Source organism: Leptosomus discolor, chromosome Z (assembly GCF_034619465.1).
Source record: "Leptosomus discolor isolate bLepDis1 chromosome Z, bLepDis1.hap2, whole genome shotgun sequence".
NCBI lineage: Eukaryota > Metazoa > Chordata > Aves > Leptosomiformes > Leptosomidae > Leptosomus > Leptosomus discolor.
In genome coordinates this window covers 74765730-74888927 of record NC_141419.1, presented here as the reverse complement: position 1 = coordinate 74888927, position 123198 = coordinate 74765730, and the positions used below count along the sequence as shown (strand labels likewise).

General features: G+C 40.2%; 3 protein-coding genes across 3 annotated transcripts; 1 reads left to right on the top strand and 2 right to left on the bottom strand.

The window, feature by feature from the left end:
• Positions 1–1801: 1801 nt before the first annotated feature.
• On the top strand, positions 1802–52253 carry ITGA2 (integrin subunit alpha 2). The gene is made up of 29 exons (XM_009950732.2): positions 1802–2001; positions 10827–10936; positions 12100–12191; positions 17132–17246; positions 17619–17746; positions 18912–19060; positions 20172–20322; positions 21243–21408; positions 22586–22659; positions 24071–24209; positions 26217–26362; positions 27080–27223; positions 29348–29551; positions 30330–30466; positions 31952–32091; positions 33069–33217; positions 34277–34387; positions 34978–35060; positions 35857–35998; positions 38501–38593; positions 39648–39724; positions 39823–39906; positions 43043–43145; positions 43988–44098; positions 44607–44711; positions 45037–45150; positions 47429–47518; positions 50950–51066; positions 51827–52253. Exons 1-29 carry the CDS (start codon positions 1802–1804, stop codon positions 51914–51916), a joined length of 3564 nt encoding a protein of 1187 aa, XP_009949034.2. The 3' UTR covers positions 51917–52253.
• A 7355-nt stretch (positions 52254–59608) lies between these two features.
• Positions 59609–64167, bottom strand: LOC104346078 (molybdopterin synthase catalytic subunit). Its single transcript, XM_086480510.1, has 4 exons — positions 63476–64167; positions 62471–62624; positions 60914–61037; positions 59609–59714 (listed from the first exon to the last, which is right to left on the bottom strand). Exons 1-4 carry the CDS (start codon positions 63594–63596, stop codon positions 59646–59648), a joined length of 468 nt encoding a protein of 155 aa, XP_086336636.1. The 5' UTR covers positions 63597–64167; the 3' UTR covers positions 59609–59645.
• MOCS2 (molybdenum cofactor synthesis 2) lies at positions 64159–67803 on the bottom strand. Its single transcript, XM_086480511.1, has 4 exons — positions 67782–67803; positions 67266–67387; positions 64733–64879; positions 64159–64632 (listed from the first exon to the last, which is right to left on the bottom strand). Exons 1-3 carry the CDS (start codon positions 67791–67793, stop codon positions 64753–64755), a joined length of 261 nt encoding a protein of 86 aa, XP_086336637.1. The 5' UTR covers positions 67794–67803; the 3' UTR covers positions 64159–64632; positions 64733–64752.
• Positions 67804–123198: the final 55395 nt, after the last annotated feature.

Below are 123198 nucleotides of genomic sequence, written 5' to 3'. Positions count from 1 at the left end.
CCTTTATGAATGACGAATGGGCCCCCATGCCCCACAAACCCATGACACTTAGGACCTTGTCCCCAGCCCACACTGCTAGTTCCCCCCAAAATGACATGGAGTGGCATAACCTTATTGCTAGGCATGCAGGTGCCCAAGAAAAAGCAATTAATACCATGACCAAAGCAAAGTGGAATTTCAGTGTTAAGTGTCATGATTTATTACTACAGTTCTGTCTTGCATGTTTTTATTTCTAAGTTTTCCTGTTTGGACAACTGTTCAGACTGTTTGGACTGGAAACAAAGGCTCCTGGTGTAGTAATGAAATGACTCAAAAATGTAGGTTTTTCTTATGCAGTAGATAAACTGATTTTTGTTCCACAGCTTCAAATATTAAGCTGCTGATACACACTAGACTACAAAGAGTATTAGTAATTACAGTCAGTGCATTTTTGTTTTAATGAAAAGTGGCTGGATGGCTGGGCCAAAAATATTGTGGTGTGTACTGAACATCCAGGTGGTGGCCAGTCACAAGTGGTGCTCCCCAGGGCTCAGGATTGAGGCCAGTTGTCTTTAGTAAATTTATCAATGATCTGGATGGGGGGATCAGGTGCACCCTCAGTAAGTTTGCAGATGACACCAAGTTAGGTGGGAGTGTTGATCTGCTTGAGGGTAGAAAGGTTCTACAAAGGGATCTGGACAGGCTGGATCGATGGGCTGAGGCCAACTGTGTGAGGTTCTGCCGGGTCCTGCACTTGGGCCACAACAACCCCACGCAGCACTACAGGCTTGGGGAGGAGTGGCTGGAAAGCTGCCCAGCGGGAAAGGACCTGGGTGTGCTGGTTGACATAAGCCAGCTGAACATGAGCCAGCAGTGTGCCCAGGTGGCCAAGAAGGCCAACAGCATCCTGGCCCGTATCAGAAATGGTGTGGCCAGCAGGAGCAGGGAGGTGATCGTGCCCCTGTACTCGGCACTGGTGAGGCCGCACCTCGAATGCTGTGTGCAGTTTTGGGCCCCTCACTGCAAGAGGGACATTGAGGTGCTGGAGCGTGTCCAGAGAAGGGCAACGAAGCTGGTGAAGGGCCTGGAGAACAGGTCTTGTGAGGAGCGGCTAAGGGAACTGGGGCTGTTTAGCCTGGAGAAGAGGAGTCTGAGGGGAGAGCTTGTCACTTCTACAGCTGTCTTAAAGGAGGTTGTAGCAAGATGGGGTTCAGGCTCTTCTCCCAAGTAACATGTGATAGGACAAGAGGAAATGACTTCAAAGTTTTGCCAGGGGAGGTTTAGATTGGACATTAGGAAAAATTTCTTTCCTGAAAGAGTGGTCAAACATTGGAACAGGCTGTCCAGGGAAGTGGTGGAGATACCATCCCTGGACGTATTTGAAAGACAGGTGGATGTGGTGCTTAGGGGCATGGTTTAGTGGTGGGCTTGACAGTGGGAGGTTAATGATTGGACTCGATAATCTTAAAGGTCTTTTCCAGCCTAAACAATTCTATGGTTCTAATGCACCTCAGCAGGTCTTTGATATGTCTGCTCTGCCATAAGCTTAACTTATGCCTTAAGGTAAAGGAGGATAACAGATCTCTGAATCATATTTCTTGCATCCCTTCAGCCAAAACATTCCCATCAGTAATGCTGCAATTTTTGTTAAGGCAAACAGTGAATGAGTTGTTGATCTCTGCCCACAGTATTATAACACATGTAAAAAGTGCTAGACAGGCATTACACATGGGCAAATGGGTACTATAGGAAAAAAGGCTGTTTTTTTCTCGCACGTGTCAAGGCTACATTTTATTTTCTTCTATAAAGAGAGCTGGCACACATGAAGAGCCTTTTTCATTGGGATCAAATTCCTTCTTTAATTGCTTCTGTGATAATCCTAATCTTTCTGTTAACAGGCATCCTTCATAACTGCTGTGAAGCCTACAATGTTGGGCTCCTAGAAGCAAAAATATTTTCTGGCCCATCAAGAGAGCAGTTTGGATATGCAGTTCAACAGTTCATAAATGAAGGCGGCAAATGGTAAGAAGATCGAACAGTTTGTATGTCCAGTTAAAAGGTTAAGGAAAAAATGTTGTAGCTTGTTTTTTCTCTTGTAATTCCACGTTTCATTTAAATGCATTCCAGTTAATTCTTTTTTACATTAGAGTTGTCCTTTTGAGAATAAATAATTATGTTATTAAAACAAAAGTTGAAATATTCTGAAGATATATGCATGTGAAAGTTCAGGCTTTTTTTCTTTACACAATGCGATATGAGGTCTTTCTTCCTGTTAATAGTTTACTTTAATCTCCAATATACAAGTTTCCTCAGGCTCATGATTTCTGTAGGATTTTAACTTATTTAATTCCTTCCTGTACAAATAGCATTTTTCTTACACATTACACATGTGGGATATCTTTCCATTTTAACATTGTTGAGGTTAAAACAAATTATTAAGGCTGGAATAATTAATATTAAAATTAAATGAACATATATCATTTTAAGTGTCTGCTTCTCAAGGGACGGCATATTTGGATATATGTAATAACACAATCCTAGCAAAGGCCTTGGGACCTATACGTCTCTTCAGCCATAAAATTTGATGTGAAATCACTGTCAACACAACATTTGGCTTGATGAGTAATCAGTAAAATTTTTTACTAGTAATGTTGGTTTCAAAAAGCACTTCAAAATATTAACCCAGAGTAAAACCATTTAGCATAGAACACATTGTTTCCTCTTCTGCACCTCAGCAAGCATAAAGCTTAAGGTGTCTTTCATGGCAGCGACTGTATGTTTATAAATAGTTCAGTGGTACTCAACTACTTTAAGTGGTTACTTGTGGATATATAGTTTTAACTCTATAGCAGAAAGTAACACAAATTTTATATATATTATCATAAGCCAAGACAACATTTTAGATGTGTCATTCTCCATAGATTGAAATAGTGTCAAAATCAAAATAGCTACAAACTGGCATGTTTGCTTAAGTGATGATGGATGGATAGTAAGTAACTGAACTTTTTTTGATATAAAGAAAATAAGATGTCGAAATCTGAAATCCATGGAGATGCATATGAAAACGTATTTTACAGTTAAAGTCTGAAAAAGCCCTGTCACAGGTTGAGGCTGGGCCGGCCTCTAGCGAATGACAGACACTCTCTATTAACCCCTCTCTCCTCCCAAAAGGGAAAAGGAGAGAGAGCAAGGGAGAGAGACTTTACTGTTTGGAAAAGGAAACTAAAAGAGCTTTAATGAAACAGTAACAATAAAAGAAAAGATAAGAATAAGGAAATAATGAAATATATACAATATGTACAAATATATACAAATAGATACAAAACCAATACCGAACCCAACTCCCCCCACCCTGATGACGATACGTCAACACCACGCTGCAGGGCTGGCACTGGGGCAGTCCCATGCTGGACTGGGCAGCAGACAGGGACAGGATGCAGGAGCTGGACTCAGGCATTGGATTCAGGGATCCACGGATCAGGGTCGATGACAGAAGAACAGGCAGAGTCCTCCTCAGATGTCGGCCATCGAAGAAGAGAGATTGACCCTCGTGATCCCTCAGCTTTATACTGAATATGACGTGTATGGGATGGAACACTCTGTTGGTCAGGTTTGGGTCCCCTGTCCGGTTCGCTCCTCCTTGCAGTGCGACCTTTTACGTGCTTGAGACCCTTTTTACTCCCGCACCCCAACACGGGGTACAAGATTTAGCAGTGACCTTGGTCGCCATAAGAACAAGTATAAGCAAGGGCCTCTCTGCACACCGTTCCTTGGCACGAACTATAAACATCAGGCCTGATCACTGCTGGGAGCTGGCACTGTCTGGAAAAACGTGCTGCTGTTTCGGAAAGTGCCATTAGAGGAGACTTAACTGAAAAGTTAAAGCACTAAAACAAAATTAGTTCTGGTTTAGCCCAAACCAGGACAAGTCCATACAAAAATATTAAGCTAGCTGAGACATTTATGCATAGCCCTGCACAGAGAAATAGTTTTGCATATGCAAAGATGTAAGACTACCTAGATCTCATTGTGTTACTGTGTTTACCACCAGTGACCAGGAAGCAATGTAAGAGGAGAGCAGAGCTGTGTCTTTCAAATTAAGAGCTCAGCATTTCCTCTCCCTCCGTTGGGTAGGCTTCCAACCTACCCCCACTCCTTGCCTGATGTTGAGGTGGCTTCTCACTGCATTTCTGCCTGCTTTAATTATGTGTTTCACCACCCATAGGTCAGAGCTCTCTTTTTGTAAATCTTCCTTGTAAAGCCATTGAAGGAAAACAACAATATCAGCCTGAAGTGAATTGAATGTTTTGGCTCATACATGGAGAAATTATATCTTGTGTTTTATCCTTGTAAGTTTTGCAACAGGAGCACTAGGTTCCAGACTCACTTAAGCTATTTAGGTTTTATATTTTCCTGTTTTATTTTTGCTTCTGATATGAAAACCGCTCCATTACTGCTTTCTTGGATAACATGTGGTGGAGTTCGGGAAAGAAAGTAGCTATGGTTTAACTTTTCCTGTCTTCTGCCAAGTATATGAACATTATTAATCGGGGAAAATTTTCTGTAGATAGGCACTTCATTTTTTTATTCACTGCACAGTGTTTAGCTCCAAAAGTCAGGAATTTTATAAGCTTTTGTTCAAGTAAACATAACTTGTTAGAGACTCTTTGGTGAAGAAAAGCTTTTTTCCGTCTCCCTCTCAAGAAATGATTAGACAAGCTTAAAAAAAAAAAAAGTCAGTCATGGTTTACTGTCTTGTTATCTGCATTTCTAGGCTATTTTCTCTTTCTTGGGACAGTAGAGCATTTTTTCTGTGTGCATTAGTTAAAAAAAAAAAAAAAAAACCGAAACACAACACTCAAGCTGTTCAGTAGAGTTAGTATCTTTTATAAGCAATGCAGGGGCTGCAGTCCATGTGCAGAGCGCTTGTTCATGTGGCTGAACTAGGTTTGAGATTAACAGTCTGAGCTTTGTATAAAAGATTGGGGCACTGCTTTCTGTCAGAGGGGAGCATTTATCAGTGTATGCTTTTATGAATAGGTCATCGTTGTGCAGCAAGAGTGTGATGCACTTCAAAACTCTATTCAGGCACAGTGAGGCTGCTCACCACATCAAACACCGCTGGGGTAGCACCCCTGTACAAGTGAGAGGTTATCCAGAATCTGAGATCCACCAGAAATTTCATCACTTCCTAGACCTTGCTTCTGTTAATAAAATCACGTGGTGCTATATTAAATATGGTTTTAAAAATCCTCCTGTACTCCCTCAAAAAGCAGGAAGGAGAGGTACAGAAAAAACAGCAGATGCTAGTTATATTATTCAGCTGTACTTCTGGGAGGTACAGCTTCTGAGGCAATAAGGGCTGTAGAAAATCATAGAGAGGAGAATTTTTGAGGAATTAGGACTGCATGCAGCAGTATGTTATCGTTTTTGCTTGGAGAAGAGTGCAGAGAGAAGAGGGAAGACAGTCCAACCAGGAGCACATGGATATAGAGGGGGCTAGTACATCTTGGGGAGCTGTGACACAAACCAGCAAGGGAGCTCTTTTTGTGTAGAGTCAGATGATCCAGGATAATTGGACACTGGTCTGCTGGGCATTGATGGCATGTGATGCTCGTAAATAAGGACAAACTTGCAAGTCAGGCACAGCTCAAGCTTTTCACAGTGTCTGGTGGGAATTTCAGAACAGGAGCTCTTTAATGAACTCAAGGAAAATTGTGAACACCAAAGAAACTCATCAATTAGAAAAGTTTAGGCAGTCCACCACACAAGTAATTAGCCACAACAGAAACATCATTCAGTTTACGCTCTGGTTCTCCCTGTCATGAGATCGTCTTTATTTGAACCTTAAATTGAGCCCAAATTCTTTGTTATTTTATGAACAAAATCTTTTAAAAAGGCAGATTGTACCCTGTCAAGTTCATCTTGAATGTGCATTCCTTGAACAGCAGCTGATAGTACATTCTGCAACGATAACAGTACCTACTCCATGCTGAGATTTGGTTTTATGTCTGTCTCGGGTAAGGAAGATTGAATAGTTGTATATAGCTGTTAAAATGCTTTTTCCTACCCCTATGTGTGTTCAGTCTGTGGATACATTCCACAACAGAGAGAAAAATCTCAGTCTACTGTTGAGACACTTTTTGGTATCAAGCTGCAGCCACCATGCTCAATTGTGTCTGTGTGTTTAGGATTTGGTGTCTTTGACTTTTGTTTTGGAATTTACATTAAGGGATTTTTCTTTCTTAGGATATTTTGTTTCATTTTTTATCATGTCAGTAACAATACCTTAGTATGCACTGCCTTACTGATGGATCATATAATCATTGCGCTACTAAATAGTTTTAAAAATCATGGCATTCTGCTCACTAGTTGTCAAAGCCCAGCAACCTTTCTCCTGAGATGATGTGTTGCCTCTTCAGACCAATAAGATATTTTGCAGAAAAGACACCTTTCAGTAGCAAATTCGGTTGAAATCAATAAATTTTCAAAGCCTTCTGATTTTTATGAAGAGGGGAATTTCTGCCAACTCTTTTTTTTTGTGAACAAAATGCTGCCATTGTTGCAGCTCTGTCTTTTCAGTGCCAGCACCACTGCTAATGTTGCGTTCTTTGCCCAGCTTTTGCTTCCCCTGACTGCATGCCCTGTAGTTTTCGTTTTTCCTGCTTGGAGAAGCAGCCCTGCCTTCTGTCTTCTAGGCCTTTTAAGTTTGTCAATCAAACTGTCTTGTCATAGCTCACTGTAGTGTTTGAATTTTTGAGTCTTTTGTTCAAAGGGTCAAAAGTTTTAGATGGTGATAAGTGTTTTAGGGTGTGCAGAGAAGCATCTATGACAGTGAAGAGTTTTCTGGTCTTCATATCTATTCATCACTTCCTGTAATTCTAGGGAATAGGACCAGATGATTTAAGAGATGCTTTCTGCTTTTATTTTCCTATTTCCTGTTAGCCTCCTTTCTGTTTAAAAAAAAAATAAAATAAAAAAAATAAATAAAAAAACAACCCAAAAACATACTGAAGATCAAGGCATGAATAACGGAGAAAAAAAAAAAAAAACCTAGAAAATATAAAATGTGCTCTAACAACAGCTGGGAATTCAGCCCTTTGCTGTGAATTCTGATTTTGTTTTCTGCTACATCACACTTTGCCAGTTACTAGCTTTGTCATGGTGTAATTTCCCAGAAATAATTCCTGTTGCACTTTGATCTGCCACTCCTGCAGCCTGTGTGGTATGGCAGTGCCGCTGAACTTTATTTGACTTCATGTAGTTCCATTGCTTTGTGTACAGTGTTGGGGGACTGATTAAGGAGCTGAATAATAAAATCAGTGGCAATATTACATGCTAATCAGTATAGTGTTGTATAAAGACAGTCTACAAGGACACATAAGGAAGTTTTGTAAAAATAAATATTTAACTCATGACTGAAAAAGACCCTTAACTAATACACTATACATGATATAATTTATTTGGAAACAAGCATTTCAGCAACTCTTCTTGTAGTCTTTCCTGGTAGGTTCTGTTTCACTCTGCTTCGTATGAATCCTGTTTGATCACAGTAAAAAATATTTCTGTAGTTAGCAGGATGCTAGCCAGATACTCTCTTGATTTCTTCACTTCAGAAAGATGCACATGCTTTGTCCCAGAGCAGTATTGTGTAACTCTCTACTGTAATGGTTTATGCTAATTTTCAAAGGCAAGTAGGACTTGCTGGTTTCTAATATAGATTAAGGCTAGTATTAAGCTTAAGTAAGGCTCAGGATACAAGAAGTAATAAAGTTATTTCCTAAGACGTTTTAAGATTGGCAATTAAAAAAAAGTTGAGGCCTAGGCTTGGCAGACATTGGTCAATAACTTTTTCTCAGGAGTGTATTGATGGTAGGTTAGACTAGTTAAGTAAAATAAGGGATGGGGTTTAATAGCTCTGTTCATTTCTGAAAATCATTGTGTCAGTAATCGTCAGTTCTAAGTGTTAAATTCTGTGCATGGAATGACCTTTTTTTGTGCTATAGCATCATCACAGCTTTGAGATTCAGGGACCCTGTGAATCTACAAGGAAGATTCAGCAAAGGGGAGGGTAGAATAATAACTTCCAGTAAAGTATGAGGAGTGCAAGCTAAATGAAACAATAAAATCTGCTTTGGGCACAGTTGGCATAGATTTAGATTTGGGTTTACAATTAGAAGAGTTTGGCTTGTTTGGGTTACATTTTTCTGTTTGTAGTATTCAACAGCTACAAGGTTGGTTTTAGGGCTAGCAAAAGTAGAATACAGTTGTGAATATTAAGTTCCAAAAGTGGATTTGGTATAGTGATAGTTTCTGGGTATAAATAGATGTCTGGGTTGGCATTGACATTGACATTGGTGAAAAAGTTGTTTCAGAGCCAGCTTTACAGCTGAGCAGCATAAAGCCTATGGAGTGAGCGCAAACATGCATGCTGAAAGGGAGAGAACTGCTTTTTCTGAAGTCTGTGGATGAAGTTTGTCTCTAGTTTATGCCAATGGCAGGGGTGAGGATTGGAGTTATGATTGGATTTGAGGACAGCTAGTGCTCAAGGATGCTTCTACTCCTCTTCTCATTCTCACTCTGTTTGTGAATGCAACTATGTGCTTTGGGCTTCATGATAACCTATGGATGCAGAGTGATGCCAGTGCGGTACAGAGATTCACAGTGAGTTTCATGACCAAATGGAGTAGTGCAGGGGGTATTTCCAAGATCCATTAAGCTCATTCTTTGAACAGTAGCTGTCGTCCTGCAGTGATTCTGAAATATATTTGCCTTCTGGGAAACTTAAAAACATACAAAATTTATAAATGTGCACAGTGCGATGTTCAGCTTGACAGTTAATGCTGAAAAGCTGTTCCAGTTTCAGGTATTACATATGCAGTATGTTACCATCCTTTTTAAAACTGTTTTCTGATTCCATGAAAACTGTTAGCCATTTCTCTCTCGCATCAGCCCAGTTAGCATTTTAACTCTGTAATTAACTCTGTAGCACCTAGTATGGGGGGAGACTATAACACCACGTCTTCCTCCTGTCAATGACTATTGACTGGCTCCAGGCCTCTGTGTCACTGCAAGCGTTTGCAGGTTGTATCGTCTATTGGCACACGACTGATGGAGAAGTTCCTCATGAGCTGTGGTTATTTGGTCCTGAGCTATGGTGGTTCTAGTTTCCACCGTGCAGAAAAGGCTATATTCCTCAGAAAATAACAAGAAGATCAGGGGCCTCCTCACACCTAGCATAAGATACACTGTTTTTATGTAGAGAGGTATTTATATGAGCCTGAATTGCAGGTTTAGAGATGCTAAAAGTATACAAAGTCCTGTTCCTGCTGCCAGTGTAATCACTGTTTTTCAACAAAGTAATTGGGAAGGAGGTAGGTATTTTTAAAATATTCCTACATGCAGAAAATAGAATCTGAAGTTACCCCCAACTGAACTGGTAAAACAGAATAGCATTATTTGTGCTCTTAAGTTTGTGTTTGAGATGAAACAAACTTAAAAAAATGCAGTTAGCAGTGTTTTCTTTGAGAAAGCTGAAAAGGACTTAAACTCTTCTTGTGCACCTAAAACTACATATTTTTATCAAAGCCATTTTATTCAAACTAGTTATAAAATTACAATAGTAAGATCAGATAATCCCTGGAATATATGATATATAGCAATTGCTTTGAAACAGAATAACTTCATAAAATGTGTTTTTATAGTGCAAGGTACTTGCATTAGCTACCTATAAAACTTCAGAGGATGACAATTTTGCTTTTAGCAACCTCTTGACCAACTGAAAAAGATGTGAGGTTTTTTCATGAAATTCCATGTTCTGCACTGGGGTCCCATTGCTTATCCTTCTACTGTCCCATAAATGCATTAATTACTGCAGTAGACTATCCTGTATGGAAAAAAAAAGTCATACTGCTGCTGGATCAAATACAGTCCCTGCTTTCTAAAAATCTGTTTCATATTTTCATATGCCTTGAGATCATCTTCTTATGGTCATATTGTGCCTTGCCCTTATTTCACTGCATGTTAAACTGTGTAAAGAATTGTCCTTCTCTTCCAGACCTACACAGCCCTATACTGTCAGGTGATTTCACTGTCTCAGAGACTTCTGCTGAAAAATAGGTGTTCTTAAGCAGTATTCCCAGTGGGTGAATTAACCAGTTTTGTGAAGGCTTTCAGATAAAAATTAAAGGGTTCTTGAGGAGCAGATATTGGAGGGGAAACCTTATAGCAGAAGAATTATTGAATCAGAGAAAGTGAATCACTTTGTACTGTAGGCACAAATTACCTTGACTTCCTTGTTCAGGATTACATACTTCATGCAGCACATTTATCACCTATAGTATTTTCTTTCTGACTCAGTGTTGTCAAGGTGTGTTAGTGTTCAAGCTCAGACATAAACATTCGTCTGTTGCTGAGCAGACCCTCTAGGAAATGCTTTGTATCAGTTAAAAGAAAAACTTAAAAGGGATCAGTTAACAATTAACTGACAAGACAATAATTTTTTTGGCTCTCAATCCCCAACATATATATTTCTAAATTTGTATGCATCTATATATCTTAAAATCTTTGCTGTATTTATCCTGACAATATGACATGATATCACATAAAGAACAGTTCACTTATTTGAGGCAGCCTGATCGCCAGAGGCTTCTCCACTGATGTTCCCTCTGCTGAATCCAGTAACATCCAAGTAAAGCTTATGAACAGCTCTGGAGCAGACTCCTGAGTGCCTTATGTGCTGCATCTGGTAAAAGCCTCTTTATCTGTTACTTACGATGTGCTATGTAATAATGCTGCTGGGCCTTTCCAGTATCACTAAAGACCTAATGAAGTTCCTATTACTTTAGGTTGTTGGTTAGTTCACCCTGGAGTGGCTATCCCGCTAACAGAACTGGAGATATCTATGCGTGTCCTGTTGGTACATCCAAAACAGCATGTAAAAAATTGAATTTACAAGGTAAGTTGTCGTGAATAATGTCTTGCTATAATTGTTCAGTTTTTCCTTGATTTTATGCCAAGCCAATCTATCTTGTTAAATATTATTAAAACGTTTCTTAACTTTCTGCATAGTCTCAGTCTGTCGCGTGTGTGTATATGTGAGTGTGCTGCAAGGACTCAGTGCCAGCTGCTGGTGAGACCCATGTGTGTGAGTGAAAGTTGGTGCCTGCAGCTGGGGTCAGCTGGGGGTGTGGGCACCTCAGCCTGTGGTGCCAGCTGCTGGAGCCACTGGGGTCTCAGCTGTTGGCTGCCAGAGCAATCGAGGTCTTTAAACTCTGGCCATGGGGTGGGAATGCTGTGTCTCCCAAACCCAGCTGCTGGGGGGGAGCAGGGCTCCATGTCTGTGAGGGGCTGCACACTGGCGGCTGGAGCGGGACTGCGGGGCACAGCCCAGGTGGCCTGGTACGGGCTGCTGCAGGGGTGAGTGTCTGTATCTCCCCCAAACCAGGTGTGCGAGAGTGTGTGTTTTCACTAGCAAAATTTCAGTGGGACTGTCCAGCTTAGGGGAGTCTCAGGTCCAGAGCGGGTGGGGGGGTCTGTGCTGCTATGCCCAGGGGGACTCACAAATGTGGAGTTCAGGAAGGGCAAATGAGTGAATGGATATGAAGCCTTTATTGCCTCTGTGTTTTGCAAACTAAGTACAAAATGGAATTCACTTTTGGGTACAGTGAAAACATAGGGCAGCAGAGTGTGCTGAAATGCCTACTTTATGTTTATTTGTGGTGTGGAACATTTCTGTCCTCCACTGCTCCTTTCAGGTTTTTGTCTAAAGCCTGATACTGGATCAGAGGAGTCTGGTGTCCTGAGGAATGCAGCAGTAACTGCTCAGCTGAAGCTACTCATCCAGCCAAAAATACTCAATACAGACCGTTTCTTCCTCTCTTTTGCCTTCAGCTCTCTTGAGGGCAAGTACTCTAAATGGTCATACTTAATTCCTGTCTGTAGTTAAAGGTTAGCAAATTTTTGACAGGTTAGCTTTTGGTTCGTCTCAGGATTGTATGCAGCCATTTGGAAAAGGCATCATAGATTCTGAGAAATCAAGCTTTTGAAAAGGAGTTCTAACTTACTAAATTACATCTAAATCTTACTATTTTGCCGTTACTTAATCTTTTTTTATTTCAGCTTTAATAAATATTCCAAATGTGACTGAGATAAAGGAAGACATGAACCTTGGCTTGACTCTGACACAGAACTCAAAAACAGGAGGATTTTTGGTACGTATCAAGGACTTATTCAGTACACACAGAAATTCCTGAGGAGGATGAAGAAACTAGAATTCTCCACATTTTTAATAAGCCCAAGCTGAATGTATTTTATTATGCAGCATAGTTTAATACATATTTTGTATATTTCAAAATATTCCATCCCACTTTCATTACCTAGGGTCAAAAAATCAGGAAAATTACCAATTCTCTCCTTCATAATTTATCTAAATACCCTATGGAAAGGCACATAATTAAAGACTCTGTAACTTAAGTCAGACCACACGGGCAAGAATATTTCCACCATGGACATCTTTAAGTCTGTCTTGTATAATTCTGATTATGCTTTTAAAAGACAATATGGGATCTCTCTTCCCCAACACGCACTTGCACATAGTGAGTGTTCTCCTGAGATGTTAGGATTTCTAGTCCCATGGATCTGAGATAAATTTTATTTGTTAGTGAGCTGGTAGAGGATGCATTTTCTATGGGTATATTCTGCAAACCACTGTCCTTGGGGCCTGTAAAACATTTCATAATTGAAAGGAAGTTAACGCCTGTTTAATACAATCTTAACTGTAAGCATGTAGACTGTTGCAGTGTAGGTGTGTTCCGGTTTGATGCATGCATTGTCAGCATGTGCAGTAACTAAGTGAAATAAACTACAGACAAATGAGCTTTAAGGCTTACTTTAAGCTTTGTATTTTTTTGCTCCATATTCCTAGTACTTGCAAAATTATTCAAATGTTTATTATCTTCATTACCACATAGCCCAGTTCAGTGAAGTATTTAAAAGTAAGTCTAATTCCAACCTTTCCAGCAGCTGTCTTGGAGTTAGTAAAGCTAATCATAACTTCAAAATACAGCATCAGCCTTCTTCTTGATCATTGGTTTGAGAAGATTTTGATTAAAAAGAATCATATTCTGTCTCCTGGATAATACCTTTAATTACTGTTAATACTGTCCCATGCGTAACCACTTTTAATCAGTATCGATAATTTCAATGATTTAAAACATCTCATGCAGGAAAACTTGTATTTTGTAATAATACTTGAACATTTCTCAGTTAAAAAGGATTTTCTGATCAGTACATTCTTGATTGATGCTCCTTAAACTGCATAAAGTAACAAAAAATAAAGTTGAATGCTGAGACATGAACAGTTAGCTATGTCTTTGGTGACAGGAGTTCTTTTTGACATGAGGAGAATGACATACTGGAGACAGGTGCTTATCTGTGACTCAGCCTCGACAAATATCAAAATCCCCATGACTTCGTGGTGGCAAGAACTGGACAACAAGTGGAGACTCTCTGCTCGTAATTGCAAGCTGCTGCCAGCCAAGACTTCGCTCCAAGACTGTCTCTGGCAGCTGGTCTTTGTGATGGGGTCTTTGGATTATACTAAGGGCTTCCTCCTCCCAGCTTAGAATGCTGCTTCCTCCTGCAGCTGCTTCACTCTCAGTCTCCATCTGCTTGCACTGGTCTGTGCTGCATCCCTGGGCTGCTTGGCTGGAGCGTGACCCAGCCTGGTGTGCCTGTGCTGTAGCTTGCCAGTCATAGAATCTATTTAGGTTGGAAAAGACCTTTAAGATCATTAAGTCCAACCATTAACCTAAGACTGCCAAGTCCACCACTAAACCATGTCACTAAACGCCTCATCTGCATCTCTTTCAAATACCTCCAGGGATGGTGACTCTACCACTTCCTTGTTCCAATGCTTGACAACCCTTTCGGTGAAGAAATTTTTCCTAATTTCCAATCTAAACTTCCCCTGGTGCAACCTGGGGTCATTTCCTCTCATCCTATCACTTGCTACTTGGGAGAAGAGACCAGCACCCACCTGGCTACAACCTCCTTCCAGGTAGTTGTAGAGAGCGATAAGGTCTCCCTTCAGCCTCCTCTTCTCCAGACTAAATAGCCCCAGTTCCCTCAGATGCTCCTCATAAAACTTGTGCCTTAGAACCTTCACCAGCTTCATTGCTCTTCTTTAGACACCCTTCAGTACTAGTTTTTTACCCAGCGAAGAGTACACCTGCCCAAGCTATAAGCAAACCGTTTCTCCAGGAGAATGCTGTGGGAAATGGTGTCAAAAGTTTTACTGAAGTCCAAGTAGATGACATCCACATCCTTTCCCTCATCCACCAAGCTGGTCACTTTGTCATAGAAGGAGATGAGGTTAGTCAAGCAGGACCTGCCTTTCATAAGCCCATACTGCCTGGGCCTGATCATCTCTCCTGTAAGGACTACATGATGGCACTCAAGATGATCTTCTCCATAATCTTCCCTGTCACCGAGGTCAGACTGACAGGCCCATAATTTCCAGATCCTACTTCTGGTCCTTCCCATAGATGGGTGTCACATTTGCTAACCTCCGGTCAACTGAGACCTCCCTGGTTAGCCAGGACTGCTGGTAAATGATGGAAGGCGTCTTGGTGAGCACTTCTGCCACCTCCCTCACTACCCTTGGGTGGATCCCATCTGGCCCCATAGACTTGTGTGTGTCTAGGTGGTGTAGCAGGTCGCTGACCATTTCCCCTTTGATTATGGGGGCTTCATTCTGCTCCCTGTCCGCTTCTTCCAGCTCAGAGGTCTGGGCACATTTAGAAAAACTGATCTTACTATTAAAGACTGAGGCAAAGAAGTCCTACTGGTTCAGTTGTTTGATGCCATGTGACTGCTTCCCACAGGTATCCAAAGTACAGGGCAATCATTTCCACATGCTCATTACGTTTTTCTGAGCCATGCTTAGTCCTGTTGGACAGATGCTTAAAAATTGCACTGATGGTTAAGAACTTTTTTCCGGTTTTCTTATCTAAGCTTCCGTCAATTTATTCTTGGGGTAGTGCTGTGCCCGTATGCCTAAGTGTAAAATCTCCCTTCTGTATTTAACACCCTGCGATCATTCTCCTTTTTCCTTTGCTTTGCTAAACAGTTTTTTGGCTCAAATGTGCTTTTTAAAATACAGGTCTCTGAAACATGAATGACCAGATCTATGCTGTATTCCATGTGTTTCCAGAGTATTTCCCTGTCTCAACTGCAAGTGCTTCTTGTCATTTATCTTTCGGCCATATTTGTTTTGCATGCTGGTTGCATGCTTATGGTCACCCTGCAACCAGCCAGTGCCTGATCCATCTGCTACTTGCTCTTCCACTCAATGAGCTCCCAGTTTATGTCCATATTTTGTAACATCAGTCCTTAAGGGCAAGTCTATGCCCCTTTCTAATATTCCACTTTTGAACTTTATCAGTTCTTTATATATGATCTCCCAGTTTTCCCTTGCATTAACTGATGTATCTTAAATTTCTGACTGTAGCAATGCTAGAACATTAGAGCATTTTTTTTTTGAAGATCAGCAAAGTTTATTAGAACTTTTCTATTTTTTGCTCCAAGATTAACATCACAAAGTTGAGTTACCACTAATGCAGAAGAAAACTAGAAAATGGGCAAATGAGATTTAAAGTTTTTTTTATTTAAAGTTCTTTTTAGATCAATTAAAGACTAGTAACTCTCCTCCAGCTTCATATTTACTGATGTAGAAGATTTATTTTATACCACTTACCGCTGTAAATATCTCTTTTCTAGTAAAAATAATCATGCCCCATGTAGCAGCTAAAAAGACACTTACCTCAAGATCAGATAACACACATATACTTCCTTTTTCTTGTCAAGAAAGTCTCCCATCTTGTCAAGACATCAGGATGGTTTGATGTGATCTACTGCTTGTAAACCAGTGTGTGGTTTAGCTCATTTTCTATTTATTTTTGCCTTTAATTACCCTTTTTTCAATATTTTTGAGAAAAGGATAATAGTGCTATTCACTCTCGTCTCCTCTTCCTAAATAGAGATGGTCAATTTTCTGTTTTCCAGGCTCTCCCAACTGGGCAGGACAATCAGAAAGTATATGTAATAAAGCTATCATTTCTTTCAGAACTGTTAGACAGAGGTTATGCAGAGGTTATGTTTTCTCCTTGAGTTCCTAACATGATTCTCTCTTAAAAAATCCTCCCCCCCCAAATAGCCTCATGGCAAGAGGTTATGTTTTTCCCTTGAGTTCCTAACATGATTTTCTTTCAAAAAATCCTCCCCCTGCAAATATCATCTTGACAAAATACTGTCTTAGTGTCTGTGGGGTTTTTTTTATCTAGGTACTCTTGTACCTATCCTTCCAATATCAGAGGTGTGGCTGTCATGCAAACATCTGGTTGATCCAACAGAAAACGTTTCTTTTTACAGAAATCACTTCCAGCAAAGAAGTGATATTATCTTCCCTGGAAGGCAACAAAACAGATAGACGAGGGGTATGTGAGGCCAGGGCCAAACTTCTGCTTCTAGCTGCAGCCAAATAGGACAATGCATACTGAGATGCTGCACCCTCAGCGGAGATGATGATGAACAGGGCTTCTCAAATTAATAAATATGTGTGTGTGCGCGTGCCCACTGATAACAAAACTCTGCGGTCTGGTCACACCGTTGGTCGTAATCTGCTGTACCGCAAGAAAAGCGAAAAGCTCCCTTCTGCGTCTTTGCAGCGACCTGCATGCGCTTGGCTCTGATGCCACCTCCTGGTTAGTGGAAGTACTTCTCTGCACGGTTATAAGCGATGTGCAAATACCTACCCTAGTTTTAAAGCAATAGTTTGTAGAGCAGGTGGCTTAAAGCCCCACAATATCCTTGCATACCAAGTCACACTCCCTAGATGTTATAGCTGCGCATAGGCTGAAGGGGTCATCTTGCAGAAGGAGGAACTAGAAGGATCATGAATAGAAAATCCTTTCAATGAGATAGTCTATGAAAGTGATTACACTGTCGCTGTGATTGCAAGGGATTGGCCAGATAACCCAAGAAGGCTCCTCTGATCCTATATGCTTGCAGTCCTGCTTATTGTGCTTTTGTGGATGGATATGGTGAGACAAGTATTCATTACTTTTAGAGTTGTTTTGTTGTTATTTTTAAGACTTGCGGTCCTTTGTGGGCACAGCAGTGCGGAAGCCAATACTATGCAACTGGAGTCTGTTCTGAAATCAGTCCAAGTTTCCAGATCCTAAGAAGCTTTTCTCCTGCTGTTCAAAGTAAGGCAACATGTGCAAAAGAGATTCAATTAAAAAAAAGAAACACATCAAATGAAATAAAGATAAATTGTGTCAGGGGATTTTTAAAAAAAAATGTATGTGCATGAAGCAAAGTCCTGTGATTCAGACATAAGGACTGACAAATCATGATCCAATACTGGTATGAATATGGACTCAGTCCTATGAATTCGGAGGTATTGCACCAGTACTGGTTCATCATCTGCATATGCTTGTATTGAGTCCTCATTCTGGCAAAACCTTCCCGATCTGAAGTGTTGCCTGAGTGAGACCTAAATGTGCACCTCTGAATTTAAACAGAGTTGTATCAAGATTGAAAGTGCATTTAATAATCACTATTTATTTTTGTTTTAGAGTGTTCCTCTGTCATAGATGTTGTGGTAGTTTGTGATGAGTCAAACAGCATTTATCCCTGGGATGCAGTGCGGGCATTTTTGAAAAAATTTGTGCAAGGCTTAGACATAGGCCTTAACAAAACCCAGGTAAGTCAAAGGTGTCTTTGACAAAGACCTAAAAAATAAAAGCAATGGTTTTTATTAGCAATTTTAAAGCAAGCTAGGTGTGCCTTACTGTAAATACAGTACCTCCCGCAAAGCCACAGATTACGCAGTTGTCCTGTATCTTTCAGTACTGTTTGGGTGGGGTTTTTTTTGAATCTCACAGTGAACCTATTTCAAAAGGGATTAAAAATTTGATTCAAAACATAAACCAACTGAAATAGAAGTCTAAGTTGTATCTAGAGGAAACATCTCTTTCATGCATTAGGTGTAAAAGTAATTAAAATATAGCCTATGGGGATGTGGTAAAAGTAGAATAGATTTTTTTTTTTTAGGGGCTTTTCATACAACTCTTACTTTCCAACTCCTGCATCATTAAAATAGGATTTCTTTTTCCTGCTTGGTTGCTATCTGATCTTTGATTTCTTTTTTGCTTTTAGTTTGATGATGGTAAGGAAAACTTTATTGCCTTTTTTTTAAAACATTTTCTGTCTTTACAGTTGTCCATTTTCCATAAACAGTTCTGGGAACAAAGACTGGGGCACTGGAAATCTCTCTCCCAAAGGCTGCCTTCTTCCTTGGGCTACTTTGGAAGTGAGGTGCTTAAAAGCTAGGCTTCCTGCTCAGTCCTTTATGAACCTCACCTTTAGCGTCTTCTCTTTTTTCTTTAATACTAAATGTACATCTTAGTAATACTGTCTTTAGCTTTACCTGTATTAAAAATAAATAGGGTTTGCAGTGCTATCAAGTAACTAACCTTTAGGCGTTCCATAAGTGAGATCAGATTGAGGTATTGTCAGCTTCTAGATTTTTTGCTATTTTCTCATTTTTTCCCAGAGCTACCTGTATTATTGCTATCCCTCAGCTCTTCCAGAAGTAACCAAGCAAACATTTTAATGCCTATTATGTCAGATTGTTTGCATTAACATACTGTAGTCCATAATAAATGACATAAGTTGCAAGAACATTTTAGCTTTCTTTGCTTTCCAAATGTGTTAATATTAATTGGGTTTATATGTGTTGAAAGAAAACTATAACCTCATGTGCCTCTGCAGATCTTTTACTCCAACTTGATAAATAAGTAAATGTCATGGCTCTCTGTAATTGATTGTAATGCATGGCTATATAACATAATCTCTTTATTGCATAGGTGGGTTTAATTCAGTATGCTAATGATCCCCGTGTAGTGTTCAACTTGAATACATACCAAACAAAGGATGAGGTTGTTAAAGCAATGGAGGGAACGTATCAGAAGGGAGGAGATCTCACTAATACTTTCAAAGCCATTGACAATGCAAGGTAAAACACATTGATGATTACTATGCAACTATTGTAATGTACTTTACAACAAGCACATCCTGAATTTCATTCCCATGGGGACTGCATGTGCCTGGAGCCTCTGAGGAGGTTCCCAGTGCCAAGCAGAATCCTTCAGGTACACTTACAATGTGCCATGCAGAATAGCACAGGCATGTGTAAACTAGACTTGCTGAAAAGCATGTCTTTAACCATTGGGTTAAACTCTACACTAAAGTATATCTGGTACCCAACAGAACTGTTTGGGCTGTCACAGGTGTCTAAACACAACAGTACATTGAACACCACGGACAACCACTTAAGAAAGATACAAAACCATTGAAAGAAGTAAAGCTTATCCAGGGATTCAATGGGACCAGTAACATTAGTGTTTGCAGATCAGGCTTTGGTTGATTGCAGAAAAAAATAAAATCTCTTGTCTGTTGTCAGTTTGTCACTGCAGCACCAGCAGTATGAAAAATGGCAAAAACTTAAAACAATGTGCTATGACTCTGAATGCATCTACAAACTAGGTCTATTTCTCAATAGGAAGACGAGATTTTGCAGTTGAATCAAGGACAAGACTCTAGTCCAAAATACGTGCCGAATCAAATGGCCTTCAAAATTTTGTTTAGGAACAGACTCAGCCTTCAATGGAGTTGGTATTTGCAGTAGTTCTGAGAAACTATTATTAATACTCTTCCGCTTTTGTTTGAACTTAATGGAGCCAATTCCTGGCTACTTTGGTGTTATAAAACATTAATAGTTCTGACAAAAAAAAACCCACTTTTTATTTAGAAACATTTGTAGAAAAAAAAAATTGTTTTCCCTGGAACATACATTTTTATCAGAAATACTATCAAGTCCTACTTGGGTGGGTTTTTTTTTTCCTACTTCCTTGATTACATTTCTAATAGCTTCTTCTCAAAGCACTGCTTAAAGACCTATCAGCAGCATAACTGAAAATTCTTATTGCAGATTGCTAGCTAACATATAAAAAAGCACTACAGATGCACCTTGTTCCACGTCAGTGATGGACATATTCATTACAGTATATATACCAAATTCCATCCATTATAAATTGACATGTGATAAATCTAATATTTTATAACAGACAGTATGCCTTCTCACCTGAATCGGGAGGACGTCCGACAGCCACAAAAGTAATGGTTGTTGTGACAGATGGTGAATCACACGATGGCTCAAACTTGAAAACAGTGATAGGTAAATGCAATGAAGACAATATAACCAGATTCGGCATTGCTGTAAGTAATACTATAATTATATATATTATTCCCTCAGTTCAAGAAAGACAGGAAACTGCTTGAGAGAGTCCAGCACAGAGCCACAAAGACAGTTAAGGGGATGGAACATCTCCCTCATGATGAAAGGCTGAGGGAGCTGGGGCTCTTTAGCTTGGAGAAGAGGAGACTCGGGTGACCTCATTAATGTTTATAGGGCAAGTGTCAGGAGGATGGAGCCGGGCTCTTCTCAGTGATGGCCAACGACAGGACAAGGGGCAGTGGGTGCAAGCTGGAGCACAGGAGGTTCCACATTAACATAAGGAAAAACTTTTTCACTGTGAGGGCGATAGAGCACTGGAACAGGCTGCCCAGAGAGGTCGTGCAGTCTTCTTCTCTGGAGACATTCAAAACCCACCTGGAGGCATTCCTGTGTGACCTACTCTGGGTGGTCCTGCTCTGGCAGAGGGGTTGGACTAGACGATCTTCCGAGGTCTCTTCCAACCCCTAACATTCTGTGATGCTGTGATTTCAATTTTTGAAGGATCATTTGGTTGTGTATGTATAAAAGTGTATGTTCCATACATAAGCTGTATATAATGTGTACATTGTTATACTGGTGAGACCAAAACTAGGTGAAATTAATCTTTATGAACTAGTGAAATATTAGTGATCTTTAACTGGCTGAAAAAGCAAAACCAATGTTGCCTGAGCAACTTCAGTGGGTTTCTCATTTGCCTTGGTTTATACATTTTTCCTGTCTGAATGCTTCCTTGTATATGAATACAATCTGGTAAGCAATTTAGTAATATGAATGAAATATGAATGAAGGTTAACTTTTAAATTTTTTTAATATGTAGGCAATTTTCTGAAATAAAATGGAAGGAAATGGAGTAACACCGTTATTTCCTTGCTGCTTCTTCTTTTGTTCTTTTCTACCCAAGGTTTTGGGATACCTAATTAGACATGAACTTGATACTAAAAACTTAATTAAAGAAATCAAAGGAATCGCTAGTCATCCAACAGACAAGTATTTCTTTAATGTGTCATCTGAGGCTGCGCTACTGGAAGAAGCAGGAACACTTGGAGAGCGCATATTTAGTATAGAAGGTAAAATACGTGGTGTCTCTGAAAAACTAGATCAGATTCTCCCAGCTGATGAGCTGAAGATTTTATTGAGCTTCACCTTAGTGTAGTGCTGTGAAAATGAGGGGCAATTGGAGCTGTGGGCTGCTCCCCAGGAGGGCTCTTGTTTGCACAGGTGTTCCCCAGCTATCCACCTCTAATGAGCCTGAGCTTCAAGTTAGTTGCAGTTTGTGGGAAATATTCCCCAGTTGCTGAAAATTTCAGTCAAGTCATGGGTTTCAGGCACCCACTTGGGTTTGTCCGTATGCATCCAAATGTATTTGGGGCTATTACCAGTGGAGGAGTAAAGGTACCTTTATGTTTGTCAGATTCACCTGTGTGAATGCTAAGCAAGTGTAAATTTAAAAAGCAAATCAGAAGACTAGATCAGAACTGAAAGCAAACTATGTGATGCCTGACAGGCTCCTTCCCAAAAGCCAGTCTTTCAGTCAAATTTAGACCTTGCTTGGGAGACTTGTGACCTGCCCTCAGCCCTCTCTAAGAAGCTTTTCATGGCTGCAACCTTCCTGTCCTCAGGATGAAATCTTCCCTTCTCTTTCACCTCTGTCTATTCTTTACCAGGTGCATGCTGCTAATTAAGTCAAGGTGACTGGTTGAGCTCCCCCTCGGGTTTTGCTGAATACTCCTGTTGAATTCCCCTTACTCCAGTCCCATCCATCTAGCTTAGGAAATACCCCTGGATGTCACAGTAGTTTTTTAAGCCAACTACAACAGTTTTTATAAGTCCTATATGACAATGAACGTTCATATTCTATTTGAACATGGTGAATATACAGTTATTACAGCTCCTAATTTCAGTGTATTATTAGTGCTTCCTAGGAAACAGAGAGATTAGCCACAGTGACAAAACTGTGCAGACTAATTCAAGGCTCCTTTATCATCTTCTTCTGCCTTTTTTTTGGAAGAGAATTATAGCATCATGGCTCCATCTTATGAATTTGCCATTAAATTTTACAAATATTCTACAGTTTATCAGCTCTTGGATTTCTGTTGTTTGTAGATGTTGGAAATGCTTTAGCAGAATTGGTGGATTTGGAAAAAGTAACATACAGTCCCTATATAGCTACACTCAGAGGCAGCAAGATTGGATCTCTTGTGTGGTACTGAAGGGTTAACCGTATATGAATATTCGTTTTACCAGGTACAGATCAAGGTGATACATTCCAAATGGAAATGTCACAGGTGGGCTTCAGTGCTTATTACTCACAAAAAAAGGTATGTGAATTTAATTATTTAATGGTACAAATACATGTAATTACATAGGCATGAATGCTGAGAAGTGCAACAAAATAAGACTAATAAAACCAATTTTAAGATTTTTTTTTACAAGTAGGAGAATGTCAAATTATCCTCTTTTTTTTTTTTACTTCTAATTACTTCCAATAGATGGTGTATATATCTAACACGAAAAAATATACATTAATAAGTGAAGCTGAGTGACAGTTTTTCCTGTAATGATTCTGAGATGTGTTAATCCAATGATTTCAGTGATTTCTGAGTTCACATAGCATGAAAAATTCAATTGCTCCAAGTTAATATTTTGCAGTTGAATAACTGAGAAGAAACCATATTGCAAAGCCGATATATTTCTAGGCAGACACCAAGATATAAATAAATCAAGCCTGAAAAGAATACATTTAATATTTATAAGGTTAATAATACTTGTTCAAAGCATATTTCACTTAATTAGAAAGAATAATAAATCAGATATATTTTTCATGCTAATCAATTTTAAGTTTATCTTGACCAAATAGGTCCTCTTTGTAAAATTCCACTGTGGTCAAGCAGCTTTCAACTGAAAATACAGGAAGGCTCTTTCTCATAGCCCTTAAAGACGAATGAAATAATTTATAAAGTCCTCTGTATTTGCAAAAATGAAGTTTTAATTACCAAGCACCTGATGCAAGGAAATGGCAAAAATGAGAAAGATGTGGGGTTTCTCCAGGAAAATGACACATCCTATTTTATTGGAGTTTTCTATAACAGGATCTCAGTTTGGTAAAGAATTTTAATAATGTGAATAATCTAAAAGATATTTGTTTTCTGGATGCAAGTCTAAGATTAATTTTTTCTGTATTAAATATTCTGTATAATGAACTATATTAATGTGGAGTTTAGATTTAACTTTCTTTCAAGGACATGACCTTACTTTAACAATGAAATTTTTTATCTTTTTTTCATCAGCTTTTTTGTGCTGTTGTTGGCACTTTTGTTGTCAAAAAGGGGGCTCTGGCTTTTTCTTACCGTTTTATTTGTGTGATCCTCAATCTTCTGAGGATCTGAGTACATAAAAGCATAGACTTGGCAAGCCAAACCCCAGGTTGGACAGGCTTAGGAAATTATCAGTGTTTAAATAAATCCATTTTATCTCAAGTTGTAGTGCCCTGGGATCTAAAGCAGTCACTTACTCTCTTGCAGTAGAGGGGTGATAATCCCTCTTAATAGGGCAGTAAAGTCCTGCATGTAAGTGGTAACTATAAGCAGCTCCAGCCAATTACGTGCACTGATTAACTGTGATCACTGCTTTAAACACAGTGATGTAAGAAATCACATATGGTAACTTCAGCTTTGCTCACACTTTTTATAAAATAGGTGGTTCTAAAATGTCAATTTTTATTTTTCAAAGGATGTTCTGCTGCTGGGCGCTGTTGGGGCCTATGACTGGACTGGAACAGTAGTTCAGGAGTCTTCTGACAGGGTCACCACCTTTCCAAGCCATGTGTTTGAGAAGATTCTACAGGACAGGAATCATAGCTCTTATCTAGGTAAGGGGCTGAAAAACAAATCTGGACCTGTATTAAACCTTTATTAAGATACTAAAGAACTTGGAAAAGTCTGCTTTAGCTAGACACCTGTTAAGAACTGACCTGAGAATATGAGAAGAATTTTGCATCCAAAAAGATCTTATTTACCTGTCAACAGTTCATTGAATGAAATCTTTATTATGTTTTTAAAAATCTACTCACATCAATGTGGTAAGCTGAAAAAAATAAATAAATTAGGCTTTTTCACAGAGACATAAGAAATCATGGGATTTGAAAAGGCTGCTTAGCATATCATACGGATAATTACAGGTACCTTCCATTTTAATATTTGTATGTACTTCCCCAGTTACATGTCAATGAGAAATTGATTGATGCTGTCATTTCATCTATGCTCACTCTTTTCTTGACCTTTCACAGTTCAGTTTATAGTTTTAGAAATATTGCTGCAGTTTAACAGAGGTCTTATTTACAACCCCTATATACTTTCTGATGCATATTTTTGTTACCCAATAAAACCAGGCAGTTTGTGTTCTCAGTTCATTGAAATTTCTGCAAACCCGCAATACGCCTGCTCTGGCAATTCATCCCTCAATATGCTACTACATTAAGCACCTGTGACTTTCTTATCCCTGAAGTTATTTAATGCAATGTTATCTTTGCAAATAACACGCTCTTTTCCCTGTGGCTTAGCGTTACTTATTTCCAACACAATGAATAAATCTAAACCTAACCTAATGGGCAGCAGCTCTTTTGCTAGTGTGAGCTCTTCAGACTTTATATTCCTCTGTTCTCTACAATAATTCTTAAAAGGTGAGGTCACTTCCTTTCAGAACTTCTCCACAAGGCACTTTTAGAGTATTGGCCATAATCTTTTTGGAGCAAACCATGTTGTTGCCTTTTCTGTCCCTTCACTTGCCTTCCATCTCTTTCTCTCCCCTACTAAGAGCTCTCTGTACCAGCTGTCTCTCACCAGCTTGGGGGACCCCAAGCTAAAGGGCTGCTGGCACGTCACAACTTGCTAGATTGACCCATGTTCTGCACTCCACCCTCTCACTTCAAATGGCTGTATGCTGTATTAATTAGGAATGTATGGCCTTAACTTGCAGAATAAAATCTTGTTTTGTTGTTACTTGTTGAATTTCTAGTCTCCAGTGATGTTGTGACCATAGAAAAACAGTGTCTGAACACAAATTTGAATTAGACTAGTATATGTAATGACCAAGGCATAATCCTTTTAGACTATGTGCCTCACATTGACCTGCATATTCTACCCAATCACTGCAATTTTGTTATTAAGTTTAACAATAGCCTTTATAAAGGATGATTTTTGTTTTCTTCTGTTAAAATAAATTGCTGTAATTAAAGCACAGAAATGTAAAATATGTACTAATGCTAGATTTATAGTGCTAATACATATTTAAAGTATTTGCAGGTATTAAAAGATGTTTCTTGAAAGCAAATAATGTTAGAATAATGGGAATGAGGATAAAAATGTTCAAAGAAATTCAGTCAACTTAAGCCTTTTAGCTGACAAGCTATTAACGTAGCCTGTTATATTCAGCCAAAGCACTGGACTGTGGTTTGGTGAGCTGTGGGAAAATGCACTGCAAGCTTTGCAGAAGCTAGGTGTTCCTCCACAGTTTGAAGGCTGGCCTAAACATTCATCTCATGTTTCTATTTCTTCATTCCAAGGATATTCTTTACACTCTTTTTCCTATCTCCTTCACAAGCATGACATTTTTGTGGTCTCTGTTTTACTGAATAGGCTAAACTCTTGCCCGTGCTGTTCTGCAAACCTGCTTCAACTTGATCTGTGTGTCATTGATCTCTCCAAAAGACTACTCCAAATTTTATGCGTATGTGGCGGCTTAACTTCCCATTTGAAAGCATCATTCTCTGCCACTGACATACCAGATTGACTTGTTCTCTGTGCCTTTATAGATTACCAACTGACGGCTTGTAGTTAATGGTCTCTCACACATGTTAAATATTGCCTTTTCTCCCCAGGTTATTCTGTTGCTGTTCTCTCAACTCAGAGCTTTGTCTATTTTGTTGCTGGTGCACCAAGATCCAACTACACTGGCAGAGTAGTGGTTTACAATGTTGACAGCAATGGTAATATCGCAATTGTGCAGTCCCAGAGAGGCGAGCAGGCAAGTATATTTTGGTCATGAATCCAGATTTTGTTTTTATTGACACAGCAGTAAATTGCAATGCATTTGTTTTGAACGTTTCTTGCAATCCATTTAGATGCCACTTGAACGTTTCTCTATCACTAGACTATTTCAGTGAGGTTGACTGTAACTCTTACATACTATTTTAGGGAGTCATCCGATTAGTGGTGAAAGATAATATAGAAAGCTACTTAATGTATCATTCTGTCAACACTTCTGATTGGCAGAGACACAGTGAGCTCCACTCTGCCTGAGAAGTTGTGAAAGAGCTGGTGCCAAAATCTCTCAAAAGAGATTTGGAAGCTCATTCTCTTTTTGCCCACTTGGAAAAGAGCAATGTGTTTAGATGTTATTGGTTCTGTCTGTTTGTAAGATAAATATGAGTAAATCAGCGATTGGGTAGTTTCACATGCACAGTTTAATATAAACAAATATACCTCCCATAGTTTATTCTGTGTTTCCATTCTTATTGCTGAGTGGCAAAGCCCTAGCAGCAGCTACTGGGCAGAAACAGTGGACACATGGTAAGGATATGATTCTTCAAACATTGGAATTTTATATAATTTCGTTCCAATGGGCAGTTTCATTCATCAGTATCAGACTATTTCTGGGTGTAAGTTTTCCTGAGTCAGGTGCTGAAACATTATGCTTTACAAAATCCACATATAAATGTGACTTTCTTACTACTGATTTCAGATTGGTTCCTACTTCGGCAGTGTGGTGTGTTCAGTGGACGTTAACAGGGATTCTGTGACAGATGTGCTGCTTGTGGGTGCACCAATGTTTATGAACGACCTGAAGAAAGAAGAAGGGAGAGTATACATGTTTTCCATCACAAAGGTAAGAATGACATTGTAGCAAATCTGGAATCTGCTTCCTGCCTCTCCATCCACGAGAAGTGCTGATATTTTCATTTGCAGCTGGAGGGATTTACTGTTGTTCTCTGGACTACAGTTTTACCAAGGAAAAAGCAGTCCAAACTGCAATAGCACTTAATGACAGTGTTTGTTCTGTTACATCGGAGAGTGATCAGAAGAGCAATCCCCAGCCCCACAGCCAACTGCTGCAGCAGACTCGCTCAAGACAGCATTGCGTAGGGCTAGCTTCTTTCAAAGCAGACTGGCCACAGCATGCTAAAAAGCCTTTGGCCCAGGATCTTTTCAGGGCCTCTAAGTTACTATTTAGTGTATCTTTTTCAAAGTGATGGAAATATTGTGAGTGGTGTTTTTGTAATGAGAAACGGAGCATGTGGTTTTCCCAGGGTGTGGCCTAAGGGCAGGGGTAAATGGTGCCAAGCCTGCCTGGTTAGAGGACTGCGGATGGAGCCCTGCCCACTGCAATCTTGCCCATTCTGCTTTAGAGGAGCAGCTGCAAAATTTCCCCAGAACCACTTGTGCATGTAATCTGGGAATGTGCTAGCTGGAACAGACCGAAATGGAGTCAATAAGCAAGTTAATAGCTAAGCGCTATTAGTGACCAGGGGCCTGCTGCTCTAGGTGGCTCCCTGGTCCTGGCTTTAGGCACTGTACACAAATATAACACAAGGTTGACCATTTCCCTCAAAAATTAGCTTGAGGCTTTTCCTAATTAATTGTTTGCCATTTGATTTAGGCAAATCTGTTCAACACTGAACAGTACTCCCAAAACAGTTCCAAAAAGTGCTTTTCTACCAGTTTTCTGCATTGTTATGTGGACTTTCTTGCAGGATAATTGCTATTACTCATGTTGCCTCCTTTGTTCAGTGAAGCTATGTTATTTGACTGATGCTTGACGACTAACTGTGTTTTTTACTCAGACCTGTAGTAGGTGTTTTCAGAATCTCTGTATTAACAGTCCTGAAGCCTCTGGCACTTTTGAACAGTCTCTCAATCAATCATTGGATGTCTGGATATGCAAAGTAAATTAATACCTGCCATCCATCAGAGAAAACAGAACATGGCCTTTTAACTAGGTAAATTGCAAGCAACTAAATAGAAAGGACCATCCTCTTCAGCAGCAGTTCACAGTCAGATCATCCTGGAGCAAAAGCAAACTGTACCCTAAGGCAATTTCAATAGATGGAGGTGCTGAAAGCAGTACTGCTGGCAGGTGACATTGATCTGCGTGACTGGAATTAGACATGAAATATGGAAGAAAAGAAAATTAAAGGATTTCTTTTTCTTGTTTTGAAAACTGAATTGGAAGACTATCCTTACAACTTTTAGTCTTTGTCAAATATTAGGTTTCAAAGTTAAGAATAACAAAAGAATAATTTGGGTTTTTTTTGTTGTTGGGTTTTTTTAAAGAACTTGGATTTGTGCAACTTGTCCATGTTGCACAAATAATACTTTTCTAGTCATTTTTAATAACTAATGTGGCTGGTATTTCTAAAATTTTAAGCACAGTGTGATAACTGAGGTTAAAGTTGGAATGATATTTGCCAGAGTCTCGAATTTAAGCTAGTGTAAATGTGATGATTTAACTATAAAGATTTCCAGTCTTTCTTTCTCCATTGGCACTGGAGAGGTCAGAAGTTTAGCATTTGAACACATGTTTTTTGCATTACTTTAGTTAGGAAATTCCATTTCTGTTTCAAAGAACTATGTCCAGTTACATAATTTCCATTCCCTCTGCATAAAAACTGGTAATCCAAAACTGGAAACTGTACTTTTCAATGTATTGTGAAACTTTCAGAACAGTCAGATGAGGACAGTGAGAGTATTTAAGCTTCATACATATGGTTATATTTGCTGTTAGTGCTTTGCATAGCATGCTTTGATTTTGCTGTGTAATGCTTGCCAAGACTGAGACATAATGCAAACTGAATGGGCAATACAATGGGGAAGGAATTCAGGGTTGAGCAGTCCAAGGGGAATGTACTGGAAAACAGAAACAAAAACCAATGCACATAGATACTGGTCATATGTCTAATCTGGTGCAATGATAGCTGTGTTTTTTGTATTTCTTCTTTTTCCTTTTTTAAAGGGAATTTTGGATCAAAAAGAACTCTTGGAAGGTCCACAGGGGTCAGAAAACGCTCGCTTTGGATCAGCAATTGCAATGCTTGCAGACATCGATTTGGATGGCTTTAATGATGTTGTCATAGGTGCACCACTAGAAAACCAAAACTCCGGAGCAATTTACATTTACAATGGGTTTCAAAAGACTATACGTACCAAATATTCTCAGGTAAATAACTTTGTTGCATAATACTGTACTCAGTGCCTTTAGATCTGCCAGAGGAAAACAGAAGTATTTTATATCTTTTAATTGGCTACTGTTTCATCTTAAAGGAGTTCTGTTATTCTCATGGCTTATTTCAAGTTTTGTGCCTCTCCTTACTTCAGCTGTCAGCATGCCCAGGTTGACATGGTGCTTATAACTGAAGCATATAAAGGAAAACGACTGATAAGATGTCTGAGCCTCTCAAAACTTTTGATGCCTGCATATGAAGTCAGCTAATTTCCTGTACATTTTTGACACCCATTATTCAGGTTTTCAGGGCTGATGTACAGCAATGAAGAGTAGATAAACCCCAGCTCTGTAAATTATAAATATCTAGTATTAAAGGAAAAGACTTGCAAGAGTCTTTGCATATCCTATATGCTAATATAATGGTAATTTTACTGTTACTTTCCATGCAGGCTTTCTGGTTGCAAAAAGTATTTGTTAGAAGTCCTGTTAAGATTCCTATTCTTTGAGTTGCTCAATGTGAGATGGAAAAAGTTTCCAGTACGTACTAGCTGGCATGCAGTAGTCAGTTAGTTGATCTACTCCCAAGACAGAAAAATCTAGTCTATTGTCTGCTCCAACAGGGGATGAAAAAGTGCTTAAAAAGATCTGAGAAAACATCCACAAAAGCATTTTGTTTAAACAGGGAGTATCAGTGAAAATCTATTGCTTAGGCTGCTATCTACAGACTTAAGCATGCTTGTGGCAAATTCAGTAATCAAACTCTCTTTCCCAGAAAATTTTAGGATTGGATTCTGCTTTTGGACAACGGCTCCAATTCTTTGGAAGATCAGTAGATGGCCATAGAGACTTAGATGATGATGACATTACTGACGTATCAGTTGGTGCTGATGGAAATGTGGTTCTGCTATGGTTGGTAAACTCTTCTAAAAAGGAAGCGCTTAGTGATTCAGATGCAAGTTGAGCATTTAGTTAATTAAACAGCAAACCAAACAAAAAAGCTCTTTATTTCCATACGTTCAGAACTAACACACTTACTGCCTCATCGCTGCTATTGTAGCTATCTGAAAAACAGCATTAGACTAAACCTTTTTTAAGCATGTATCGCCAAACCATCAAAAGCCAAGGCAGTGTGGGATTAGAGCCAGGGCACGTGGGGGGGAAGCCAGGTGGCAGGGGCTGCCAGGAGAGACCTGTGCAGGGATGGGGAGGACCAGGAGACACCTCTGCCTGTTGCTGCTGTGCAAACACGTTGTCACAAGGGAAGGGGCAGCAGCAGGGAATGGGACTTATTTGAGAGTATTTGTCACACACAGCAGGTTGTACTCCAGTAGCCGCAGTATGATTTTGATAGCAGAGCCTGACACAGATGAAACCACTTCCCGCATAACCTGTGTGACCTTTACTGGCTGGTAGGCTGATATGGGGGAGACTTGTCCTGCAGGGAAGGACAGAGAACAGTGAGAGAGAGTTGGCACTTACTACTTCCAAGAAACACATCTTTTCTTATGTGTGGCCTTTGCCAGAGCAATCTGAGTACTTTCACAAAATAAAGAAGAAAGGCTTCACAGAACCCAAATCTTCTGTCTCCCTAAGTACTGTGTATTTTCCACTACTAGTTTGAGGAGCTATATTAAAATGCAGCTTGCTTTCCTATTTGTTGCCTGTCTTCTTGCCTGAGGCTCCCCATTGTAAGAAGAAAAGCATCACTGAATTGCTACTTATTTCATAATGAAACAAGACTATTAAAAATGAATGGTCAGTTTGGACCTTTGACCCACAATAGAACTGGTGCTGGTAGGAATTTCATTAAAGAAAATTATGCTCCTTGGAGTACCAGCATGTATTTAGAATTGATTAATGAAGACGCTAAATTTTCTTTCACTCTGGCATTTGGTCTGATTAATGAGTTTCACTTCTGATTAAAGTGTTTGTTTTCACATGCAGGATTCCTTTGAAACTGTTCTTCAAAACCTTGATGAAGATTTTTTTTTTCTGAAAAAATAAGATTATTAATTTAAATACCGAATTACCCTTCTTTTCCTTCACAGAGGAGCTCAGTAACTTCCCTAAAGGAGCAGAAGAAGGTTATTTACAGGGAAAACAGAAAAAGGGCTTCGTTCTCTGTTATCTCAAGGGAAGGATTAGAACATTAGGATAAATACATTGATTATCCATTAATTTGACATGATAAATTATTTATTGTCATTACTGAAAGCTACTGTATCAACAAATACACTGATAGGCAAAGAAAAATAATTTTGCTGGTACCATTAAAAATGCTTATATTGGTAACCTAAAAATCAATGTTACGTTTACAGATAGTAATAGGTAACAGCTTCTATGTTATCCAGTGCTCTTGAAAATCACACATAACCTTTGAAAAATATTTTTCAGGTCACAAAGCATTGCAAATGTGTCCATAATTGCCTCATTTAAACCTGAGAAAATCAGTCTGCTGAACAAGAACACAGAAATAACTGTTAAAATATGTTTTCAGGCTACATTTAGACCTGCGAGGAGAAACAATCAAGTGGGTAAGACTATTTCAATGACTTGTCTTAAATTAATTTCTTCAAAAGTCCATTATTCAAATGAGTAGTGGAAATTCTAAAGATACATTAGATTGAATGTCAAGAAAGGAAAAATCAGTATAGAACTTACATGCTTGAGAAAGTGTTTTTAAGACCTACTTTCATCACTGCCTCCATAATCTTTGAAAACTGAGGAATTAACTGTATAAAGGAGAGCTGTATCCTTGCTGTTCAACAAACCCTAGAAAATTTCATTAGCAAGAAGCTGACTTTTTTTCAACCTGCTGATTTCAACAGCAGACTTCACTTTCCTCCTCTCTTCAGGAAAAAAAAAAATATATTCATAGGCTCAGTGCAGATGTCAGTGGGGAGAAGCTCTTTTCAGAGGACAAGAGAGCACCAAACGCTTCTGAGACTTGCACTGGCCTCTTGTGAAGCTATTTCATTAAACATCATTGATAACACCAGTTGGACTGCTTCAGTGCTATGTGTAGTACCTTTAGGAACTCATGATTGTGAGATATAACATAATGGTGAACTTCCACAGCATATTAGTCATAGTATCAGGAGAAGACGACAGAAATTATTATGTGATTGAAGAGAAGATGCAGATTTTTTTATAGCGTCCTTGGAGTTCAGGAATATTTTTGCAAGGCCCCTTTATCTAGCATAATCCTGGCCCTGCTGACTGGCTTCTTGCCTGAGCTGCAGGCTCAGGCATCTGCAGTGGAGACTGGACTGATTGCCATTTAATGTGCTCTCTGTGGGAGACGTTATATCAGGATTTAAACCTGTTTGACTGCTCTGGAAAACACAAGAGAAAATCTTTTCATTTTGAGACTGCTCTGTGCTTAGCAAGATACAAAAAAGGTAAAATACTTGGCGTGGTTTGGAAAGCCTGGTCACACTAATGCTGAGTGTAGTAATGAGATCATGCGCAGTCATACTCAGCAAAAAATGTACTGTTATTCTTTTTGTAGCTATAAAGTACAATGCAACGTTGGATGCAGATCTCCAGTCCTCTAGAGTGACTTCTAGAGGATTGTTCAAAGAAAATAATGAAAGGTACATGCAGAGGGATCTTGTGGTACGTGATGAGAATTGTGTTCATGACATCTTCAGTGTACAGGTAAGTGCAACTGCAATATGTGCAATATGTGACAATAATGATCAGAGCAAGACACTGATGAATTTTATGTCTGCAAAATTAATTTCATGCATGGTGTACTCAATGATTTACGTTTCTCAAATACCTCAATATTTAATAAGATTCTGATTTCAAAGAAAGTAATAACTGTCAAATTCAGCATAGCTTTTTAGGATAGAAGAGGCAGTTCTTAATTATGTAATTCATCTCTGACATAGCACAAAGCCCATTGTCCATAGTTTCAATAGATTTTAATTTCCCTCTGAGTAGATTATTCTGTAAGAACTAAGATGTACATGCAAATGTTTTCTCTCAAACATGATTTCAGGCAGACTTCTGATGTACGCTAGCCCTAGATGTACACCTAGGAAAAAAATAAAAATAAGCAAGTCTCCATCTTTCTCTAGAACCAAAGACATAGCACAGACTTGAGAGTTGCTTTGAGACCCCTGGATGATGCTAGGTCAGGTAGAGGACTTTGATTCCTGCTTTGCTCTGCAATTCAAATGCCTTAGACTTGTTGATCACATTTAGTGCCACTGTGGAATGATGACCCATAGAGCTAGAAGAGTATTCATCCAGTATTAAGAAACAGAGGAGCCATGAGGTATATCATGTTTTAGTGTCACTCAGGCCCAGCTGCTCTTTGTGATGGTAAGGCAGAGTGGAACAGGAATTTGACTTCTGCAGCCAGGTGAGAATGAACGTCACCTGGTGTGGTAGCTTTTGAGGACCAGTTTCTGCAGCCACAGAGAATCTGTGTGTTCCTTAGCCCTAGAAGTGACTGTGATTAATTGGGTCTCCAGGAATCCTAAGGAAATAAGTTTTATCATGCAAATGGAACTAAAAGCTGTTTAGCAAGAGGAGCCCACACTAAGCAATCTCACAAAATTATTTCAGTCAAGAAATGAAGCTTTGTACTGTTATTCTTTTGTTTAGAGCAAATATGGTTTTACTAGGCAGTCAATTTACAACAGAATTACCAATTTTATCCTGTTTGCTGTGCTGGCAGCTATCATAACTCAACCACGTGTTTTATAGGAACCTTCCGATGCAGTGAATTCACTTAGTTTGCGCATTGACATTGGCCTTGCTAATCCTGGCTCCAGCCCTGTCCTTGATATATATTCTCCTGCATCTGTGGCCTATAGTGTAAGTATGCAGACTTAGTATCAATAAATGCATGGCTATACACATGTCCATAGTATGTGGCCCCCATAAACACCAAAGAAGCACATCCAAGTGAAAACTGGTGTAGTCTAGTTAAGTCACTGTGCTGAAAACAGGCACCTGGCGGGGTGTCCCCTGGTTCCTTTTATACCTTTGTCTGTATTGTGTGGGCTTGCTCACACACCCACATCAGCCATCATGGGACAACAAGCATGGTGGTTGAGCCATGTCACATGTTGATGTGAACTTCTAGTTGATGGCAAAGATGAACTATTTTAGGTTAGCGTATCCTACAATAAAAGAGTACATAAAAGAGAAGTAGAACCCCTTTGATTACATCACATTTTTGTGGGTTAACAATAACCTGCCTGCACCATTCTTATGGATCAGTTGACTTGTAGTGTTACTCAGTGTTAACCTTGTTCATGTGTCAGTTTTTATTACCCTTCAGAGGGATTTTCTTATCTGCAAACCTAGAATGTGCTTCACCTCAAAGATGTTTGCACTGTACTGTTTGCAGATAATTTTAAAGTTGAGTCCTGTCATTAAGGAAATGTTTTTGGTTTTCATAGATTCCTTTTATTAAAGACTGTGGTGAAGATGAACTTTGTATCTGTGATCTTGTTGTGAATGTTCAGCGGAAAGCAGATGATGGGTAAGAGCTGAATCAGTGGAATTGTTGGCGTCAGGTGTTAAGTTTTCACCAGTTGTTTTGTCTGTAGGCCTTGGATGAATTTCTAGATGACAATGCCTTTCTAGTTCAACATGTACTTAGAAATAGCAGGGATTAAAAAAAAAAGCAATAGCATTGCTGTCTAAATAACTAATCAAGGAAAAAGAGGTATGATAGGAACACAGAAATAGGGATCTTGTCAGTTTAGACAAACCCAAGTTTTGGTACCTTAGGGGTGAGGACACAGTGAGCGTTCAGAAGAATCGTGGCTGGCTTCCTGCTGTCAGGACAGGGAGCACACTGGGAGAGCAGGAGTGGCTGCAGCACCTGTCTTGGACCCTCCTGTGGGGAGCAGTGAAGATCCTGCAGCAGGTTGACCCACTGGGAAGCTGAGTTCAGCCATTTGGGCAGCACATATTCCAAGTCCATATGCAGATACATGCATACTTGTACAGTACATAGAGAGATGAGGCTGCCTCTTCCTGGAGCTGCCATCCAGGTCTGCTGCCTCTTTGCTTGAAAACTCAGTAAAGTGACTTTCACCATACATAATCAAGGTCCTGCACATTCAGAAGACACTAATCCTGTTTGGTTTTAAGAAACACCAGTACAGAGTTTCTTATGTCAAAGCATTTAGAAAGCAAAGTGTTTAAGTGAGTAGAATGTAAGAAATGTCTTGCTGTGCGTCTTATTTGTTGTTGGCTAAAGGCAATACATTGTCATGATCTGCAGCTGTTCAATACCTCTGTTTACAACTTTGGACTTTATTTTCCAACAGCAATCAGCAGTTTGTTGTCAGCAGCAAAAACAGAAGACTAACATTCAACGTGAAATTGAGAAATAAAAAGGAAAATGCATATAACACCAGAATCCAGGCTACATTTTCAGACAATTTGTTTTTTGCTTCATCGTCTTTACCGGTATGTGACACCAAACCTCATGATTTCTGTTATTGCCACTGATCATAGAATCATAGAACCATTAGGTTGGAATAGACCTCTGAGATCATCAAGTCCAACTGTTGACCTGATACCACCATGCCCACTAAACCATGTCCTGAGGTGCCACATCTACATGTTTTTTGAACACCTCCAGGGATGGTGACTCCACCACTTCCCTGGGCAGCCTGTTCCAATGTTTGACCACTCTTTCAGGAAAGAAATTTTTCCTAGTGTCCAATCTAAACCTCCCCTGGCAAAACTTTGAAGTCATTTCCTCTTGTCCTATCAGATGTTATTTGGGAGAAGAGCCCAAACCCCACCTTGCTACAACCTCCTTTAAGACAGCTGTAGAAGTGACAAGCTCTCCCCTCAGCCTCCTCTTCTCCAGGCTAAACAGCCCCAGTTCCCTCAGCCGCTCCTCACAAGACCTGTTCTCCACACCCTTCACCAGCTTCGTTGCCCTTCTCTGGACACGCTCCAGCACCTCAGTGTCCCTCTTGCAGTGAGGGGCCCAAAACTGCACACAGCATTCGAGGTGCGGCCTCACCAGTGCCGAGTACAGGGGCACGATCACCTCCCTGCTCCTGCTGGCCACACCATTTCTGATACGGGCCAGGATGCTGTTGGCCTTCTTGGCCACCTGGGCACACTGCTGGCTCATGTTCAGCTGGCTTATGTCAACCAGCACACCCAGGTCCTTTCCCGCTGGGCAGCTTTCCAGCCACTCCTCCCCAAGCCTGTAGCGCTGTGTGAGGTTGTTGTGACCCAAGCGCAGGACCCGGCACTTGGCCTGGTTGAACCTCATGGCATTGGCCTCAGCCCATCGATCCAGCCTGTCCAGGTCCCTCTGCAGAGCCTTCCTGCCCTTGAGCAGATCAACACTCCCACCCAATTTAGTGTCATCTGCAAATTTTTTCAAGGTTTTCAGTGAAATTTTTTTTTCTTTCTAGTAGTGCCTATACCAGGAAAGAATGTGTGTGCAAACCTCTCTCTTTTCCTGGATACCAGAATTAATCCCTTCAGCATATCAGTTTATTTAGGTCAAGGAGAGACACTGCCAACTCAGCACAAAAGTTGGCAACCTGTTGAGTTTGACCTCACCTCAGTATTTCAGTCATCTTTTCCTCACTTTAGGCCTTGGCACCCACATCTTCTGTTTGACTTCCAACAACATGCCTGAATGCAGTTGCTGTGCTACAGGGAATTTGTATTTGATAAATCAAGCATGCAGCATCAATGATGCAGCCTTCAAGCACAGACTTTGCATTTAGAAGTGCTCTTACTGCCAAGGCTGTGTGTTCCAGCTAGATAGTTAATCAGATTGAAATGATTGCTATACCAGAAGCTGCTCTTCCAATGAATTTTGTCTTAGGCAGGGGAAAAGAAAGGAATTATAAATACTATTTTGGGAATACAATAAATCTATAATCTCAACTGTTGCTCCCAAACAATTCATGAAGGATGAAATCCAGACTTCAAGTGCTTGGCTTATGTGGTCAGGCTGCTACTGGAGAGTTGCATGATAATCCTAGGGGTGAAATCCAGATCAATTCCTGTACTGGAGGGAGAGGAGGGATAGGAGCACTTATCACTGCTGGAGAGAAGCATTTTTCTGAACAACAAACTGGCAGAAATACTCCACACAGCACTGAGGGTACCCCTCTACCTCCCCATCCTGTTGTGCAGCAAAATTGATCATTCCACTCATGCCAAAAGACTGCAACAGAGCTCGAATTTTCTTTTGCTTTAAAAGCCCATTTGCTTAGAAGTACTTCGGCCTGCAAATGAAGCTTTTCACCAAAAATATGCTTGCTTCTCAGCATAAGCTGAGAATGTATGCATGTTGTGTTGTGGCGGGTGTGGTGGTGTAGCATAATTCATGAATGATAAGTGTCTGCTAAGGACGCTTGTAACAAAAGACAGCACACTTTAATAAATTCTTTTTAAAGTGTTGGTAACTGGCTATGGTCTATGAGCTTGTCTGTGATGTGGGATGATGACATGCTAAACACTCTGCAAAGTAGCAAATAAACCCTCATGTGTTGTAGATTTTCCTACAAAAAGTACGATAGAGTTCCCCTCTGCACATTAACTTCAACAGTGAGATTACTTAACTGGTTCTCAGGTTGCGTGTGTATGTTCGCAACAGTTCTGTAAAAATGCTGTAAAAAAGCCCTGTAGGAATTAATGCCGGAAGTGACCTGTACTACCTAGCCTGTATTCCTTCTTCCAAGCTCAGCACAAAATTCTGACAAGATCATTACAGCTCACAAGACTAGTCCTTGTCCCGCTTTTTTCCTGCCTTTCTCCTAGACTTACCTATGCCACACCCATCTACTGCATCTCTAGAAATTACAGCCATAACACATGTTTTTACAACTCCTTAGTGTAATACATGTCCTGTTGAAGATACAGACTGGGAACTTCCTCTCTGCTTTATCAAAACCTGATACTAAGATGACTTTTCTGTTTCCTCTGCAGAGTGATGGGACTGAAGTTTCGTGTCAGACAGGAACAGCACAAAGTACAGTCATTTGCCAAATGAACTATCCTGTTTTCAGAACAGGACAACAGGTACAGCTAACATGTTTAAATAACCTTAAATGATACCCAAAAGCTTTGTTGTTTTCCCCTAAATCTGCATTTATTGCTAGTGAGGATTTCTTAGATCTGACAACAGTTAACTTCCTTTTGGGTTTCAGAGCGATCAGAAGAAGCAAATGAAGGGCTAAACTTTTGTGACTCCTCACCAGATTAGAAGGAAAAAAAAAAAGCTCTTCAAGGACATTTGTCCCTACCCACAGCTTTCAAATGCTAAAGTAGCTTTCTAGCTCTTGGAGGGTGAGGGCTGGGAGCAGAAGCATAGCCTTTTGAGAACTGAGCACAATTCCCATCAAACCCTTCCTGCTGCGTGAATCTGGGGTAGCTTCCTTTCCTGCTCTGTGAATCTCATCTCTCCAAGAAAGCAGTATTCCTTTGAGAGGAGATGGGCAGCCCACACAGCCCTAGGATAGAATGTGTATCTTTTTTCTCATGTCTACCATAAATCTCAGAATATCCATGGTTTAATGGAACATAATCTCTTATTCCTCAAAAGCAGAACAGAAATAGGCTTCCAGTCTCTAACAAAATCAACTGCAGCAATAAGAAACTTTCTAGAAATAATAGAAACATGACGTTCTGTGGCAGAGGGAGCAAAATCAAAAAAATTAGTTACATACAAAAAGTTAAGTTTGTTCTGAATTTTGAATAGTATTGGTAAGAGTGGACCTGTTGGAATGAATGGAAGAAAAGAATTAATACAAAGCTTGTGTTAGCCCTAATGTTTAAAAGCATATAATTGAAGCAATCTTGAACAGGTTTTGATGCAGCTTGTAGCTAGTTATACACCATTTAAAAATATAAATAGCGCATGTCTATATAACAATGCCAATTTGTAGGGTAAACCAAGAACAAAGCAGTTCTGGAGTATCAGAAATTACTGAAATACTACACAGAAATTGGTGAATTCAGATACAGAGGGCAATTCTAGATTGTTGCACATATGAATAATTACATTGCTATTGGGAAGTCCTTTGGATGTTGTACCATCAATTTACTTACTGTGTGTTCCTCACCTCTTCCATAGGTATCCTTTGATATTAGCTTTGATTTTAACATGAAAAATCTTCAGAATGTGGCAGTTCTAAGTTTTTGGGCATTGAGGTAAAGTATGTAATTGTACCAAAGCAAGTTAGGTATTAATCCCTTATTTGTATAAAATAGTATTATAACACCTGACTTAAATGTGTTTTGATGAACAGTGAAAGTAAGGAAGATCAAGAATTGGACAATCATGTCAGCTTATCAATTCCTTTGCGATATGATGCAGAAATTCACTTCACAAGGTATGCTGAATAATGTATTGCCATGGCATTTGAATATAGTGACAGTCTTGAAAGGCCACTGAAATGATAGTGAAACTGTTTTCATTTTGGAAGTAATAAAAATTCCCACTTCATCAACAGTAGCAGAATTTTATGTTCTTCCAATAATCTTACATGTAAGAAATTAGGGATGTGTAGTAAAAATTGTGGATCCATGTTTACCTCTGCACGATGGTTACAGATGCTCACGTGAATGGAAGTGGTATAAAAATCAAGGCTGATCCTCTGGGCTCTCAGCAAAAGCAGGGGGGTGGGGGGAGGGAGGGAATAACTATGGACATACCTGCTAAACTTGGACCAAAAATACAAACTCTTGTTAGCAGTTTGGGGTAATAGTTTAAACTAAAACCTGCGGTGGCACATGGTAGATTCCCCCTTGCTGCAGCTCCATTGGCATCGGGGGCAGCACACCCCGCTTTCCTACACGCCCGCTCAGAGACTCTGGGTTACACCTACCCCTTCTCTCCTGGTGTCAGCCCTTTTCCCTCTCCGCAGAAGGCAGGTCAGTGCTGTTGAAAGAGCAATCCTTTACCCTGGAAGGGCAGTTTGAAGGAGAGACAGCTGGATGAGCAGGGTGAGAGATACAGACAAAAATCCCTTGAAGACTGATCATCATATCATATGCCCATGAAACCTCCTGTCTTCAGCCCTGGAAATCCCTGGTCATTTGGGATGCACTGAAATGCTAGTTAGTCCGTTACCGTTCCAAACACAAATTATTTCAGTTACAGTTGAACTTAAATTAGAATGGAAACAAAAATTCACTCGTTTGACTCATGGATCAAGATAGAATGTTTTACTTTTCATCAAAGAAGAAATTTGTTTATCTTTCCCAATTACTGAATTTCTAGGATAAATTACATGTAGTTACATTTGATGCACTTGGTCACCAATGCTTGGTGAAAAAATGCTTTTGCATTCCAAAACCTGTAAACATAAACTGAACTCACAGAAAATAAATAGTAATTATTCAAAGAATGACAGAAATTTGAAAAAGAGGAAGCTGCTTAAAAATGGACAGCAACGACGACTCCAGGAAACAAATATCCAAAGATCACTATAACTACAAGAACTGTTGGCTGCGTAGGATGACCTGAGCTGGAATAAGGACCACAGTACAGAGGATTAGTTTAATAACCTGCTTTGCAGCAGCAGGTTCAGAATATTCAGAGGCTCTGCAGTCACTGAGGCTAGGTGCACCAATTCTGCAGTCACGCAGATTTTTTCAGATTATTTTAATTGCAGAGAAGCATTTGAGTCAGTGATGCAAGTTCTTTCAGCTCCCTGAGAAAGCTGCATAAGACTTCAGCAAAAGCAGAGCATGTTAGTAATGTCAGCAGTGGCACAGAGGTTACAGGAGCATCCGACTAGGGGGCTAGCACAGCAACTTAAGCAGGCTCCTAGGAAACTGAGGTGGTGCAAACTTGAATCAGCAAATTTAAATAGCTGAGAAACATGAACAGAAACTCAGTGCCTCAGAAAAGTCCTGGCATGGAGTCTATAGAAGAACTACTCAAGGAAAAACAAGAGGTTTGAATTCAGATGCATCTCCCAAGTATGAGACAATGCAATTTCATATGCAAGTCAAGGCATGAAGGAATTCCTACTGCCAGAACAGGATTAGTTATTCTTGGAGATTAATCAATTTAAAAGAACTAAAGGAAGCAGATATTAAGCCAAGGTACAATTTTAAATGCTTCCCTTGGAGTTAGCTCATTTTTACACCCTTCCACTTAGGAAATGTCTATCTGGAGATAGTTTCTTCTTGAGGAAAGTAATACAGCTGAGGAGCAACCTCTTAAAATACAAGGCTTGAGAAAAAAAAGTGTTGTCTTGCTGAAGTGAAGGCTTTCTAGGGAAAAATCTCCTAATCTCAGTTTCCAGGAAAAGAGGTGGGAATCAGATTTACCAGTGACTCCTGCAAGGACAAGGAAGCTGATGGCTGTGCATCCTGGAAGGACTGGAGGCTTGAGCAATAAGGAAGCAGAAAATGCATCACATGAGTTTTTCCAGGGGTTCTTGTGAGGAGGCCTTTCAAGGAAAGGGCCCATGGGAGGAAGTATGGAGACTTCTAAAGAATCCACAATGCAGCATGGAGGAGCACAACTGATTATTAGGAAGCACCTCTGTGGGACTGCACATGTTAATTTGGGATTGTACACACAGATGTTACCCAGATTAAATGAGGAAAGTGGCACCGGTAAAGAGGATGGATTTGCACCTTGTGCCACAGGAAGAGCTGATGTAGGAATCATGATAGCTGCTGCTCCTTGTTAACTCACTCCCTAGCTTACTTTTTGACTGCTCAAATTAGCCTCCTAATGAAAGTTAATGATGAAGAGTGGACACATTTTTGGGATGGTTCAGCAGAGGAGCCACTCAAGGGTAGCACATGGATGCAATGCACTACGCACGGATGCTTTTGTTGTCTCTGAGCATGGCCCCAGCTTGCTGAGCACCTTGAGCATCGACGGGCCCTCACACCATGCCCTTCCATCACACACCTCTAACCTCACGCTGTGGTGGGCTGTAACTACCCTCATGTTCCTTTACAAATTTTGAATTTTGACAGCCGTAAATACAAAAGAAAGTGGCCCAGAGGAGACTGAGGGCTACATATGTACCATCCACACAAGCAGGGTGGTGTGTGTGTTTCCACACCCAGGCAGGGTGGAAATAAGCCTGCCTGTGGTCTATGGCATTAGGGCCCAGGATCTTCCTAGGAGTCTGATGGCATTTGCTGTTAAACATGTATCAAAGAGAACCATCAGGGGGCCCCTTCTGAGGAAGGAGATCATGGTAAGGCTAAAAAGTCGCAGTTTTAGCCCAAGAGAGGAGTTTGCAGTATGGCACTGAAACACCATGGAGTGCAGGAGGCTGTCTCACACAGCCCTCCCATCTTAACTTCACATGCTTGCTGCACCTCCGGGCTTCCGTATACCATGTATTTTCTTAACCAACTTTGCAAAATTCAAACAGCAGTACAAGTGACTGATTTTTTCCTCTGACTGTACTTCTTACCTGTTTCACAAAGGCTAACGTATGTTTTCAAAGCAGCTGCCAAATTGAAATACATTGTTTTATGGTTGTTAACTAGGCTTGCCAACATCAACTTTTATGAAGTATACTCTGGTCATAACATTCCTTCCACTGTGAATAACTTTGAAGACATTGGCCCCACATTCAACTTCTCAGTTAAGGTAAATGTTTCTGGTTCTGGTTCAAGAAGCTGCTTTACCTCCTCCTGTAGCCTGATCTGAAAACATAGTTGAAAAAGACATTCCTGATTTCATTGTCTGATTTTGATGCTTTTGAATCAGTCAAGTAAGAAAAAAGAAATTGGAAATAGCTGAGGGATAAATGCTTACATTCTTTATGAGGTTAAGGATGAAATTTGCACTTACTGCACGGGTGGAATGGGGGAGGGATTGGTCCTGCACTGTTTACGTATTTAGAAACTGGTTAATGCTTAACTTTAGGCCACCATAGACTGCTTTTTCACAGAGCGTATTTGTCTTCTGCCAACTTGATAAAGGAAAACAAGTATTTGCAGGCTTGGACTTTGCAACTTGAAGTTTGGCAAGGGTTAAGTGCTCAAACCAGATGCAAGAACTAGCCAGATCACAGCATTTATTATGTAACTCAGAAAAACTTAAATCCAAACATGCAACATGGCAGAAACTTAAATTATGTTCCATTTACATTACTGTAACTGCTACTCCAAGGGACTAAGTAACAGGCCTATTGGCTGTGGCAGAATATTTGCTTTTCAAAACATATGTCATGCAATTAATACCAGTTTTGCCAAGGAAACAGACAGGGACCTGAAGCTATACAGTACACTTTATAGTATAGTATAGTATGCTTTACTATAGGCATAATGTAATTACTACCTTAGTAAGTGTCAGAGTACAAAAAACATTGATGCAAAAGGAGTATAGTTCTTTCACACTCATCCATGATTTCTGATTTTCTTGCTATAGCAAAGAATTTATGCATAAGTACAGCTACCTGAATTAATTGTGAGTTATTTGCTTTGCAGGTAACAACAGGAAGTATTCCAGTAAAGATGGCATCTGTAAACATCTATCTTCCAGAACAGACCAACAAAGATAACCCACTGATGTACATAACTGCGGTCACCACAGATCAGGTGAAGAACTGAACTACATAAACTGCTGTGTTTTAGGGGTTAATGAGTACCATGAACAGTTATTTCCCTCATAGCGTGGTTGAAATTCAGAGAATCTATGCCCTTTCTCCTTGTCCCTTCCTCATAAAGGGAAGTGGAGGACCACAATGTCAGCAGGACACTCTGGCAGATGTAGATTATCTTTAGGGTCCATGGCTGACTTTTCGTACGATTCTGGAACTCTTCCGCTAGGTTCCTCTTCAAGTTCCTGGGAAAGGTATAGTAAAAATGGAATTTTTAGACCAGGACAAACACCTCAGGTCAATCTAGGGTAAAAAAATTACCGTAAGAGCCACTTAATTCTGACCAAAACCACACAGTCTCTTAGTTTCCTGAAGTATCCAGTGTTATGTAATTCACAAGCTATTCTTTCACAGTCACCATCTCATCCCAGAAATATATATTGTTATGAAGACTATAAAATCCTGAGTATGATGTCATCCAGTTTAATTTCTGTGATCTTTCCTAGGCCAGAGGCGTTACTTGTCAAGCTCAGATAAATCCACTTCAAATAGGGAAAAGACCTTATTCTGCGTCCTTCACAAAAGAGAACTTCAGAGCTTCCAAAGAACTGGTGAGTAAGACTAAGGGCTGCAGTACCACAGGACAGGCATGCAGAGCGGATCCTTAGGAGCACACTGCTTTACCTGTGGGGACAGCCGTGGTGTGGGTGGCATTTCTCATTCACAATGCAGGAGTGCAGCCTATGGATGCTCCCACATATACTACATCTGCTTTAGATAGAAAGAAAGGTGCATGTTCTTCATGGCCTACAAACACTTAATTTGAATGCACAGAATGGCAAAGGCAAGGGCAAAAATTCTGGATATTAAAAGAACATTTCTTAAAGTATACTTTTAATGCATGCTGTTGTCTTTCCTTGCTGTTTCCCCTGGAAGAACTGTAAGAATGCAAAGTGCAGTACCATCGCATGCAAACTGGAAGACATTATGCTGAAGGGAGAGTACTTTGTGAACGTGTCCACCCGAATCTGGAACGGAACCTTTGCTGCTGTGAGTATCAGCTGCATCTTCATGAAGGATCCAATACTCAAATATTTCCTAACTCCTGAAATTTTTCAAAGTTCAGTGAAGAGACCTTCCAATCTAGAAAGACCTCCCTTTACATTGTTTGGTGTGTTTTTCCAGATTGAAAACTTGAATCTGAAAGTAAAGTTAAGTAGTGGGGCTGCATAATGAACCTGGTAACCAGCACAAAACCTGAGAAAATAGTGTGATAATGCAGTCTTCCCAGCTGAAAAAAAAAAACCATTTTCTGCATCTGTTGAATTATTACAAGGGGAACTACAGCTTCCACAAAACTCAACATAGGACAGCAGAGTACCGTATCATCACAGCCTGGAAAATAATGTTGCTTTTTGCTTTTGAAGGTCACAGCCTACATAGCCATCATTTTAAGTTGCATCGAAAGATCAAAAGCCTATTTGTGCTGCCAGTTATATTTATTAGAGAAGGTGTGGAAATTTTTTTTAATTGATTTTTTTGTCTTTATTAGAGATGGTGTCAAGGAAACAGTCCTTGCTTAAAGACCTGCAGGATGCTTAAAAATCTCCATCAATAATATCTTGACTTCCCCATTTTAAATCACCATGTGTCCTCCAGGATATAACTCATCATCAATTACCAAACTGTTGAAATAAGATCATATTTATTTCTTAGCTAGGCAACCAACCAAGCTGTCTTGGAGTCCTGGGTTTGCCTAGAGCATAAGGAACATGATGCAATCATCTTGGTTTGTCTGGCAAGTCTTATGGCAGGTATTGATATTTAACAGCAGGACTGTTTGCAGCTTTAGCATTCAGCTCTTAAAAGGAAAAGGTCAGGGTGATAATGTAATAAACGTATGCAAGTATGTGAAGGAAAGCATCTGTCTGGCTTTAAAGTTTGTATTTTTCAAACCAGCTGGGTCAAGACCACTTGTTAGCGCTGTCAGGTACACAGAAGGTGGAGACCTGAACAAAAGGTTGCTACACTCACAAGAAAGTGAGTGGAAATCATTTGTTTACTACTGGACAATGGGAAGGAAAGATCGCATATCACAGTTTTCCTCTTATCTTGCATTTTGTTATTTTCTAACTGATTGTCAATGTTCAGTGCAAATAATCTTGCAAGCGCTCAGTAATGTACATAATCAGCCTTTTTACTTAGTGGCAATCAGTCATTGTCCAAGAAGGCAACAGCAGGCTTGCTGGGACCTGCTAAGCAAAGTAAAGAAATATGCGTTTAGGAATTAAGGAGGTGCTTTGAATAGTGCTTAGGCAGGTTTCTAAACATTTAGGAGCGCAGGACAGACCTCTTGGGCAGATGGCCACAGTGCAGATATGCAGTAACTATATGCTGCAGGGACGGTCAATTTGGTGTGCGTGGGCTGCTGCGGACCCACAGTCACTCAGGTTCCTGAGTCAAGCCCACCGTACCTGGCCCTGCTGCAGATAAACTGCTGAGGAGGCAAAATGACAGAGCAGGCATAGCATTTCATACAGCTGGTGAGTGCTCCCATGCTCCCACAAACCTGAGGCCGTTCCCAGTGTTGCTGTAGGAAATGGGGGTCTCTGTGCCTGTGGCACAGGGAGACGAGCAATGGTGAGCTTGCAGTGTCTGCACAGCCGTGCTGCTCTCCTCTCGACATGCACAGAGGGAAGTAGGATCTGGCACAAGGTCCTTTTTCAAACAGGAGTTGGCTTAAGATTTTTGTCATCTTTTTTGTTTAAGCTGAGGGAGTGGTGTCACAGTTTGAGCAGTGGATAGGAACAGATAGTGATAGGGAAAAATAAATCTGGAAAAACAGAAGCATTGGATAGAGGTGGGGGGGGGAAGAAAAGGTAAGAACATCCAGTTTCCATTTCTTTCAAAGGCCAGAGATACATCCCCATCCGTCTTTTGTTGCTGAGCTGTTTCTCCCTTTCTCACTGTTATTTTCTCCCCATCTCTTCCCTGCTAACAGCAGTGACAGCTACAAAATAACTATAAAAATGGATATATAATCAACTCCTTCTGTTTTACTTGAACCATACATTAAAGGAAAAAAGCCAGTCCTCCAGTTTCATTGGTAGTAAGTAAGAACAGCAAAATTAAGTCTGGATTACTGATACATTATTTGTTTCAGCTTGGGACAAATAAAAGATCATTTTAATTTTCTTAATAATGTGATTTTTTTTCTCTGGTTCTGAAGCTCTTAATTTCAAAGAGAATTATTTCAGGATGTCTACATTCTGATCAATTTGCCCTGTAATTGACCTTTACAGCTTTTTTTTTTAATCTTCTCTTTCAGTTAACTTTCCAGACATTACAGCTCTCTGTAGAGGCAAAAATCGATACACATAACCCTGAGTTATTTATAATTGGAGAGAATACCCTAACTGTAAGTGACAGATAAATGTATTTTTTTCAACTTCTCTACCTTCTACTCTATTAAAGTGATATTTAATTTTCAGTGTCCTTTAGGAGTACATAGCAAATTACAAACTCTGATGACAGTTGATTATGTTGAACTAATGTATCCTTTTGGCTATACACAACATCTCTTAAGTTACTAAAATGTTTTTATTTCAGCCAACTACTATATAAACCAGACTTAGTAAAAATCTGTAGATCTTAAATAGATTGTAGACAGAAAAACTCAGTTAGAAATGTCTGAAATTCATTTAGCTTCCTGTTCATGAAAAGATCAAAATTTGGACTTCTTTCTGCAACAGAATGAATCGCTGTAGATAAATGAGCACTGGGAAACATTTTCACAAATCTGATTTATAGTCTTACTTCTGTAAGTATATTTGGTTTGATGTTTGTAGACAGACGTTTCACACAGATCTCCAGCAAATATACTTCATTTCATTTGTAAAAGAATTTGGAGTATTTATTGCATTTGGAATGGCTGTCATAGACAATGTGGATACAGCTATCTCAAGAAAAGTCTCCAAACCACCACTTTATTAGTGTAGAATCCTTCTCTGAAGGTTTCCATCTGCTACATACAAACGTAAACAACACTTGAAGAATACATAAGCGCTGTGGTGCTGTTGTAATAGAAAAGATACCTTGTTCTCTTGGCCTGTCTAGGGAGAAACACTCTTCCATGTGCAATATTAAGTTTAGATTTATTTTTACAGGATTTATCAGCCTGTTTTATCCATAAAAATAACCAAAGCCATTCAAGACAAAAATGCCAAGTTAGTAAGGGAGTCAAATATCTGTGAGAATGTGTAGGATAAGCCCATTCGCAGGCAATGGAAAATTCAGTTAAATATGTACAAAGTTGGTTATTGATTGATCTATCTGAATGTGGGAATAAGACCATAATTCAGTACTATTTTTGGCTGTTGTTTTCTCATGGATCACTCCACTTCTTGCAAAGAACTTCTAAAAAGACCCATTTGTATTCAGGGAAACCTCCAGTGCCTGAAGAAGCAAAGGGAATAAATGTGTAGTTCTGGAAATAATACCATGTTTTTGCAGAAAACTTACATGCCTATTTTTAAAGTGTGCTGAATGCCTCAGCTTTGTGGCACAGTATTATTTCTGCTAGTAGATGAAGCTCATTAATACACAGTGCAAATATTCCAATTAATTGCACAGGCTTTTTAGGTAGCTCATAAACAATAGATTACTAGGTATTTTTCCACAGTTGGAGCATGATACTGCCAAATTTACGTGACCAGAAGTTCTGTTGGTGATTTCAGGAGAACAGGATTTAACTATTCAAATGATTGCTGATTAAGTCAGTTGACAAATAAAAGGTAATTCCTCAGCCAGCCATTGAAACTGCAGCTCTAAGCCAGTGGCTGAACAGACCCTGAATGTTATCCACAGCAATCCTAAGAATGGTGGGGTTTGGTGCGGCTTACAGCCTGATCCTTACTCAATAACCTCTTGCCCTGAGAAGTCTTGGAAAATGTGCCAGCTGGTGCAGTTACACTCTCTCTAAGGCAGAGTTTGCTTTGACACTTAGTGATGGAGTCGGCTTTCAGCACTGCACAGACTTCTTGGCAGGCCAGCAGTGATAACCAGCTTTGCCCTTCACACTTCCTTAGGAATAGGGCAGTGCAGAAACAATCTATTTCCCTACTTATGCTATTATTTGAGACGAGGGTGGTAGGATTCATCCAACTTAATATCTACGTTAGTCATCCACATCCAAGTTAGCCCTTCTATAAACCCTAATCTGTAGAAAGAATAGGTATTTCTGAGATGCAATTAATCTCATCTTAAAGATGATCCTGAAAATAAGTAGGGTGAATTAGGCCCTACAAGAGGCTATCCTTCTCCACTGGAAGCCAAAGAACTATATTGTAGATATAACACTAGATGTGGTGTCTTACTAACCACAGTTTGACTTCAGGAAAGGTATTTGTTCCTAAGCATCAATTTACTTCTCCAACAGTGCCACTTCACTGCTAATTTAATGGAGAAAGCATTACCAGGCAAACTGCTCATACATATGAGATTGGGTCTTTAGTTTGGATGAGCTGGGTCGTTGTGTAGCCAAATGAATTAATACTGCCTTGTGATGCTACGTGGGGAAGCTGCTTAGCTATCTTTGCGTAAAAGCTTTCAGATTTTTTCCAAGTCTGAAAGGACTGCCAGCTGGAGGACAGAACGTTAACCTGCTATAATCATCATTATGGCCATTTGGTTAGAAAATACACAAAGCCATCCTGCCTCAGTGAAATGAATATACATAGCCACACCTTGCACAACATCGGAGCCTTCCAGCAGAAATTACTTAAATCACTGAAATGTCAGGCCAGTGCAAGTTTCCCAGAAAGCTTAAGATTAAATTACACCAGACAAATGCACTGAGCAAGCAACCCTGAGAAAGTAAACTGACGTGACTTCTTCTACCATGTTTCAGGAAGGAAAAAACCTTCATGCTAAATGCATGTCCTTCCAAGATTAAATCCAAAGTTTTGACAGTTCATAAATATTACAGCAATGTCTCCCTGAGCAACCATGTTATACGTAACTATATAGTTGGTCACACCCAATCCAACTAGATAGGACATCACCCGAAAACTAACTTCCAGACACTGTATGCTGTTCTGGGAGCCCTCTAGTATTGTTTGTAGTTCAGAAAGCGTGGGTGTGCTAGAAACACCCCTGTTTGGCCCACACATCTTACAGCAAATTCATGCAGTCGAGTCAGGAGAACACAGGTTAACATGAGAAGATCCAACAAGATGTCAATGGTCTCCCAGAAGGTAAGGAACAGCAGGCAAAGGAGACAGAGGTACCTATCCAGCAGCAAGGGGGAAATTTCAGCAGACGCAGTAATTGCATGATGGTGTCTGGCCTCCACAATTAGTATCGCCTCCTACAGCTGCCCACCATAGATAACAGGCTCTGACAAAACTCAGTTTGAAGTACTTCTTCTCCAGCTGATGCAGCAGAAGTCTGTTTTGAGCAGATGGGGCTCTACACCAGGCTGTTCCCCACCTGCACGTAAGCATGTCTGGTTTACCTACTGATGGTGTGTCTATGTACTATGGGAACAACTCTGAAAGACCTCCTGTTGCTGAAGAGGCAGAAAGCTGGCAGGAAGAGATTGCTTCTCTGCCTGTAGTCCAAGAGGGATGAGGGCCCCTAATCCTTAACTGGCACTGCCATGTGGCATGGTGGTGCAACCAGGTACCTGTGGACACCAGTGAAAGGGCTGTAATTACCTGGTATGTTGCAGTTGTTGATCCTGGAATGTGGGCAGTCAAGCTATTCTTGATTAGTGAAGTATTTGGTTTACAAATCCTACTTTATATGCAGTTAACATTAACCCCCAATGCACAATCCCTCTGCTTTCAGATCCCAGTTACAATAATGAAGCCAGATGAGGAAGCTGAGATACCAGTTGGTGTTGTGATTGGCAGTATATTGGCTGGACTCCTCTTGCTGTTAGTATTGGTTGCCGTTTTGTGGAAAGTAAGTAGGTGTTTATATTCTTAAAAAGAAAAGCAGAAAGGGATAAATACATTTGGGCTATTTTCTTTGGAATCTCTCTTCTCTGGTGCTGAACAAAACCACACATGCAGTTTGGTGGTATGAATAATACTGCATTGGCATTGTGCCCTTAATGGGAGCATTTAGAATGGCTTTAAAAATCAAAATTCTGAAATGGGTTCCCATAGAAGCTGGCAACATGAAAATGATAAATGAGTTTCCAGTGGTTCAAAACAGGGGCTGTGGCATGTACTTTTTTCCTTTTGACACTGCTTGCCTCCTTCCATAACTCCCCAGCTGGGCTCTGAACTCCCATGATACTCCCAGTGGGCAAGGCTGGGGATTAGAAGCAAGGAGAAAGAGGATATACACTGAACAGACAAAAAGAGAACAGAGAAGGGTGAGGGCAAAAAGTCACTTACAAAAGATACGTAGATTAAGGGGAGAGAAAAGTTTTTCTGTGTGCCAGGGCATTGGTGCTTGAAGGGCTCCTTGGCACACCAAGGCAGCATGGAGATGCCTGTGTCTTGGCATGGAGACAACCGACTACTCAGCACTGCTGTTTTGGCATTTAGTTGCACCAGGCAGGAGTTTGAGGCCCAGCTCAATTTTAGTCAGGAATTGTCTACAAATCAAACACTATATGTGTGTGCATTTCTACCATTGCACTCTTTAGCTTAGCTGAGAAATGTAACTATCAATGACTCACTGTGATGTGGTGGTATTCTAATACTTCTCACAGCTTGGCTTCTTCAAGAGACAGTATGAGAAAATGACACAGGATATAGAAGATGTCGATGAAATTACAGAACTCACAAAGGACAAAGACTGAAGGTGATGAGTTATGTGGATAAAGAGAGGAGACCTGAGCCACCAACAGTAGTTGTGATCCAGTCGGTTCTTCAGCTGGAGTGCCTTAAAGCTTAGTAACATTTAAACATTTTTAATGGAAGTGTCTTGTTATAGGTGAAAATATTTTACAGATTCTACTCTAAGAGTAACTGCAGGACAGTTTGTTTTTTTTCAAAAATGATTTATAGTGCCTTTTCTTGTAAATGTTTGGCTTTCAAACAAACTTAGCCCTTAGAACTGGCAGGTCCGGAGTTTACAGTAACATATTGTGCCAGCAACCCTTCTCCTGACCCACTGCAGAGTGAAATACAGCAATTTATTTCAGATCATTGTGGAACAGCATCAGTTCATAATTCAGTTGACAAGTACCATATGTGGAAAGGACATTTTCTATTAAGTTGATGATGAATGTGTGGTGAATACTGCTTCCAGACTGGGAGAAGAAAACTTTTTTTTTTTTTTTCATTGACTAGCTCCATCCTTATTGTTTTAGAGAAATAATTTGTACCAGCAAACCTTTGTCTTAACTAATCTATAAAGTGGGAACAGCGTATGAAGATGCCTATCTGGGTGCTACAGGACAACTGGATGGGCAAACTGTTCCAAAAGTTCACCATATTCCTTGCACTAAGATCACAACTAAATTACCGAAGTACAATGGTTTGTGTCAATATTGACAAACGGTATATATAACTGCCTTCTGCATACTTTCTCTCTGCGAAGAAAATAGGAATTTCATAATCACCTACAGCATGTTCTCTGCAATGTTATGTTTGGTTTTCAGATTTCATCTTGAGCAGCACTACCACTACTGTTACACTGGGCTTTACACTCACAGTTCCTCTGATATGACTTTTGATGTAGATAGGGAAGACAGTCAAGATCTTGCTTTTAATTATGTACTGAAAGATACTGCTAGGAGTACAAAGTGGAACTAAAGGGGATGATGACTGAGGAAGTATGCACATTAGGACCCAGGATAGTGAAGATCTAAGCTCTGTAAATTTACTGCACTTGTTTCTTTAGCATCTTAGTGCCCTCCAGGAGACCAAAGTTCAGTATGACTTCCTTACCTGTCACATTTTATTTGGTCACACATGTTCATGTCTTGATGAAGTTAACTTATGTTTTATACAGTAAAGTACTGTAGTGCTCTGGAGGGAGCTCTGAGCACAACACTTGGGTGACTTTGTGTTGGCTACACACCTCAAGTTTATCACATACCATTATGCTGCCTGGTTTTAATGAAAGTTCAGTCTTTAAAAGGCCCATGCTATAAGACTGGTAACAGTCGGGGAACTGGCCTTTTGGCTGCCTTTCTCTCTCATGGCTGGCAATTATGCTTATAATCGACTGGGGGGGAAGATGTATGTGTTTTTTTTATGTACACTGCCGTGCAAGGGAGATTTGTTTCCAACTCAAGGTGACTTACTTGAAGAGTAAAACATTTAAATGTGCCAGATTCAGAAACCGAAGTCACGTTTTCTTTCCCCCAAATCTAGATTGTAATTATGCTTAGGCACCTTTCAGACTAATTTCTGAGGGACTCTTCAAAAACTAGGCTTGAGCACGTTTGAAAGTTTTACTCAGTCTTTTTTAATCGGTAATCGGTCAGGAGCCAACCACCTCTTTGGCAAGTAATAGCTTCATTTGCAGTGACAGCTGAATTGTGCTCGGTGTAGTTTTATGTGTGTTTTGGCCTTATTTTGTATCTATGAAATGTTATGTTTTGGGGTGGGGTTTTTTTAACATTCCGAAAAACAATCAGATTCCGATCTTGATTGTCAAACAAGATTGTTGCCATCAGCTGAGTTTGTGACCAAAACAATTATTTAAAAAGTTTAAAAAAAAAAAAAAAAAAAAAAGTAGTAATTGCATAAAGCTAAAGAATAAGCTCCTGACTTGTAATTATAAACCCTGAGGGCAAACACTCTGAAAGTAAAGATAAAAATTTATCTGTCTAAATTCTTGTATAAACTTGTAAGGAAGAAAACAAAACCCTACACCCATATGTGTGGGAAGCTCCTACATAACCAGGGTCATGCACTCCAGGCCAGAGGGGGAATTTCACAATGCAGCAGATCATAGCATCTTTCATTTCTGGTGCTGCTTGCAAGGGAAATTTAGGCATTCAGCCAAATTTCCTTCCTCCACATTCAGTGGGAGGTACAGGTCAATACCTGATGGCCAATTTCTTTGGGGATTTAACTGTTTATCAGTCAGGTAGCAGTGATTCAATTCACTAGTCTTCACTGGGTTTTATTTTGTGCCTGACAACAGGATTTTCCCCCCAGCCTCCACATAATACTTTTTTCCCAAAATAAAGGGAAGGCATAGCAATGGGTAAGGTTTTTGTATCCTAACCACTTCAAGTTACTAGTTTATTTTTTTTTTTACTATTAATACTTAAATGGCTAATTCAGTTTTTGTAATGAGTGAGTCTATTGCACTTTTAAGTTGGCACAGCTGCAAATAATGCTGGAAATATTATGTATATTTTGTATTATGCACAAGGGGTTGGTTTTCTTTTTTGTTTTACCTACTTAAAACAGCACATTACAGGTGAAATAATACTCTGAAATGCTGAGCTTCAGCATGTGCTCCTATTTGTGTCTGCAGCAAGAAAAGTCAGGAATACTTTCAGCAAACTCAAGTTATATCTGATTCTGGTCTTGAACTCTAGCTGCTGACTTCTTGAAGTACTAGAATCAAGTCCAAAATCAGAGGTAGTTTCATATGAGCCTATGTATAGATTGGGGATGTAGAAGTTTCTAATCAAACTGACTTCTGAAAGCTAGTGTGTAAGCTCTATGGGAGCAGGGACTTTTATCACTGTTATGCCTACCTGAGGGCCTAACAGCGTTACTACAATAAAAACAAGAATACTGCTGAACATGGACTCATTTATTTTTAAACAGCACCCTAAAAAGAAGAAATGCTACAGCAAAAGCACTACAAAAAATGGGGCCAAATATGCCTTTGTTCCAATAGCACACAGTAAAAACCCTAAGGGGATGACTGCTAGATCCACAAAGAAGCTGCACTTGAAGTCTTGTAGGTTATAGTTATAACACTATCAGTAAGCCATATTGCAGTGTAAGTCAGTTCACATTAGTGCAAAATACCTACATTTGAATAGCTCTGGTTGAAGAGTTGGTGTTAAAACCTTAGCATGTTCAAGCCTTCCTCTAAACATGAGGTTATTATCGTTGGCATCCAAAATTACATCGTATTCTGCCACTCTCATGCCCTGCACTTTATACTACGTACAGAATTGGTCAGCAGTGGCACGTCCTGACACCAGCTCTAGCTGCTACCCACCATACACTGGAAAAGCTGAACATAACATCTCAGCAGGAGCACAGTGGGAAAGTAAGAGAGGGAGGCACTTAAATGTGAATAGTAGGACAACAGGAAGAGTCATGGCAGCAACTACCACCTGAAAACTAGCCACTTTGTGCTTCCTTTTTTCCCCCACTTTCAACTCCTCTGTATTTTTAACACTAGTACACAAACATTCAGGCTACCAACTTCAACACTTCCTTAACACAGAACCAGATGATCCTAATCTTAGGGCACAAAACTCCCATCTTTCACCAAGTCTCAGCGTTCCACAGAACTGAAAGCCAGATTCCTTATATACTGACTTGTGTGTATTACCCTGTATATCCAAAACTGAGGTAAAACAAAAGCTTGCAAATTAAATACTAAATAAAACAAAGGCATGAAAATGTATCTCAAAATCTATAGCTTATTGCCTCAACTTTTTATTGCCTTTAAAGGCAATAAATTGTACATAATTTTCACAGCCTTAGAACAGTTGAGACCTATCTTTAAGTTAACTTTTCTGTCCTCATTTATGATCAGTTACTCATATGCAATCACAGGCTTTGGTGTGCTAGCAGTTTTTAAAATGTGTTTGCCTCTTTCTCTTAAAATAGTTGAAATGGAACTTTAAGAACAGCACTGCTATAAAGATAAATCAAGATGCTAATTTTTGTAACTCTTGGTAAGATCACAGTGTATGGTTGGTTTGCTTTTGAAGAACATGCCTAAAGTACTCAAAGAAACTGCTGATTTATAGTTATCAGCCTATTCTTAGCTCTCTTTCTTCAAGTACCTCTACAGGACACTTACTGGAAGAGCTCAAGATTCAGTTTTCAGAGCTTTTGGGGAGGCAAGGGGTAGCAGTGTGTGCTTTCACATACAATTTCACTTTGTTAATAACTAGTTTTAGCAGTTTTTCCTTTTATGTTTTTGATGAAGCAACTGAACTACAAATTCCTTGAACAGCAATGGGAAAAGTGAGCTGAGAGAAAAGCCAAAAATCTATTTTAAAGTTGAGCAACCTAATGGGTTCATTCCTGAGTGTGACAGTAGCACGTTCCTGAGTGACAACCGAAAAGAGAGCCTGTATTTCCCCGCACAACCAGCACCTGGGCAGGCTGGGAGCCGCTTCTCCCGCACAGCTGTCTCTCGGCTGCCATCTCCTGGGTAGGCTCCGTATAACACAGTCCCGCCCCCCTCCCCGTTCATTTCATGCCAACTCATCAGTTAGTATTTTCATAGTACGCATCAGGCTGAGCTTCTCTTGAGAACAGAGCAGAACGAAATATCGAAATCAGGAAAGGAAACTCTTAGAATTAAGCAACGCTGGTATATGGATGTTTTGCCAGGCAAAGGGATGGATCAGTGTATACAAATGTTGCTAGCCAAGACTAAGACATCTTTTCTGAAGGACAAATTCTTGCTCTGAAGACATGCTCTTCCCTTCCACAAACACCCCTCATCTGGCAGATCTCTACAGGAATCACACAATGACCCTCTAGTCTGTTGCGCCTGTTCCCAGAACATCTGTCTGTACTTGGAGCCACCACCTCTGCAGCATGCTGTGACAGCTGGAAAAGCCATGGACAGGTGAAATTACCTTCCCCTATAGCCAGGGCAGAGAAATAGCTGGACTTATCCCACAAACTAGGACTGCATTGTATATTGATCTGCAGCTGCCTATCATGCCACTCACGGACCTCACCAGAACACGAGGCAGCCCTCATCCAGGCAGCCTAGTCCTGCATGTGTAGAAACCAGGACATGTGCAGCCACATCGTTCTCTGACACAAAGTCAGACACAGCTGGGATTCATCCCCTGGCCTGGAAATTTGGAAGCACTTCTGGGTCACTCCAGACATAGCCTTAGGCAGCTGTCTCAGAACACAGCAATTGGTCCTCTTACGATAATACTGCCCTAGCAGAGAGGGTAGCCCAACAAAGGAAGCCTGTGCACCAAGCTCAGAGTACGGACTTAAATTTCAGTGAGATACATTTTACCTCTAATTATGCACATCATCCCTCCTAGGGGCATTTCCATTTCGCTTTTAGATGCCAGCTGAGGAACCCAATGTTACACAAGACTGATACATCATTGTTCCAGAACAAAGCAGTACTTGCCTCACGCACAGCTAGGGACACAAAATGACATTTCATTGTTTTGACCATGGCAGTGTACACACATTGTAACACTCAGCTGTGACTCAGTACAACATCTCTTCCATTCATTGTTCCTGGTCACTGTGGGGAAGTACACAATTATTCTTTCTCTTCTTTTCTGCACCCTCCTTCCCAGATGCATTGCTGATGGGGAAGGTGCAGTTAAGGTCACCCTGCAGAAATGTCCCAGGAGACTGCAGCACTAGAGAGGCACCAGTGCAACACAGGAATTGCCCTGATTGCAGGGACCCCAGCACTGTTTAACTGTTGTAAACACCACTACTTTTCTGTATCAGAGCACAGCACCAGTATGCAAGCACTGCACAAGTTTTACTTCATTCATAAACCATCCACTACAGGGCAAGCTACCTCTTTATTTTTGTGAAATTAATACACTAATTAGTCGCACGGAACAGCAAACATGAACATGGAAAAATGAACACCAAAAATGGGAAAGTTTGTGTATTTCTTTTCTAAAAACAAAAAGAATTATTTGACAAAGGAAGTAATTTGTACTCAAGATTCTGTGCAACTCCTGGTAAAAATGACATTCAAATAGTAGAGGGCTTCTCTCCAACCTCCAAAGCAAAGGAAAATTCAACCTTGAACATGCTAAGCTCTGCCTAGATAACAGGGCCCACATGATTTGGAGGCTGCATATGTGTAAGCAGGCAAGGAGCAGCTGCTGTCCTGCAGCAGAAGGATTCGCTCACTTCTGCTGAGGAAAGTGCATCAGTAAGTTAACAAGCACAGTCTTCTGCCTGAAGTTAGATGTTTCACTGGGGGTTACTTGATCCAGATACAGTAACCATCGTTAAGTATTAAAACTGATTTGAGATCGCTGGGGAGAAAAGATCATCACCTATTTTTCTCACTTTATTTTATGCAGCTAGCAGCTGTTTGTAGATTTTTATTGCAGACATAATTAAATGGATTATACAGCTGAGGCTTAAGTGTCACATGATGTAATGATACATCAACCCAAGCAAATCATTTTACTTTACCTCATTTCCCTTCCTTTATATCTATCTTGTCTACATTGATAACGATGACTAGATAAAACTGCCTCTCACCATTAGTAAAAATGCCATACCAATGGGACTTTGAACTCTTAGCATCTAAACTATCACAGCACAGTACAATAACATAAATAAAATTATCTTACTTAGATGAGCAGCCCATTGTTTCCAGTGGAAGCACAGGGATACTATGGTCAGTCTTTTTTAACTAGGTTTCAAAACAGTAACAAGAGAAAAACTGTACTGAATTCATAAATGTGAATCTAAATGCATATATAAACTGCAAAAAGTTCAACAGACTCATTTTCCTTTGAAAAACTAATCTGCTTTGATGACTTTGAATCCTAACATGTCTAAAGTCAAACTACTAAAACTAATTAAACTTATAATTGTCTATTTGTAATAATAGCTGGCTTTTTTTTTTTTCCTGCAGCAGCACACAATTACACAGACAAAAAAAAGCTCCTTCAAAATTAATCATGTCTAGACATCATTAAGTAGTTACAGGTTTGTGTTTTGTTGCTAATATAAGTTTGTTGCTGGTAGAGTATTAGATCTAACTTTGAATCAAGGTCTGTCCATATTTTTTTCATGTAATGGACTTGTAATTTCAGCTGCACAGTAAAAACGATTCTGTGTTACACAGCTACTGGAACATAACCTCTACTAACAAGTTAGTAACTCTGGGGTATAGTTTATATTTTCTTCTCTGTCTGTACCATAATGTTTAATCTACTTCAAGTAGCTTTTCTGTTACAAGAATGTCAAAATAGCATAAAGCTTGCAAACTGATTCTACAGTCACATAAAACTAAAATACTCAGGACTTTAAGCTCTAAAAAAATCCAGTCATCCTGTTGTGACCTCCCACGCACACAGTGAATGCAGACTACCAATGTAAAGGCAATTAAAGCAGTATCTATCACAGAGGACTAAACAGCTTGCAATCAAGAATTTCAGAGAAGACTGTTATAAAAACTGACTCCATGTTAAAATGCACAAAGATGTGAATTCAAAGGAGAGTAAAGAATACTCAAAAAACCTAGTGATTACTCATTCATTTCATTCAGTCCTAATGAAATTATTCAGATTGAAATGTCTGTTACAATTGCTTAAAAACGTATAGATTCTCTGTAAAAACAACACAAAGCTAAACCAATACGCTCATTAGGAACAGTAACACTTTATTTTTAAAAGAGTACAGTTATTTTTCTGAATTTGCCCAAAAGCATTCCTTGTTTTCTTTCCAAGAATATTCGTCCTCATAAATCTCCTGCAAATACAAACAAAGAATGGGAAATACTGTGGGAGCCTGCTACATACAGCCACACACCAGGCCAAACAACTCAACAACCATCCTGCTATTATTTACCGATCACAACAGGACTACACAGCCCTTGGCTGGCAAACAGAAAAGACAGCAGCACCCTTACCACCACACTGACTCACAAGTGGGCAGATGCTGAACCCTGGGCTGAGCCCCATTAAATTTACAAGGGCCCATCTATATTGAAGTCAATTCAGGAAAGAGATCTAGAAGAAGTTATGTAAAAGATGTAGAGTACACAGCACTCGTGTCTGAAACTGCCCTTTTTACATCTTGCCATGTTAACCTACTGTGCCATGATTTTTAGGAGAGTATTTAACTGTATACAAAATGTCAGTATTAAAAAAACAAAAACAACAACAATACAAAATACACTATGTATTAGATCTTCAGGACAGACTGGACTACCCAGCAGCAGTCCAGTCCCAAGCAGCAAATTCAGTAGGGCTCTGAGCCCCCGATTATTCTTTTTGAGACCACAGAACTCCAGTCTCCTGAAAGAGGTGTCAGAAAAGTGGAGTAACGCAAAGAACGTCACTGTTACCACATGCCAAAGTCTGCCTGGGACAGAAGGCAGAGGTAATGCTCATTACTTGCATGTAACACTGTGGTTATGCAACGAGGCTCTTTCTAGACCCCGGCTGGTCTCTCCACACGTTGCTGTGTGCCCATACCAGCTTTGGAACGTCTGCACCTCCCTTCATTGCACGCTGTTGCTTAATGCTTTGTCCTTTCTCAAGGCCACGGTGATGAGGGGAAAACAGAAAGGCAAGAAATGCCACTTTTACGTGCAAACTGCAATGCTGTTGAAAGCCAAGCTGACTTAAAGCTCTTCCACAAGCCTGTGCAGAACTGAGTTTGGCCACCCAGGAGAGCGCAGGGCTCCTTCAATTTGACCCCAGAATGGCATTAAAAGGAAGAGGAGCGAGATGGTACAGGCAAGGGAGGGCCTTCCAGGTGCCCTACCTGCCACAGATGGGCCTGGCTGCATTAGAAGAAACTCACTGGTGCTAGACACTGGCTTCCTGTTAGGAGCAACTGCTGCCCATAATGCTTCAGCTGCTTCCCCTAAGAGCAGCTGCAGCCTTTAGCGCATCTGTCTAAGATTGGCACAGGTCTAAAATCAAATCTGTCCCCAAACATACCTTTTTCCATATTGGGACGGATGCTTTTAAGGCGTTGATGCAATACATGACAGCTTCAAGGGATTCTGCTCTGTGTGGAGCAGAGACTGCAATAATTACACTTGCTTCAGTTACTGGAACCACACTAGGGAGAGAAGAGGAACAACAGCAGCTTTAGCTAATGCTTAACATCAAGAGCACCCAAAAGTTGTGGCCATGTCACGTCAGTATTCTGGCCACATGCTCTCCTGACTCATTCATACTGAGCAAGTGTCAAGCTATGTCCAAAAGATTATACACTTTTAAAAAGAAACAAAACCACAACCAAAATCAGTACCAGATGTGAGAATTCCATGCTTTAGAATAAATAAACCCACCAAACATAAGCTTTTTTCTTCCATTCTTTCTTTTTTTTAAATAAAGTCTATGGAATTAAGGGGGGAAAATTGCTAACTTGCAACAATGCATAGGAAACTCACTGGAAGCTGGCTTAATAATGAATAGTAACAAGTTAGGAACAGCCAGTTCTTATCTGAAAACCTAAGAAATCATCTCTGTTTGCAAAATAATTTGTGAAAGAAGAAATTAAGAGCCTCAAACTATGCAGATTTTGCAATGAAATTTTTTTTTTGACCAATTCTGATTTCAAATTACAAAGTTTTTCCTGTTTGGTGTGTTGTTTTCCAAACTTAACAGAAGTAGCACAAGATTTTGCTTTATTCCTCACAAGGGTACTATTCCCAGAAGCTGCCTCCCAATCCTCCCTCTATAGTAAGCCTCCTCTGGCAAACAGTTCATAGGAAAAAATCTAAGCTTAAATGCTTTGAGCTGCCCTCAAGAGAACCACTCTCTCTGTTGACTATAGAGGAAATCGAAGGAAACCACCGCTCAGAGCTAGTATTACCCTTTGCAGTCACCTCCTAAGTTCCTTCTGCTGAGAGAAAAGGAAGCAAAATTGCAACAGACTCTGCAAATCCAGCCAGTTTCAGTGAGAAATCTGAAGAACACTGAAAGCTCAAGAGTATGTCAGACACTGGTATTCCATGCTTTGAACCCAATAGAAAATGCTTATCCAAGACTCAAGGAACAACAGGAGGTTCTTTAGCAAGCATGGGGGGCAATTACCATGCCTTTCCTCTCCCCATCGTCTAAGCGTTCAGGTTCCCTATGGCATAATTTGACTTAAATCTGACAAGAACATTCTGTGGCACCTCAATGGAAGAGAGACGAAAAGAGTGCCGCCAATTTCATATCTTTAAAAAAAGACAAAACAAACCAATACCCTCCCCCTTCCTGGAATGAAATCTCAATCTCTTCTCTCTGCTTTCAAACCATCACACCAGCACCAAGAATCCTGCAGGCTAAATGTGGACATGGGCAAAAACTACCAATACATACATTTTTGACAAGATGATTTCTGAAACTTAGCTTCATAGCGAGGGCTTGATCCTGCAGCCACCTTCGCTGCATTACAGTTTATAAAGACTCCTCTATGTCCTGCAACTATGTAAGCACAGCCACGCACCAGACAAGAATTAACATTCCACTTGCAGAAGGATGGGGTCTGGCCTTACATACCCAAGTCTATGGTGCACTGCAATATGCTTGACTGATGGCCATTTCTGTCTAACATCTCTGCAGATCTTCTTTATTTCAGTCTCTGCCATTGAAGTATATGCTTCATATTCTAAATTAATCACTTTTTTCCCTTCAAAATTATTTCTTGTAGTACCTAAACACAAATGGTTTATCAACCAAAAGCACTGAGTAAATAAATAAATATTTATAATATATACATTTATTACATTACAGCATTATCTATAAATACTGAGTAAAACCCAGGATCTCCTGCTATGGTCAAAGTCAGCACTGTGCAAATATAAATCACCTCCCCTAATCATGGCTGTATAAAGAGATTATTTTGAAAAAGAGAAATCTTTAATATACCAAGAAGAATCTAATTTATACATCATAAAAGTCTGCAGTCTGTAATGCCCAAGGCTGGGACATCTCCTGTGATAACTACTGAGGTGCTATTACTGCATTTGCCCACGCAATGTTTAAGTGCTCAGTATTTAAGAGCCCAGTAGCACTAAGGTTTAAGCACAAAGGGTTTTCAAGTTCTGTACCATGTACATTAAGCAACAGGACAGAGCTATCAGCCTTGACCCTCACCAGCCCACGGGTAAAATAGTACTTTACTTTCAACCAAGACCTGAGTTGTAGGAGCTTTCACACAGGCGTGGACCTGTGGTTTGCATAACCACAACATCCCATTTGCCACCTTTAACAATCTGTGTCCAAGGGAATTGGTGAGCTCTGTACTCCAGGGCTGCTGCTCTGTTCAGCCCCAAGATAGCCTCACCAGCGTGGAAGCTTCTCACCGCTTTGTCCCAGTGCAACTGTTTAAGAGCTGCCATGGTCTTCTTCTAAATAATTCAGAACATGTTTTCAGAATAACCTGGCTTCAGTCCAGGAATTTATTTATTTGAGAAGCACAAGTTTGGGGGGTGGACAATCTAGGTTCCGTTTATTAGACTATTAACACACTCATAGATCGCGCTCAGAAATATTAAAACTCACCAATGAAGAGAGACACTGCCCCACAGTACGGTGAAATGACCAGCTCTGACACTTCATCTACAGAGAGCTTTTCAGACTTGAGCTTGATAAGATCTTTCGGCACATCTTCGCTTTCATCCATAGCTCACCAGAAAAGCTGAAAACAAACAGACGCTGTTGTTGGTTTTGGTGATACTAGCATTGGCCAACCGCTTTTCATCCAGTGCTGACGCCCCAATTTATGCAGAAAACATGCACCATCTACTTCCTCACCAGAACAGGCCAGACTCCATGGCAAATTCACCTCTCAGCAGACTTGCCAAGAGAATATTAACTGCAAATATCATGCAATGACCTGTTTTTGAACACAATCAGATTCCTTCCTGGGAGGAAAGTCTGGTCCAGAAAGACTAAACCAGAACTAGTTTGAGGCCCCAGTAATACCAACCAGCATGGACCACTGTGCTAGTAAATCCGTGGTAAGATTGTCAGCCCCTCCTCCCGATCTTATCCTGAAATCAAACATAGTTTAAAACAGAGATTTCTGATAAACACAGACTAAGACTTCTAATCCTGAAGTTTAATATGCTCTCCAGGACATTCAGGACCTCATACAATCAGTCTGTTTCAGTGACACAAGAGACACTTCTAACTTTTCTGAGTAGAAAACAGTCATCAGTTCATCTAAGAATGAGGAGGAAAAGAAGTATTTTGAGCAGCAGCAATGGAACAAACTGCAGTAAATACACAGACTGGCACTTGAAAGCATGCAAAGAAATGAAGCTATTCTAAAGACACCTGTTCCTTTGACAGCAACAAACAAACAAAACAAAACAAAGGGGGATTTTAAGCAGCAGTCAATTCTTTTTCTGTATCATCTTTTCTGTCAAAAAGTGGCAAGAGGTTTTTCATTATTATTTTATTTAAGCAAGCTGGGTATCTACTGGCAGCCAGAAAGAACTATGAAAGAATAACAGGACCTAAAGTCCAGATTCAAAACAATGCCTGACCCCACTGGCAACTTTCTTCCATTTACTGCATATGTGTTAACCATTTATTGTTGCACCAGCTTATAGTTTCTGGTCAGTACAATGGTTCTTTCCAGCAGGAAACGCAAGTTATGCTCTCTCAAAAGAGCACTGGCGTGGAGAGAGAGAATTGCAATCACATCTCTGGACCTAAACAAAAAAGAGGTTATTGGAGCATTATAAAGAATCCACACAATATTTTAGCACAGGATGACACTCCATAGGAAACTAAGCAAGAAGTGATACCTACCTAACAGAGCCTGGGCACATTCAGCCACCACTAATTGGTGGGATGATGGCAACCTCGTCTCCAGGCTGCAGGACCAGGAGCTGATCTCCAAGAAGGACGTACTCTTGCCGAACAGCAAACACTACTTGATCCCGGATGACAGCAAGCCTGAGGGGGATTGGCAGGAGCAGAAACAGGTTTCTAAATAGCATGTTTGCATTTAACCATGAGATTTCATTAAAGAACAAACTGGTGTACAGTCTAGGGTAGGCTGAGGTAAATATCACTGAGACTTACGCAACTTCGCTTCCAATACACTTTCAAAAACAGAATAAACACCCACCTCCTACTCTTGGATTTTCCTGTGGCGGCTAAGGAGAAATCAACTCAGCATAATTTTCAGAAGTCAGGAATTGGATTTGTCATAGCCCTACATCAGAACAAATCAATACATACCAGACCCACTTCAGCAGCTTCTAACAAAGCCATCCAATTTGGGATTGGAAGGAAGCGTTCCCCTGATTCAGTCTTGTTGGACCAGAGCAATTTTCTCACACAACAAGAAGCATTCCAGGATGCTGCTCATGAGATCTCAAGAACATTCAGTGGTCAAAGAATTGCTCTTGTCGTGTAACTTCATAGTTTATGAGGCTTTAGTTCTTTCGTACTTACAGGTCTGAAATTTGCTGTTGATAAGGAGTGGCAACAGAACTAGGATGGCAGATTACAGTGCATTTTCTGGCAGATCTTCTACCTATTTTTTGATTTCACATCTGTGAGATGTTGTTGTGAGAGTCCAAAGCTCTGGATACCATGAGGCTGGGAGTCACTTCCATGACTAAGTGCAATAAGAGACTGAGTATGAGGGCAACACCAGAATGCCAACATTTTACTTTAGAAGGTGCAGGTGTGATAACTGTTACTGTTTGAGACTATAAAAATCTGGCACAGACAGTGAAAAGCTGTATTCCCTAGAAACAAGTAAGCATGCCAAAAGGGGATAAGTAAAAATCATCTCATTTCCTACTAGCCAGATAGACAAAAGTAGGCAAGACACAGCCTGAGCAAAACACAGTAGCACCGAGGGCAGACTGAAGGGAGGGATCATATTAAAGTAAAGCAAGCCACTGAGGAACTGAGAGCAACTATGAAACTGAAGTGCCCATTAGAAGGATGGGCTCTAATTAATGTCACTTGCAAGTTAATTCATTGGGGAAAATGGGTGGAACAGAAGAGCATTGTTAAGTATGTTCAAGCTGCAGTTTGAATATCCATTAGCAATGTGAATAGAAGTCTGTGGTCAATGCCCCACAATTATGTTGAGTTTTTCCAGAGAAACTAGGAGCAGAAGCATTTTCTAAGAAGGCCGCTGTGAAGTAACTACACATGCAAAATGTACTGCCCCAAGTCATTGTTCATGAAAGGACAAAGCTGACAAACTGTGGCAAACCGACCAAAGGTGCTGCTGCTGCTTCTGACACCAACTAATAGGCTGAAAAGTAACACGCACTCATCCCCCAAAACACGCTTTGTCTCAATTCTCTGTGAGGAAAAGGCCTCTCGTCTAACATTTGGTTAGAGCTCCTCATTTGAAATGATGCTATTGCTAAATAGTTAATTTTTTTCACAGCCTTTGAGAGTAGATCTTGTAAAGAAGGGTGGTGCCTAAAGGAAGACTTTGACATCTAAGTCCAAAGTTATGGAAATTCCAGTGTATTCATCACTAAATCCTGAGGACCTCAACCTCTGTTATACCTTACTTTTTTTTTTTTTTTTTTTTTTTCACTCGCCACTCCAAAATGGTGTTGCACCTTCGTCCATCAGACTCACTCTTGACAGGAGTGAGCACCTTCCCTCAGCCTTAACCTGAGGGGGGATTTCTGCTGACACCTGCAAAGAGCACCAGTGCTGCAGGGATCCTTACAGCACACACCTAGCACTCTCTCAGGACCAGACTCCCTGTAAAGTGCAACCAACAGCAGGCTGTTTTTTTCAAAGCAGAGGTTTAAAGTGGCTAAGCCTCTTTCCTATGTAAGGGCTAAGTAGCTAGAACCCTGAGGCAGGGCTTCAGTTCCCTTCCTGATCTGCCTTCCTGAGTGTGCCATAAGCTCTGACCAATGGTTAAGACTACAGTTAAAGATAAGTGATCGAAAACATCTTCATGTTATCATGAATTTCTTATTTATTGCCCTAGCTGTGCTTGATCTCTCCTTGACACATCTCACCTTCTCCACAGGTTAATAACACAGCTCAGTTTTCACGTGCAGCAGAGTTACCGCACTATGGCCCTCCTGGACAATGGGCCACACGTCTTAAAGCGCCTCTCGGGCTCAACTTGTGGGTACATTCACTGGACCTAGTCTTTCCTTGTGTATACATAAGCTACAGTACTTCCAACCGTCCCAAACACAAAATGCTTGCTGCAGGTTACAAGAACAAGGTCACGACACTGGTTTTACGGTATCAAAGTACTGATACATGTCCCAGCTCAACCAAAACAAAAACCCCAAACACGTTAAACTTCGTGCACCTCAGCCGTAACTTTCCCGAATACCTTGGGTGAACCTTGACGATCTCCTCCCAGAGCTGCAGAGCGGTGATCTGCCGCGGCACCGAGAGGGCCTCGCAGCGCAGCCCCGCCAGCTCCGCGCTCCTGGCGAAATAGAGCACCGAGACCTGCTCGGGGAACAAACACCGATCAGGGGAGCGGGGCCTACTGAAAAAAACAACGCTACTGCACATCAACTTCTCCGAAAATACCAAACAACCGAAACCAAGCAAGCATGACGAAAAGCCTTCCCTGGCTTTTTTTTAATGCCGATAAGCTCTGTCGCGTTCTTCCTGCCCCGACTGTCAGGAGAGCCGGGGGGCGGGTGGGGAGACGGAGGGGGGGGGGGGGGGGGTGTAAGTCGGGGCGGATCCGCGTCCCGCTCCCGCGGTCCAGGCCTCGCCCGCCCGGCACCTCTGCCCGCCGAGGACAGGGGCTGAGGGAGCCCCGCCGCCCCACCCGGCACCCGCCTCGCCTCCAGCCGGGGCCCGCTCCCCAGGGGCGCCAGCAGGCTACACCTACCTGGCAGCGCATGGAGCCGCCGTCCCCGGGCGGCCAGCCTTCCGCCGCGGGCTCACGGTGGCGCCTGCGCTCGGACGAGAGGGGCCGGGCCTGGACCGCCCCCTGCGGCCTGGGCCGGCAGCGCAGCGCGGCCGCGCTCCGCCGTTGTTAGGCCGGGCCGGGCCGGGCGTGTGGCGCAGCCGCGCTCCGAGGCCGTTCCCCTGCACGGGTGGGTAACGGAGGTGGGAGACGGCCCGAGGAGGATGGTGGGAGGGCAGCTGGCCAGAGGCCGTGGCTCTGCCCCCCCAAACGCAGCCTGTAATTTTGGGGACAGCACATTCTCACATCGGCACAGTCCCCAGAGTGCATGGGGATTGCAAATGATTGCTAAAGTTACACGTCTGCTGGCTTGCACGCGTTATACATCCACTGTACAGACACATAATAGGTATACATAACATATAAAAGCCAAAGATCCATCCTAGTGCTGATAGAGGGTTTCTGGGGTAGGCCCTGTTTCAGTGCGGAGATTGCCTTGGCATCTGTCTCCCCGTGGACAATTATATGCATGGAGAGATAGCATGACGGAAGAGCACTGCTGCAATGTGGTGCCGGGGAGAAGGGGAAAGCAGCTGGGCTATGTGGCAGGTGCTGTGGGGAGACCTGCGGCAATTGTTCTGTCAGGCACAACTGTGCCCCAAAACCGTGCCCTTGTGGGTGGCCAGGGTTATTTCTGTGATGTTCGCCTGGTAACAGAGGTAACCTCACAACAGTAAAGGAGGAGCTCCTCCTGTCAGGCAAACCAAGGGGAATTCTGCAGTTGTTACCGGCAACATGGAGTTTGTGGTTGGTGATGATGTTATGGGCAGGTGGTCAGATGGCTAGGTCATCCGCCCTAGCTGGATGCAACGCTGTCAGCAAAAAAAAAAAAAAATGCCCTCAAATAAAGAGCTACTATCCAGTTATTTCAAAAGATGGCTGAGAAAGGAAACACACCTTCTGTGTAATAATTCTTGCCACTAAGGTACAATGAAAGTGATAAAGTTTTCCAAAAAATATGCAATAGAAATGCAATGATTTCCATGGAGCGTGTATTTTGTACCAGTTATCTGGTACCCCATGTCTTAATCATCTGCTGCAATAGAAATTATTTTTTAAAACTGTATTTTTTGTTTGTGAATTATTAACTACTGTTACAGATTGAACTCTCATCAAGACAGCATGTGTCAAGTGAATAAAAAAATTGCTTTCTTTTTTCTCTGGGCTGTGTAATTTTGGATCTATATAAAATTAAACCGATTGCTTTGACAAGGTGCGTATGACCCAGCCAGTAGCTCGCAAGTGGCTGGCACATTTTTCCTGTGCAAAAGATGTATTACAGGTGTCTCCCTAGAGTGAAGTAGGTGAGTACTCAGCTCAGCTGGAGCAAATTAGCCTCTCAGCGCAGAAAACTGAGTTTTAAAAGATTCATCCATACATTTAGGGTTGAATTTCGAGTTAGGTCCACTATGGAATAAGGAGAGAGGAGTCACTGGCAGTGAATTTCTGGATCTTTTTTATTTGAGCTCCAACTAACGACTCACCCAAGCCAACTCTTGAGTATTTTTCAAAGGGTAGGTCAGTCTTCGACCCTGTGTTGCCTCACTTACTTAAAGGCAGAATTTGTGGCTTGAAAGCATAGGAATAGAGCAGGATTTTTGACTGATAATCTATTAACTATGTTCTAAAATGGATAAAAATACGTTAAAAGTTCTTAAACAAAAGCAGGAATTAAGCTGGGGTGTAATACAAATGTCTAAAACAATACTCTCCCTAAATACCTCTTCATTTTGGAGGTCATCTTTTCCAGGAGCACCAGCCTCAGCAAGAGCTATGACTACTACACTGATTGGTTTGCAACAGTGAGTTTTATTCAGACTGCTTTTTTTGTTTTGTTTACTTGGTTGTTTTTTTTTTTGGGGGGGGGGTGCAGATACACAGATGACATGAGATGTTTCTATAGCTCTGGAGGAGATACGTTACTTCTGTAGAGACTGGAATTTCAAAACCATCTCTTCTCTATGGTTTCTATAGGCTAGCTCCGTGTGGTTTTCCCTTAAAATATTTCTTGTTTTCACAGAATCACAGAATGGCAGGGGTTGGAAGGGACCTCTGGAGATCATCTAGTCCAACCGCCCTGCTAAAGCAGGTTCACCTACAGCAGGCTGTACAGGACTGCATCCAGGCAGGTTTTGAATATCTTCAGGAAAGGAGACTCCACAACCCCCCTTGGCAGCCTGTTCCAGTGCTCTGACACCCTCAGAATAAAATTTTTCCTCATGTTGAGGTAGAACTTCCTGTGCTCCAGTTTTTGCCCATTGCCCCTTGTCCTGTCACTGGGCACCACTGAAAAGAGCCTGGCCCCATCCTCTTGACACCCACCCTTTAGATATTTATAAGCATTGAAAAGGTCCCTCTCAGTCTCTTCTCCAGGCTAAAGAGCCCCAGGTCTCTCAGCCTCTCCTCATAAGAGAGGTGGTCCAGTCCCCTCATCATCTTTGTAGTTTTGGATCCTTCTTTCAGGCACCATTTTCTTCTTGCAGCTTTTGGTTTGGAGTGTAATTATGAGTAGCTGCAATGTATAACCTCTAGTTCTAAGCGTTAATTATTGAGTCTAATATTTTGAATTAAATCTTGTCCTAGGCCATGGGGCCTTTGCTTTAACTACCAGGTGTGTATGCATCCTTCCACACTAATATGTACACTAGCCTCTCAGAATTTATTTGGTTTCGATGTCTTTAATTTTAAAAGCTGTGATGAAACCCTCCAAAGCAGACATTTCCTATTCTGCTTTCCAACCTTTATTTGGTTTAATAATATTTGATACTGAAAAAGTGCAAATCTTACTGTATGGAACTCCCTTACACCCCCTTACACCACCCAAGTAGGCTGTGGCTTAAGAAATTAGATTCTAACAGTACTGAGGAGAGGCAAATGCTGAGGAGCCATTATTCTTATTGATTTATTTCTTACTTTCCAGCAGCAAACTTTGAACATGAAGATGTAGCTGGAGTATACCCAAACACTAAGCTTATAGTCTAAGGCACTGATTCTGCAGTGTGCTGTTGAATGGAGAGAACCACAGCAAAGTCAACGAAACTTAAGTAGGTACACTAGGCTGCTAGTCCTAAGCTATTTTTGTAATAACTTACTACAATAATTGATACAACACATGACTGGATGCACTGGAAAAAACAAAGAGGAATGAACTGGAGACATTTTGTTAATCATTATTTCTTTTTAACAATTATTTACTTAATGTCACTGCAGTGAAAATGGTTCTCTGGGACTGCACAAGATTGTGATTGTTTAACATCTAGTAGATTTTCTGTTTCCTTTTGTTTTCATTTTAGACCTTTTCTCAGGACTGTTCGGTATAAATCATGACTTACTGCTATATAAAGTTCAGATTTATACTTAGGAAGTCTTCAGAGAACTTGTTTTACTCCAATTTTGATGTTGTGAAGAATTTAAGTTATGCTGGTGCCAGACCTGAGTGCACCTTTTTTTTACACCTGAGATGAAGATATTGATGCATAACACTGTATTTGGAAGAACGAACACAGTTCCTTTACTTTGAGCTTCCTGAAATAACCAGGAAAAATAAAAATTACCATGATTTGGAATAACCCTTCATTACGTATTGTGCCCTTCATTTGTCTTGGGCAACCAGCCGGATCTGAAGTCAGTTTAGCATTAAGCTTCTGCTACTGAGTTCACTTTAAAAAAAAAACAAAGCTGCTTGGAATAATCTACAAGGATCTGAAAGTGGGGCAGGTATAAGAGATATGTCATGAATTCCAGTCGTTCCACTGAATTCAGGTCTGAATTTGGCCTCATACATGTCAATGCTGGTAATAAGCTGGAAAATATCTTTCTATTTTGGGAGGAAGGAGAGCTGTTCCTTGAGTTTCCATGATGGAACAATGGAGAGAAAAAAGTGAAAATATGAATCTGTCTGAGGTACTATGACCTCTAGGATTCCTCTGTGTGAGGTATATGTGGCCGTTTGACCAATGTTTTTAACATTCTCCTTGGCACTCTTTGAAATTGTCTATTACAAAACAGATGGTGCAGTAGTTACTTTTTGAAGGGCTAGAAAAGGATGACCACATCTGGAATTAATCTTTAGCTCCCTAAACCAATAGATCACCCAGTTTTAAGAGGGCCTTCCAATAGAAATGTATTGCATAAGTCCAGAGAAAGAATACACAGCTTTAAGGCAGTGTATAAGTGGTCTGAAACTATAATTCATAGGCACAACTCTTTCTGTTCAACTGTCTCATTTATAGGCAGCTCTTTTCTGCAAGAATTTCTTTTTATTTTCAATGAGCAACAGCAGTAAGTGAAATATGTAGCTTCTTAAGGAGATTTTTAAAAATCCATAAATTTTCAGGTTTTGTGTAAAGCATTTCCTTTTCTGTTGACAGCTACCTCTTAAAGAGGTGACCTCTTTCATGTTCATCCTGTCCACAAAGGATAGCTAAAGGTTATATTAAACCAGCATGTACACCAGCATCATTCAAATAAAGCTAGCTATGGAGTTTTGGATGATCATTAAACAGTATAACATATGCTCTGAAGAATGATGGGAAAGGACATTAGGGCATTCAGTGATGATGCTAAGGTAAAAACCGTTTCTACAATCTCTGATGCCAAGGGAAAGCACAAATGTTAAAGTTAACCACAGAACCTCATATTTTAAAGCACCTGGCACTGAACTCCCTGGCTAATATTTGATCTGGATAATCTAAATATTTTAAATATCAAATGTGTTATCTGTCATTGTGGGAAAAAAAAAATGTAATGTCAAAAATACATTACTTTCTGAAAAGGCCTGAATTCATCTAACAAAGAAGTTGTAAGGGCAAAGAATTTAGAATGCTATCAAATCTACAAGTCATAGCTCTGATACTGTGTTTCAAAAGACAAAATTTCGCTCTTGTCTGTAGTATTTAGCTTGGCTTGTATGATTTTCTGTCATGCTTTTGTAAAGCACCTAGCACAGAATGGCATGAAGTGATTGCAGATAAATAGTACAATGTTAGTTTATATTTCTGTATTAAATTGTTGGGCTTCTAATTGTCATAATGTGTAAGAATTTGAAACATTGCACAAGGTAAGAAACATTTCATAATACAGATTTGCTGAAACAAATGGAATCCCACAGGAGTTACTCTGATCTGTGGGTGGCTGATGAAAATAAAACCAGCCTCTTTAACCACTGTTTGTGATTAAAATAGTTTACTTGTAGAATATTGGAATTAATTGTGTAATTGCTTAAATTTAGGTTGAATTGAGACTTGTTTTGTGTTCATTAGCATGACTGACTTTGCTTAGCTCGTGCTAAGGAATACTAGTCATTTAGCTCAAATAAGTAAGCTTTAGATAGAATGAATGTCTTTGTGCGATGTGCTAGAATACTTAGCATATCTTGCTTAGCTTGAGTAGCTAGCTTCGCTGAAGCCTTAGGACACAAGTGGTGAACTTATGCTGAACTTGTACTTAATATACGAAGGGAGACCACAAGACAGATACATCCTGGGAAAAATAAAGTAGCCTCATTCTCAGTGGAACTGCATCCTGTGGAAAATAAGGTGTGCATATTCTCAATAGAAGCAGCATCCTCAAGATAAGAAAAGCTAGAGACAGAAAAAGCATCCAGTGAAGAACAAAAAGACCCCAGACCCACATATTGTTGTTGGACTGAACCGTTGTGTGAGGGCAGGAGAACTTGTGTCATTGCCTAGGGATTTCTTTGTTTGGGGTCCATCTCAGAGGGTCCCAGCTCAAGCTGAAATAAACCGACTCTGTGGCAGAACCTAGAGTCTGAACTCTTCTTTGCAGTCGAAGGCTAAAACTAGACCTAGCTGCACCTAGTCTTCTCTCTGAGAGGAAGTTTAGAAACCAAGGGGGTCCAGTCTGAACCTCGCAAATCAGCGGGAATGCCTTCCTGGGCTCTTTATAACACCCACCAGTTCAGAATTTGGGTTTTGAGGTAGACACTTGTCATATCAGATTAGACATCGCAGCTGGCCTACCTATCAATTCTTTATAATAATTGTTGCTGCTTTGCTCAGCTTGAAAATGGAAGTTTTGCTGAAGTTTTTACGGTATTTCAGCTCAGTAGCTTTACCTACCTCTGGGGGCACACACAGCACAATTGTGATATGATATTCTCCAAAATGTAGTAGGTTTAGATTCTGGTTTTTATCGTATAGTTAATTCTTTTGATGTCTGTTAAAGTATTCTAGTTGGTTTGCCTTCAATCTTTTCCTTACACTTAAGATGTGAAGATTATATAGCTGATTCGGTAGAATGCTGGACTTGTATTTAAGCATCCTGATTCCATTCTACACTTAGAGTTTAGCATTTTTGACTACTAGAGTCCAAAATGCATACATTTTTATAAGCATTTCAAAGAGACAATGGCATAAGAGACACTAGGAGTAGATCTGCACTGATCCTAGCCAGGGCGGTTGACTGCATCATGCTGTGTTCCCATACCTGCTTCCTTGCCATCTATGTAGCACCCTTGCTGACAGTCTGCAGATGTTCATCGTCATACAGTCCATATATAAAACTGAATGAGTATTCTTATTGGAAGTGTTGTATGATTTCACTCATCTGTTGTACACATTTTGAGAAAAACATGGCTAGGTCTTGACTGATAATGTCTTCAACTGAGGTTGATCAAACTGAGATTATTTCCACCAGCCTGTATGCCCTGTGCTTATTCAGCTCTCTTTGTTGGCTGACAACCGGAATGCTTTCTTTGTAAATAAGAAAGACATTTTTTCAAGAAAGATTATATTGTGTTGGGTTTTTTCCAAACCCTGGAAAAAGGTTGTGTGATTAGTTCTGAATTCCAGTCACTTGATAAGTTTTAGTAATATGAATAAATAGGTTTTGTGAGGGAGATATATTGTGGTGGTGCAGTTAAGAATGAGTTCAGTTTTGTTCTTCAAATTTACATTAAGAGCCATTCTATATCCTGGCATCCAACTAGGAAATTCTGCTTACAGCTAATTAATGTGGGATTGCCCACACTGCAAGCAAATAATGAAAGCCTGTTTTATACAAGCTGCCCAAATTCTATGTGCAAAACTGAGATGCTGAATTTTCTATGGCTTTGTTTTGATTAAAAGTTTCATTTTCTATTATATATAATGGCACACATATCCACATGAGGGCACCAGCTGACATCTTATTCTCAATGCGTAATCTTGTTTCTGAAATGAGCATGTCAGTCAATGGTCACTCTGTCCTTAAACATGCAGAGCTAGAGTAAAGACTGCACTGTTAAATGTTACAGTTCCAAAATTTTGCTTTATTCTTTTTCAATTCTTAGGGCAGCAGTATTTCTGCTTTCCCAAAATTCTACATTCAACGGAATTCTTGAAATAAACTTTAATCACATAGAGATGTGGGGATGTTAAGTTTTTAAAAGAAGTATTTTTTTTTAACCTGATTGCATAGTGGAATGTAAGTGTACAGTCATTAAAATTGGTGAAGTTTATTAATTCTTAGTTTTGAAAGGAGAACAAAAATTCCAAGGTTTTAGCCTCGTTTTCATGAAGTCCACAAAAACATGCAGTCAACATGCATTCCATTTGTAGAAGTTATACCATCTTTAAAAAAAAAACCAACAAAACAAAGAGTAGTTGGTGCTCTGCTTTAGGTTAGGCTGAGGATTCAGGACAAGGATTGTCCACTTGCTTTCCCTGCTGAACTCCAGGTACGTTGACCAATGTAAATACAGTACAGGAATGATTGCATTTCCTCTCCCAGCTCCAAAGGGGCGGGCAATCAAAACTGCAAAGGCTTGAGGCTTTCTTCAGGGGCCAGCAGACTGCATGCTGTAAGGAGGATGTAACAATATATTATCTAAATAGGGAAGGTTACCCAAGCAGACTGCAGAGTTATTTGAAAGAGGTGATTGCACACAACATGAAGTGTTATAAAGGATATTTTTCTTTGAAATCAACTGGACAGCATTTTGAAGGCAAGAGAAGGTTGTCAGGAACTTCCAGAATGCTTTGAAGGGTATTCACAAAAGCTGTTTTAGCCTAGTGAGGCTAATCTCCCTAGACTCTTAAGCAGTGGAAACACATAGACTTCTCCAAAGTGTGATTCAGAAGAACCAGCTTTTTCTCTTGCTTGCCACTGGCCAAAGCTTGTTTCTCTATTGACTGTAGGGGTGGTTTGGAGAAATTGGCGTCTCAGGGCTGGTCTTGCTGTTAGTGAATACTCTCTCCTGGTGACAGAGAAACAAAATACCATTATTTAAAAATCAGGTATCATGGTATAGTATAGCCTTCTGGAGTGGAGAAAGCCTAGGAAAAATTTTTCTCAGCAGAAAGCCACAAGGTTGGAAAAGTCAGAAAAGGCATTGAGCTGAGGGCTATCCTCAGTCCTTATTGCAACACAGATACGTAGACAGAAGCATGTTTCATAGAATGAGAACAAACTTGAGCATTGGAGCAGACATTAAAAAATTGTGAAGATGTGAATCTACTGGAAAATAGTGACTTCAAGAATCTTTAGGGTATTTTTTATAAGAAAAAATAATGTTAATTTGGAAGGACAATATCCACCCTTTCACACAGTAATTTAGTCTTGCAAAATTTACAAAATAGGTTCAAAATCCTCAAGTGACTATTTTTGGTAAAGAGGAAGAGTACAGAGAATAGAGATATTCTCTGAGAGAACAGATAGAGGATACTACTATCTGTAAGATCCCTCCCTGCATCACCTGTGCTCTGAAAAAGAAAAGTTCTCCACCTAAGTGTTTCGTGCCCACTGAATATGAATTAGGTGTATGCCAGGAAATATTAAGATATTTACATATATGGACCTGTATTTTTGGGATACTGTGTGGCACCAGAGCTACATTAAGTGATTATTGCCTTTCTTCAGTTATTGCCGAAAGAAAGCCAAGAGATGATTAATAGATACTTCCTTGTTATAGGCCCCAGAAGTGATATCTGGTATCTCAATGATAGCTGTATGTCAGGGAAAAGGGAATAAAGGTTGTTTGGTTGTCTTCTTGCATTGCTTTTTTTCCAGAGCACTTCTAAGGAGAAGTAATCAGCCCAGCGAGTAAGCGGTATAAGTGTTACAAGTCGTTCTGGTTTATCCATAAAGTACTTCTTCAGCTGTCCAGAGGGCCAGATTAGGGGAATATATATTCATCAGCTGCAAAGCCTGATGCCTTGGAGACGCTGGTAGATTTCTCAAGACACTGGATAACTGTTTTTAACATAGGTCAGACCTCAATTTAGTTCAATGTAGCTGATAATATAGGAGAAAAGAAAATTTTCATGTCCTGAGAGAAGATGACAAAGCTAAGGATGCATAACAGGGTACTTGAGACTTCAGCATGCACACTGAGATGACAAAAATATTGCAAAAAATGTAGCTTTGTTGCCAAGTGAAATCCTAAGAGGGCTGGTACCCTAAGCACTATAGGAGTGTTCATACCTGAGGGAAATTGTGAAGCTGATAACACTCTGCGTGCCAGGATCCATTTGGTGTGTTAGTCACGGCCACTTGAGTCTAAATGGTTCTGACAACTCAGAGGAGATTTTGAAGGCATCACAGGAACTACAAGAACTAAGATAAGGATGAAAAATAAAAGACTGAACTAAAGTGGTAGTGAAGAGTGGTGGCAACATTGGCTAGAGTAGCAGCGATTTCTTGGGAATCTTCTGAGCTGAGGTCTGTCAGAAAGGATGGGAGTTGTTTGACCTAACTTTAGCTGTCCAAGGGTTATTTAATGAGCCTTAATTTGTTGCCTAGGATTCTCCTGTAGTTAATGAAGAGGTAGAGACATCTTCAGAAAGTGGTTCAGGTCTTTTACACCAGCATAACTTTGATACTTCCCTTGGCAAGATATCTGTTGTCTAGAGGCAATTGTGGAGCTTCATTGACTGTAGAAGGATCATCTGGGACTAGATTAGACACCTAACTTTTAAACAGCTAAAGCTAGGTGAAATAGTGGCATCAATTTGTAGGCGGTATTGTGCATTTGCAGCTCATGTCTGAATAATGATTACTTCTGCATGGCTTGTAACTAACTGTAAACAAGACAGTTTTAATAGCTGAATTCTTTCTCATATTTAGCACCTGGAGACCCCGATACTAGAAATGACACCAAAATAATGACATCAGTGTGGCACAGGAGAAAGCAGTGATGAAGACGAGCAATCCAGATATATGGTCATGCATGTGCAAGCAAAGAGTGCAGGCTGTGACACACAAGAGTCCATGTACTGGGAAGCGGCAACTCTGGAAAAAAATTAGAAGTAACTACAGAGATCATGTGTGGTGTTTTCCTCACCAGCTCTTTCTTGCTCATGAGTATTCAATGAAAGCATGGATCTTCTTGCATACTTAAGAGTTTCTCTTCCTTAGCACTTCAGTTCACAAATAGAATAAATTGGTTCAAATGGACCATTTCACAAACTGAATCCGAATGTGTTAACAACATGAAATTTGTGTGATACAAGCCCTAAAGTCTCCTAAAAACCTCCTGCTTTTCCAGTAGTGTATTTGGAATAATGCTATTCAATAAATAAAATTATAATAAACAGGAAAAAAAGACCAATCTGTTTATTAAAAGAGTATTCCTTCCGTGAGCATATGCGCTAACATGTTTTTCATGGATTTACCAGATATCTCTACCATGGAGATCAAGTAGTAGTATGAAGCATAAAGATATTAGGGCAAACTGCAGTTATGGCCATTTTTTTCCAGCTGACAGGTAAAGACAAACATTTGCTAGTATAAATTATATTTGAGTAGAATTATGGCATTACTTTTTTTCCCCCTGTACTTCAGGGCATGTCCCATTTGTTTTACCCAGCACGTTTCAGCCTCAAGGCAGTGCTTTCTCACCTCCCCTTTCTTACTCTGAACTTCTCCCAGCCTCTTCAAATTATCATTTTTAATAAATATTTATACATTTTTATTTAACAAATATGTATACCTACAGCCAGGAAACTGCAGCCTCTTTTTCCAGACATCAGCAGAACCTGGACACACTTGCTCCTGGCTGATATTTACTCTGAAGGACAGACAGCAGCAACCCTTTTTTCCACACCTTTGCAATGAGTTTAGATACACTGCAGAATTCTTCAAGAGTGTGATAAAAGTGCTGCCTGTAGCAGCCTGAGAGAAGCATATGCTGTATTGATGTACAGCAACTTTATAGGGCTCTAGGAATTGCAAACCTGGGTCTTTTTTAGAGACCTAATGTCCCTCAATCAAATTCTGCAGGACTGATACAAAGGGAAAATGGGTATTGATTAAAATAAAGGAATGTCTCTTTGCCTTTCCATTTTAGGTGTGGGGGTAAAACCACTACCGAAATTCAAGTTTTCCTGGCTCATCAGAATCCTAAGAATAGTCTTGTCACTTCCTCTTAAGCCTGTATATCTAAACACTGAGAAGTAAAAATAGCTGGAAAGTTTGAAGCATACCATGTCTGCTTATTGACATGCAGGATGATATCTGTAGGCTTGAGCACAGCTTCATGTGCTTTCTGCAATGAGGACAATTACAGTCCCTTTTGAAGAAATTGTACTTACAAGTCCTGTCAAAATTCATAATGCCCTTGAAGTATTGCAGATAACCAGTTAGTGATTACCCCTTTTTTGATGATGAGTGGATACATTTCAATCAACCTGATGCTAATGATTACTGGTCTTTTAATACAAGTCTGACAAAAGCATTTGTTGCCATACTATGTACACGTGTAGCATTTCTAATTCTGTAAGCGCTTTCAGCTAGTGTAGCCAGCCTCGCCATTAAATGTGGTAACTGCTGAAAGCCATCTAGCCCCAGCCAAAAAAAACTTTGCAAAGAAAGTGTATCGGTTCACTATGCAGCTGCACAGGCATTCATGCCAGCTCAGGAGAGAAGGTATGGGTGGGAACAAGCAGTGGGAAGTTGGGATCATTTATTTCAGCAGCAGTGTGGGGTTTATGCCAAAATAAACTGCTCATGGGTCTACTAACTAAGGGTTGCCAATATAACAATGGTATGTAAGTAGAAACTAACACCGATAAAGTCTTTTGTTAGTCATTCATAAATTTAGGAACAGAAAAGTGAACCCAGATTTCAGAAGAACTTCAGGTGTCCGATATCAGAATGTAATTGTTCTCTCAATATTAAATTCAAAAAAGAAACTTTAAAAAATTGTGCATAAAGATGGGCATGCTCTTGTCAAAGAAATGAATGTGCAAGTTAATGAAGTTGAGTGCATTTCATTTGCTGTCCATGCACAACATCAGCTGACCTATACAGCTAGGGTCAGGGTGGTGGTAGCCCCAGACACAGGCCATGATTGTGGGCAGACATAGGGGTGGTTCCTTGGAAGTAAAAATTGTCCTGTATTTTGAGAATAAGTCTAGACCCTGTGATTGCTTCATCAAATTAAAAACTCACAAGTGATTAGTTGAACTAAAAGTTATGTGAAGTTACGAGGAGAAATCTCTAGAATATCAAGTAACCTCCTACCATTAAGTAAGGGCCTATGGATTAGTTAAATAATCTGGAATAAAGCTTTCCCTGTAGAAGTAAACTCTCCAAAGTAGAAATTGATAGGGCATTTCCTTTGGGCTCAGTACTCAGATCTCAGACCTGGGAAATGAATGTGATCTTTAACAAACGTAATAGAGGCTCAAATGCTCCACAGCCTCCTTCAGTGACCCCAAAGTAATTATTCTTTTCTTCAGTTGCTACTTTTCCTTTCATAAAAGTGTCTTGGGAATACTCAAGACTGAGGGAAAATGCCTCTTTTTAGATGTCTCCTCCTGAACCCCCATGTCATTTTCACACAGCTCCAGCATCAGTCCAATTTAAATCTGGTCATGTCTAGTTTTAGCCTCTTTATTCCTAAGATTGAATGATGCATACAGTAATCCACACATAAATTGATATGGCTAATGGAAGCCTGTAGCTTACAAGCCTATAGTACACGCAAACTTTTGCTTTGGATCTTTCCCTTGGATTTGAACAGAGAGAGAATGGAGCTGTTTATGATTTCTTGTTCAAAAAGTTGTACTTTTCTTCTGCGGAGGAGTAGGAGTTGTTAATTAAAAGAGTATGTTTTATCATCCAGTGTGTGTGTGACAAGAGATACAGTGCACATGAGGAACTGTGGCTTGGGAATCACTTCTACTGTCTTGTCCATTTTTTACTCTGTTGGTATGTGACAGCCCTGGTTTGCAGACTCTATTGGGATCTCAGACATTGTGAAACTGAAGGTAATGGCCAAGTTAAGTTCAAGTAATTACTGACCGGTGTCAATATCATTTATACCTCATTTTAGCTTTTCACAATTCTCTTTGACCCAGCAGTGATAAAGAAAATACAGTACTTGATGCATATTACAGCACCACTTTAAATATACATGCAATCTGTGAAGACTTTTCACCTTGGCATTGCCATTGTGCGTTGCTCCAGAGACATTTGTCTTCCTTCCTCTTCCAACTGTAAATCCTTCTCTGTGGTCTCTTGAGGAGGCCAGGGCAAATTGTAGCACACTGCTTTTGGCAGGTCTGAAAACAAATTCATGCCCCCACATTCAAAGACTAGTTATTTGAAAGGACTGTATATAGATATGCCACATATTACCAGCCCATGAATGAGACAGGGCAACACTTTCAAGAAGTAACACCTGGGATGGAAAAGCAGAATATCTTTCTTTCATGTGTTTCTACATATTCATCGTGGAACTTCTTCCACTCTGTCTTGACCACTGTCAAAGGTGGTTTATTGTTAAAGTCAGACTACTGGAGACATTACTACAGTTTAGTAAATGCAAAGGAAGGTATCTCAGCTCTATTAGAATATATAGGGGGAAACCAATGTAAATTATCGAGAACAGACTGAACTTCATTCTGTAGGAACTGAAGTACTTCAAATAGAGTAACAGTCACTTAAACTAAATATTTCCCAGCATATGAGAGTTTTCACAGTATTTCTACCCCATGAGAAAACTTTAAATATGATTAAAATACTTAAAATGATGCTAGTAAGTATCCTTTTTAAGATCATTTTATATAATTTCATTGACATGAAGACTAAAGCAGACTAGATCACTGTAATCTTAAAGCTTAAAAACGTATCAAGCTGGAAAGAGGGCATAACAGCACGAAAGTCCCAAGGAACAGAGCACGGAGGGTGTGATATTGAGAGGTCGTCTAAGGGAAAGCAAATCACTCAGATAATTTTGGCCACACTATTAAGTAAAGCATATATATTTCTGCAGAAGAAACGTAAGTATAACAACACTGTCTATAGGTGAGAAATCTGGATGGATATTCACCAATGTGTACTTGTCACTGACATCTGCTGCAAAACTCCCCGAGAACTTGCACACCACAGTCACTGATGTGCTGGGAATTCAAAAATCTTCCCCAGAGCAGGCGATGACCATGGAGCTCCCCAGCTTCATTTCACTGAGCAGTCCCAGGGGACTAGAATCCCTCTCATGGGACAGAGGAATTTGCAGAGTATATGACAGGAAAATAGCAGGTATTGATAACATGCAATTATATATATTACAAATTTCGCAATTATTTCAAGTTCAGTACCTATGCTTGGTAAAATTTGCAACTGGGTGATTCTTGTACCACTTGTCTTTAACTGTTGACATGTAACAAACAGTGTTGGCCATTGCATCAGTGTTAGACTTAGTCACGGGGAAAGAACAGGATAGTTGCTGTAAACAGTCTCGGGAAACAGGGATCAATGGCAGAATTGATTTAAACTGACCCTGACAATGAAGTGGTCTCATCACAGGGCTCTGCAGCCAGGGCCCATTAGAATGATCAATTATTTTCCTTGCTGTTTTTGAGACACTGAAACTTTGTCAGCCTTGAAACAGAATGAACTGCCAGGAGTGTAGTTGTAGATGGCAATGATGTCTCTTTTGATGTTTGTTGTCCTAATTCCAATACACAATGTTGAGTGTAAAACACAAAACTGTAAGTTAGTTTGCCGCAGATTTATGCAAAGAAAATTAAGATCTTAGTAGCTCCATTATCTGCCCCTTTTGTTTTAATTTTGCTCCGTCGTCTCCAGAGTTTCAGCTATATCAATTTCTAAAGAGGCTGCTCTTCCAAAAACAACTTTCTCAGGGGCTAAAAGGAAGAAGAATAATTCTGTAACATGCATTTTTGGTTTTCAGAAAAAAATTGCTACTTTTTTCATCTCTTCCAGGAAAGTCTTAGGCAAGACTTGATTTTTAGTTTATGTATTTATTTATTTGGGGAGCAAACACTGGACCTCTGAATCCATTCAAAATAACTGGACACCTACAGTTACTCGGGGAATTACCCCTTGAAGATGCTAAGGAAAATATTTTCAGAACAGGGTTGGGCAAGCATTGGATCAGGTTGTCCAGAAGGGATGTGGGGTCTCCATTCAAAATTCAGCTGAGCAAGGCACTGAGCAGCCCCATCTGACATTGAAAGTAGTTCTGCTCTGAGCAGGTGCTTGGATTGGGTGGTGTCCCAAGCTCCCTTCCAGTGTCAATTCTTCTATGAGTCTATTATTTTGAGAACTGCCACAGAAAGTGCTAATTTCTTCAACTCCTGCACTTTAGTTCTCAACAGATTCGTGCGCTCAGGACCACACTTTTATTATGTATTCAAACTTGTCAGCCTATAAATGGGTCCATATTAATCAGTAAAATAAAATAACTGTGGAGGAGAAGATCAGAGAGCCGGAGGATTTTTACAAATCAAATGAGTGTTTAAAAAGTGGGACACTTTTCTTAAGAGCTTAGGTAAGAACTGAATAATCTTGGTCACTAATAATAGAAGGTGAATTTCTTTTCACAAAAACTACCGTTATAGCAGTGTAACACCATTTTCTTGGATGGGATTAACACTAATCTGTATATTCTTGAGATCAGAACCAGGTCATTGTTTCTTAATAGCCTGAATGCCAAAATACTTCTGTGTGCTCAGTGTTCTGACTTCATTTTCACATGCTCAGCGGTATTAAATGTTTGCAGTCAGCCCTGAGACAGAAAAAAACCATCAAGTTCATGTTTTCCTTCAGCTGAGGCATGGTCTAGATTTTTGCTTTCTATCCAGGTGTTGGGTTTGGACCACAAAATGCTGATCCACAGCTGGAACTAGCCCAACGTTCAAGGCTCTTCCTACCCAGAATTTTTCTCAACCCATTAGGTTGCAAACTGTTCAGTTGCAGAAAATTTATTATTTATGTATCTTCCTTGGAGAGTAGGAGACCTGGTTCCACTATTTGACCCATTTTTGTGGGTTTCTTTCAGACCTCTCAACAGTTGTTTCTTGCTGGGTGCGTCTCTGGGGATGTAAGAAACAAATACTGGCACATTTTTTGCCTGTAGCGCTGAGCAGCACTGTGGCTTCTCTGGTTACCATATGTCCCAACATGCAAATGCATGGTGCCAGCTCATGCAACGACATGCGCTATGCTACTGGCTGAATAAAAGTGTCACACAAGATCCAGCTGCATCACTTTCTTGCCTGTAGGTCTACACTTTTTCCTCTCATTCTTCCTCAGTTTTAGAGTTAAGGTTTGTGGGGCATGAGCTGAATGCAGAGGTCTGATTCACTCAGTTAAACTGAGGAACTTAAATTAGGAGTATATTTGCCTTAGACTATCTTAATAAGCCTGTTAAGAAAGACAGGTATTTCAGGAAGTTAGGGGAGAGCTGAATAACACTCTGGAAAAATTTTCCCTTCTCTTTCAAGAGGGAGCTAACAATGAGTACATCCCTGATTACAGTATCAGGCCAGCTACCTGGAGTTAGGTGTGATCAAACCAGCCAGACTACAAATGCTAACAAGGTCAGCACTAATCACAGATAGTCCAAGCAACACTCTTATTTTCCTAGCAGCCCCTCAGACCTGGCCTGTTTTACTTTCTTCTGTCCTTCAATTATCATTTGCCAATGGCGCTGTCCTTACTAGCAATGTGTGGGCTCCTACCTCACCGTAATTCATTCTTCTGTTATAGCGAGGCTGGCAACAGCAAGCAACCTGGCAAGCAGGTGCCACAGATCAGAGAGGATGGGAACAGAGGCATGGGGTGGGTTTGGGAGGCTGAACAGCAGCAGTCAGAGGGGAGAGAAAATGAGGTGCTGAGCTGAGGAGGTTAAAGACAGAAAGATGAACAGATGAAGGTGACAGGATGGTAGGAAGTCTTGAGTTAGGAGAATATGCATCTGTGCTTTTGGGAGGAATGTAGAACCCTTAAATCCTGGCAGGCGCCAGAGCTGTGAGGTCTGCCTTGGTGCACACAAATGCTCTCCACATCATCCTGTGCTCTAGCCATTCCACCCTGTTGCAGAATGGAGTCCAGCAGTGGCTCAGAAATGATCCACGAGATTCAGATCCTGGTGTGGATTTGATCTCACCACCCCCAAATACTGAGTGATGAACTAGTTTAGAAGTACAGAAAAGGTGAAATGCGAAGAAGCTAAGAAGAAGAAATGCAAAGTTGACTAAAGGGGAAAGGGGAGTTACAGCTGATGTGGCCTGGATTTGGTAGGAATTTCTTTTTTCTTTCTTGGTTAAGTATTTCCAGATCGTGTACCTACCTGTCATTTTGTCAATATTTAATAATCATGTACTAGTCAATACCAGGTGCATCTTGCTAGCCTCCCACACTTTTGGGGTCAAAGAGAGCTTTGTCTAGCTCCTGTTAGCCTTATAACATGTTGCCCACATTTTTTTCCAGGAAAAGACTTTAATTTGCTGCAAAGCAAGTCCTGCAATGGTTTAGGACTCTCTCCCACTGAAGAGCTTGTGTGCATGAATAAGTGCAGTGGATCCAGTGCAATCCTTTTTAACTGCTGAGCCCATGTTCAGGGCCTTCTTGTATCTCGTTAGAGACAGAAAGCATCTTTTAGCAATTTCTAGAAGACATTTTGCTTCATCCATAAAATGCCATGAAATTAATATCCTGGCTTTCTGTGCCAGACTGGCTAATAGAAGAGGGAATGGGATCTAGCAATAGTGGTTAGGTTTTTGTCTTAGAAGTTTCCTAGTTTGTCTCTGACCTCTTATGATTATTTCACTATTAACCTTGTTATGATACCAGAATAATTTTATAAATATGCAGCTAGAGGTGGGCCCAGTCCAGCCTGAACATTTGTGTGTACATTTGTCTGTTTATCTTTGCCTCTGTGTGTGAGGCTCATTTCCAAGGAATCCAAACCTGGATCCAAATCCGAAGTCCTCAGATGGTCCCTGTCACTGCAGAAGGCTAAACCAAAACAGCTGAGCACAACTTTGAAGACATTTATATTCTAAATCCTGGTCCAAATGACTTGAATTCCTGTCCTTCTCCCATCCTTTTAATCTCAATTAAAGATAAGATCTTAGGAGCACGGGGAAAAAGAAAAGAGAATATCAACAGTTGATATTATTGCCTTTTGTCAATCCCCGAGGAGTTCTCAAAATATTTAGACAATCCGATGTGAGTAACAACATTAATAAACTAAATGTGAGAAAGGAAAAAAGCTGGTAATTGAGTTGAAACATCACATCTGATAAGTAAAAAAGACCTCTGAATATAACAGATAAAAAAGATAGAACAGAAAGCGTAGCAAAGAAAAAAAAAATTAAAGCGTCCTCAATGCCATAGAGGTCACATGAGTTAAATAGCTCTAATGTCTTTCCAGAAAGAAAACATCATTAAAAGCCTGGAAGAACTGACTCCTGAATTAATTCTTCACTGACGTTTGAAGCACTTCCCCCTCCCTTCCATCCCAGCATTTTTCCTAAGGCCTCTTGCTTGACCCATAAAAACCATTTTGTCGTAACAAAAAATAAACTTCTGAACATTCATGGAAGACTAAAACTTTGTAAGAAGTAGCGTGGAGTAATCAAGCCTTAAGCCAAAAGTACATTCAAGGTCTGAAAGAGGCTTGATAAACATGAATATATGGAATTTATTGATGTTATTATTACCATTATGTTTGCTAGTCAGTTATATTTATTAAATCTCAGTTACTAATTTATTTGATTTAAAGGTAGAAGAGTTGTTAACTCTTTATGGCAGTTCCGCAAAATAGTAGAACACAAATTTTTACCAAAAAGATCCCAGTCAGTGCAATTTGCAAAAGCTTGTGGTGGGTTAGCTTAACCCAACTTTTTGGAAAATAAAGTGTGTCATACATGATTCTTCTTTTACTGGTCTTGAATGGACAGAGATCTTAAAGCCACCTTTATTGCCTCCATACAAGGCATTGGAGCAGGCAGCTGTTCAGCATCCTCTGCCCAGCATTCCCTTCCTGCTGATACCTCCTCACCTTCTTCCTTATTGCTGTAAATCTGCTGATCTTCTCTTTCATTGGCCATTTCTAACAAAGTGAATCACTGAAGTTTAATATACTTCACTCTAGGGTAGTGAGTGTATTTTTTCTGGTTTTGCTTGCATTACTTATAAGAAGTTACATTTCAATGCAGCCTTACAATATTTTCAATAAGATGAAACACTGGGGGCATTTTCATTGAGATGAAGGATATGTCACAATTTTAAGACTGTTTCTCATGTGGTTCTAGCGACATGGATTTTTTTTCCTGTTAAAAAAAAAAAAAACAACACACAACAAAGGGAATTGGCCTGCGGAAAATGCCACTGAGATACTGTTAAGAAGTCTGACTTAAAGCCAAACAGCATATGCAGAGCGAATGCTCAGTCCACCCATTGTGCTTACAGCCACAGGGGGCTGAGAATAATACCCTATGAGATTTTACTAGAAGTGTGGTAAAAATATTCTGGTATAGCTGCCTCTGTTTCTGAAATCAGAAACTTTAGTTTTTAATTTAACTTATACTATGTTACTTTAACATCGGTTTTTGTTTCTGTGTTAACACTGCATTATTATGCATTTAAAGAAGAGCTGTGAAGAGAGCCCAGCCTGCCCCTGAGCATACAGCAACGTTAACAGCTTTAATCTGGGCACCACTGTTATTCCAATGCAGGTGATAAACTGCTGCTAAAGAATCTGCAGCTGCAGAGGTCATGGCCATGGTGCATTTACTAGCTGGTTCTTTTGCCAGAAAGCAGCCTATGAAGAGCCATTTCAGTCTACTCTAATTTTGAGCAATTTTTGGACTGTTTTAAGTTGGGCTAAGGAAAGACCACTTTCAGGCAGACGTCAGAATTAGGAAGGTGAAGAGTAGAATCGCCTTTGTTCAGTTTTAACTCCCTTATGCCCAGAACAGTGTGATTTACCAGAGAATCTGATCCATCTCTGACAGTTTTTCTTTTCCTCTCAGTTAAAATAAGGGTAATAATTTAGGGCCAGCTTGGAAGTATGGAAGTGCAAAGCGAAGAGGGGACAGTATGCTGCACTGGCTGTTCTCACCTGAAACACAGCCTTTAAGGCACAGAGACCTGCTGTAATCATTGCTTCCTCACATCACTGAGGTGGCCAAAGCAGAAGGTGTTCCCAAAATCACGAGCGCAGCCCTGATCTTTGCTGGTGGCAGTGCATCAGTGCGCTGCCTCGTGCTTAGAGCTTGAAATAAATCTGCCCTTCAACTTTAAGGAAAGGAAAGTTTGTTAGCTAAAATACTAGCTACAACCTTCAAAACAAAACTTGTTATTATATTTTCACAGAATGCCTGTAGATTTACGAGGCCTTGGGAATACAATAAATTAATCACAGTAGTACTGGTTTGTTTGTGTAAAGATTTGCAAGACAAGTAATAAAGTGTTGATGTGAATTTTTTTTTTTTTTTTAACTTAGAAATCCATTAGATCTTGTTCTGGACCTAATTTCCTTCTTTAAAATGAGCTGTTCTGGGATACATCTAGGAAGCCAGGAGTTGGTTGAGTGTGATTAGGATTTCAGGAGTCACAGTTGCAAGTCTTATCAAAAGTCATTCAGATCCTAAATTTGATCTTCATTGTATTTGTTCTTTAGCTGCAACAGTCTTCCCCAAATTTTACAAAAATTACATGATACAATTTATAGCACTACAAAGAACTAGATAGGGGAAGAAAAAAGAAGGATTATTAAAGGTAACAGGCACTGACTTTCCAGTAAAATAAATTGAAATAATAAATGGAATTGTTTTATCTCTTAAAGTAATGAATAATTAAGTAGAAGCTTTCCGTTTAAGAAGACTCAGATGTTTTTTATTAGGACTGCTAAAAAGCTTAACAAACTCTTTCAGAATTTGCCAAATTACATCCATCTGCATAAACTAATAAAATATAAATGATCATTTCCAGTAGTTCTGAAGAGATATTCATTCAAAAGTTGATAGATTAAACATTCTTCACAATCTAATTCAGCTCTTATCCTTGATCTCACTGTACACTAGAAAACACAGTATTTTACACCTAATGCATGCTGAAGCCACAGATGTCCCTACATGCTACAACAATGCCAGCCTGAACTCCTTGGACTTCCATGCTACCTGCATGCTACATTGCCTCTTGAAGGAATCTGTTTTCTCAGTTGATGACATTGCACAGCTTTTATTTTTGGCAAGGCTTTTTCAGTAGAGTGACATGATGTGAAATAGAATAACCTGATGAAATACACTAGGTTAATAATAGCGTTGTACACAGAACACCTTTCATCATGACAGATCCCAAAGAGTTTTACAGACTGTACACATAAAAATCATTCTTCACCAACCACTGAAATGCAGTTACTGCTAGAGAAGAATAGGGTAACCATGACATGCAGGAATTACAGCTTTTTTGATTACAGGAAGTTAAGAAAAATGTCTTCATATGAAACAATAATGGGAATATTTGGGGAGGCCGGATCTAATTACTAGCATTTGCATTTGGTAAATGTGTTTAAAGGATTTCTTGTAAACACATGAATCAGTAATAGGGATATGGGTATCCATAAATACTTCATTTGCCACAAGTTCTTATGACTTCATTTTGCCTTTTCTCAGTAACAGCACCTTAAGCAGCAGAAAATGAAAAAAAAAAAATATATATATAAAGATTGTTTTGAAATTTACTCAAAGGATAAAATGCCATTCAGTCACTAAAACCTGTCTTCAGAATGCTCACATTTTCTCCCAAAGTACTGGACAATTCTAACTCTTCCATCTGATGTAACTCAAACAAAAAGGGATTTTGAGTATGTCCAGGTGGAATCCTCTCACGTCAGAATTTGAGTCAGGGCGTCATTCAGTGCAATACAATGCTAGCAGTGGCAAGACTGATGTTATATTTGCTCTTAATGGTTCGTGATACATATGCATATATTGGTACTGAGAATGTCAGAGCTGATGGAACTGTGAGCTACAAGCATTTACAGCACAGATTTAGCACTCTTCATTTCAAAAATACAATTAAGTTGCCGTAAGTCCTCCAAGCCTTGGTAACTGGGTTCTCCCAGCCTTTACTAGTTGCAAAGTTGTTAAAAAGAACTTAAACTTTTTCCTTTGCAGATTAAGTCTGTTTGCTGTGGGCTAACAGCATTCCCAATCAGTGGGCTCATTTGATGTGTTGCACACTTTACAGACTGACCTGTATGCTCTTGCTGCAAAGAATTATTGAAAAATGAAAACAGTCGTATCAACATAGTTAGGGAGAGATAGAGGGATCATAGCATCCTGTCTTTATTGATACTTATTGTAGCATGTAAATCAGCATCAGTGATTTGTGTGATACTGTATATGGAGTAAATCTAGCGAGATATAAGAGAGAAATTTGTTCATTGCTTCTTGAAAAATTGCAAATTATTGTAAATTGACCAGGAAGTGAACAAGCACACGATCTGTGCATTCATTATCTGATGGGCTATAAATGAATAGTAACAGTCAATGGCAGTAGGTTAAGCTGGCAGTGAATTATTCATATAGTGTCCTAGAGATTAGTCTTGATATGTGTTCATATTGATTCAATGGAAAAGGATAGTAAAACTAGAGTAATTAGGTTTGGGAAGTGAAGTCAATATGAAGAAGGCCAGAAGTAATAATAAAGTCCACACTGAGAGGTAAGGAATACGGGTTGGAAGTACTAAACTGTGATTCAGCCTGAAAAAAATGCAACCTAATATAACTAGAGAATCTAGAATTTCTGGAAATTAGCAAAACCAAAATGTAGTAACAATAGACAGCAGTTTAGATATGTGTAATGTGATCTAGTGCCTAAACAAAAAGTATGTTTCAGAGCTAGACACTCATAGCAGATCAACCAAAGGCAGTAAGGGGCAGCAGGGTCTGGGTTACAAATCATGTTGAAAAACTAAGCCTATCTGCAGCTCTGACAGGAGAGCTGACTGTGCTGTGTAATAGTCATGTAGTGCTGTTGAGTTTGATATGATCTGAAAGGTGAAAAGCTTCCCTCCTGTGGATTTTTTGCCCACTGCTATAAGGAAATTCTCCCATCCCCTCCCTCCTTGAGGCCTCACTTGAATTTAAATGTCACCAATATCATGGAAGTTACCTTCACGCTATGATTGTAAACCTATTCTGCTTATCTCAGATTTCACTCTCCGGCTCCTTCCAACCTTTTTTTCTGGGAAAAATGCCCTATAGACTGTAAAAAAATAAATAAATCTTTTTCACAGAATTTTTGCCAGCTCTACAGAATTCCCCAGTTTGAAAAAGCTCCGAGCAAAGACAGTGCTGGTGGGGAAACACACAGTAATTAAGGCTTTAGTCTATGATCAGGAAGGATTCAATTCATACCCTGCTGAAGCCCAGATCACCAATTTGATCCCAGCATTGTTCTCGCTCTCATTCCTTTTCCTTAAGATGGATTTAATAGTCCTTCTCTACATCACAGAGGTCTTGTGAGAATCAATATGCTACAGATGGTAAAGTACTCAGACATTAGAGTCCTGAGGGCCAGAGGAAATCAAGTTATATCCATCTATCTGTCTTTGAAATCATTTGAAATTGAATGGACGAAGCTTTCAGTGAACATGCTAGAGACAATTGCCTAACTTACAGCACATCTTTTATTAAATGAATTTAATTTCCATTATGCTTATGAATTGTCCATGAGTAGTTTAGGCACACAAGTATTCCCACCCCACCAGGAGGAGAGTTTAATAGAAGGCAGGCATTGTGGCATTGCAGTGGGGAGAGCAATGCAAAGCTTCCCCCAGCACCAGCCTCCCAGCTGTCCCCTGCCTGAACAAGACTCACTTCCACAGTTAGTGCTTTTTGCACATATGTGTTGTTCAGCTGATTGCATATAAATTTCAATCCCAAATGTCATTTCCTGGAATGTTTTCCTTTTTTTTTTTTTTTTTTTTTTTAATTTTTAGATGTCTCCAGGTATGCCCAGAGGCTTACTAGAGAGTTGAAGATCCCTATGGGAAGGACGGGATGTTGTTCTTAGAAGAGAAACCAAAATGAGCCCATTACCATCAAGCTGTTACAAATGGATGGAATTTAATGAATATGTCATCCCACAATGAAAAGCATCCCAGTGTCAGCCAGCCCACCTAATGTATTTTAGCAGTGATGCTCTGTGTGTGGTAGTGCTTATCCGTAAGTAAGCTAGTACATTTATAAACTTGACCTATTTTCTGAGACTAGACAGGATCTGTGTTTGAGTGGATTTGAGTCTTGGTGCAAATATTTACAAATATTTACAAACAGGGCCTTGCTTTTTACGAGCAAATACTATGCCGGCATTTGTAATCTGGAGCTTCTTTTTTCAGTAATAGACTTTCTTTCTTTTCAACACTCTGGTTTGACCAAAGGGCATTTTTTTCTTGATTAAATCCGTTTTCTTTAAACCAGCTTTTCATCAGGAAAAGATTCATTCATGCTCAAGATCACTTGCTCGTTACACAAACTGCTAGTTGACCTTATCAACACGCTTATTGTTATTAACTAATTCTTACAACAAGCTTTGAGATCTTTATCCTCTTACTGAGCAGCTAGGCCATGGAAGCAAAGGCAGACAGAATATGTGATACTCCTCCAGGCCACAAAGAAAATCACTAGCAGAAGGCAGATTAAAATCCTGATTCCTTGTCCGGTATTTAGTTGATGCCTTTTCCTTGCTAACTTACCCTGTTGTTCAGTGCGCTAATGCAGCTGAGTTTTGGTCCAGTGTTTCAGAGGAACATAACAACTACAATAATGGCTGAACTCTTTTGAGTTTTGTGCAGAGGCCAAGAGAAGAACTGGAAGAGGTAAAGCACAGACCTGGGAGTGGGGCATGGTTTTGATACTCTCTAAGGTGAAGTGCCCAAACAGATCACTAGGCAGTAACTAACTAAGCTTTTCCAGCTTACTGGAAAAAAAAACAGTCACAGTTGTTTCAGAACTACAGTAAAGCTGTCTTGTTTTACAGAAATAATCCTAAATTGCCCCCCTCTCGTTTGAATACTATTTTTCCTAGGAGAAGTAAAGACTTCTTCTGCAGAGAAATATCTACAAAACTCTACAATGTGGTATATAATCCTTCTTTTTCCAGTCTTTATGAAAAAAAAAAAAAAAAGAAAACTTTTAGGTCTTGGCTACTTTTTGCTATTAAATATGTCTTGGCACTTGCCTAGATTGTGGAGTAATCACTTGCACAACATCATCCTTTAAATAGGTCAGCCAAAACTCTATATCCAAATACACTCTAAGCATTGCTCAGATCTCACTTAGAGTTTTACAGTTGGGTTCTGTCTCTCTAATGGTCTGAATCAAAACTGTGGATAGATCCAAATACCCTGAAGGAAGGGTATTGCAAATGCGTATCCAGTCTGTCTGGCACAAGGCTTTCATTTTCAGCTGTCTTCTTCATTTTTCTTCTTCTTTTTTTCTCTCCTTCAATTAAAGCAAAAGCACATTGTTATTTCATGAAATCTAGAAGAGGTTATTTTCCAGGATGTGTGATATTTGTACGTGAAAAATGATAAAGTGATTAACTTGCAATGCATCTTGAGTGAAATCAACAGAGAAGAGTAAAACCATGGAAATTCAGCACATATGTTTTGTAAAGAAAACCTATTGTCCTCTCTGGGAGGCTTTATTTCCCCAGCTTTTTAGGCAACATTTCTTTGGCCCATAAATCAATATGCAGGAGGTCCTGGTACTCAAGTCTGTGTTATTAGCTACAGTTGCAGAAGGGTTATATATGTAGTAGGATGGGCACCAAAGGTTTGGAAGAGTCTTCTCAGGACATTACAGTAGTTGTGACTATTTGAGGTAATCACATTATATACAATGCTTGTTCTTTTATTGTGACTGCTATTTGGTTTCTGTCTTAAAAGCAGAACTCTAATTAATCCTAAACCATCACAGTGATAAATTTTCCAGAGATTATGCGAACTGAGACTAATTTTTCCATGGTTTTGTAAAGTCACCCCTTTACTTGATTTCTGTTTTAACTCTGTGTTGTTGCCACAGATAAGTATAGGATAAGATCTCAGTATTTGTTATGTCTTGCCCTCCAGGATATAATTTTTCATAACTATGTTTAATTGAATGGAATTAACTTTCCTTTATAAGTCTACAAAATACAAGGTGTGCTCAGATGCCTCAGTAAATGCATTAACATTTGTGTTAACCAAGGTCTGCTTCTGTGACTAAGCCGTCTGGAACAACATACCAGAGCTTGGTTTTGGCATACTGGAACCTGTCTTCTGGCTGCAGGTATTTATTTTCTGGCATTTCCTTTCATAAAAAAATAAACTTCATATTTACAAATTATTCTGTGCATAATGACAAAGGGGATTTATAGATACTTTTCTTCTGTTGTTGCCATTTTAATCATCTGTTGAGCACTTAGATTTGCTCTTCTTGCATTGCTATCTCCCTCTATCCTTCCTGTGGTTTGGTGCCTCACTGATCTCACAAATACAGTTTTTTGCATGGCCTCAGATCTTAGCTGCACCTTTTCCTCCACTGCACCTCAATCTGTCCGATCTGTCCTCACCATTGTGTCCCCCAGGCCAATAAACATAGACTAGAGTGGCAGCTTTACTTCTGTGAAGAGTGGTGCCGGGAAATAAAAAATATATTATCCCAAGCTGGTCACATGCCATCTCTAACTACCAGCTGTCTCAGTACTTTATCTTGCCCTTCATCTTCTTTTCATTCACCACTTCTGCTTTCCCTTTTTTTTCATGCTATCCAAACTGAAGAGAGTGAGGGTTTCATGCCAAAGGCAGCTTTCTCCCTCTACTCTAGCTCCTGCACACCTGTGGATGTTGATAAATAAATCCTGTTCAGGCAGATTGGAAGGCATGGTGCTGCCCAGAGGACTGCACAGGCTGAAGTTTGTAACTGTTTTACTGTCTGTGGCATGCTGGCAGAGTACTGCTCTTCCCCATGGCTCAGCACCTGCTTCTGTGTCTGGTGCAGAAGAGTGTCTTGGGCAAGGCTTGACCTTTCCATCTCATTGCATGGATGTCAGAGCCAGTGATAGCACTTTTGTCCTGGGGCAATGCCTGCAAGTCCCTCCAGTCTTGTTTGCACTGAGTACTGTACATAAATAGTGTATAAGAGTAGCCCTCACCCCAAATAAGTCAGTCTTTGTTACCATGTGGTTTTCGATTTGCCTAAGTACCAAAATTAGGACAGTCTGTGCATGAGACCATGAGAAAGGAGATGAATTTCTTACATTTCAATGCTGCAAGCACCAAAATCTGACCATAAGTTTTGCTGCTGCTTTTTTAAGTCCTAGTTATTATTGGCATGATTCATTTTTTTTTGTTTTGCAGTAATACCCAGATGTCCCAGTCAGGGTCCTGCTGTGCTTAACACCATACAGGCATATAAGATGAAACAGGCTTTGCTCTGCAGAACTTAAAATCTAATTTCAGAAGTGACTGTGGGATCATGAACAAGATGAGATGGGCGTCAAGGTGACTGGTTGCTGTAGGTTGCTGTAGGCTGGTGCTGCTCAGCAAAGAACTGTGCTAAATCGTGCAATGCGACTTCTATGATACAGGAGAGCATTGGTCAGTGGCACATTGTGGCTCTATCACCAGCCATTAGCCAGTGTCTGTCTCCTGGAGGCTTTGCACCAGAGCGAGAACACACTGAACCAGAACTTGAAGCTGATAAGATGAATTTGGTAGACAAAGTCATGCAAACTGAGAGAGAGGCATATAGCTTGTTTATTTTTTTTCTCTTTTTTTTTTTTTTATTGCCATAATGAAGGGTCAGGAAATTCCTAGCAAGGTAATGTTGATAGGTTTGGGGAACAAAAGCTATAGAAAAGTATGAAAAGTAAAAAAAAAAGGCTCCCTGGTGCAGCAATGAAGGGGGAAATCCCAATTCAAACTGGAGATGTTCAGCTCTCAGTGAAAGCACACTGTGGTAAAAACTAGAACTGAAAGAATGAAGGAGAGGAAAAGAGTTTTGAAAGGTTAGGCATTTTTATTTAATCCAATATAGTTCCCCTTTGGATCCGAAACACCTAATTTCCTATTTTCTATTCATGAAATACTAAGTACTGTATCAAATTTATTATTTTGTGAATAAAGCCATGGTTTTCTAACAGGCCAAGTAAGTATTTTCTGGGAATACTTGTCGTTTTGCTTAGTGTGTTGAGTAAAATGGTGCTTTTCATTTAATCGACCATTTGGTGGCAGTGCACATTAGCAGCAATCCCTCATTTTTGGGATGATATCATGTTATTCATTACAGTTGTATCTCAACTTTGTTACTCTCAAATGTATCAAGTGCAGGAGCCAAATCTTGATGTAAAGTCTCCAATGTAAGAGATGAATGCCCACTCTTAAAGTACACTAAGAGAAACAGATAAATGGGACATTAATATGAAGAAAATGCATAATTAGCTGTTCATTAATGCTTCAACGTTTCAACTACAATGCAAACAGTTCATTTTTGCTTCCTACCATTGTTCCTTCTAAGGGACTGTGACATATTTTCATAGGAGTTGTGCTTATCATGAAGTATCAATGGTATGCCTGCATTGCTTTTTTCTTTACATGCAAAAATAAAATGAAGGCGAGTTAAATAAAATTAGCAGCATGCACGCAAAGAAGAAATTCCATCTATATGGAAAAAGCCACGGCCAGGATTTCTCCAGGGGCTCTCCACCATCCTTGCTAAGAGGTGTGTGTTACCACAGTCCTGCAATGCGAAGTACACTACACCTTGAGTGAACAGTTTTATCTGGTACAGTTTATAGAGATTCACAGTATCCTGTTTTTAATGCAGCACAGGTGTTGGCAGATTGAGTTACCGAATCTCATTAAATCATATATAAGTATAGTCATGAAATCCATTTTCTATTTCTTATACTTGTGTATTAGATCAAATTGTTAAAGCTAAGAGGAAGGAGGTGAAAAGGGAGGGGGAAGGAGAAAAGGGGGCACTTGTGGTGCTCACAGGGGTTGATACTTGCTAATCTCTTTTGATCCAAGCAATGTTTCATTTGACTGTTTATTTTCTCTGAGATGCTCTTTGAACTTATTTATTGAGCTGTGGTACTTCTTAGGAAGTGTTTCTGGCTGTGGACAAATACCATCTGCACTAAAGTAAATTTGTATATAAAAAAGCTCATTAGTACAAACTGAAACCAGGAAAGCATTCTAGAAAGGGCCTGAGGAGGGAACCTGTAAGACTAATGGCAGGATGGAAGGGCAGAAGGACACTGAGCTTCAGGAATTTTGCAACAGTCCAGCTTCAAACTAAACAACATACAGTCAGCTTGTATTAACGTTACTGTGTGCTCTGAAGCAGGCTGCAACCACCTGCAAATCATTCCTGGAAGCAAGAGAATTTCTGAAATACGGCCATGGAGGAGCAGAATGCACAAATTATGTATCACATACATATCTAAATATATATGCACAGTAATACAAATCTACATTAAAAAAAGGAGAATATAAGCTCTGCATTTCCAAGTCTCTGTGAATTTTAAAAATGTAAATTGAAATATGAGCACCCAAGTTAACAGTCTCAGCTTTGGAAATCACTCACTTTTCACCAAGAGTTACAGGTGCGCACTAGTTTTCAGTAGCTGTTGGCATAGCTAAATGCTTGAATAGAGAACTGGTTGTTTAATTTGATCTTCTCTGGTTTGACAGTCTGTCTTCCTATATTTTATAGCGTTTACATTTTCTCAGTACAGAACATTTATAAAACCTCACAACAACTGTCTGCAGTAGACAAGTGTTACTATTCCTGGGTTTTGGATTCTGGAAGTGAAAGAACCAAAGCATTAAAAATATTGCAATGCCATACAATGGTCAGAAATATAGAAAGAGCCACAGTCTGGGAGTGGGACTCTATAGTAGTTTCTGAGTCACATATCAATATTGTTCTTAAATTTGCATCTAATTACTATAGTATACTGAGAACACCGTCTGATTCAGTTCAGTTAGACATTAATTTAAAGCATAGCTTTTTCCAGTAACAACCCAATTCAAACCAAAAGGTACTGGGTATCCTTGATAGTTGTTCAGTATTTTCTGAAGAGATTTGGACATAGTTAACTTTATTAGCAGTAACTGCAGTATTTGAGTACTATCTGCAAATACTTATTCCTACCACTGGGAATATCCAAGTTACTGTAAGTCAGAGAAAGCTTGTGAGTTTTCACTGAAGACCTCAGCAACAGAAGAGGTGGAGCTAGCACCTTCCTGTCGTGCTCAGCATCAGTAAAAGACCTCTCCTTTATGTCCTAAAATAAGAGGATTTCACTGGCTAAGGAAATTTTATTAAATATTACAGTTTCAACAGTTAAAAGGAAGATAAGCAATATAGGAGGCACTGATTTAATGAGCTATTGTTTGTAATGCATGGTGTCTGATTTCTTAATAACCATGTACTTCAGTCAAAAGAGTGATTTATGGTGTAAACAGGGAGATCTCCCTGGAAGATGGATAGACCCACTGCACATTTACGCATTTGTTTTGTCTCCATTAGGAAGGCAGTGAGTTCCCTGAGCTCGCCTACGCCAGGACTTTGTCACAATAACTTGTTGCCACAGAGCCATGCATTAGCTTGACTGCTCTGTACTTGTTCCTTGCACACTGTACTCTCCGGTAAGTACAAACTAATTTACTCCTGCTGCCATTAAGGAGTAAATTTCCTGAAAAGCATACACCGGGATATTTATCACCAGCAGCCCTGTACCCACACCATGCTTGCGTTATTGCTCATGTGCCGATAAACATAGGGTAAAATCCTGCTGAAGACAACCCAGCTTCTGTTTGTAGAGTGAGGTGACTTGCCGATATCCTGAGATTTTCCTGCTGCCTGCAAAACCTACCAAAATGTGTGAAAACTGTAAGCTGCCTTGTCTTTGCTAAGATTTTGTGTTGTGGGAGTCATAATATTTTGGTTAAGACTATCAGTTTTCCTAACAAAGAAGCACCATATATCTGTTTTCCACCTTTGCAGTGGTATAAACCAAAGGCTTTTCATACAGATTTTTGTTCTTTTCGTGCTGCTGAGATAGTGTAAATGATTGTATGATCAAATGATGATTTTTTTTTTTTAAGAGCTTAACACTCCAATTGTTTAAATTAGTGAGTCTGTCAGTGAGAATAGTAATTTCAGTATGTATCTACTATGTGCTGAGTTGGGGCAGAATTGTCTTTAAGAAACGTGATTCTTTGTCAAGGGATAAAGAAATGACAAACTTTTACTTCGGAGGAATCCTGGTGATCAAAAGTATTTAAGTTTTCAGGAAATCCATGTCTTCTCAACTGCTGTGGAGCCACCTGGGCTCCCGTTGCTTGTGCTTTGCTCTTGCTCTTGGTTATAAGATTATTTGGAATCAACACTGTATAGATCAATTTTTACCACTGTCCTAGCTACTGCTATTTCTGCTTTAAACCATCCACATCACGTTGCTGTGATACATGGCTAAGTTGCTGTGATAAAAGACATGTTCTGATCAAACATTTTTGGGTTTTACCCCTACTCAACAGCTATTGCTTCCTGGCAGTATGGTGTCAGCAGCATATTTAATGAGTATAGTGAAATGGGCAATAACAGAATCACAGAATGTTAGGGGTTAGAAGGGACCTCGAAAGATCATCTAGTACAACCCCTCTGCCAGAGCAGGACCACCTAGAGCAGGTCACACAGGAGAGAAGGAGACTCCAGAGAAGGAGATTCCACAACCTCTCTGGGCAGCCTGTTCCAGTGCTCTGTCACCCTCACAGTGAAAAAGTTTTTCCTTATGTTAATGTGGAATCTCCTGTGCTCCAGCTTGCACCTGTTGACCCTCATCCTGTCATTGGACATCACCAAGAAGAGCCCAGCTCCATCCTCCTGACACTCACCCTTTACGTATTTATAAACATTGATGAGGTCACCCCTTAGTCTCCCCTCCACAAGCTAAAGAGCCCCAGCTCCCTCAGCCTTTCATCAGAAGGGAGATGTTCCACCCCCTTAACCATCTCTGTGGCTCTGCGCTGGACCCTTTCAAGCAGTTCCCTGTCCTTCTTGAACTGAGGGGCCCAGAACTGGACACACTATTCCTGATGTGGCCTCATCAGGGCAGAGTAGAGGGGGAGGAGAACCTCTCTCGACCTCCTGACCACACACCTTCTCATACACCCCAGGATGCCATTGGCCTTCTTGGCCATGAGGGCACCTTGCTGGCTCATGGCCATCCTGCTGCCCACCAGGACCCCCAGGTCCCTTTCTCCTACGCTGCTTTCTAACAGCTCAGTCCCCAACCTGTACTGGTACACGGGGTTGTTCTTTCCCAGAGGCAAGACTCTACATTTGCCCTGGTTGTACTTCATTAAGTTTCTCCCCGCCCAGCTCTCCAGCCTGTCCAGGTCTCGCTGAATGGCAGCACAGCCTTCTGGTGTGTCAGCCACTCCTCCCAGTTTTGTGTCATCAGCAAACTTGCTGCCAGTGCACTCTGTTCCCTCATCCAGGTCATTGATGAATGTATTGAATAGTACTGGTCCCAGTACTGACCCCTGAGGGACTCCACTAGACACAGGCCTCCAACTAGACTCTGTCCCATTGACCACAACTCTCTGACTTCTTTCCTTCAACCAATTCACAATCCACCTCACTACCTGATCACCCAGACCACACTTCCTCAGTTTAGCTGTGAGGATGCTGTGGGAGAGGGTGTCAGATGCTTTACTGAAATCAAGATAAACCGCATCCACTGCACTACCATCATCTATCCAGCTGGTTATGTCTTCATAGGAGGCTGTCAGGTTGGTCAAACATGACTTCCCCTTGGTGAAGCCGTGTTGACTGCTCCTAACGACCCTCTTATCCTTGATATGCCTAGAGACAGCATCAAGGATAAGTTGTTCCATCACCTTTCCAGGGATGGAGGTGAGGCTGACTGGTCTGTAGTTACCCGGGTCCTCCTTCTTGCCCTTTTTGAAGACTGGAGTGACGTTTGTTTTTTTCCAGTCCTCAGACACCTCTTCTGTTCCCCATGACTTACCAAAGATGATGGAGAGTGGTCTAGCAATGACTTCTGCCAGCTCCTTCAGCACCTGCAGGTGCATCCCATCAGGGCCCATGGATTTGTGTACGTCCAGAATACAAATTAGTATCTTCTGATTTAGTAGGAAATAGCCTGCCTGCGTGTAATTTTAGACAGTATTAAAAGAGTCTCAAATGGAAAATCCATCAGTCTGGGATACTGCATGGTTTTGTGACTCCAATGCCCTTTGTGTCAAAAAAATCAACAAATTAATTACAGTTAGTCCTCTGCATTATTTTCAACCATGAAAGATACAGCATGGCTTTTGTGTTATGATAAGGTGATAAATATGAATAATTGGACTCCAAACCCATCTTTGAAAGTGGCAGGTTCAGTTGTGTAAAACTTTGCCCACAGCCATCACCTTGAGCTTTGTCCTGTGCAGGATTTGGCCAGTCAGAGACAGGGTGAGAAACTGCCAGGCCAAGGTACAGGGCACTTAGCTGTGATGCTTTTCCTCTGAGTACACGGTGGGACATGTCTCCTTTTTGCTACCGCAGGAGTTGTGCTGTAGGTGGGAACACCAAATCAGAGAGAAACTGAAGTGCTGCGACAATGGGCAGCTTCTATGTGCATAAGATCATTCTATGTGGAAAAAAAATGAATCTTTTGAACCTGATACTGTCCTCTTTTTGACTACGGACCTCTCTGGCTCAGTTCCTGAGCTGGAGTCAAGCAGCGCCAAGGACTTCAATTATGATCGATGCTAAAATCAAGGCGGATCAGACATCCACGGATAGTGGCAGTCCTGTGAGCTATCCATAACAGTACCTGTCAAAACTGGTGTAAGAGCCAATAACTCTAGTCGTGATATTATATTTGGGTTTTTTATTTCAGGAAAACCAAAGTTGTAAAGAAAACTTACTCTGAGTATTGAAGACCTGGTTACATCTTGATGAATCAGAAAAGAGCCTGAAGTAATGACTACGTTGGACAAGAACACCATGCATGCAAATTCATGGAGTTAAGCTCCAATATTCTTTCCTTGGGGAGGGACCCTCTGTCCTTACATATAGCAGGAAAATGACCACTGTGTGCCCCATATTCAGCCTGAGCAAGCAGTTACATCCAGTCACCAGTGGGAGTATTGTAATGCTACCCCCTTTATGTGTACATGGGAAAAGAAACACAGGAATTAGGGTTGTTGCCTCTGCTACTGGTTAGTTTTTCTGTAAAGCAGGATGTTGGGCCTCAGTTCAGGGGTGATACTGATGAGCTAGAAAGTGCTCTGAATGACCCCACTTTATAATCAGTATTTAGATAGTTATGGCACTCTTGCTGGACCTTTGCTTGGCTAATACTGGCTTGACACAAAACAGAAAAGGAGGTCGTAATCCAATCTCTCTGTGTGTATGTTTTAACCAGTTTCATTTCCGTATGGAACATGGAGTCCATCTGTCTATATACCCCTTCACTATGCAGCCAGCCAGGAGCGAAGGACTTTCCTGGTGACTCTTGGCTATCGGAACCCAGCCTGGAGTGTTGCTGCTGCCTGCAAAGGCAGCCACAGCAAATTCATCTTTGTGTGAATCTTTAATGTAACAAATGCTCTAGCTGTGCACTGGCCAGTGTGAGCACCCGATGGGGCTGGGACACGCCTCCTCTGGGTGACATCATTGTGGGACCATTGTATTTTAACCAACAGGAAGGGTAAACACAAATGAGGAGAGGAGAAAGGGGAGTTGCCTCTGATGACATGTCTCAGCTGCCTTCCCTGGGAGGAAGGGAGGAGAGAAGTGGAGATGAATATGAAAAGGAAAAAAAAAATAACAGGGCAGAGACCAAGGGAGTTGTCCTGGAGCCGTGGTCTTGCCTACATTCTGCCTGCCACTGGCACATGGCAGGACAGGGGCAGGAAAGGCTGGAGAGACCAAGAGAGGAGAGAACTTTTAGTACTCCCGTACTGTAGACTTTATCCTTTTTAAATACCCAGCCTGAATTTTCAAAACCTTTCAGATGTCTGGTACCCCAGCATGAAAACCAGAACCCCAAATTAGTTGTCTATAAATTGTCTGTGCAAATTTAGGCATCTTAGAATGACAGCAAAAAACTAAAAGCAAGCTAAGCCAGGAGCTACCTTATGTCAGTCAGCATAGAGCCACCAGGAGCCAGCCAAAAAAGAAACCCCAAGGATATTGTGTGTCTTAGATCTTGCCCTTTAACCAGTGCTGCAAGAAACTGCTTTTATGCACTTGATACGTACAGCCAGGACACCCTCTGGATGGCATAGGTCTCTAAAGAACAAAGCAGGATTCATCTGTTTCTTTTAAAATGTGTCCAGAACTTGTGCTTTGCCCTTCAAAAGTAATGAGAGTGCTTAGGGGAAGCAGACTCAATTCTTTCTTCATCTCAAAATACTTTAATCCTTCTTTTCTGGCTTTCTAGAAGATGGAGATCACCAGGAGGTTACTTAATCCTGGTAGGCTGATGCAAGAGGTAGAAAAGGACTCTTCTTACCCCCTCGGGAAAATGGGACTGCTGTGCAGAAAACACGAAAGACTGACTAAGAGAGGCAGAGCATGACTATATAGTCTAGTGGTTAGGCTTACAGCTAGGGAGCACAGTTCTGGTGCCCGTGTCCATGATAGTTCCTGTATTTTATCTATTCCATCTAAAATACAGACACTGTCTTGGGAGCAAAAACTGGAACTCAGAGCTTTTCCTACTGAGCTGAGCTACTTAACCATTAAACTACTGAATTGTGTTTGGCCCCATAAACCTTGAAGTCTTGTCAGTGCTGTGGCATAATGATGGACTGTACACCTGCCCAGATCGGTTTATAGACTGGTGTCGGGACATTTCCCTCTAAGGGAGGAGGTATAACTCTGAATTAGCTCATAAAGAAGAGGGAACTAAATTTGATTGTCCATGTCAAGACGGGTCAATGTAGATACACAAACTGAGCAAGTTTGGAGGATAATTTAAATTGAAAAAGGTCAACTGCCTATTAACCCTAGGTGTCTCCAGGGGTAGGCAGGTATTTTCAGTGTCATGTTTTGGACTTAAGCTCCTAGATTCCAGATAAAGTGCTTAAGTCCTCTTTTGGAGCTGGCCCAAAGACATGGTTACATCTGAACATAGCATTTACTTTAAAAGTCACTGCTTTCTCACCTTAGTTTTGGGTGCAAAGTTCACTGAGTTCATGAACATAAGCCAATGATCATGAAGGTTTGGCAAACACAAGCTAAGGTGGTTCAGAGAGCTGGGAATTTGGCAGACCTACAATGCTCAGTTTCCACAGTTCATACATCCTCAAAGCAAGAGAGATTATATTTACCCCCTGATGAGCACCACCCTGAGCAGAGCTCTGCGCAGAGAGCTGGGACAAAAGCAAAGGAGAGAGCAGAGAGTATGACCTGGTAACAGTGTGCCTGTAAATGCTGTGACGTTGAAGATCCGCCTGCTAGCACTGCCTAAACTGCTGTGTGCACAGGGAGCTGCACTCCAACAAACCTGCAAGATGTTTGTGAGCACAGCATGTAATATCCTGGTGCTGCAGCTGATTGCTTACAGGTGGTAAAAGAAACTCTAAGATCCCCGCTGAAAGCACCTTTGCATGATATTGGCCACTGCAGCACGCAGTGCAGACAGGTGACAAAAATGCACCTGCAGTTCTTACTACCATGTCTCTGTGCATTCACAAGGAAGCTGCAAGGGAGAATGATAGAAACAGTGGTTGGAAGGGGTCTCTAGAGATCATCCAGTCATACCTCCCACCAGAAGCTTGAAACTGTGGGGTTCTCTCCAGTACCTCGCTCTTACTGTCTTGTCAGGCCCCTTGCATGCTGGCAGACTCAAAGATGTGGAGTAGCATTTGGGGTCTGTGGTGCAAAAGCCAAATAAATGCCTAAAAGAAAAAAGAGAGAGAGAGAAGTCAAGAAGGAGCCTCTAGTTTTAAAATGCATGTTGAGGTTCTCATATAGAAATATGTGGAGCTTTTTTTGCTATTAGCCTCGAGATGAATGGCTTCTTTTAAAGACAGTAAAAATACCATGTTGTGCAGGTGCCAGTACATGTGGGTAGATTTCTCAGGAGGACAGTCAGGACTGTAGCCACAGCATCGTCTCTCCCCAGTGCTCTGCACCGTCTGCGGCATGGGAAGCAGCTGCAGTCCTGCACAGCCCATTCCTTGGGTCCTCCTCCCTATCACCACATTTTTTGCCTCCAGACCTGTGTACCTGAAATTGCAGACTGGAGGTTGTTAAATAAAATGTCAACTGAATAGAGCAGAAACTAGTAAATGAGCAATAGAGGAATTTGAACACCAGAGAGCAATTAGAAAAGGAACTGAAATGGGAATAATTAGGTAATATATTCTAAATAAACAGTGAATCTTAGTTAATCCTATTGACTCTTTATGATAAAGAGAATAAATGGCTTATCAAAGTACTGATAGTTTTTCTATGGTTTGATAGATCAAGGTTAGTTACTGTTAGAACCACAATATTATGCTTTGTTTCCAACTGATGAAGGAATAAGATTGATTTGAAACATATGGTGAAAAAATACTGCAGCTCTTTGTTTGCATCTGTTATACTTTTACTTGTTAGTAAGTGGTTCACAAGTTGCTTTTCTATTTTTTACTCTATTTTTTAATATATTAAGTGAAAACAGAGACTTTTTAGCAGATGCACAAATGAGAGGATAAACATCTCAGAAAGCTTTGAAGCCATATTATATTTTTTTCTCCAGTTTGTTTCATATTGCTGCTGGTGAACATGGGTGTTAAGCCTTTTTATTGGGTCACATGGACCTGGTGAGAAAAAGGTCCATATCTGACATCCTGTGATAGAATTTTGCAGAGAAATAAGGTTTTCAGAGCACTGAAAGTAGTAGCAACTCTTTCTCTGGCACATCTGTATTTTTAAAAGAGCTGATTCATATTGTATAGGAAGGTTTTGAAGGAAGTCCCAGAATGTTTATTTCGCTGAAGCCGAGGCACTGTCACATGATTAGTCCTTTTAAAATGCCTTCAAACTGTGAGCAGCCTAATATTTAAAGTTAATTCTTAAGGATGCAGTGCAGGGTATTCACAGCATTTTCACATCTTTATTCTCTTGTTAGACTATGAAGAACAGCTAATCATAACCCCATAAACAGTGAGTGTATACCACAACAAGCCCAAAAGCCAGTGGAAATTACAATGTGTGTGCTTCAGTACAATCAATTTTGTTTGTTATTTTAGTGGCATGATTCCTGTTTACAGCAATCAAGCCATCATGTTACACAGAGTAAATCAATAGGGTGATAATGTAGCTGTTTACTGTACTTACAGACTTGCCTGTGACCATGTCTAGGACACACCATATCCTACAATGCAATGCTCTTCATTTTTATTTCCCTTTGGATCAAGGTTGACATAACTCACAGGTACTAGCAAATCCCACCACGCTACAAAATGTAACATTTATAAGAGATACATCTGGTACATATTTATAGTGAGCAGAATAAGGACTTGTTTCAATTATGCATATGGATTAGCTCTTTGAAGAAAAAAAAAGTAGGTGTTACCTCATGCACATATAAATCCAGTGGTAAAATATGCTTAAACCAAAACCCACTTTACGTGCCGTTACTTGTATATGCACATTAACACGTTTCAGGCACAGCTCTGAACAAGATACACAGACATATGTTGCTATGAATCTTGGAGAATGCACTGTGCTTACATTTTTCAAGCTATGCAACAATTCCTGCAATAGATTTATGTTGTGCCAGAAAGGGACAACGTATGGATATCCTGTGGGCATAGAACAACGTATTTTCAATATACATCAAACATATTATGTAGACGAGCAAGTTACTATTGGGTAAATTAGGAAGTAAACTTGCAGCCTTTCAGCTGTGTGTGACAGCATCCTATGCATTCACTGTTACCTACTGTATCTCACAGTCTATCCAGGGCATCCTATCAGTCTTTCATTGAGACATAAACAACATCTCTGGTAGAGGACACTGCAGAATCACAGTCCGCTGTAACAGAGTAAATGCTTACTCTGCAGCACCTAGCTCATTAGAGAAAAATTAACAACATTAAAATTGGGTCAGCTAACTGCTATTAAGTTTGTGAATGTATTTCCATAGGATGGAAATTGCACACTGGGGACCCACATCCTTTTTCCGGGAGACACAGGAGGATCAGAGAGAAGCAGGAGAGAAGGACATCCTGCAGAAGAATCTCCATGCAGAATATCACTTTCTGATTCAACATGTAATCTAGCAGATAATGGCAGTGCTACAGACTCAGATTGTCATGATTTTGGGGAGGGTTATGTGCAGTCACTTTCTAAACCGTGTTGTGACTTCAAGGGGGGAAAAAAAGCACAGTTAAAAGCAGCATTACTTTCTGGCAACATGGGGACAAAATGGAGATGAAAGTTGACAAACTTTCTGCTTCCCTTGTCTGTAGCTAAGTTACATTTGCTTTGTGTGTTCTCTTGAAATGAATTCATAAGGGGTGAGATCTTGAAGATTCCTCCATGTTATTTGCAGCATGAGCTTTTATGGAAGTTAGTGACACTGATTCTCTCTTCCGGAATCTCTCTATTTGAGTTATTTCTGGAGTGCAGAACCGCTGCCTCCACAGCATGCCCATGGAAAGAAACTGCAGCATGTCATGGTCTGAAAACTTTACATTCCCCAGAGCACGCTAGGTTCGGCCCTTCTCCCTCTGTCTTCCACGGTCTTCCAAATCTTCCCTTGAAGGGAGCATTCTTTGGCAATTCCCTAAATAAACCTTGCTTTGTTGCTTTGTTTCCTGGCATTTCTGCCTCCCTTCCTTAGGTTTTGCTCTATGTGAATGAATTATAGTCCTGAGACTCTTGGCAGATGATGGCCTGTTCCTACAGATTCTTGTAGGGTCTCTTTCAGGGTCTAGATAGGTAGCAATATTTTCTTCTGGTTTTTTGATAGCTTTTGCATAATAACTTTGCATAATAAGTATTTGTAAAATCAGATTTATGTGTTTAATGAAATGAATACAATTTTTTTCCAAAGATTTGACATTTTATGGAATTCCATTTGTTTGTGCTTCAATTAGCTTTGTTAACGATGGCAAAGTTAGTAATGATGTTTGGCAATCAAAACACGTTATAAAGTATTTGAACAATACAAGGTTAGTTAAGTTAAAGGAGATGTTGTGCAGAGCATTTCAAATTGAATTTGGATAGTGGCAAGCATCTGTGTGTTTGGAAATCTCTAAGTTTCTGCCTGAAGGGTAAATTGAAGCTTATATAAACAAGAACTTGTGATCTAATGTTTGGGCTTTTACTGACACAGACACAAAGACACACACAGATGCACACGCATAAACCTCTATGGGAGGTTACAAAAGATGGGGAAAAAAAAAAAAAGAAAGAAGAGGTAGAGGAAGAGATGAGACATGTTAGCTGTCTGTTTAATGTTTTTCACTCATGTAAGTCAGTCTGGCAAGCCTTTTTCCACAGTTCCACCAAGCCAGACCTGTAAAAGCAATTATCTGTCATCATAACGTGAATCAAGCTTGCAACCACTGTGGTTCTGAAAAGCGTGACAAAGTTAATTGAAATTTAGGCAATGAATAGTTTTCACTTCCTGAGATAAGGTGTGTTTTCAAGGGAAGTTTGTTGCTATGTTGGCTTTAGTTAACTATTCTTAAGTCTCTTGTTAAAGGATTTGTGTTATTTCTGTGGGTGGATCATAAGTCTCATCCAATTATGACTTCAGTAGAGCCAAACTTTGTGTCATATGCTTTACTAGCCCATACTGGTTTGTACATTCCTCTCACTTCACAAGAAGATTAAAAAAAAAAGAGGTAAAAAAAAGTCTCTCTCAAGTGATTACAAACAGTACTTTGAAAGTATCAAATATTACTGAAAGTTCATTTCACTCCAAAAATATCATTTTGATGGCTTAGTGGTGTATTCTGTTAGTAGCTACAATAAAATTGTTTGAAATGTGGCAAAAAATACTAATTCTCAGCCCAGACGCCAAATGCGAAATATTCCTAGGTTTCCTTGGCTAGTTGTCTTCTAATCTCCTGATTGTGGTGCAGCATGCATTTGCTTTCACCCAGTTTTACACCCTTTTTAAAGTGATATCTATATTAACGTGGCTTAATGTTAACAATTGAAATTCTGAAGGCATTCACGGCGTTGATACTTGTGCAAGTAATATGAGACTATGGAAAGGAAACTGGAACTTTCTGAGTCCCTGGGCTATGTTACATTCCTGATTTTCTTTTTTAGCCCAGTTTTGCTCTGCTATCATTCCATTGACTTGCAATGGAGTTTTTCCAGAGCATGATCTTGTCAGACGCTCAGCATCCTCACCCCTGACTGAAAGACTACGCAAGAAAATGAATTCTCTCCATTGGGGTTGGGGGGTGGGGGAAAAAGGGGCATTTTTGAACTTCTTGGTGCCAAATTAGGAGAAATATCAAAATTACCATTTGACTTCTGGGGATTTTTTTTTAAAAACTGGTTATTTTGATACATATGAAAATGTTTTTCTGATGTTGGCTTTTAGTTCTTGCTCTTGAGGTCTTTTTATTTCTCACATAGAACATTTTTGTAGTCACTTTGAAGGAAGAAAAAAAATGTTTTGAAGAATTGACTCAACATCACTAATGTGAAAGCAGAATTATTGTTTCAGTGAATGTTTCCAGGCAAGATATACCAGTAATATAGATAGGACTTGTGGCTCTACAGACATTTGCAGAGTTAAGCCCTAAATAAGAGGAGAAAGAAGCCTTAGTCCTCTTGTCAAACCTCATATAACATAAAAAGCCAAAATAGCATTAAGTAACAGTTCTAGGACAATTTCCTCTAAAAAAGATTAAGCCTCTTCATGGCAGCCTCCTGCAGCTCTCATTTCTTCTTCACTCCAGCCTCCAGCATTCCTCAAATATCTCTAAGGCAAGAGAAAAAACAAGAGTGAGGATGCAAGAGAGAATCACACTGAACTCTAATCTAGCAATTCTGAGCAGTTATGAGGCTCCTAGGAATACTGCAAGACCTGACATCACTACCTGAGGCTTAAATTTAATCTCACTGAAGTCATTAGGGTCCAAACTGATGCCATGGAAGTCAGTCTAGCTTTCAGAGACAGCAAAAGAGTTTAGACTGTACAGGTTTCCATGACCTAGTAATTTAACCAGAACACATTTCTGTATTTTAATTTTTTTTAAATGAATCTGTAGAAGACCTGCATACCCCAGATCTATTTGGACTTTTGGGCATTTGGGGCTAATGCTCAGAACCGAGCATCGCCAAATTGATTCTGAGCCTGGGAATCCATTGGAATTGCACCTGAGGAAATGTAAAGCTCAACATCTGAGCAGGTACTGCTGGAGAGGATAAGCAAAATATGGGTATGCAGCTAAGCCTGCAATGGTAGCATTCTCCTTTCCCACTGCATTGCCAAATGCACTTATTTGATTATAATAATCTTAATTAACCCATCATAATGCAATGGTAATTTCTCAGGACAGACTTCATTGATGGAAATAGGCTAAATGAACCTCACTGGAAATGTTCTTTCCCTGTAAACCAGTTATGTTGTCCTCTTTCTTGCTTCTGGTGCAATTTGGACATGCAAACAGCTTTCCAGTTTCCCCCCATCCTCTTTACCCTCTCCAAACTGTTGCATTTTTGAACACTGAAGTACATGCATTATTTAAGTATTACATTTCTCCTATCTGGCCTGCAGCCATGCCCCTCTATCTGGCCTGCAGCCATGCCCCTTTAGGCAATGAGCTCACTGGATCTCATAAGCCGTAGCAGGGTTAGGCTAGGTCAGCCTGAGAGGATCTTCAAGGAGATGCTGGGTGCTGCAGGAATCACGGGTGGCAGTTCAGTAGGTGGCACCCTTTCCTTCGGAGTTTGCCCCAAAATGCTGCTGCCAGGTGCTAGACAGATCCACACATGCAACCCAAGTTCAAGTCGCCGCCAGGTCCATGAGAGTCACAAGCAGAGCCGCGAGTGTCCTCTCTCTTTCCCAGGCTTGTGGCTGTTGAGTTGCATGTGGGCACCACTGGCAATATGTCCATTACTGAGACATGCCACCATACAGTCCCTCTGTGGGAGATACACCATGTGGGCTTGGAGAGGACCAGGTCCATGTGCTCCATTGCCTGCTAACCCCCACCTGCCAAAGAAAACCTCTTGAGGAGCAGGGGAGAAGAAGCCCAGGGAAGCGCTCCCTCGAGGATGTTGGGACCTCACAGGAGCTGGGAGACACAAAGCCAAGATTAAATCTGGCCTAAGTAATGAAAGGTGACTGCCCAAAATCTCCCTGAAGTGTCAGGCATTTAAAACTTGCATGGCTTACAGCCCTCTCTGCAACGCTTTGGTCGTGTTGCTCCTCATCATGTGCAGCTCTGTTTTGTCTTCTCTTGCAAAGGCTTAAAGCATTCTGACTGCTATAGAAACTGAGAATGTAAATTGGTGTCCAAAACCCAACTGTTAGCATTTTTTTCCCACAAAAATTAAAGTAAAACTGCTCCCCAACCCAATGGTTTCACAGTTTTTTTTTTTCTCTGGAGAACTTTGCGCAACAGGAAAAACTGCCTTCTGGAGCACTTGCTTCCCTTCCCCGAGATCTATTGGGTATGGTGTAGCTCCCAAAACATTTAATTCCCCGGACCACCTGGGAGAGCCCCACAAGCCGCTGGTGGTCCATAGACCGCAGTCTGAGTGCCGCTGTATTAGGCTACTGGTTAAAGAAAAGGAAATTAAACACAGAAAACTGTTAAAAAGACATTGCATGTGAGTCATGGCTCCACGTTAAGTAATGCTCCTACAGAGCACTTGTCTTGTCCCCCTGGATGACAGCTCCCTACCTTCTGTCTCTAGTTTCTACCTCTTAGTAATAAATATCATGTTTTATTATTACAGAAGTGAAAGACATGCTAATGCTTTGTCTAAGAAACAAGGAAGTGTTAGAAATTGAAAAATAATGAGAGGTTTACAACTGAATACAAGCACTCATATTTCCGCTACCAACATGCAATGAATTCTTTAAATTTCCATTGAACTCCATTTAAATAAAATTTGCGAAAAAATATTTCTTTTTCACACCTCTCTTTCCAAAGTGCACCCTAGTGCAACCGGACTCTGTCTTTTTGTTCATTTAGCAAGCTTGCTTCAGCCCTACCTGCTAACTGGTAGGGTCATGCAGAGAAAGGGTCTAGCAGCCACAGGTTCGTGCAGTTCCTTGTCTAATTTTTAAGCCATTTTTAATGAGCTAGTTTTTATGATTGCAGACTCACTTAGGCTTTAAAAAAATTGATTCCGACCTGGGGAAAGGCTGCCATGCCACAGTGGTCCCTTACAATTGCAGTCTATTATTATTATTCATCTTTCATCATCAGATTACAAATGTTGTCCCCTCAAACCCCAGATCTGAAGATGCACAACCCTACACACGACAGCAGAAGGAGGCTTTTTTCCTTGGCATACTCCCACTTTCAGGTGTTGAACCCAGCACACAGTGCTAGATTGCAGGGCTGTTGGTGACACAGTCACATTCATATCTGGACGTCTCAGTTCAGCCCCTTCCAGTCGATGTGCAGGGAGCAAGCAGGGCTCTGGATTTGGCTGATTCCTTCTGAGAAGCAATGGGGCTGATGTTGGGATCTGTTGCTCTTGGGACCTGCTCCCCGCGTTGCATGGTGTGATCTTGTGCAACTCATGACAAAGGGAAAGGGTCAGAATAATAACTGTCTGCCAGCAGGGATATAAAAAAATTGAAGTGTCAAAAATATGGTTAATGATGCACATAGGATTACTGTCAGCCCTTTGAAGTGGTAAAGCCCAAACCTTGTATTTTCAGCTCAGTGCCTCATCCCTAAGGCTATTGGTTACCCTCTCTCAATATTGCACTGGAGGTGTGAATAGACAAGGCAGGGCTGTCAAATCCCTGAGTTGTATGAGGCACACAGAGCTTGGCAGGCTGGCAAGCAGGCTGGCAAGCAGCTGGCTGTGCTATCACAGCAGTGGGATAATGGATCCCTGCCCTTCCTGCCCCAGGGCTGGGATCTTAGTGGCTGCCTGTCAACAGAAAGGCAAGTTTTCTAACTTTTGTGCTTCCAGGTATATTCACTTGAGCTACTTCTTTTGTGTTACTATTTTGTGAGAGGATTACTTGGTTCACTTTTATTGTTTAGAAGAAAAAATGTGTTTTTAAAGCATTTCCCAGCAAATCAACTACAATGGCAAAATTTCAGCAAGACCTGGCATTATTAAGCGGGAAAGAAAGAGAGGAATGATGTAGGCAGGAGTCTCCAGAAAGGCTCCTGTTAGGAATGACTGACGCTTGAATGGTCCAGCTGGTATTTGTTGCCCATCTTTCCAGCAAAGGTTACACAGCATCCAGTTGATCTCAAGTTGGAGACCACCAGCACAGTTCCTCTGTGGTGTGTGTACAAAGGGCTGAGCCTGGGGAATTTGAGGGAATTTCCAGAAGTGTGTTAGCCACTTCTGAATTCTGGTATAGGTGTTCTGAGCTTGGATGGTAGGCTTATGATATCAGCCATCAATGATAACATATTGCATTAACAGTAATAATAGTAACAGGAATAATTGATGGTAATCATACTAAGGAACAGTATTTTTTTCAACACAATTCTCAGAATCACTGTTCAGTATGCAGATACTGAAAATTTCACTATGCCTCCAGCAAAACGAACAGGATGTATCCTAACCTTGCAGCTTTAATGCTAGAACATTTTTGGTAGAACATAAGGACATTTGCCATGGTTACTTTTAGCAGATTTTCATATCAGTGTAATGTAAATGAAATGTCAAACTGCTGTTCACTGCCAGACACTTTACTGTTTACAATTGGAGAAAAGGTTCAGAAAGTAATTAATCTCACATTTCTAATTTTTACTTTGGTTAGGTATTTGAGACATCTTCATAATGCTGGAGATAGTAAACAGAAGATTATTAAGAAAGCACTGGAAACCAGTTCCAGAGTTCAAGCATGAGGAGTGGAACTTGTGTGCCTGTCAGGTGGTGCAAAGTTAACACATAGTCTGGTGGAACAGTTTTTTCCCACAAGCTTGGCTTCTGAATTTGGTTGACTTCCACATGGGACATCAGCTTTAGAGCAGGTGATGTACCCAAGAGAGGTCATCTGTGAAAGGACAGAGATCTGGCCAGAGCTGCAGAGAATCCACAGAGCATCCTCTCACTGCAGCCACTGCCCAAATTGAATCCAAAGATGAGGCTGAACAGACAAGGAGGTTCCAGAGAAGGACTTAAGAACCTTGCACATCTCTGTGATCCAGCAATGTGTACAGAGCAAGAGCCGGAGATGGGAGATGATCGTCATTGGAATTTGAAGTCTGGCAACTTTTATGTCCATATGGACATTCAGGAATGCCAGAATTTGGGTAATGGCCAGAACCTGGCAGAAGCCAAATATCCCAAAACACCAGGGGTCAAGCTTCAGAACAAAAATTTATGCTAATTGGAGACATTGTAGTGTAAACAGAAATACTGTTAAATAATTCTGGAGTTTGAGAACGAGCTACAAAGTGCATATGGACATAGCCCACAGCAAAACTATTTGGTGGATATTTAGCACTTTCTAAGTTAGTTCCATCATCTCCCCTATATTAGTACATGAAACTCGCTGACCACAGAATAGTCTGGATTACTGTGGAAGCTAAATGAACCCTTAACCATAATAAATAGGGAATGGCACAGTATTCCCTTGTTTATTTCATGGAAAACAGGGCATGATAGCACTTAACGACTTTCTTGCTTTTTTGAATGGCTCTGTTATCTCCATGCACCAGGTGCCTTTTGATGATTGATTTTAATGTGTTCAACACATGCTCATACACAGACTGAGACCATGATAGAGAATCACTGCAGTGCGAGTATCCAGGGATCTATGCCCAATCAGTTGTTGACAGTGACAGAGTGACAAATGCTGTCAATATTGTATAATGTGAAGAAAAAAGAAAACTACCGGCAAATTCAGTCCTGGAAAATTCTGAAAAACATAGTTTTTCCAAAGGTTTGGTGACATAAGCAAAAAGTCTCCCAAGCACATATTTCCCTAGAACAATGTAGATGGTTTCTGTACTTGAAGTCAAGTACACGCATATGTTCTGTGGTGATGCAAAGCTATTACTGCTGAATGTGTATGGCTTCATCTCAGTTCCCCTTCTACTGTGATAATTTATGTTAGATTTATGATTTACTGTAGCTTTATGACATACACCAGACTGTCATTCTTCATAACCAGATAGCTAGATATCTAGAATGTGTGTTGATGGTACTCAATAAGTTTTGCTGAAATTTATGTAATTCCTTATAAGGTTATGCAGTATCCAGTAATGAAGAGGGATCCAGAGATGGAAAATAATATCTCCTGTTATTCCATATCTCCTGTTATTCGAAAGTACTAAAGGCTGGCTTTGGAGTGCATTTTCAGTCTTATTTCTTTACCTTTAAGAGCACACATTACTTTTATTAGATAGTCAGACAGACAGACAGATAGATAGTTATGGCTAAAAGGACCACAACAGAAAAACAATGTTTTTCATTTAGATTGTTTTACTTTTCAGTCAGCTTGTCTTACTCAAAAGCAACAGAAGACCCTTGACTTCATTTATATTTCAAAGCATAGTCACTCTTTGACATCTGTTTTGGTGGAAGTTTAAACTACTTTGCTGACTTTGTTACTTTATATAACTGTTTAAAGACAATTCAATAAAGTGCAATTTCTTTGAGACAGGTACTATCATGTCAGTTTGAGGTAATCATGGCCATGCCTGCTTACATGTTTCTAATGCCATTTGATAGGTGTCATTGACTTTTATGAAAATCTTTGAGGCACTTCCTTATAGACTGTGTTTGGAATTACTGTACATATCTCTTTCCTGGCCTCTGGCTGAATCTTACAATGTAAATAGGTTCATATGGCTGGCACAGGGAGGGATAAGGTGTGTGTTACTAGAGCAAATACTTCAAAGGGGTATGCATGGTTTCAACCAAAATTAAGAACAGGAGAGCCCTGTGTAGACACTTTTTTTCTTTCCCTTTTTTCCCTAGTTCCTTCTTTAAATAAAGAATGTCTGGAGTGAAGCTTTCAAAGGAATTATTTTAAATAATTTAAAGTTATATGTTATCCTACTTGGACTTTTTTTGTTGTTTTGAAATTGTTGATATTGAGACATAACAGCTTAGCAAACAAATTAGGGATGTTAGAACTTCTCAATGTACTTATTACTGCATTATCAGCATGTTAAGCTGAGAAAAAGACAAATGCCAGTACTTGTTATTAAAAAGAAAATAAAATGCTTTAAAAATATGACTACCAGAAAAAAATATCAACTACACAAATATGTTTGAAAACATTGAAAAGCTGTGTACAGTAAAACAGCAAACCTATCACATGCAACTATGCTACTGGAGCAACCTATATTCATTAAAATGTTATTCCCATTTAGAGGTAAGACCTGTAACTGAATTCGTGACATGAAGAAGTTCATGTAAATGTAATATGGCTTTATACACTCAATGTTGTTAGAAGATTGAAAAGAAGTGTTCTGTTATTTCATTTCAGGCTGGGAATGAAAACTATGCAACAGCAAATATTTTTTAAAATGCTTTCACTGCAGCTAAGGAGACACAACTGTTTGAAACGAATTGTACTTCATCTCATTAAACTGAATTTGGTCTGTAAGCACGGGTATAATGGATATGCCCCAAATGCTATTACAGTTATTTTGTATTGCAATCATAAATAGCATCTTTTGCTTGGGCAAGGCAAGAAAAAATTTAGCTGAAGTTTGAGTGGATAGACCTCAAGACCAGGCTAGAGGAGAGTACCATACTGTCACACAGAAATGGCAGGAATTACAAAATGTTTAAAAATTTCCTCTGTAGTTTGCACTAAATTATTTGGTGCCAGACGCATATGCATCTGGGTTTTGGCCAAAGCCCTCCATTTAATACCTTTTCCTTCTCTTTCCTTCCTCCAGCATGTATTTTGGGTACTACTTCTGGGGTTATTGTCGCAACATCTAATTACATTTTAAAGAAAAAAAAAAGAAGAATTTTAGTTCTGAACCCCCAGTGGTTATGGGGGGAAAGCCCAGATATAACCAGTTTAAGAGTATCTATTCAGATGGAGTACAGCAGCCCTACAGCAGCTTTTTTCCTGTATACAGACAGAATGTGAGCAATCCTAATCGCCTGCATGAATGTGTATGGCATTTTACAATCAAGGTTTTGTGGGACTGCTCAATTTCAGCTACACCACCACAGCACTTGCAGAATATGCATTACCATCCAGACAGTAACACCTCTTGTCTAAAAGTAATTTGTTGGATGCAAACATTGCAACACTACTTTTTTCTCACCAATAATGTATCCTTTCGTTCCTAGTACATGTAAACAAAACAAAAAGGCACCGAACTCTTTTCCTTAATAGAATTACATGCAAGACGTGAAACCAAGCGAATAGTAATTATGAAGTAACAAGAAAAATAATGACATTATGCTTATATTTATAGAAGATGAAAATCTTAAAATACCATCTGCAAATTGTGCATCATGCAGCATCTGATAGCTTTGGTTTTTTCTCTGAATATTAAGAAAATATGGTTACACCAGCTGAAAGCAAATGCTGCTTTAATCTTCTGTATGCTGTGGAAGAGATATCATCTTCAGCTGCATCCTGTAGGTATGATCTATAGCTTATTGAAGTCCATAGAAATCAATATACTGTTTCAGTGAAGAGCTGGATCAGGCCCAGTAGTAGGTACTTTGGAAAAGCAGTAAAGATGGGATTTGATGGTGTATTTAAGTCAGAAAGTCATGAGGACCTGACTTACAAGATAGTAAAGAAACATAAGTCTTCCTAATGGTAGGAATAAATAATGTAAGGAATGTCTGTCCAGACAAATTGGAAAGATGCTATTGATGAAATCATTAGGCAACCTAATACACCTGGAGAAATGGTGTGGGGGACCACTCACACTAAAAGCAGATGCTGAACTTGAGCCTAAGGATCTTTGAATCATAGAAACTGATTTTTAAAAGAAAGATGAGAATCAGGTTATCTGAAAAATTGAAAAGTATCCATACTTTTTTCTTTTGGAGAGACTAAAGCTGAAATCTGTAAATCACTGTGTGGTCATCTAAGAAAACGCTATTGACCCTCACAATTTGCTACATTCTGTTCTAGAAAGTTAAATGAAAATTGTACTTGCAATACGAACAACTCTGAAATTAAGAAGGCCTAGAATGATTAACATTATTGTGTTTTCTATCTCTTAGAGTTCTAAGTACGCCATGGATTTGTTTAATTAAATTTTGACCTTTAAACTGTGTGCATCAGAGTGTTCCCTTTAGTTGTCAACACTCCTGACTGTGTTCTCTCATTAGTCAGTAAGAAAGCGGTTTATTGCTATGATGAGCTAAACCTTGAGTTTTATTTTGTGTTCCTTGAGTTCACCTTTGTTCTTGACAATGCTATGTATTTTTCTCCTCCACCACAAGCCCAGTTTTTTTCTTCAGGTTGTGTTGGGACACTAATGACTTTCTTCCTTCCAACAACCTAGTTAACTCTTTATGTAATCAGTGTCCAGCCACCTGCACAAATACAGGTTTGTATCCCATATGGCTTAAATCTGAAGGTCTGGAACAACTGGGAGTGCTAGACTTTGCACTTTGTGGGCTGGGAGTGCTAGGCTTTGCAATTTGATAGTCCAGAACTGAATTTTTGGTGAGCCATCACCTGCCCTTTGAAGAGGTCTCTCCCAAACAAGTATGCATCCTGCTCAATTTAACACACCAATATGAGATCAGTAAGACTTGTCTGATGTTTAATGGTTTCTGCTACTTAATTTAGTTACTTTAATTTACTTCAGTCTTAATGAAGAACAACACTAACCACTTGCACTCTAACCACTGCAAAACTTCAACATGAATGAACTGTCCCCATCGAAACACAGCTTCCTCTTCTGGGCAGACAGGAGTGAGCTGGAAATGAACCAGCCCCTGTGCACAGGTCTCACTGGTGCCAGTTACTGCCCTGAGCTCTGTGATTCTGTGAAAGTCCCAGCTGCAAGTCAATTTTTGTCATTCTGTCAGAGCAACTGGACTTCCCCCCATTACCACAAACACTGCAGCCCCCCACTACAGTGTTCCTGAAGTCCCCAGTCAGTTGTATGCATCACCTCCGATCTCAGTGTGAATGTTTTAAGTTAAAAGATAAAACCTGTCAAGAATCACCTTGGAGGGGTTACTCAATGCTTATCATCCTTACTCTTACAAGAGCATGGGACCATTTTAGCCAGACAGATTGGAGATGCTTCACAAATTTTTTAATTGAAAACAACTTAGGGGTGGGAAAGACTCGATACAGACCTGAAAGAATATTCCAGACTTCTTTGGTGTGCTTCAATATAACAAACCAAGCAAGCAAGCATGTAATCCGATAAGCATATATTCAACATTCACTCCTGATTGTTGGCTCTCGGGGACATATAACTGATTTTTCTGTCACATATTTTTCCAGCACAATGCATCTAAGAAAAATGGCCTCTTAAGTGACTATGTAGCTAAAATACCCATTTTCACATTCATTAATTAACATGATAGTGCAGTCTTTTGTCCAGCTCTCTCTATAAGGTTTCTACAAATGCACAGCACAATATTGTATTCAGTTGAATTAGCTTCTTTTCTCCTCATGCTTGAAGAACTGTGTAATAAGAACTATATAGAGAAATACTTTACTAATGTAACTAGCTAGAAGTAGCAGAATTCCCACCCTAGTCAGAGCAAGCCAATAATTGCAGCATTAGCTTTGGCACAATAAAGAAGAAGTTAAGAGCTTTTTCTAAAAAATCGTTCTTTATCAAGCATTTCTTGTGCTAACTTTAAGAGTTGTTTCCATCATGCTTCTGCATAACAGATAAAATGTCCCTGGACTTTGTTCCTAGACCTAGACTTTTTAACCTTTGCATTCAGGAATGCAGAGATTTTTCTTATATTTCAAGTGACGGGGTATCTTATGTCACAATTACAGAGGTGCAGGTTGACATATATATTTCAACTCATTGCCCATAGGGTATTGTTGATGTCATGAGGAAAAGGCAGGTGTCTTGCACTCTTTTACTTAAACTGCTCTTAGTAGATTGGTCCAATTACAAATGTTCTTCAATGCCTGTTTTGTTAATTCTATGATTCAGTAGCGAGCATAATCTGAAGGTTTGTGGTGCCTGCACATAAAAGAGAAATCCCAGGCAACATAATTTGATCTTCAGGTTTTCTCTGATCAAAGTGTCTTCGCTTATACTTCTTTACGAAAAGACCTTTCTTGGTCTCTAATTGTCACCTCAGTGTGCAACTTGCATTATTATTGTGGGGGCCAGAAAAATATGTCTATGGAATAATTTCCACCCCCAGCTGATCTGAACTGCAATGAAATACAAGAGATCTGTATCATACAGATCCGTTCACCTTTGATTTGAGAATTTGTGTCAAGTGATTCAGTGTTGAACTGATGTCTCATAGCACTCATACAATTGCATGCTGGAGGCACCATATCTCACCTGGACAAGATGCTACATAGAGGTCTGATCTACTTCGAAGTCATTAAAGATCAGTCTTTGAAAGAGGATCAAATATTGGGCATTAAGCCTAATGTCTCGGTTAACTCATAACTCTGGTACTTCCAGAGGTACGCACACACATATACACATACACACTTCTAGAGTTCACATTTAAATGTTTCTGTAAAAACACACGGAACACTGTAAATGCTAAATATGATTAGTTTAAAAAAATCTGATATTCTCCAGATAAAAAGTTTATACAGAAACGTAAAATTTTCCAATTTTTTCCTTCATAGTGCTTGGAGGCCAAAGGGACCATTAGATCATCTAGATTCACCTCCTGTATGTCACAGGCCATTAAATTTCCTTTAGTTAGCCTTGTATTAGGCCCAATAACTTGTGTCTGAGTAAATTGCAGCTTGTGTACGGCTCCAGCCAGGCGCTTCCATCTGGCTGGTGTGACAAGTCCCTTCTTCAGTCCCCTGTGACCCCACATTTCCTACAGAAGTCTTGTTGCTGCTTGTAAGTTTCTCTCCACAGTTATTATTCCATAGAAGAGAAACATTGGCTCTTAGACTGAACCCAGAGCTAGTACTAGTTGCCCACTCAATTATTTTTATTTTAGTTTGTCTCTTTTACACATTCTGGTCCTGTGTCCAGGTCTTTAACCTCTAGTCATGACAAACATATGCATTTGCTGTAATCTTTGGATCACAGTGTGTTTCAAGGTAATTTTACAGTGACCTCCTTTCCTGTGACCTCTTTTCTGGCCTATTCATTGAATATTTGTCTTTGTGGCTTTGCAATATGTAGGGCAGTTTAGGCAGTAGACACCCGTGTGCTTCATGTCTGTGAAAACAAACGCTTCGTAATTAGTGGTTTTGTATTGAGCTGGTAATGCAGTGAAATCCATATTGCAGCACTTGTTAGGATGCTGACAACTGTTTGGGTTACTGAACCAATGGATTTACCGCCCACTGCAAGGCGTGGAGAGAGGATGGGCGGTCCTTGTGTTGCATTCTGCTTTCCATTTCCTGTTGCATGAGTTCCTCCTTGAAGTGTATGCCCATTAATTTATTGTCTTAGAAGGGACGGCATAATTAAAAGCTTCCTTTCCTGGAATCAGTAAAAGATATCCCCCACAGACAAGCCAAAGATTGATGACCTGACTGGATCTGCTGTCCTTGATGATCATTGCAGCATCTTGTGTACATATCTTTCAAAAAGCCACTACAAAACGAGTAAGTGTTTCCCTCTCTTTCCATATCGGTCAACTAGTTAAAACAATCTGCATGTGTAAAGAACCCTGAAGCCACACTGCAAAATCAATATAAAGCAAACACAATTTAGAAAGCTAAATGAAATATTCAGGGTCTGATTTTAGCATTTAAAGGAACGATAGCTCAAATTCAATTATCTACTTTCCAGATGATAATTTCCATTTTACTAAATATGTCTCTATTAAGGCTGGCAAAAGCTCCTCTCTTAGTGGGTAATGGAGGGTAGAAAGGAAAGCAAGAGTAGCATGGAGGTATGACCTTATTTTACCTTTTGTGACAGAAGCTGATAACATTGCTAGATTGGAGAGAGGATCCCACAGGCCACCAAAGGCTCTTTCCTGAGACGAGATGCAGCTTTTCTCTTTCTGAACAACCCTCACTTTTAATTTTATTACCTTGACAAAGTCCTCAGCACTCATAGCTGATTCAGAGATGGCAAAAGCTCACGTTCACGGCGGTACAACTTAGCATGAGGTCACCTGCTTCTTCTAAATAAGAAGCTATGCTGAAGAGCAGCTGTAAGAAGAGCAACTATGAAGAAGTACTCCATATCACTGGTGCTACATCTGTGTGTAAGGCAGGGGGGCAATCACACCAGCACAGGATAGCCTAGCAAAATCAGATTTTTTTCCTGCATGAAGTGACAGATTGTGCTAAAACCATGTAGGATTACCCTGAAACCTTGGTCCTAGCTTAGGTTAAATTGCTGTCGCTCCTATTTGTGCACTTCACTAGCACATCATGAGCTTATGTGTTGCTCACAAAATAACTGCATCAGATGTAGGTTTTAAGTAATTTACATATAGATGCTGCTTGCGGAAAGACAAGCGCTCTGTGAAAAGATGGGAATGCTATATGATATTTGGTGTCCACACAGTAGTTGCCAGTGATGCCTCATCTCCTTCACCTCTTCTTCTTTTGAAGACTTGAGTGATTTTGAATTGTCACCACTCATCACCTTTTTATGGCAATGAGAAGAAAAGGGATCCAATGTCAGGTGTAAAATGTCAAAATATTAGCTTGATGGCTATGCTAAAATGGTCACATGTGAAATCACAACACTCCGATCTCTTAATTTGCTGCAGACTCCAGCAGACACATATGCTTGATGGTTATTTCAGAAGATTTTGCCTTACTAGAGGGAGGCAATTGATTTAAA

What these genes read in the sequence shown, in the direction of transcription:
- ITGA2 (XM_009950732.2), top strand. Translation starts at nt 1,802, where the DNA reads ATGAAGAGCCTTTTTCATTGGGATCAAATTCCTTCTTTAATTGCTTCT. An exon ending in TAGGCCTTAACAAAACCCAG is followed by an intron (nt 17,747 to 18,911) that starts GTAAGTCAAAGG and finishes TTTATTGCATAG; the next exon opens with GTGGGTTTAATTCAGTATGC. An exon ending in GCGCATATTTAGTATAGAAG is followed by an intron (nt 21,409 to 22,585) that starts GTAAAATACGTG and finishes TCGTTTTACCAG; the next exon opens with GTACAGATCAAGGTGATACA.
- LOC104346078 (XM_086480510.1), bottom strand. Translation starts at nt 63,596, where the DNA reads ATGGATGAAAGCGAAGATGTGCCGAAAGATCTTATCAAGCTCAAGTCT. An exon ending in GGCAGTGTCTCTCTTCATTG is followed by an intron (nt 62,625 to 63,475) that starts GTGAGTTTTAAT and finishes ATTTGTGTTTAG; the next exon opens with GTACTACAAGAAATAATTTT. An exon ending in GCAGTGCACCATAGACTTGG is followed by an intron (nt 61,038 to 62,470) that starts GTATGTAAGGCC and finishes TTCTCTCCCTAG; the next exon opens with TGTGGTTCCAGTAACTGAAG.
- MOCS2 (XM_086480511.1), bottom strand. An exon ending in ATCGTCAAGGTTCACCCAAG is followed by an intron (nt 64,880 to 67,265) that starts GTATTCGGGAAA and finishes AATCCCCCTCAG; the next exon opens with GCTTGCTGTCATCCGGGATC.